Here is a 141,805-nt window from a genome sequence, read left to right on the forward strand (position 1 = left end):
GCTTTGGGGATCAGCTCTGGCGCAGCAGGCTGAGTGACACTGATCAAGTAACCGACCCTCTCTTAGTGTCAATTTCCTCCTTGTATGAAGTGTACGCGCCCTTGGAGGTTCTGTCAGTGTGGCAGCAGTAGCTCTGAAGGGGGCGGGAGCAGGAGGAGTCGGATTGGGTAGAAGGAAAAGGGGTACCTGGGAGTCCTGAGTGTGCCTGTAAATTACCCTGTCCACCCTAAGACCAAAGGATTAGCAGTGTCAGTGCCTACGGACTTGGGCATGTGCCCCCCTCCCGTGGCTGCTGGTCGGGGCTCTGAGCCCCTGCCCACATATGCCAGCAGCCTGCGGCCCCTCTAGTTGCTCCTCAGATCCTGGCACTTACCAAGCTTCTGAAAAAGACGCAGGAATGGGGAGGGGGCAGCGGTTCAGATACTAGGTATACTGATTTATTTTTTAAGTTTATTTAGGTAATCTCTACATCCAACGTGGGGCTTGAACTCACCACTGGGAGATCAAGTCCCACGCTCTTCCGACTGAGCCAGCCAGGCACTCCCCGATTTATTTTTTTAAGGGCCGGAGCCTTTCTCTTAAGGGTGACTTAGTCAATCACCAGTGCTACCATTACAGTTAATTTTCACCGGTTTTCAAAAAATAGGTGTGTTGTAAAGAATGATTATTTTAAATAAGAACGATAGCAATAGCATTAACAATAATATTAATTTTGTCTTTGCCAGGACTCCATCCAGTCGGAGACAAACAGAGGTCATCTGGGGGACTTCGCGGAGGGCGCTCGCAGCCTCCCCCCTGCCCGGGCGGCGCCCGGCCCGCATGCTACGAAGCGCTTTCGGCTCGGGCAGCCGCGCGTCTCTCCAGGAACCAACGTGGAGGGGCCCTCGCCAGGTGGTCGGTCTCTGGTCTCAAGTCCCTTTTAACCGCCCTTCCCTGCCCGCCTAGATCGCGGAGGCCCCACATTCCTGGCAAGACCTCTCCAGGGCTTCCGGAGGCGGGTCCCAGACTGAGAGAGCGGTACGCTGTAGGCCCACGATTAGTTTACCTTATTACGGAGAAACGCACTCTTGGAGGTATTGAAACGCGCCGGTCCCTGATCTGAGAAATGGGCGCATAACAGTCTTGTTCTCTCTGCAGAGGCCAGGCCCGAGATTCAGCTTGCGTCAAGGCCCTGAGCTCGACAGGCGCCAGCCTGAAGGTTTCAGCCTCCGAGCGGCGCAGGGCTCGTCTCGCGCACCTTAGGCTAGAGGAGGAAGGACAGAAGCGCGGCACTGGGCGCCCCACTCCCAGCAGAGTCCGGGGCGGGGCTCAGGGAGAGGGCACACAGCAAATGGCTCCCCACCTCGGGCGAAGGCCGGAGTGTCCCCTCCCCAGTGCTGACCGAGGCGTCCTCGCCTCCTCGCCAACCTCGGCGTCCCCAGCCTTTCTCCAGGCCTCTCCAGCCTTTCCCCCGCAGCTTGACCTTCTCCCTCCTTCTCGAGGCCGGAGGTGCCCCCCAACCCTTCCTCCCCCCTCCCCCCTCTTCCTGCAAAGCTTTTAGGAGAGTGGGGGCGGAGGCGGCGGAGACCACCTACGTGAAACCTGAAGTTCAATGGCAAAGTCCCTGACCCTCCCGCAAACGCTCTCCCTCTTCCTCCTTCCGGGGGTGTTTGAACTCTTGCTGCCGCCGTCCCCTCTCTCACTTCGGGGGCAATTTAGGGGAAGGGAGCCAGTGGTGGAACTTTTCTTCGCCCGCTCGACCACCTCCCACCCCCTTTCTAGACAGAGGCAGCTTGTAGCCGACGGAGGCAGAAAGCCTGCCTTTTTAAGTCTCTCTCCAGGCCCACATCAGCGCCTGGGGCGGGAGGGGGTGCGGGGGGGGAGCGGAGGGGTGTCCCACACGGGTGAGAGGCTGAGGTCCACTCTAGTGCTTTCTCTCCCCTTTCCTGGAGAGGAACTGTTCAGGTGGGGGAGAATATGATATAAATTTCTTTAAAAACAGCAGAACCACCCCTCTTTGGCCCCGCGCAGCCGTCGCCTCGGCCCTTTAGGGCCGCTTTACGCATCCAACCCACGGTTGTAGCGCCGCGGTTTCTAGCACACCCGAAGCAGGCGGCGGCACAGTTTCCCCCGAAGGAAACCTAATTAAAGTGCAGCACTTAGGACCTCGGATAAAACTTTAATGAAGGGGAGGCGGGGAGGGCAGTTTGCTTCGCGTTGGAGGAGGGGAGCCGGGCCGCTGGGAGAACGGGGGCGGGGGGAGGCGCTCGATCAGAGCTTCCGGCTCTGGAGCGACTCACCATAGGGGAGGCCGGGGGGTGGGGACGGGGGGAACCCCGCTGTGCGGATTCTCCGCGGGCCGCGGCCTCCCGGGGTCCAGAGCGGCCGGAAGCGTTCGCCAGGGTGAGTAAAGGACTCCAGGGCTGGAGCCCCCGCCTGGCTCTCCGCTCGGGAATTTAGATTCGAAAAGAGCTTTCGGAGGTCGCGTCTACGCACTTCTCCACCAGCACTCCCTAATTCGGCCTCTGGAAACCTAATAAAATACAACTGCTTTGGAGTTAGAAGTGATTTCGGGCCTGGAGCCGGCGTAGACGCGCCCCTCTGATCCGGTTTGGACGCTTGCAGAGACTCGCAGCCGGAGGTGTTCCGCTCGGAGTACGCGAGAGGGCGTGGAGCGCTGCGCAGAGGACAGTTACGCCTCGTTGGTGGATAACGACGCCCGGGGTATTTTCGGGAGTGTATTAGTGCACTCCCGCAGGCATTTGTTCAGGAGAATGTTGTCTGCATTTACCTATTTATGAACGCTGTGTTCACATGTTTCAATCTGAAAATTTTTTAGCAAGACACGCTCCCCACTCGCTAAAAATGGCCCTATTCCAAAGCAAATCGCTGCAGACAAGCAACGGTAAATACATGGGTTTTGCTGAAATTGGACGCAAATTAGCAAGAGATTTTTAAATGCTCGGTCTGGGTGGGAAGGGGTAAAATTTGCCCTGGGAGTAAAACTGGTGTTTGGAAAGGGGGTTCATGAAAGGATTTAAAGCCAAACGAAATTTAAATTCGTTTTGTTTTGCACAGGTTCCATACTGGGGGGGAGGATGGGGGGATGTCCCCGCGAACTGTTCGACGGAGGAAGATAACACGCCAGCGGCGCGAAGTCCCGGACGGGGGTCTGATGGCGCCGCGGCCTTGCTCCGGGAGCCGCGACTGGCCTGTTCTCTATTCCACATCGCTCGCGCTGCCCTCCTTGCCTTCATCCTGCGTCTCCCACTAGCTGGACCGATCCATCTGCCGACACGTTGGCCCAGTTCCAGGCGGCTCCGGGTCCGGGCGCTCTCACGAGCTGCCCCCCCCCCAAACCCTCCAACCCCGGAAGCCCCAGACCCCAGGCATCCTGAAGCCAGCGGCTCGGTTCGGGGGTTAAGGCCCAACGCCCCGCGGGTTTCCCTGAAATAGCAAACTTCTGCCGGAAGGGGGCGCCCTTGCCTTTTTAATAGTCCACAAACGCACACTGGTAGCGAAATAAATCTCTAAAATTCCAAATCTTTTGTTCATTCTGAAATTATTGTGAACCAACAGTAGAACGAAACTTGAAGTCCCTGGTAGCGGTGTGGAGGAGTTAGAGCCCTGGGAGGGAAGGGTCTCGAGGTCTCTGACTCCTTTGAAGTCTCTACCTAGGCTGGCTAGTTTAGTCCGAGTGGCAGCCCCTTTTGTGGCCTTTCTTCTCCTCCTGTGGGGACCCCGCACCATGGGTCCCCTTCATTTGTCCCACACCCTACCCACATGCCTATAGGCACTGAAGTCTCCCCATTTCTGAGGCGGCGAGGGAGGGGTCTTTGTACACTATCCTTGAGAACCTGCGAGGTTCGAAGCTACTTGCTGGAGACTTTGCTTGAAGGAGAACGTGAAAGGCAGGAAGTAACTTCCTCTGAGCCTGGCGCTTTACCGAGGAGCTTAAACTGGACCACGAGGCTTGGAAGGGTTTTTTTAATCACAAAATTGACATCCCCCCCCCCCCCGCGCCCCAAGCAGACACAGTCTAAGGAGACCCAAGAGGGGAGGGTGACCGGCCACCTTTGGGGCCTTTCCCCTCAGCCCTGGGTTCCTCTTTGGTAAATAGATTTAGAAGAATCTGAGTTGCTTCCCAACTCATTCCCAGGAGAGGAGCCAGGACTGGGATCCCACCCAACGGCGGGCTGTAAACCCCCCAATCCCTCGGCGACACAGGGCTTCCTAGAGCACCACGAGGCTGAGCCAGCTCCCAGAGGCCATTGAGACGGTCACGGTAGCCTCACAGGCGGCTCCTGCTGGTGCCTGGGTGGTGCAGGTCCTCTCCACTCTGAGTCTGGGCTCTGGATCGCAGGGAGTGTGTCTGCCCGGATGCCCCAGCCCAGGCTGCAGGAAGACCCAGGGCAAACCCACTGACTTGGCTGAGCCCCCAAGGTGGTGAATCCCACAGGGCACTGGGCCCAGGTACACCACATGAAGGAGGCGGCACAGAGGCGAAGACTCCGTGTCAGGGTCCTGGGCTCTGCAGCTCTGCGAACAGCCAGTCTGCCCCAGGTTTCTGGAATTCCACACTCTGAGTCTCTGTCTACGTGGACGGAGAAAAGAGAGTTGGCGCCAACGTGATCCTGCACCCACCCAAGGATGCAGGGTACTGGGACTAAACCAGGGCAAAGTGATAAGGAAAGAAATCTTCAGCCACTGTTGCCACTCAGACTACTGACCTGGGTCTTTGGGTTTCTGCCACCCGCTGTTCTCCCCCCCCCAAAAAAAGGGCCTGTCCCATCTCCCAGGCCTGAGACCCACAAGCTTCTCTTGGTGTTAAGGGGAGGCAAGCAGAGGGGGAATGGGTGGTGAAGGGCCATTTTCTGGTTTTCTCTCCAGCCTGGCTATTCCAGCGTGTTTGCGATGTGCCTGCCAGTAAGGTCCCATTCTACTCTCTAGTTCTGTAACTATTTGTGCCCAGGAAGGGCACGTCTACAAGGCCACAAATACCTATTTCATGTAGCTCCCAAATGCCCAATGAACCATAACCTGGACAGAACCACCTGGAATGTTAAGGGAAGACTTGGAAAGTTTAGGGGAGGAAATGAGAGATGGTGAATTATCCGGGCGCTTTCTCAAACTTTTTCTGGAGGAAGGAGGACTCGGGAGGGGAGCTCCCTGGCTTCATTTTCACAGGACGAAATCTAAGAGTTAAGGATGGGACTTCTGAGACCACTGCGTACCACCTAGGGGGTGGGCAGGGAGGGAGGGAGGGCACGAGGGAGGGAGAATGAGGTACCCTCCAGTGTTGTCCATCCTGCCCAGGTGTCATCTTCGAAAAATGCTAAGTGAGCCACGGTAGTCACAGGGATGAATCTGCCTTTTCTCCTCTCCACTGCAGTCACTGGGCTGGGGGATGGGATTTGGAAACGGAAGTGGATCCAGAGGAAGCTTCCCTGCCTTGGGTCTCCCTCCAAGTTTATTCATAATCAGCTCAATCCATGCAAGCGGTTTCTAAGTGCTCTTCAGAGCTCTAGATAGAAAATATGAAACTAATTATGGCAACTCCTACTGGTTATGGTGATTACTGCCACCGCCAGGATGAACGATTGTGACTGGGACAGGTCCTGGGGGTGGTGTGCTACGCTGGTGGATTGGACTGGGACTCTGGGCCTCACTGGCTCCCTAGAACACATGGGGGCACCCAGGCCATCCCCGAGGGACCGCCCAGGAGCTGTGGCCTGGGAAAAGCGCAGCCTCTGGGAGCCCCTCAGCAGAGTCCTGCGCTCCAGCCTGGCCCCCGCAGGTTCCGGGTCTCCCCAGGATGCTCCCACTTCTCTCCCACCTCCCCAGCCAGGGATCTCCCTCACGGAGTAGTGGTGGTCTTGACCTTGGCGAGGACTTTCTTCTCCTTAACCCGGCGGTTCTGAAACCAGATAGTGATCTGGCGCTCTGAGAGGCTGGTGGCCGCCGAGATCTTGCGCCTCTTGTCCTTGGTGATGAACTTATTAGCTGAATACTCGCGCTCCAGCTCCCGCAACTGCCCCTTGCTGTAAGGAATGCGCTTCTTTCGGCCACGTCGGAAGGCGCAGCCTTCTGGAGGGTGCTGAGCGCCTGACTCTGAGCCAGAAGAAGGAAGGAGAGAAAGCCACGCTCAGACCTCTGCCCGCAAGCCCAGGCGCAGACCCAGGCCCTGCAAGCTAAGTAATCCTACGGAAGCACCCAGATCACACCCTTCAGACACACGTGTGCTCCCACTCCCCCGAAGCACAGGGGGACACCTCGGCTTCCGGCTGGTTTCTGATGGCCGCTCAGGCTTGGAAAGACTTCTGCACCCACCCTCACCTATCACTGTCCTCACGATTGCAGGTCTACAAACACACCCGTCACACACAGCCGGACCTTTGCCCACAGCCACGTCTATCCACCCTCACATGCATTTTCAGGCTCTTGGCCACTCTCACAGATTCTACAGGCAAATTAAGTAGAGTCAGGAACACATTTCTGCCCCCACTCCCAATACACACACACACACACACACCCATATACACACAACACAGACACATACACACACCCCTAAGTTATGACTGCAGGAAATCTAAAATTTCCTTTGGAAACTGAAAAATTCATCTGAGAGAAAATGAGGGCTTGAATTCTTTACAGAACATTCAATATCTGTGTTCCTACCCACCCCACCCCCATACTCACTGAACTGAGTCATTTAGCCTTTTGGGAGAATTAAACCTGGGATCTGAGAGGTAGGAACAGCCTGAGCCTAGGCCCCAGCAAAAAGCACCAAAGACTCGGACATACTGAAAAGCTGGTCCCAAGGCCTCCTAGGGAGACGAAGGCACCTGGAGGCCCACAGGCTTCAGACCCCTCACACGGACCCTCTGGGGCCTCCCCCGCCACCCCCGGGCTCTTCAAGGGCCTGAACTCTCCTTCAGAATCCCAAGAGCCAACCCGAGCTCCTCCTCACCAGCCCTGGCTCCCTTCACTTCCTCCCCTGCAAGTGCCCCTGCGGCCTACCCCCCACAGTCAGCACCAAGGGGCCCCCAAATAGTAGGGCAAGTTACCTGCAAATGCCGCCTTCCAGAAGGGACCCGGTGGGTTCTGTTCCCCCTGGCAACACATCTGGCCGGTCCAGCCACCGGCGAGGGCCCAGGGCTGGTAGCTGTCGACCTGCAGCAGGGAGTCGTGGCGAGGCTCCCCCGGGGCGCCCAGAGTCTGCACCACCGACACATCCAGGTAACTGGCCATAGGCTGGTAGGGTCCCGGGTACCCCGGATAGAAGGCAAACTCGGTGGGGCGGCTGGGGTACTCCTCCCCGGCCGTGGCAGGCTCCGCGGGGTAGGCAGCTAGGGAGGCCGCCTGGGCGCAGGGTTTCAGCGCGCTCCGGGACACCCGGCAGGAGTAGTACCCGCCTCCGAAGTAGCCGTAGGGCACCGGAGTCGGGGCCGCCCCCTGGGGCACCCCGGGGCAAGGGTGGCACTGCTTTGGCGGTTCCGCAGAGCCCGGCAGGTCCAGCGGGGCGTAGCTGACGGCGGGCATCAGCGCAGGCGCCCCCGCCGGGTGGCTGGTCAGGGGGGAGTGGGCGGCTAGATGCCGGCCCCCTCCCGCGGCCGGCAAGCCTTCCAGATCCTTGGCCCCGTCCAAGGTGGCGTAATCGCCAGGCTCCATGGGGCCGAGGGTCGGCTCATGGGGTGCCGGGGGTGGGGGCGGATCCAGGGGGCACCCAGCTCGCTCTCCCCACCCAGGCCCCGGGAATCCAGGGCGTTTTAAATCGCTCCCAGCTCGCACGGCGCCTGCCTTCGCTGGGCCCGGCCGTCCTGACGCAGGAGACGCAGGTGCCAGGGCACGCGCGCTGATTGGCTGCGGCCCCGGGCCGAGGAGCTAGTAAAACCTTCACGGCAGAAAATGCGAAAATACTTTACCCCTGCTTCTGTCTCTCTCCCTCCCGTCCTCCCTCCCTCCCTCCCTCCCGTCCTCCCTCCCTCCCCCATTCTCTCCCTCCCTCCCCCATTCTCTCCCTCCCTCCCCCATTCTCTCCCTCCCTCTTCTCCTCTTCCCCTCTCTCCCTCTCCCTCTCTCCCTCTCTCCCTCCCCGTCTCTTTTATTGCATTTGAAAACAAGAACAGCGAGGAAAGCTGCTTTCCAGTTTGGGGCTACCCAGCTCGGCTTTGGCGCGCGGGGCGGGGGGGGGGGGGGAGGAGAGAAGTGGGAGGCGCAGGGAGAGCAGACAAGGGGCTGACCCCACCTCCGCCGCCTCCTCTCCCTCCCTGGCTCTCTGTCTCCTGTGCTTTGGCAGGTTTAACGAGAGAATAAAAAGCTCTCCCAATAAAGTGTGCGTCTCCTGGGGGGAAGGGGAATCGGGGGTGGGGCCCGGGAGGCCGCTCTGCGCCTGAAAGGGGAACCTGGGAATGGTCATGAACCAGAGGAGGCTGGGAAATGGGAACTAGACGGTATTTCTGGGAGCCCCTGGCTTTGGGTCCTGGGTACAAGCATCCCAGTTCCTTCTAGGTGCCCCTCCTATTCCGGATGCGCGTAATAGCTGTCCGGGGAAGTGCCTGGGAAGCCCCTTCCCCAGGGATCCCAGCTACCGCCCAGGCGGCTCCCGGATCCGGGTGGGGCAGAAGGGGAGGGAGGGGGACAAGATCTCGGAAGAAGACGGAGGATCTGGAGCCTGGGACGTGCAACGTTCAGATCTGAAGGGGAAATGGAGTTTCTACACGGAGCCTCTGAAAGGGGATCTGGATTTTCATTTATGGTGTGGAAAGAGAGGATGTACGAAGAGAGGACACACCTGCCCTGTATATTCAGAGAGAGAGAGACAGAGACCCAGGGACCGAAGCACAAAGAGTGAAAGGGGAAAAGTTGAAGGAGGGAAAGGGAGAGGATCTTGCAAAATCCTGAAGTACCAGCCAGAAAAGAGGACCTCTTTTCCCCATTTTCTGCGGTCTAAGGGATTTCTGGGAAGCCAGGCCTAATTGGCCATGCATTAGTTGGAGGGGTTCTGGACCCCAAGAAAGTAGGAGCCTGCCCTATGCTGAGATGTCTAGCCTCTCGGCTCTGCAGTTCTCCTCTTACGTTCCAAGAGGCCCAGGTAACTCACCCTGACCCTGGCACATTCCTACCCAAGCTGAGTGTCCAGAAAGCCCAGGAACCCTATCTGCTGCCTCCATATTTCCTTGGAAGGAAAAAGAGATAGAAGAGAGAGCCCCACCGCTGTTGGGCCCTTTTGTACAGTGCAATTCAGAAGACTCAAACTAATTTGTTTCACAAACATTCAGAGGTTTTATTTCCTTTGCTACCCCTCCCAAATCCAATCCTTCTGAGTCTACTACATTTTCTAGAACCCCCAGTTTTTCTGAAGAGGGCAGGAACTTTTCCATTCCACACCAAGGTCATGGCACGTATATAGAACAAACCACCCTGACTCTAGGTCATGCCCAACCATACCAACCTGACCCTGAACCTGAGCCATCTTTTCAGGAAAGGGCCCGTGCAAACTGGAATTTCCCCAAGCTGTGGGGCTGTAGTGGAGATTACAGCTCGCCCTCCATGAACATTGCTAATAATAGAAAACACCAAGCACAAAATCCTTGATAGAGTTTATTGTATCTGAAAACAATATGAGAGATAAGGGAGAAGATATCTCTTTGATGCTTTCTAGTTTCTTGTCATAGCCTCTTGCTCGTCTAACAATGAAAGGCAGAACTACCAGGATTTGTACCTAAAGACGAAGACTTTTTCACTTTGTTGTTGTTGTTGTTATTTAAATATACTCCACACCCAGTGTGGGGCTTGAACTCACAAACCGAGATCAAGAGTTGTGTGCTCTACCAACGGAGCCAGCCATGAGCCCCTTTTCACTGGTTTTTACTTGGTAGATGACAGTACAGGCATATAGATCCCTAAATTTAGAAATAAATAATCCTAATCATAGCTTATGACCCAGCAATTCCATTCCTGGACATATACCCAACAGAAACGAATGCTTATGTCCATCACAAAGTACGTACTAGAATGTCCAAAGCTGCTCAATTCATTGGAGTTCAAAAATAGAAACAACCCAAATGTCCATCGGTAGTAGAATGGGCAAGTAAATCATGGGGTAATTAAGGAACAGAGTACTATGTAGCTATAAAATACATAGATATAGCTACACGTAACATAAATGAGTCATGCAGATTTGTGAATGAAAGTAGCCAGACACAAGAGAGTACTTTCGTATGATTCTATTCCTGTGCAGTTCAGAAACAGACAAAATTTATCTATGGTAATAGAGGTCAGAAAAGATTACCCTGGGGAAGGAGGCTTCCGACTGGGAGGGGACATAAGGAAGCCTTCTGGGGTGCTGGAAATGTTCTCCATCTCAATCTGTTTGCTAGTCGCCTGGGTGTGTTCACTTTGTGAAAATTCAAGCTGTACACGTGGTATTTCTGCACTTTACTGTCCATCAGTTTTCTCTCTATTTTTAAAGGAAAAAGAATGAAATACAAGAATTTAAAGATGCCTGGCAACACTGCCTGTCATCGTGATTTGGGGATATGTAGTGTTCTAACTCACGTCGGGGAAATTAGCAGCCAAATGCCCAGAGTTCTGCACGACTGTGGAATGCAGAGAGAAGGAACTCACACCCAGCCCTGCAGAAGCTCTCCAGCTGCGCGGTTGACCCCTATGTAAACAGATACATTTCAATACAAATAAATTCCATAGGATTTTTGTTTCTGTTTTTGTTATGCTCTCCAATTTATTTAGTATCTACAAGATCCCAGGGAATATTTCTGGATGGCACGTTCATCAGCGTATGAACATGTGTTCCCACTTCCTGTACGTGTATAGGTATGTGCCTCTGCCTGTGACCTATCACAGACCTTACCTGGAGTCAGGTAAGGTAGGACTAATTCTCCTTACCTGTAAAACTTACCTATCTCCTTATAGGGACAATAATTCCCACCTCACAGGAATGCTGTAAAGCTTAAGTGAAATTTTGCACTTGAGAGCATTTTATAAACTGAATAAAAATGAGTTCTGTCTGTGCTTCTGTGTGTATATCTGTGTCTAATCAACTGCAGCCACCCGTTCTTATTTGAAGAGAAAAGGACAGTTGCCCTAAAGAGTACCTGTTACTTCTCACTTGCCTCTTTCAGCCCTGAGTATGCCCGAGATTCCCCAAAAGAGCAACTGAGGCTCAGAGCCTCCAGATCCTGGAGCTCGATGAGAGCTCTTGGCTGAGGTCTCAGGACAACCCAGACCTCCTGACTGCCCAGCCTGCGGGGCGGGGGAAGCCAACCCTTCCCCCAGCCCCACAGATTCCTTTGTGTCCTGCTGGGAGCCTCCTGGCCAACCCTCGGGGACCCCCGAGCCGATCCCCAACCCCAGCTCCCTTTAGGGACCCAGCCAAATGCTCTGAAAGCCTCAGCTGCTCCTTTACATACCGCCCAGACACCTCCAGGAAGGTCAAGGCCAAGTTGGAAGTTAAGAGTCTGTTTACCTCCGGGAGCCCATTCAGCGCGGCCCCACAGACCGCCTAGGACCTTTACAGCCGGGCCTTTGAGCGCGGCCGCCGCGCCCGCAGGGGTTCCGGCCACGGGGACTTGGAACCTGCGTGTCAGCTCCCGCCCCTGCCCCGGGCTCGGGCCGCCAGCGAGGGGGAGGGGGCGAGAGGAGCCACTCGCCTTACTTGGGGCATTTGTGAAAGTACGTATTTTTTTTACAAAGCAAGGTGTGCGCCCGGAGGCTTCGTTCTCCCACCTGGAACAGTGTGTAGGACCGCGACGGCCGCAGGCCTCAGGTCGGCCTTGGAGAGTTAAGGCGAATTTATCAGTTCGTTTTCTGGAAAGGTCAGGGCTCCGCTGCCGCTGAACTGCTCGGAGTCCTTTCTGAAAAGGGCCTAGTCGGGGCGCGCTCTTTTCTTTCGTCGTTTCTAACATCCTTTCTTCCCCTCTGTATTTTCTCCCGGCCGTCTTTAGTCTCTTGGTATCTTTCTTTTCTTTTTTTACATTTGTAGTTCCCTTTACGCCTTGCTTTCCTTCCATTTTAATGAGGTTTCTTTTTGCACGTTCTTCCTTGCATTTTTGCTTTCTGTCCGTAGTGCTTACCTTCTCGCCCACCCCCCATCCCCGTGTCGCTTTATTTAGCCTTTGGTCCCCTTCCCCCCTATCTGTCTCTTACACTATTTTTTTCTCTTCGTTTGCTTTTTCCTCCTTTCATTTTTCTTTCTTTCGTTTTCCCTTTTTTCTTCCTCCTTTTCTGTCTTTCCTTCTCATTTATTTCTTTATTATGTTGTTTTTTTTTTTTTCACTTTCTCCCTTATCTCTGATTTACTGCTCTCTGTCTCCTTCCCCCCAGTGCACACGCTCGTTTTTCCTTTCCGGTCCTCTCAATTTTCCATTGTTCTTCTCTGAAGTCTGGAAGGGGCCTGTGGGACGGCAGCTCCCCGTGGCCTGGGAGCCTGCCCCTGGCAAGGGCTGTCTGCAGGGTGGCCTGCACCGGGCGGCAGCCTCAGAGCCCCGCCAGCCGCTGGGGATGAGAGGGGGCCCAGGCCCTTCTCTCGGGAAGGAAGTCAGGCGGGGCCTCCCCCGACCTTAGAGAAAAGTCTTTTGGAAAAATTGATGGCCCGGTAGAGGAACTACAAGAATCAGGCATTGGAGGCACAGCTCTTCAGAAGGAGGCCACGGTCACCTCCACCATCCCTTCCCACCCAGGGAAGCCCGGAGACATCCTGGGGATGAGGACCCTGTCAGGACAAATCCTAGTGCTTCAGAAGCAGGGACTGAACAGAGAGCTATGAAAAGAGCTGATCGGGCCCCGGCACGGAACACTGGATCTGAGGAGCAATGAAAAGATGGTCTGCTAAGGGAAGCAGCTGGCTCCAACCGCACAGCCGCGGCCGCCTGCCCTGATGGCGCCTGGAAACCAAGAGAAGCTCTAAGCCAAGCCCAAGGACCGTGAGTGGGGTCCCAAGAGCAGCGGGAAGGAGGGAGGCAGAGGGGAGCAAAACTGAGGGTCGCTGAACAGACACCAAGAGCCTCCAGTCCTCTGGTCGTGCAGTGGTGGGCAGGCTGCCCGACCCCCTGCCACGTGTGCCCTGGGCCTGTTGCTCAAGTCCCCAGTCCCCTCTTCCCACCCTGGGCTTTGCTGGGGAGAGACCTCGGTCATCTACCCAGGCACTCAAGCCAGAAAAGCCAGCATGGATCTGGCCCAAACCACGAGGAATTTTGGGCCTAGAGGGCGGCACAGCAGAGCACAAGTTAAGCAGGGTTTTGTTGGGTAGTCATTTCCACGCTGGGAGCCTCTGTTTTCCTGTCTGCCTGTGTAAGAAGAGAAGGGCTGGACCAGCTCTCTATGTCTGCTTCAATGTTCCCTTTGGGCAGAAGAGCGCAGCAGGCAGGAGCCGAGAAGGGAGCATTCCTGGAGGTTGAGGGCCTTAGTGCGGGAGAAAAAACCACAGAGAGCTCCGCAGAGAGGCCACTGGGCTGGCCACTGATTATTCTGCAAGGATCTAGGGCAGGGCGGGGCACACTTATTAGGGCCTTGAGGGAGCCCTGCCCTGAGACCTGGCTTCGTGGGTCAACTGTCATGGGCTGACTCAGTTGGGATGGTCCGCCCCAGGGTGTGAACTCCACAGTGACCCATTAAATGGGACCAAATTGGTGCGGGAGATCACCTCCTCTACCCTCATCCTGCAATGCCCTGAGGGGCCCTCTGGCCTCCCTGATCACACACACAGGCTGGAAGTGGGGTAACAGGGGTGGGAGTCTCAAAGGGAGACTCAGCCAAAGTCTTCGGGGTTTGCAGCAGCTTCTTGGGTCTTGAGAGACTCGGCTTCCTATGTTCTAGCCCCTGGGATCCTGGATGAGACTCGGGACTGGGGAGTATATCAAAAAAACCTACCTACAAATTCCAGAAAGTAATCTGAGTCGCTTACAACTCCCCACCCCCATCTCCATATTGTTTCTTCCATGTGGGGCGGCGGGGGGGGGGTGGAGATGGCTATCGATAATAGATGATAATTATCAGGATAAATCCTGGCTACTGTTAGGACTCCTAGTGTGTAGACCCTGCTGGAGACGAAGACTGAGTTTTCACTCCTGCAATCAGTGCAATGTCAGCGCCAAGACTCTGGCCCCTCGAGGACAGACCCACCCAATTTTCCTAAAGGCTTAGGGGAGAGTACAGTTTGAAAGATTTAATTTCTTGCTCTGATTCCCCCATTTCCCTTGAGAAGAGGCCTGAGACCTTTCCAATGGTCCAGAACTTGACCCTCTTGTGGCCCACCTCCTTTTTCTCGATCTCTCCCCCACCTCTATAGCAAAAGATTTTCCCTTTGCTTTTCACTAAGTTATCTGTTCCAAGAAACAAAGTTGGGAGAGGAGAAAGGTAGGCATTTCTCACATACACACACACACACACACACACACGCACTCGCACTCACACACACACGCACACGCACACCATGTGCTTTTCTGAATCTCAGCCCCAGCCTGAGATGAACATCGGATAGTTCTCAGTTACTGCCTAAGTCCTCTGACCTGGCGGAAAGTCCATCTTAGGCAGACCACCAAGGTTCTGGGCCAACCCTTCATCCCAGACCCCAACATGTTAAGAGTCCGGAGAAATCTGGCCGATCCGCTGCTGCCTGTCTACACCGACCCTAAATACCCAGAGCCCATATTGGGCCATACACAGGGAATCCTTCCATTAACATGAGATTTGGGATTGGAGCAGAGCTGTGGGCTCTGGATCTCTTGGGCTTGAACTAGTACTTCTTCCCCTCTAGCCTCCTTCAGGGGTTTTCGAAGAGCTCGGAGAGGGTAGCTGAAATGTCCTTCACTTTAAATTGGAAAATCATCTGCCCAAAAATGTTTTGTATTTGATCTTCACAGAGTCTATCGCTTTGTCCAGGATTAGAGGAAACTATAGCTGCTGTTGGCCCTGGTTGCTGGAAATCCTCCCCCAGAGACATGAAGAACATTGCTCTCCCTCAACCTGTTTATATGTCTGGGGTAGGGCTTGGGAGAAGATTCTGATATTGGAGGCTATCGTGTAGAAATTTTTTTAAAAAGATTTTATTTATTTGACAGAGAGAGACAGCCAGCGAGAGAGGGAACACAAGCAGGGGGAGTAGGAGAGGAAGAAGCAGGCTCCCAGCGGAGGAGCCTGATGTGGGGCTCGATCCCAGAACGCCAGGATCACGCCCTGAGCCGAAGACTGAGCCACCCAGGCGCCTCTACCGTGTAGAAATTCATACCAGGGGCTAAGGATCTAGGAGCTGAAGAGGGTAGAAAAGCTTCCTCCTCTGAAGTCATTCATTAGAGTTATCTCTAATTGGGGGACATGTGGAGCTCCCCTTTTTCTCTTCTCCCCTTGAAAAATAGGAAGTCCCAAATTCTGTAGTGTTGGTGTTTGGCATTGGGAGTAACCTTAGACATCCTTCAGTTTTAGCCAGTGATATGCTCAAGTGGTTGGGTGGCAGATGCCTGGGGGAAGACCCTGTCTTGCCCAAGTCCGAATGAATTGACCTCAGAATGAATGGCCAGGTCCATGGTTCCAGGCAGCTCTGAGCTGCCATAGTGGGAGCAGGAGGACAGATGAAGAACACAGAAGGTAGACAGCGCTGGCAGCTAGATGCAGCGGTGGAACTTGCAGCCATGCCCTCACTGTCGCTCTCCATGCTTGCCCCCGGGGAATCACAAAAGCCAGGCTGGCTGGGACGTGGGCTCTAGAAGCTCTACAAGCTTTGCTCCATGTCTCACGGGTTCTGCGGGGGCCAAAGGTTGGCGGCCAAGTCACCTCCTCCCAGGCTGGGGGACTGCTGGTCTGGCTGTTCCAGCCCCATGGAGCAAGCCCAGGGTTCTCAGGTTCTTATTCTTAAGGTTGGCCTGGAAATTTTCCCTATGAACAGGGCTCAGGCCCAGAGGCCCAGATGGAGGCCTGGACAAGAGCCTTGGTAAGCAGACCCCCATCGCTCCATCCCCCCCCCCATTCCTTAATAAATTCTGGCATCTGGCAAAGCCCAGCCCAGCTCTCCAGCTGCATGTCTGTGTGTTTCGGGGATGATGCAGACAGGGGTTGGGGGGTGCTTGCCCTGCAGCCTTGGATGGGAATCTCCCACACCAGCCAGCCTTCGGGTTCTGCCTCATGTGTCCCTTGCTTGCCCCTTCTGCATGGCGTTTCTAGCCCCAGGAATCACCTGTCCCGGGGGTGCTGGCTAAGGCTTGGACCAGGGCAGGCACTGATGGATGGTGAACCAGCTCCTTGTTCCCTGGGCGCTTTGTGGCCTGAGATCTATGCTGGGTGGCTAGGCAGCTCCCTCCAGAAAGGGGATTTCACAGCAACCAAAGGGCCCTATGAACAACTCTCCATCAAGAGGAGGGGCGACCCAAAGACTTCTCCCCTTTAGTCCAAGACCTTACTGCCCTTACTTCTGGGCGTGTAAACACCTGCAGGGGCAGATTTTTCCGCAATGTGGCTGAACACGTGGCGCCTAGCCGGGCTCACCCACCCTCGCTGGGATGGCAAAGCAGCTCTAACTTCAGATGGAGCCGCTAGAGAGTGTGGGAGCCTCCTCCTAGACCATCCTTCCTTCCAGGGACCCCTTACCCTGAGGCAGGCGCTCTTCCTCCAGGCGGGAGCTCCCACTGGACCAAAACCTGCTTTGTTCCTGGAGAGAACCGGCCGCTGCAGCCTGCAGTACGGGCTTCTGACGGCTTCCGTAGACGCCACTTTGGCCAGCACCCCCTCCCCCACCCGCAGACCCCTACATCCCTGTCCCTGCTGCACCTCGGGCTTCTGGCCCCTTCAGAATTCTTGTAACCCTAATCCAATGTGTCCTGTGCTCAGGACCGTAAGTCCCCTAGTTCACTTTTCATTTAATCCCCCGTAACAAGAGAACTGGGTAGAGGGCAATGTTACTACCGGTTTTGTAGACAAGAAAACTCAGATTGAGGAGATTAATTTGTCCAACTTCTAGAAGCTAATGAATGCCGCAGGCTGGACTCCAACACGTGTCTTCGTGGCACCAAATCCTGGCTCCGACCAATTCCCTTTCTCTTCCCCGTTCAAACGCCAAGCTCTTTCCCATTTTTGAAATGGAAATAAATCTCATTAAACAGTACGAATGGATACTGAATATAGACCTGAGAGATTTGAGACGTCATCCAAGGGAAAAGCGAAAAATAAAGGGGTTCGAGAAAAATAAAATAGTGACTCCCAAATGAAGGAACTCTTTAAACACAGTAATTTTAGACCAGAGACTCCCCCCGCTCCATTTTTTAAACTATAAAGGTGGGGACTAAATTCAACTCCCTTGCCTCCACCCCACTCTCACCACCAGTTCACTTCAGAGCTGAGTCCAGATGAGCCGCCAGGGAGCTGACCTGGAAATTTTCACCTAGCGCTGAACGGATTGAGGCCCGAACTCAGCGGCCGCCCGGGGGCTGAGCACACCCACAGCAGCTGGAGGAACAAGGTGTGGTTGATTTGAGGCTAAATCACTTCCCAAGGCTGTCCTGTCCTGGGGGAAGAGGGTGTTTGGTGAGCCTCAAGATTCTGCACCTGACTCCATGGGCTCACCCGTTCGCATTGAGGGTGAAAGATGGTGCATGTGTGCGGTTTTCTGGGAGATAGACCCACACCTTCATGGACTTGTTGTCTAGTGGCAAATGTCACATATACAGAAAAACAGTAAAAAAACAAAGTAAAGTGCACATGCGCAGGAGAGGATAATAACCCCTCCTGATGCTTACCGTTCAGCCTCAACCGTGATCACTCAGAGCCAGTCTTTGTCGGTTTTTTTTTTTTTCTGGAGTGTTTTAAAGCAAATCCTAGACATCATTTTACCCAAATTTACTTCGGTTGGAATGTTTAACAGATAAGGACTTCTTCCTTTCTTTCTGTTTTCTTTCAATAAATCCTCTATGTGATTATCATATGTAACAAAACTCACAATAACCCCTTACTACTATCCCAGGCGGCTGCCCTCAGCTCAGGTCCTGTCACCCCAGGGTCCCTGGTCAGCAGGGAGCCTGCTTCTCCCTCTCCCTCTGCCCCCACTCATGCTCTCGCTCTCAATCTCAAATAAATAAATAAATAAATAAATAATCTTTAAAAAATTCCCTTAATGCTATCCATGTTTCAATTTCCTCAGCTGTCTCAAAACTCTTTTTACGATTAGTTTTCCAAAGCATGACGGAAACAAAACCCACACCTTCCATTTGGTTGCTACATCTCCTGACTTGCCTATGACCTATTCCAGTTCCCTCCTCTCCTTTTTCTCACGCCATTTTTTCACTAATTGAGCCCACCCAATTCTCAAAGGTATTGGCCATCCTCAAAAAAGATGATGCTCTATGTTGCACCAAAGGGCTTATTCTTACAAGCTCCTTTTTTTTTTAAGATTTTATTTATTTATTTGACAGAGAGAGACAGCAGCGAGAGAGGGAACACAAGCAGGAGGAGTGGAAGAGGAAGAAGCAGGCTCATAGCGGAGAAGCCTGATGTGGGGCTCGATCTCAGGACTCTGGGATGATGCCCTGAGCCAAAGGCAGAGGCTTAAGGACTGAGCCACCCAGGAACCCCTTATTCTTACAGGCTTCTGCCCCATTGTTCACTGCAGCTAGCTGTGGCCAGGAGAGCTACCCCGGGTCCCTCTGCTCCCTCCCAGAGAGAACCAGAGCTGGGCCAAGCAGGACCCCTCCCCGCCACCACCACTTCCTGACTCGCTTTGGTTCCCTTGTTGCTCTTGGAATGGGAAACCTCCCTCCCTCTCCCCGCCCCCCCCCCAGTCAAGCATAGGACCCTCTGATGAGTCTTTGGTTAACTAGCTCTCGAGTGTCAAAGACTGAATATATAGTCCTAGACCTAGAGGCAAAATTGCTGCCATTGGGCCAGGACTGTCCGATTCCTTCCTTGGGGATGCCCCCAGAGACCTCCATGCTCCCAGAGGGAACCAGAGCACCATGGGTTTCGGAGATGGAGTAGCCAGACTAGCTTCGTTTGCATCTCCTATTCCTTTCTGCCCCTAGGGCATCACTGAAGGGGAGCTTGAACTTCTGTCCCTGCTCTGGCTTGTATTGCCAGCTGTGTGCCCTTGGGCTAGCCATCTCCTGTCTCTGGCCCTCAGTCTCCTCATCTGTAAAATGGAAGTGATTTTCTCTGCCCATCCTTCCACACGGGGCTGCCAGGAGACAAAGAGGAGGGAAGTGAAGACTGTCAAGTTTACAGATATAAGTAACGGGTTGTTTCTCTCCTAGTTGGTGGGATCTGAGAAGAAGGTGAGGATTTCTACTGGGAGAAGAGGAACCAGCCTACAGCCTTGTTCTGGCCTCATGCTTATGGAGAAGCACTGCCCCCACACCCACAGAACAGGACCTTCCAAACTGGAGAGAGACCTGAGCTTGGTGGCATCCCTCCGGAGCAGAAGCTGTGACCTCTAGGTTTGGAGAAGTGTATCAGGGTGCCCACTCCTCTTTCAGGGGACTGCTGAGGAGCCTGGAGCCGGGATTTTGTCTTACCCCTGAACTCCCTCCCTGTAGCCCACACCCCTTCCCTCTTTCCAAGGCTCCCAGCTTTGCTGTATCAACCACCCCAAAGCCCTAACTTGTTTCCAGGAAGAACTCCAGAAAACACTAGCGAGGCCCTGGACACAGAAGCTGAAGTGGGGGGGGCAACCCAGCTGCTCTGCTCTATGCTTCCAAGCTGAAGTCCCCCCCCACTGCAGGGAGATTCTGCTCTCTGGGACCTGGGGAGAGGGAGTCTCCGGGAGCCCAGGGAAATGCAGCGCAGACCTCATTCACCGAAGAGTACTCCCATCTTTCATTTCCAAACTACACCTAGCTCATAAACAGCCGGCGAGTGTAATAAATTCTCCCCTGCAGGACATGGTTTTAATTAATTATTGGGTTATTCAAGGTGACTCATGTGTGAAACACAATTTGCCCTCGTAAACTGAATCTCACATAATCCACCCCGAGTAACGGGCTGCTTGTGATCCCCTCTGAGAATTACACAAAACTTATATTTATCCTTTGAAAGTCTCGGGGCGAAATATAATTTGACTTTAGCTTAGAGTGAGTTTACTCATCCCAGCAGCAGGGCCTCTGCGAGAAAGGGGGTGGGGGGAGGGGAGCTGGGGAGAGCAAGCTTTCTCAGCAGGGTAGAGGGATTAAGAGATCAAGTCTGGTTTTCTCAACTGCTGGTTTGATAGCATTTCTTTCTTAGAAAATCTGGTGTTATATATACACACACACACACACACACACATATTTATATACCTTATTCACTTGTTTTACAATATCTGCAAGGGACAAGTGAAGCCGTCTCATTGCAGAAAAGAACTTTATGCTGAATTTGGCTTCCACTGAACTTCCTCTTACTACTGGAGCCTCTGGGTCTTTATTATCCGAGATTCATATTTGCCTCACATCACCAGGTCTCTGCTGTGCAGCATGGAGTCTCTGTTTGGAATTTAAACTCCTTTCCCTCTAACTTAAAAGCCCTTTACTCCAGGCCCCCCATCTACAAAGCAGGCTCCTTCCCTACTGAGTGCTGGATCCCTACGGAGCCATTAGCATTACAGGGCTGGTTCTGGGCACCAAGGAATCCACATTTTTAAAACTTTTTTTTTTTTTTAATTTGTTGGGATTGGAAAGCTGACGGTGTTTTTTAAAAGAGAATATGGAAGTACAAGGCGGGGAGGAGTCTGGGGGCACTGGGCAGTGCCCTGACCAAGGCATTGCGGAGTGGGGCAGGAAAGGTAGGAGGTGGCAGGGATTCAAGGCCCATTTTGAGCCGGGCTGCTCTGAGTTCATCCAGAGAAGGGCTGGAAGACTCTGGCACTGTGTCTGGGTTCCAGCCCCAGAGAAGAGTATGAGTCTTTGAGAGGGAAAAAGAAGAGGAGGCTTAAGGAAAAACAGCAGGCTGGCGTGTTTTCTCTTAGTCTTTGGCCCCTGAGTTGGGTGTGGAAGCCTCTGCCAGGGGCCCTGTACTGAGCCAGTTCTGAGCGAAGAAAGGCCTCCCCCAGCTTATTTTCTTCCAGGTCTTCTCTTCCCTTTTGCATCCTTTAACTTCCTTCCTTGATTTGGATGTCAGAACTTATTTATTTTTAAGCAAACGGAGGCTGGATTCTAAACACCCCCTTAGCTCCCTCTGGACCCCAGAACTCTGTCCTAGCCGGTCTGTACAGTTCCCCAGGTCCTTCCAAAGGATGGGTGAAGTCTGTGTCTCAGCTGGAGTCTTGGCCTGGAAGGGTTTTTTTTCTTTCCATTCACGGCCAGGCCAACAAGACTACAAACTGACACAAAATAAAATCCTCTTCCATCTGAGCACCTCGAATGTTCAGTTTCAGGAGAAATTTTGATGCCATTTCAAAGTAGGTGGGAATTTAATAAACACAGGCGGTGTGGGTCACCCTTCCCACGAGGACAAACTTTACCCACCAGCACTCGCCTGCGAAAAGACAGACTGACGGAACCACAGACAGCAGCTGCGTCCTCGCATGCAGATGCTCTGACCCAGCATTTGAAGGAGCCAATTAAACGGTAACCAGTTAATTCCATCACTAGACCTGTGGGACTGGACCCAGAGGAACGCCCCCCCCCCGCCCCCGGAGAAATGGATGCAATCTGTGACCGACAGAAACGGATAGGATCATATGGGGGGGATGAAAATTGAAGTTAAAGAACGTAGGGAATTTCAGTGCACACGGAGCAAAGGGAAGTCTTGGCAAGCTGGACAGCATGGGACAGGGGCTGGGGTCGTCTAGAACCCGTGTCGACATAGATACAGGTCACCCGGCTCAGCACCCCCTAGGCCGGCTTTCCAAGACGCCAGAACTAGGAAGTTCAGCCGATTCTGGGAGAAATCAGCCAGAGCCATTGTTTGGCTTTTGACTTGACCGGCTGGAATCTTCACTTTACCTGAGTTGTTGACACCCCTAGGGAGTCAGTTTGTCAGGCCCCCTTTGCCCTTATCCAGGAACAGACCCATCCCGTGGGGGGAATATGGGACCCACCCCTCCACTGATGGAATATGGGGGAGAAAGTGGTCTGGTTCGTTGCTTGTAAACAAAGCAATCTAGAGTGAGCCTGAGGTTACATCAACTCTCATCTTACATCCAGAAGCAAGACCAGATTTGTTTTTATTTTTAGTATTAGTCGTATTCTTGGTCCTCTCCTGTTCGGTGTGACAGAGCCACGGCCGCATTTACACAAGGAAAACGGGAGCACTCAGACTCCAGGCCTCCCCCTCTCCCAGTTGTAGCCACACCAGTCAAGTGGGGGGAAGGGGAGGGGTGGGGGAGGGGGTGACCGAGGAATAAGAATCAAGGACCCTGCTCAGCTGACTCTAACCGTCCTTCATTTAGCAGTTTCTTTGGAGGGAACTGACGAGGCCGACAACACGGGGCAGAGTCCCCAGTGGGGGGGAGGGGGAAGAGAGGAAATTGTTGGCTTGGGGGGGAAATCCAGTCAGTTTATAATTCCTGTAATGTTCGGATCATTTTAGCATCTGAGAGGCTGCTTTTTGAGAAGACACCGGAAGCTGGGGAGGCTGGCTTGCTGGCTCTCATGTCAGAGTCCTCCTCCCCAGAGCTCCGTGTGGGGCTCCTGGGGGGTGGGATCTCCTTGTCCTCCAGTACCCCCACTCCTGGCCCAGATATTCCTCACCCCCACCTTGGGCGACCCTTACCTGTTTGTTCCCCTTCATGCGCTGAATCTTCCAAGCTTGCCAAGGATCCTGCTGACCAAGAAACCATCCCCAAGATCTCCTAATCCAATTCCAGCAAATCTCTTTAATCTTCTGTGCCTCCGTTTCCCTCTGTATTCAGCGAGGGAGACCCAGAAGATAGCCCAGGCCTCGGTCTACGCAGGAAAGAGGATTTGGGCAAACTGTGGGGAGGGAGTTTGATCCGAGGCCCAGGTTTCTCCTGCACGGGTCGGAGTCGGTCGTTGGTCGCTCCAGGGACCCGGAGAGCAAGCGCCCAGAGTCGGCCCAGAGTCGCCCCAGCCGAAGCGGGTGGGAGCAGCAGACCCACAGCTCTCGCCCCACATTTTCCCGGGGGGCAGAGGGGGAGCCCCCTCAGTGCAGGCAGTGTGAGAACCTCAGGCCCACAGGCTTCCCCACCAAATCCTCCGACGCCCAGCCGCGGGGGCCCACCTCCTTTTGAATGAGGCTCGGGAACCGGCCCAACCCGGTGAGATTGCCCCGAAGCGGGGCCCCAGCGGCCAGGGCGGGTCGGGGAGCGAAGGGCTCCGGGTCCCGGCCCTCGCCTCTCGCCTGGGGTCGGGGAGGCCACAGAGGGGCGCGGACCAGGAGCATTTCCCCGGGGAAGCATTTCTGTCCATCAGGGGTACGGTGCACGCTCTCTCTGCTGGGTCTCCGTTCCCAGATGCCCTAGGACCCCGGCCTCCGCGGCCCAGTGGCCCAGTGGCCGCCGCCGCCGCGTCTCCGCGGCCCGGGCACGAACGGGCCGGAGATCTACAGAGCTTCCCTCCCGGGGAAGTCGGGGAGCCCCCAGCAGACACACACAGTGCCTATGTTTCCACTTAAAAACGCACGGTTTGACTTTGGCTTCATTTTTAATCTGAATGGTGCAAATTGTTTCCTCTTTTCATTTTGCATTGGGAGGTCTCAGCTGTCCAGACCTGGTCTGGGAGCTAAGAGTGGGTTCTTACACACCCTCCGGAGACCCCCACCGAATACATCTTCTCCCCCGGACTACCAGCTTAGTACCTGCTTTGGCGTCATTTTCGTCAGATTAAACTCTGCAAACTTGCTTCAGAAAAAAAAATCACTTTGTTTTTATTTTTTTAATGATTTAAGTCAACGATCTGATTTTGATTACTTCTAATTATCTGAGAAAAGTCCACACTTTAGTTAGTATCCAGATTGTGTGGACGAGACCTTATAAACAGAAATGTAATTCGTTTTAAATTTTTCTGTTTTCCATTTTATCCATAATAAACTTCTATTGCCTGTATAACTACAAATGAACACTATTAAAATAATAATTCCCAGATTTTAATCTCTCTTTTAAAAAAAAGATCATGTATGCTAAAGGGGAAATTCAGAAGTTACCAAAGGACATATGTTGAAAACAAAAGTAATTCTCCCCCCCTTCTTACCTCAGTCCTTCCCAGAAGCAACCACCGCACCGCGTTTTCTGTACCCTCATAAATATAGCTTTTACCACAAATGGCAGCATACCATACACAAAGCTTCGTATTTTGTCTTTTATTTTAAAAATCATGTTGAAAATGGTTCTGTACTAATGCTTACTTTTTAGTGGCTTTATTTTATTATACAGATGTGCCGTAATTTATTCAACCAGTCAACTATTGATAGCTATTTAAATTGTTTCCAATTTTTCTTCCTTTTTTCTGTTACTATATTCAATATTCACAATTCCGTGTATATATGCAAGTGTATCTGCATGATATATTCTTAGAAATGGGTCGTATCAAAGTCTTGTGCATTTTTAATATTCACAGAGTTTAAACTTATTTTCATAGTGTTACTTTTAACAATTTGTCCTTTTTTTCGAGAACTGTCTTTTTGTGTCCCCCCATTTTCTATTGTTTTTTGTTGCTCTCGATTTTTACTAATTTGTTTTTATGATGGCTTATTAAAATGTAACATTGCGGCTTTGTTCTGTCGACAGGGTTACACATGTGACAGGATTTAAAGTGTATCCATCTGTATGTACTGGAGTTTTCCCAACAATTTTTTTCTGGGAGATGGAGAACAGAACAAATGGGGTGTAGATTGTGAACTATTGCCCCCATGGATTTTCTCTTGCAGAATTCCATCTGTATTGGAAAATGGGGGGAGGTTTTTTTTTTTTTTTCTTAATCATCTCCTCCTCTTCTCCACTCTCCTTAAGATTAGAGGACACAGGGGCGCCTGGCTGGCTCAGTCGGTAAAGCATGAGACTCTTCATCTTGGGTTGTGAGTTCGAGCTCCACATTGGGCTTAGAGATTAATTAAAAAAAAAAATTAGAAGGCACAGAAAAGTCCATGTTGGACTATTTTGGAACCTTCCGCGCTGCAGAACGGAGACCTCAGGCCCCGTGCCCCGCATCCTGGCTCCCTCTCATCCTCAGCCCAGGGGGACCCCCTCCCCAGCTCACCAGACTCTCACCCAACACACACTAAAAATTGGGGTGATGTCTAAATATGGCTGGTAGCTGGGCTTCTGGAAATCCTACCCTTTCACGAGGGGTGATGGTCTGCCTTCTATGCCCCCAGTTTTCTGGGGAACTAAGAGAAGACAGCCAGTGTCCCTGGCCGCTGCCTCCCACCACCTACGGATCGCCTTGCGCTGGTTATGTCCCCAGAGGATGCGTGGGGTAGCACCGACTGGCCGTGGGAGCAGGAGGGTCGGTGGGGCTGGAGTTGGGGGGGCGAGGGAGGCAACCGAGGAGTCAGAGGGATCCGAGGGGCTGCAGAGACCGCTCTTTCAGCCACCGGATCCCCGCAGTGAGCCGACCGCCCCCCCATCCCATGGCGCAAAACTCCAGGCGGGGGCTCCGCTGTCCCAGGCTTGGTCGCAAATGCAGCCTCTTGAGGCTGCACGGGATTTTCCCTTGGCGCGCTTTGCTGGGGGTTATTGCTCAGCCCCGCACCCCCGGCATTTCCCGGAGTTCTTTGGAAGACCAAATGGCTTGCGTCCATTCATGTACCTGAGACACCAGTCAACAAACTGGGCAAAAGACCTAAGCAGATCTTTCGAGGGAAGGTCAAGAGAGGATTCGGGCCCTGCAGAGTTCCAACGAGGGGAGTCAGGCCCACCGCAGCAGAGGCGAGGGTGTCGGGAACATTCACTTACTTCGAGCCAGGAACTTGCATACGGCTTCGTGGGTGCAGGGTCTCCGGGCTGGTCAAGAGCCTCAGGGCGGTGTCGAAGGTTGAAAATGAGGTATACCCCCCCTTAGGTTTTGTTATTAAGTTTGATCTCTTCAGTATTGTTGGAAGTGACACATAGATTGGGTAAATCAAACGTTAAAGGGTTTTTTTTTTAAGTATTCCAGTAATGACTTAATATCTATTTCTTTTTTGTCAAAAAGACCTCTCTGTCAGGAGAAGTCTAAGGGCTTTATTACCTAATTTCTGACCAAACGACATTTAACTCTTTGGTCCTTTTACTGCATTATTTTAAGTTAGAAACTGTTCCGATGTATCCAAATAATCGTTCGAATTGGTAGAAACTGCACACTTGGACTTGAGACCTCAGCTCTGGTCTAGAAAAGGAGGTGGCCCCTCCGGGAAGGAAGAGCTCCCATCCCCACCCCATCTGCCCTCTCCTGTGGTTGCCACGTCCCCACACCCCCACCCTGCCTCTTTGGCCGGAGCCTGTCTTCCAGGGGTCTTTTCCAGGAGGCTCCTCCTTCTTTGGAGAAAGCGTAGGGAGAAGAGAGCTAAGAAAGGATTTGAGGGCAGAATCCATGCCACTAGTGGCAGTGGGGGCGCTGGAGCCAGAAGCTGCTACAGAATGACTGACTTTCTTTCTTTCTTTCTTTCGATTTTATTTATTTATTTATTTTAGAGAAAAAGACAGCACATGGCGGGGGGGAGCAGAGGGAGAGCGAGTCTCAGGCAGACTTGATGCTCAGCAGCCAGACAGACCTGGGGCTCAGTCCTGTGACTCTGAGATCATGACCTGAGCTGAAACCGGGAGTCAGTGGGAGGCTTAGCCGACTTCACCACCCAGGCACCCCAAGAATGATGAGCTTTCGAACAGTGGCTCCCTCTGCTCTGGACGGATGGTCTGGTCTGCGAACCTGGGGCCATGACCTATGCTTTGTCTGCGCTCCACCATACCCGAAGAAATGCTTCCCAGCAACTGGTTGTTTGGGTGTAGACATTGTCTCCTATCTGTCTGTTTCCTTTTTTGTGTGTGAACGAAGTTTTAAAAGGCGAAGGGAAATGAGCAATCGAGAACACGATTTGGTTGTGCGGCCCCAGTGGACAATCCAACCCTTTTCCCTTCCCTTTCTGTTTAGGGTTGAGCTGTGACGGATTTTAAGTTTCAATTTCTGAAATCGTTGTTGACGTTCTCAGACATCAACTTCCCCTTTCTCTCTCTTGATTTTTAGTGTTTCCTGGAAGTCTTCTAAGACAGGGTCCACACTGGCAAGATGAGTTGTGGCGTAGGGGAAGGTGAGGGAACACTTTTAGACCAACCGAATGTGGCAGGAAGTCGGCTCCTGGTCCAGAAGCAGGAGGATGGGGAAGGGGGTGTGTGGCGAAGTTCAAATGCAAGGTGTGTAGGACCCAGTTCCTGGGGCGGGGGCGGGGGTGGGGGGAGCTACACACACACACACACACACACACACGCCGGCAAGCCCTCAGGTCGGAGAAGGGACAGGCAGGAGTCTAGGAAGACAAAGAAGTTAACGATGTTTGGCCGTCTGGGGGCTTATCAGTGCGTCGGGGTCAGGCGGGGGCCGAGCGACGTGCTGGGGCAGATGCGGCCGGGGTGGGAGCTGTGCAGGTGAGGAGGGGCTGCCTGGGGCCCAGGCCTCCCCCTGACCCCACCTGGGACCGTGTGGCGGCTGGGCTCCAGGGACCTGCCTTTTCCCAGCCTCCAGGTGGAAGGAATGGGTAGCTGGTGAAATATTAACCCCTTCTGGGTTCTGAAGTGGGGTGCTGGTCCTTGGAGGTCGTGGAGAAAGACAGGGGGGAGGCTGCACCCCTTTCTTCTTCCCCACATCCTGGGATTCAAATCCAAGCCTTTGAACCCCCAACTCCTGGCTGGTGGGAAGGAGCAAGTTCTTGGGTTTCCTCTGTCCCCAGGCTCCCCTCCACCAGATGGAAGAGACTTTCAGCCGGTTGGGGGGATGGAGGGTTGCCGAGCAGAGATCCCAATCCCTACAGCAGGGCATGCCACAGGCAGGGTCACAAAAGTCTTCTAGTGAATTGGGGGTGAGGCAGAGTGGATTATGGGTACCCTCTCTCCACAGCCCTTGATCTCAATTGGGGCAGGGATTGGAGGGTGGGGGAGTCCAGGGCCCCCTAGGAGTTCTCTCACTGTATAGCAAGCGTCTAGGCCTAGCTGACAGAGTGGGGGTGGGGAGCGGGGAGGGCCAGTGACGGGAGGGATGCCCTTGGAGCTGGGCAGTCACAGAGGCGTTTATTGGCTGGGCGGGGTGGTGTTTCCCAGCCTCACTTGCGCTCGCTCGCTCAGGGCGGCTGGGTGGGGGCCGGGCTCGGGTGCCTCCCTGCGGTGAATCAGGCTTCTGACCTCAGCCCCAAGCCAGCCTCGCTTCGGAGGGTAAACATCCTCTGCGTTCTGGAAACTGGTGGGACCAGAAAGGCCAGGGGTGGTGAGGTGAGGGAGGGGGGGTTAGGAGAGAGGCTGAGAAGAGGGGAGCTTCTGAAACCCTGTCTGTCTCCTGCCAGGAATCCAGTGGTGGCCTTCCTTGGGGCAGCTGTGCGGCCCAGTGGAGGCCAAAGAAGGAGCATCCCATGGGGAGCCGTCTCTCTCCTGCTGGCTACAGAATCCGTGGCTCAAACCTAGGCAATGCGACTTTGGAAAAGGTCCCAGGCTTGGGGGCTGGGGGGAGCAGGAAAGGGCTGAGAGGTGCCGACCCTTTTCCCATTCCCCCAGGATCACCTGAAGGACATCCCTCCGAAGGGAGACTGGGCATGTGTGAGGGGTTAAGGATGGAGGCAGGATGAGAATGGAAATCCTCACTCCTTAGGGAGGGACTTGGTCACTAAACTTTAAGAACATAGTTACAATGGGGGCACCTGGGTGGTTCAGTCAGTTAAGCATCTGCCTTGAGCTCAGGTCATGATTCCAGGGTCCTGAGATCAGGCCCCGCATCTGGCTCCCTGCTCAGCAGAGAGCCTGCTTCTCCCTCTTCCTCTGCCGGCCACTCCCCCTGCTTGTGCTCTCTCTCTCTCTCTGTCAAATAAATAAATAAAATCTTAAAAAAAAAAAAAAAGAACATAGTTACAATGGCTATGATTTTTTTTTTTTTATGTTGAAGATGGTGAAGGAAGAGCTTGTTTTGACTCCCAATTCAAAGCCATTCTTAGGCTGGTACAGAGAGGCTGTCAGGTCAAACAGATCCAACAGAGACCCGGATCCCAGTGCCACCAGCTTCGGGTCCCAGCAAGTGTGTTCGTCGCCCTGAGCACAGTCTCCTTGCCTGGAAAAGAGGGCTGATGCTAACATCGACAGAGCTGACCCTGGAATGAAATCAACCAGCAGAGTGACGTGCCCAGCACCGCATAGCCCAGCACTTAGTGACCGCGGGGATGTCCCGCCAGCCTCAGCTTCCTCTCAGACCTTGCCAAGCCCGACTGCATGTGCCCAGAGAAACCCTCCTGGCCACTTGGCCTCTGCTTAGTCCCAGCCAAATGACTAGAGGCGCCGGGAAGCGGATCAAAGGAAAAGGCTCTTCTCCACAGCCCCCAGGGAAGGGAGGGAGGGCGGGGACCTCAGTTCCCCTTGCTCTAGGGCCCAGGGAGCAGCCCTCCACACCAAGAGGTCCAGGGGCTCTGAGAGGAGATCTTAGCAACTGTGGTCCAGAGACCCTCCGCAGCTGTGTTCTCAGCATTCCGTTTTTAAAAAAGATTTTGTTAGAGAGAGAGAGCACAAGCAGGGGGAGCGGCAGGCAGAGGGAGAAGCAGGCTCCCCGCTGAGCAAGGAGCCCAACAGGGGGCTTGATCCCAGGACCCTGGGATCATGACCTGAGCCAAAAGCAGATGCTTAACTGACTAAGCCACCCAGTCATCCTATTCAGCACCCCGTTTACTTTAAAGATGAAAATAATTCAGGAGAGAGCCTGGCTGAAAACTCTTCCTGGGTTTAGGACGTCGGAAGACCTTTCTTGGAGCAGCCTCTGGACCATCTGCCCTGGATGTGGCTGAGCCTGTCCCCGTCTGTAAACCTGGGGTAACCGCCATTCCCACCCTGTCTGGGGGGAGGGGCGTGGGGTCCTTACGGGAACAGTGACGGAATGGAGGTGACCACACTGGAATGCTCTGTCCCCTGTGTGGTATTACACTGATCTCCACACTAGAAACTAATTGGGAGCCCGCAGTTCAAGTTCAAGCAGCCGTGGGCCTGGAAGGGTCTCACCAAGGTTTTGCATGGCCTTGGAGTCCTGGCCGAGTTCAGTCCTGCCTCCCACACGTATTGCCTCTAACGTTACTCCGCCTCTCGGGGCCCAGTTTTCTCATCTGTAAATGGGGATTGAACCCCGCCACACACCCCCCCATCAGGTGGGTTCGGGGAGTAATAAAGCTCTTAAAGCGCTTGGCTTTAATACACGCTAAATAAACAGCTGGGACGGGTATTGCTAAATAGATACCGGAGGCAGCTGATTGCAGTGTCCCCTGCGGGGGGGCTTTACCTCTGCGGCTTTGGGGTATCTGAGCGGGAGCCGCTGGGGCGCAGCCTGGAGAGCAGCGAGAGGGAGGCGCCTGGTAACTGGCTGTCGGCCCAGCCCTGGGCACTGCTGCCGGGAGCTCCGGCGCAGCTCCTCCAACCTCCGTCCTACTTCTTCCAGCCCCGAGCGGATCCTCCCGACCCGGCTGGGGCGAAGGCCGGCTTCTCTGCGGGAGCCGCGGGGACCCGCGCTGAGCGCGGCCTCCGGGCCGGGCTCCTGGTCTAGGGCCGAGGCGGGATGCGCGGGGCCGGGCCTTGCTTGGAGCGCGGCGTCGGGGAGGCAGGCCGGGAGCAACGGTCCACCCGGGATTTTTCCCCGCCCAGGAGAGCGGGGCTCAGCGCCCCGAATCAGCCAAACTCCTCCGGTCGCATGGAGCAGCAACGAAGGCCTGGGTGGTGGGCAGCGAGGTTTTCTTCTCCGTGTGTCCCAATCTCCAGTTCTGCGCAAAGTCGCCCGGAGGCGCCTTTTCCGCACGCGGCTTCTCCAGCAGAACTTCCAGACCAGCCCCGCACAGGCCTCTCTCTCTCTGGCGGATCCCCAGGCCCACACTGCCCCTAAGTCCTCTGCAGATCTGGGGAATGGAGACCACGCTCCAAGCATGCCCTCCGCCTCCACTTTCCTAGGCCCCTCTGGCGAATGGCATTTCCCCTGCAGGGTCCGCAGACGGAGAGCAAAGGAAAATGCCAGGGAAAGAGGACAGGTTGTAGGGTTTGAGTCTAAAAAGGGATGCCCTTTTCCTTCTGTCTTTCCTTCCCCTCAGACAGGCACGTTGGAAAATAAGCCAGAATTTTCAAAGAATCAGGATATTTGCTGAGGAATGGAGACTCCGAAGAGAACAGGCAACCCCATAGCTTTTCTTCTCTCCATAGGAACCCAGGCCCTAGGAACACAGTCCCTCCAACAGATATGAATACAGCTACTGTGCATCTTTCCATGAAGTAGAAATTTCCCAACCAGGCTGCAAGGAATGTGAATTTTCATAGGTACACTGAGCGCTTGAACCACCAAGAGGCCAGAAGAGGGTCTATTCAGGTGATGTCTAAACACAACCAAATTAGAACATGAAAACCAGAAATCTTGATTCAGATCTTCTATGTTTAAATAAAGGGGGGGGGACACTTTTGAAATATCTAAATAATGGGAAATATTCTTAAATATAGTCATCTCACTGGGACTCTGGTTGGTGGATGTGGCAGACAGAATCTGGGATGTCAACTAGTTACTTTCTGGTCTAAAAACAAACATATCCCCGACGCACACCTCCTTTGAGCCTCTGCTTCTCGGCTACAAAATGGAAAGAACCCAAGTCCCACGTAGATGGTGGGAATTGACTTCGGAGAGCTCAGAGTGGAGAGGTGGGAGGGCGGAGGGAATGGAAAAGTGCAGCAAGCCCGGAGTCAGAGGCTCTAAGATTAAGTCCTGGCTCTGTGTCTTTGATGGCCCCTGGCCTCAGTGTTCTCATCTGTAAGAGGGGGCTAATACTGATCTCACAGGACTGCTGTGAAGAATAAACAAAGTAATACACGTGCAAGAACTTTATCAGTATCAGATTTTCGCTGGCCTACCCCAAGTTGAAAGGGGACCACAGCAAGGAAAGCAATGGTCCAGCTTGGGCTCTGGCCCAGGGATCGGTATGAGCATCCCCATGGCTACTTGATGCCCTGACATGTGGCTCCACTGGCTCAGTCTCCCCCTCTGCCCAATCCCAGGGGAAGCGAGAGTCCACTGGCCGCAGGCCTGTCTCAGCCCCTGTTTGCTTTGGCCACGTTGTGATGGCCCTGCTGGGTTTGCCAACAGGATTTTGGTGTTTGCTCTCCTGCCTCGCATGACTGCTGAGGCAGCTGGCATTCTGCTCCCAATCACCCCGCTGACCAACGACCCAGGTTGCTCGTATCAAGAGGGCTCGGTCTCAGCTCGACGACATCCTGCTGCTTCCACCTCTTTCTCAGATAGATGGGGGCCCTTTTCATTCCTAAGACTCCTAGGCTTGGGAAAGGAGGATGGGGGAGTGATGGCACAGTCTTTCCCTTTAAAAGAGCTGCCCAAGAAGTACATTCTCAAGGATTGAGAGGAATCAGGAAATAAGCCAGGAAAAGAAATCAGACAGAGAGCCAGAGAAACCAGGCACCGATTCTAGATTTTTTTTTTTAAAGACTTGTTTTGCTTTCCCACATTTCTTTCCTCATGTTTTCTGGGGATAGTAGATAGTTCAGGAATAAAGAGGAAGCGGGACCCTTGCTGAAGGTCATCCCAGACCAGTCAGAATCTACGGGTCAGGAGAGTCATGGTGGACGTATGATTAGCAAGTGCCTGATGGGAAGAACACATGCTCAGAGCAGTCACAATCCCTCCCACCCCAAGGCAGCTCCTGGAGCCTCCGGCCACCTCCCCCAGCACGCAGTGTGCACTCAGGAGTCATGAAATAGGGGCGCCTGGGTGGCTCAGTCATTAAGCATCTGCCTTCGGCTCAGGGTGTGGTCCCAGGGTCCGGCGATCGAGCCCCGCATCAGGCTCTTCTGCTGGGAGCCTGCTTCTTCCTCTCCCACTCCCCCTGCTTGTGTTCCCTCTCTTGCTGGCTGTCTTTCTCTCTGTCAAATAAATAAATAAAATCTTAAAAAAAAAAAAAAAAGGAGTCGTGAAATACTCTCCACACGACACATTGCCTGCTTGGCATTCCCAGGCTGCTGGTTAATAACTTAGAGTCATGGCTGAAGAATGCAAAATAATTGAAAGCAATGCTTAGTAAATTGCAGTTCCACGGTCTTCATTGCCTTCCTAACAATTTGCAAAACCCATTTCATTGCCTTTTTAGATTCCTTGAATTGAAACGCCACTGTGTGCTGTAATTAAGCTAAGTGACATGCCAGCTGTAAAGACAAGGGTTGTGAATGATGACATTCGGCTCATGCAATCATCCAGTTCGGGTGGGGGAGGACGCTCCAACCAGCTGCCCATCTGCCTGACTGCTGCTTCTCGCCAGACTGGGAGGAGAACTGGAATCTCCAATGGCCCTTTTAAGGCTAGGGAGAGTTTCCCCGGCCTGGGCGAGGTGGGCTAGGGGTTGTCCAGTGTGGGGTGAGCCAGATCAGTGGTTCCCAAATATGGCCATGCATCAGAACCCTCTGGGGGAGCTTTTTTTTTTTTTTAAGATTGTATTTATTTATTTATTTATTTATTTATTTATTTATTTATTTATTTGACAGAGAGACAGCCAGCGAGAGAGGGAACACAAGCAGGGGGAGTGGGAGAGGAAGAAGCAGGCTCACAGTGGAGGATCCTGATGTGGGGCTCGATCCCATAACGCCGGGATCACGCCCTGAGCCAAAGGCAGGCGCTTAACGACTGAGCCACCCAGGCGCCCCTCTGGGGGAGCTTTCTAATCCAGGTCGACGCCCTCCACCAGAATGACTACTCTGGTTTTCAGGGGATAGGAGCCCACATGTCTTTTCAGCGGCCCAGGTAGTTCTGAGCCTGGAGAACCTGCCCCGTCCAAGACGGCTATTTTTAACCATCTGGTCTTCAGGAAAATAATTTTTGCACTTGGAGGGGATTCCTTCAGTGCTGCTCTTTTCAATACATCTGGGGACAGGAATTCACCCACCTGCTTTACAAAACGGATGCTCTGATCTCCATTCCCCCCAAAGCTCCTTCTCCCAATGTTTCTATTTTCTTTGAGGGGACTCTGTTCTTTTCTTTTCTTCAAGTAGGCTCCGTGCCCAGCGTGAAGTACGATGCAGGGCTTGAGCTCAAGACCCTGAGATCAAGACCTGAGCTGAGATCAAGAGTTGGACACTTAACCAACTGCGCTACCCAGACACAGGACTCAGCTCTTTTGAAGCTGTCATTGTTGTTCCCTTTTTCAACTCCCTTCCATTCACTCAGCTGTGATGTCCCAGCTCTACAGGGCTTTTCTCGCCTGCCTCCTTCTCTTTCCCGTGGCCTGCCACCCTAAAGGGGGGTTCCAAGGGCTTGAAATCCAGGCCACCATAGAAGCCTCCTAACCACTCTCCCCCATTGGGTCTCCACCTGCCAGTCATCCATTCTACCATTTCCTACCAGATTCGACTTTCTAATGCTAAAATCCCCCATTCAAAACCTCCAGTGGTTTTCCACTGAATTATGTAAACACTTCCCAGAATAAAACATTTTAGACCCTCAATATTCACTCATTCAGCAAACATTTACTGAATTTTTATCGTGTCCGGGGCACTAGGCTAAAAGCAGGGGATATAAAGATTTAAAGACATGGTACGGCCCCGCAGAGAGACAGACACATAAACAAGTTCACCATCACGAGGATGAAATCAACAACGGCACCAGGGTCTCCATTACGGTCTCACACACTATCTTCCCATTGTCACCTCCCAATTTTCCTTTCAGATCCAGCCAGATTGGACTGGACTTTCCTTCTCGACTGCGTTCAGGGCTGCTTTTGTTTTCTTCGAGACCGGTATGCCTCATACCACACCTCATATCCACTTCTAAAAATCATATTGTGGAGAGCCTGGGTGGCTCAGTCAGTTAGGCACCTGAGGCTTGGTTTCAGCCCAGGTCATGGTCTCAGGGTCGTGGGATCGAGCCCCACCTCAGGCTCCACACTCAGCGGGGAGTCTGCTTGAGATTCTCTTCTCCCTCTCCTTCTGTCTCTCTCCCCCGCTCTAAAATAAATCTTTTTGAAGCAATTTAAGATCGTATTTATCTTTTCCTGCCATCCCACATATCACCTCCTCTGAAGAAGGGGACTTGATCCTCTCAGCTGGTGTGAGGGTATTTCCTTCTCAACTAAGGACACTCTTTGTTAGTGGCCCTTAACTCAGGCCAGCTGTCTGTGGACCTGCCTTACTCCATTGCACACTCCACGGGGGCAAGGTCTGCCACAAGCATTTTTTGTCCCCCACAAGGATTCGGCAGACCGTTGCTCTGCATAGCCCTGTGGGTAAACAGGCAGGAGGTACATGGGGCCTGCCATTTTGCCTTCTCATTGGATAACCCAGACCTGTTGAAGTCTCTAAGCAGGACTGGCCACATGATGTGGTGGGTGTAAAATGAAAATGCAGGGCTCCTCGTTCACAAAATGCTCAGAATCTCAAGAGGGTGATAACAGAGTGTTTAACCAAGGGCAGGGCCCTTCTAGGTGTGGAGCCCTGTGAGACTACACAGATAGCATGTGCGTGAAGCTGGGCCTATTTCTAGGATCAAGGGTGCTGGCACCACATTGTCCCCTAGAAAGACAAATAATTCTAACTTCACCTTATTAAGACTTCCTTTTTATCAGCTTAGGAACCTTGAGTGGCTGGGGCTGGTGACTAGGGAGAAAAGGGGAGAGATGTAGAGGTTCTAGAAAGCCCCATTTCAGCAAGTCATACAGCTTTTGTGTGGTCCAGACTATAATCTATAGCAACCTGATAATGACAATGGAAAAACTGGCCTCGAATCAGTCTGTCTGGAGGCTTCTAAATGGCATTGGGAAAGGGCTGGCAAAGGGAGAGTTAATTTTTTTTAAGTCATCTCTACACCCAACATGGGGCTCAAACTCACAACCTCAAGATCAAGAGTCACATGCTCCACCAACGGAATCAGCCAGGTGTCCCAGGAGGGTTCATTTTTTTCTCGTCTCCCTCGTTGTAATCCAGGCTTCCTTCTTCTGCCATCCATGTGGGCCTTGACTTACTTACTAAGAAGAACTCTACACCAGGAGTCCTTGAAAACCAGGCCTAGGTGGACATGAAGGTGTTGTGTTTATGTGTGCTTCAGAGCTGGACACAAATGGCTTCTCCACTCACTACTTTGGATAATTAAGAGAGGAGTACCGTAGGCTTTGAGTATCCCAGAATCCCCTGACATCCTTCAGGCCAGAAACTCATCCCATTAGGACTTCATAAAGCAGAGCCGAATCAACATTGTGATGCCGGTTCTCGACTTCAGATCTCACCCTTCTCCCACCCTTGCCCCATACTCCTCCTCCAAAGCTCATTCCTGGGATCTAACTCAGAAAGAGCAAGTGAGGCAAAGTCTTGGATCACATTCTTGGAGAGGGTAGAGAATGAACTGGCAAAATGAAATGTTATGCCTGGAGTTTAGCCAGGGTTGACGTTGGGCAGACACATGGCAGCCACGGCTCCCAGCAAGGAAGGCAGGGCTTACCCATTCATCCAAAGAAATTCTTCAAAGGCTCCTGACGCATGTTCGGGAAATTTGGAGCTTTCTTAATGAGGAGTGCTCAGGAGAACTCTCTCTCCCACATCCGCCTTCCCATTCTCACTAAAGGATCAGTCTCACCATCCCGACATTGAGCATGGCAATTTATTTTATTAATGTACCCTTCAGGGGAAGATGCGTCATGTCTGCAGGTTGGTGGAAGAAACACCTGCAGGCTGGGTACTCTCACCTCACTTCTTCATCAGCAAGATTGATGTGGATGTGGACTGGTAAGGGAGGTAGCAGAAAGGTGTTGGGCCCTGAGGTGGCTCAGGTGGGAGGTGGTCTGGTCTATACCCGGTAAAGTGACACCTGTCCCAATTCCCTTACTCAGGACTCGAATTCTCCATCACGCCTCACCCTTTCTCTGTCTTTTCTCTTTGGGGTTGAAAACCAACTGACACAGACCTGAAGGCTTTGGATTCCTGGAAACGTTGAGTCCTTCTCTGAAACACGCCTCCCCTCACATTGCTTTACCTGGGAGGAGTGTTCTGGATGATGGTGCCAGTTGAGGGACCCATAGGAATGCCACTTCTGGGGCACCTGGGATGTGTCCTGGGGCAGCACCAATACGTCTCAGAAGTCATGGTCCTACAGCACTGTAAGCTAACTGGGAGGGCACAAAAGACAAGGCTGTTGGCCCAGTGGTGTTCATGGAAGGTAGTTACAAGACCAGGATATCTAGATGAGGAAATAAAACTTTCAGTTGACTCTATGGACATTGTAGACACTTTAAGAAAAGATAAATCATTTCCTGGGAGGAAGAGGTGGAAAGGAGGGAAAATGGCAGATATCCAGTCTGATTCTGAAAAGAAAAAAAAAATTTTTTTTCTTAGATTTTCCTTTAAATTGGCCTCTAGAATATTCAGGTCAATTAACTGTCATCACCATCCTGTCTAGTAGGTCAGGAGGCACTCAAGTGATCCACAGCCACAGTCACCAGAAACTCATTTTACGTGCGCACCATTCATCTTCCTACATCCTTACAGCGCCAGACATTTGATATGGACCATTTAAGGGCAGCCAAGATGACTGGTCAGAGACAAGAAGCAGTAGTGGTCACGTGCTCAGGTGTAGGAGCTCTGAGTGCCCTCGTGCAAATTACTTAAACTCTCTCACTCTTGGCTTTCTCGTTTGACAGAGAATTACAATGGCACTCACCGCATAGAGTTGCTCTGAGGGTTGAGAGAGTGTATGCAGAGCTTTTAGGACACCAAGAGCAAGTGTGTCGTGCTTCAGTCCCTGTTGGGCTCGTCACCATCAACGCAGTGTCATTACCGTCCTCACGCTCATGACCATCATCATCACTCCAGCTACCCTCTGTTCAGTAGGGTGCCAAGCACCCCACTTGAGCAAGCTTTTAATCATCTTAAAATCTACAAAATGTGCTATTTAGTCCTTAAAACTCAATTGTTGACAGATCTGAAACCCGGGGCTCATTGACCGACCCGCTGTGAAAGTGGATCCAGAGGAAGGATGCTGCGATTATAGTGATTTATGTAGAATCATGGAGGAATTTGTCAGGGCCCCCTTCCTCACATGGGTCACGATGGAAGAGCCATCATGCTCTTTGTCCAGAACCCATCACTCATGTGAGGTTGGGCGAGTCATTTACTGTCCCCAAACCTTGATTCTCTTCATCTGCAAATTGAGGATAAAGTAATGATGTCTTCTTGCCAACTTCACAGCATTGACCTGAGGATTACATGAGACGGGGTATCTCAACTTGATGTGTGGAAGGTATTACACTGACCAGGAGAGCCCATGATCCATCATTGAGACCTCTGCTCTACTCTCCTTCTTTCATTCAACCATTGTTTATTATGCAGAAGCTCTATTCTTCTGCCACATCATCCTCCATTTGTAAATCAATGCGTCGATAGCCGGGCATTGCCCTGTACGCAACGAGATTTTATGACCTTGCCTTGTACATGTCAGTCTTCTGTGGACTGATGAATTGGGGATTTTTAGAAGCCATCATTTGACATAAGAGCGGAGGGCCAGCTCTGAGATCTGGTGACTCCACATGGCATTCTAAGAGGCCCCGCCTGATCTTGGCTACCTCTGCTCCCTGCAGAAATGCCTTCACTGAAGAGCTATTTACTACGCCCTTAGCTCCAAAGGAAGACTACTAAAAATGCCACTGGAAAGAGAGATGGTATGGTTTGGGAATCAGAACCAGCCGACTCAAATCCATGCTCTGCCACATAAAAGCTCTGGGACCTCCCAAAGGTTAGGCCTTATGCTTTTTGAGATTCCATTTTTTTTCTTTTCTAAAGGGCACAATGGTGATGGGAATGAAATTTGATAAAAAAAAATATATGTAGACGTGTTCTGCCACTTAGATGGTAGGCTACCCAAGAAGGGGCAACTATGACCATCATTAATATTCATTAAAAAGTCAGTGCTTTCGGCCACTGTCCACCACGGTAGTAAATGTCTGTAATAGGAGACTCCGTATGACAAACTGCTCTTAGAAATTAGAGCCAGGGAAACAAGTCTCTTCTAAAGAACTATCCACCTATTTATCTTTACTGTTGAACTTATTTTTACTCATTTAGGAGAAAATATCAAAAACTTCTCAGCTAAGAAAATCTCCGAGTTTCTCAGGGGTCTGAACCTAAGCTGGACTTGGCTAAAGAATGACACAAAGATGATGAAATGAGCGTTGGGTGTAACATACAACAGATGAGTACCTGAGCTCTACATCCGAGACCAAGGATCCACTATATGTTAACTAATTGAATTTATTATTTCTTTTAAAGATTTTATTTATTTATTTGAAAGAGAAATAGACAGAGAGGGAACACAAGCAGGGGCAGAAGGAGAGGGAGAAGCAGGCTTCCCGCAGAGCAAGGAATGCAACGCGGGGCTCGATCCCAGGACCCTGGGATCATGACCTGAGTCAAAGGCAGACGCTTAACGACTCAGCCACCCAGGTGCCCCAGTTAACTAACTGAATTTAAATAAAATAAGTTAAAAAGAAAAGAATGACACAAAGAGGGACACCTGATGTCAGAGGTTCAGCTAAGCGAGCAGCTTTCCCTGTTTCCAGCTCACCATAACCCAGACCTGGTGTTGAGTCCCCAGTCCCGTAAGTGCCAGTATGGGGACGCCTGGGTGTCAGAGTCGGTTAAGCCTCCAACTCTTCGTTTCGGTGCTTTCTCTTTCTCCGTGATATAAATAAATAAATCTTTAAAAAAAATTTTTTTTTAATTTTAGTACTGGAAAATTGCAAACCAAAGATAGTAATGGTGAGTTTGACCTCCATAAGGATCGGAGAGTTTTGTCCCAATAAAAGGCCCACAGGTCAGGCCTGGCTGTCACAGGTTCCTCCACCCAAGCCTGGTCTAGATGCAGGACAGTCTTCACTACCACACCTGAGATACTTAATCAAGAGACAGATTTCCAGGGTCTCATCCCAAGCCTTTTGTGTCAGGATTTTCAGGGGTGTGACCCAGAAAACTGTAGGCTTAACAAGCCCCCCCCCCCGACCATGATTCACATTGTCAGGGAAGTTTGGGAAACATCAGGCTCAGTTTTTCTCTGAGGGTGGTGAGAAGGGCATTAGAATCGTGGAGAAGACCTTCTCAAATGCAGATTCCTGGGCCCCACTAGGACCTGCTGGATCAGAATTTCTGGAAGCAGGCCCTGGGATATGCATTTTTTTTAAAGATTTTATTTGTTTATTTGACAGAGAGAGACAGCCAGCGAGAGAGGGAACACAAGCAGGGGGAGTGGGAGAGAAAGAAGCAGGCTCCCAGCAGAGAAGCCCAATGTGGGGCTTGATCCCAGAACACCGGGATCACGCCCTGAGCCGAAGGCGGACGCCTAACAACCGCGCTACCCAGGTGCCCCTGGGATATGCATTTTTACAAGCACCCAAAGTGCTGTCTATGGGCTGATGTTCACTCACCTACCCTCCTGCAGCGTGAGGGGGGCAGGTCAAACTGGCGGTCACAGTCTGCTTAGCAGCAGGAGTGAGGGAGACGATCAGAATGCGTAGCCTTGGGGCGTCTGGGTGGCTCAGTCGGTTGGGTGTCTGCCTCTGGCTCAGCTCCTAATCTCAGGGTCCTGGTATGGAGCCCCGTGTCAGGCTCCTGGCTCAGTGGGAAGTCTGCTTCTCCCTCTCCCTCTGCCGGTCCCCCCTGCTCATGCGCTCTCTCAAATAAATAAATAAATAAGATCTCTTTTAAAAATGCTTTAAAAAGGCTCAAGGCAGCCAAGCAGTGCAAGTCCCTGTACCTCACACCGAGCTGCGCCGTAGAGCTCCCCTAAGTCGGAACCTGTCACCTTCCAGAAGCGGCCCTGATGTTCTGACGGAGGGTCCCTTGCTATCTCCTCCGTCCTTGCACACGGTGGAATCAAAGCTTCTCCAAGGTCTTTGTTTTCAGATCTCAGGCTCCACTGTCCTGTTGCTCTGTCCCTTCAGTGCACGTTATGACAGGGCCAGCTTCGGGGGCAAGCGGCCTGGGCCGAGGCCAGGCTGGCGCAGAATAAAAGGTGTGGAAATCAACCCCTCACAGTTGACATGGTTCTACTTCTGGGACCCGGGTTAATGACTCTCAGTTTTAGCCATAAGTGGAAGACCAGCAAAGTAACCTCCAAAGCAGTGGGGACAGAGCGGTCATTGCAGAATCACACATGGCATGGGGGCGGGGTGGCACATTGTGACCGAGGTCGGTCTTCATTGTTTACTTACCTGGATGTCTTTTATCAATCCAGTCATCCACCTACCTGCCCGACGTTCCAGAAATACATACATGCGGCCCCTGCCAGTGAGTGAAACCAGCACGTGAAGGCCCTGTGGGCGGACCTACCTAGACCCTCTCACATGCTTTCTGGCCAGAGATTAGGCCGCGGCCGTAGGCTTCCTGACACAGGTCCCTCCCGGCGCCGCTGTGGCTCCTGCCCGGCCTCCGATCCAGTCGGGCTGGCGTGGCCACCACCAGCAGATCTTTGAGACACACCTCGGGGCTGGGAGGACTGTGCAGGAGCAGGACGGAGGACAGACCCAGCGGCCTCTTCTCGCCAGATCTTCGGCTGCGGAAGTAGCACTCCCAGGGCAGGCTGCGGTTTTCTGGAAAGGCGAAATCATTGGCATCATCCATTCGTGCTGCCGGCCGAGGCACACATGGCTGGCCGAGGCCACCTCCCGCCGGGGTCCCCTGGCTTCAAGCCAGCTCAGGTTCCTGAATCAAAGTCAGCCTCTGCTCCTCTCCTCCAAGGAGCTTCTCTTCCCTGTTTTCATGCTCCGTGTCCCTCCACTGATACACTCAGCCAGATGCGTCTCACCTGAACGGCAACCAGGAGTCGTCAAACAGGGTGCTTGTCAAAAGCGTTCTGTTTTTACCTTTTTTCTGTATTTTCAATAAGACCAGAGGCTCCCTAAGGATGTGGACTGTGTCTCCACCACCAGGCGGGGGGGTCCCCCTGAGGGCAGGGGGCTGCACACCTTCCCCCCCACCAGCCCAGACTGGGCGCTCCTCAAAGACAAGGACAGGTCCCCTAGGCTCTTGGCACACGCCTGGACCCGCTGGCACTCACGTGACTTGTGATTCGGTGCCAACTTTCGGTTGCTGAAAGCCGGGAACAGGGAGAGCTTCTCGCTCAGTGGAACCTTGGTGAACAGCTGGGACATCAGAGGCTGCTTCCCCGTGTCCTTCTTCAGCGCCGTCCAGCTCGGCTTCCGACTTCCTAAGAGGCTCTGGGGTTTCGTTGGAAGAGACATTTTTGGTATTTGCCCCCGGAGGAGGTCCTGGGGCAGGTGGTGCTGCTTGTATTTCAAGACCACCTTATCGACCTCGGGGCTACTGCCTTCAGAGCTGGTCGTCCGGGTCCCGCTCGACACAGACTCCGCAGAGTCAGAGAGCTGAGTGGCGGGATTGGGGCAGGTTTCTATGGAGGTTAAGGGCTGGAAGAGAAAACAGTCCAAAATGAGATCGTGGAAGCCCAGGGCTCCTTCCCATGCCTTCCTGATGTAAACAGAGAGACTAAGGAAGCCAAGTTCATCAGCAGCAAGAAAGATGAGGTTAGAATAGTTTCCTCACCAGGGACTGGGCAACACTAGGGCAGAGGATGGTGGGGATGTCCCCAGAGCTTCCACTGGGTTTTTGGTTTTTTGGGGATTTTTTTTTTTTAACAAAGGAGAGATTTTAAACACTAGAAATTGGCCATCAGAAAAATAGCTGTTATTTCGCAGCTATTAGACTGGCAAAAATGAGAAAGCTATTGGTGGAATGGGACACTCTAGGGACTGTCCTGCACTGTTGATGAGAATGTAGACTGGTACAGCCCTTCTGGGGAACCATCTGGAAATCCTCGGTCACATAAGATGACAAATACTCTGTAACCCAGGATTTCTGCTTCTAGTATACATACTGTTAGTTATTAGAATATGCAAATGAGTTATTCGATAACTCATTTTTAAAAAGTATGTACACCAATGTTCCCAGCAACATCATTCACAATAGCCAAAAGGTGGACATAACCCACATGTCCACCAACAAATGAATGGATAGACAACTATTTCGCCTTGAAAAGGAAGGAAATTCGGATGCATACTACAACAGGAGTGAATTTTGAAACATTATGCTAAGTGAAATCGGCCAGACACAACGGCATAAATATTGTATGATTCTACTTATCTGAGGTACCTAGAATAGTCATAGAGATAGTAAAACAGAGAGGAATGAAATAAGGCAGAAAAAATAGTTGAAGAAATATTGAAGAAATGATAGTCATAAACTCCGCAAATTTGGTGAAAGACATCAATTTATAAAACCAACAAACTCAAGAATCCTAAATAGAATAAGTACGGATAAAATCACACCCAGATGGGGTGCCTGGCTGGCTCAGTCGGAAGAGCGTGCAACTCTTGATCTCTGGGTGGTGAGTTCGAGCCCCACATTGGGTGTGGAGATCATTTTTTTTAAGAAATTTTTTTTAAAGATTTTGTTTATTTACTTGACACAGAGATAGAGAGACTGCGCACAAGCCGGGGGATCGGCAGGTAGAAGGAGAGGGAGAAACAGGTTTCCTGCTGAGCAGGGAGCCCAAGGTGGGGCTCGATCCCGGGACCCCAGGATCATGACCTGAGCCGAAGTCATAGGCTTAGCTGACTGAGCCACCCAAGTGCTCCTGGAGATTACTTCAAAAAAAAAAAATAAAACCTTTTAAAAAAATGACACCCAGACATATCATAGTCAAATTGCTGAAGTCCAGAGATAAAGAGAAGAGCCAGAGAAAAATGACATATTACATATAGGGGACAATGTTATGAATACAGTTGACTTCTCATTAAAAAAGAAAAAGAAGACGGAAGATAATGGAACAACATTTTTTAAGTGCTGCAAGAAAAAGGAAATGTCAACCCAGAATTCTAGGTCCAACAAAAATAGCCTTCAAAATGAAAGCTAAATAAAGACATTTCCAATAAACAAAAACAGAAAATTCATCACCAGCAGAGAGATGTGCACTACAGTAAATGCTAAAGAGAGTTTTTCAGGGTAGAGAGAAATGACATCAGATGACATATACATATACATACGTGTGTGTGTGTATCATGTGCATATATTACAGACATACATATATACATATTTTTTAAGATTTTATCTATTTATTTGACAGAGAGAGACAGCAAGAGACGGAACACAAGCAGGGGGAGTGGGAGAGGAAGAAGCAGCTCCCAGTGGAGCAGGGAGCCAGATGCGGGGCTCGTTCCCAGGACCCTGGGATCACGCCCTGAGCCAAAGGCAGACGCTTAATGACTGAGCCACCCAGGTGCCCCATATACATATATATTTTTAAAATATCTTTCCTCTTGGGGCACCTGGGTGGCTCAGTCAGTTAAGCATCTGACTCTTGGTTTTGGCTCAGGTCATGATCTCATGATTGTGGGATCAAGTCCTGCATTGAGCTCCATGCTCAGGGGGAGTCTGCTAGAGATTCTCTCCCCCCTCCCCGTGCTCTCAGCCCCTCCCCTCCCCTCCCCCACTTACACCTCTCTCTCAAATAAATAAATAAATCTTAAAAAATTTTTTTTAAAAGAAAAAATAGGCAAGTTTCCAGAATATACAACGAATTCCTACAACTCAATAATAAAAAGATAAATAATCCTAATTTTGAAAAGAGAGGAAAGCAAAAACTTGACATACTCTTCACAAAGAAAGACATACGAATGGGGGAGCCTGGGTGGCACAGTTGGTTATGTGTCTGACTCTTGGTTTCAGCTCAGGTCATGATCTCAGGGTCATGAGATTCAGCCCCGTGTCCAGTTCTGCATTCAGCCAGGAGTCTGCTTGAGATTCTCTTTCCCTCTTCCTCTGCCCCTTGTTCTCATGTTCTCTCTCTCTCTCTCTCTCAAATAAATAAATAAATCTTAAACAAACAAAAAAGATCTATGAATGACCAACAAGCACCTGGCAAAGGGCTCAACACACTTAATCATCAGAGAAACGTAAATTAAAACCACAATGTGAAATCACAAATAGGGGCGCCTGGGTGGCACAGCGATTAAGCCTCTGCCTTCGGCTCAGGGCATGATCACGGTGTTATCGGATCGAGCCCCACATAGCTCCTCTGCTATGAGCCTGCTTCTTCCTCTCCCACTCCCCCTGCTTGTGTTCCCTCTCTCGCTGGCTGTCTCTATCTCTGTCGAATAAATAAATAAAATCTTAAAAAAAAAAAAAAAGAAATCACAAATAACCATTAGAGTGGCTAAAATTTAAAAGACAACACCAAATGTTGACAAAGATGGGAGCAACTGGAACTCTCATTCATTGTTGGCTGAAATGTACCATGATACAAGCACTTTAAATAAAGATTTTGGAGTTTCTTATAAAGTTATACATACATCTACCCTTTGACCTAGCAACCCTCTCTTAGGTAGTTATTCAAGGGAAATGAGAACGTAGGTCCACAAAGACTTGTACAGGAAGGTTCATAGGAACTTTAATCACAATAGCAATAAAAAAATAAAAACTGGGAACAACCCAAATGTCCATCAACAGGAGAATGATAAACTAACCACAGTATATTTGTACAATAGAATATAACTCAGCAATAAAGAACAAACATCGTGAAATGGATCTCACAGACATAATATTGAGCTGAAGAAGCCAAACACAAAAGAATATATACTGTATCATTCCATTTATAGAAAATTCTAGAACAGGCAAAATAGCCCAAGGTCAAAAAAGTTAGAGTCAGGATAGTGGATTTCTTGAAGAGGGACGCACAGGACAGGGGGGCAATTGCCTGGGAAAGAACAGGCGGGAACTTTACAGAGAGGTCAGAAATTTCTATACTATGATAGGGATATAGGTTACATGGGTGCGTTTCTTTGTCAGAATCATACAGTTAAGGGGCGCCTGGGTGGCACAGCGGTTAAGCGTCTGCCTTTGGCTCAGGGCGTGATCCCGGCGATCTGGGATCGAGCCCCACATCAGGCTCTTCTGCTATGAGCCTGCTTCTTCCTCTCCCACTCCCCCTGCTTGTGTTCCCTCTCTCGCGGGCTGTCTCTATCTCTGTCGAATAAATAAATAAAATCTTAAAAAAAAAAAAAAGAATCATACAGTTAAGATCCATGCACTATGGGGCGCCTGACTGGCTCAGAAGAGCATGTGACTCTGGATCTCGTGTTTCTGAGTTCGAGCCCCACATTGGGCGTAGAGATGTACTTAAATAAACTTTTGAAAAGGGGGGTGGCACCTGGGTGGCTCAGCCAGTTAAGCATCCAACTCTTGATTTCGGCTCATGATCTCAGGGTTGTGAGATCCAGCCCCGATTCAGGCTCCTCGCTCAGCAAGGACTCTGCCTGAGATTCTCTCTCCCTCTGCACCCCGCCCCCCCACTGTCAATGTGCATGCATTGTTCTCTTTCTAAAATAAACAAATAAATAAATCTTTAAAAAAAAAGATACGAGTATTTCAATGCATGTAAATTTAATTAAAAATAAAAGAAAAAACAGGTTCAACAAGGAAAAGAATAGGTCATAGAATGAGATAAATGACCAAGTCACATTTAAATAAAGTTTAAATGCATATATTTTTTAAAAAATCCCTAACTTGCCAGGAAACATACTAATAAAAGATGGTGGATAGAACGGGAGGTGAGCATAGAGGAAAAAAAGGGGAAAATAAATAAATGAAAGATGAAAAGGCTTTGAATGAACCAGGGCTTTTTATTAAATTAACCTTCTGCACGTGAAATCCAAAAAAGAAAAAAAAAAACAATAAAATGTTGCTGCCTTATTTTTCAAAATCTCTTTGGAGTTGAGTAGTACTACTGTGCTTCTAGATTAATGAGAGAACAAAGGCCATCTTACGAAGTCGCAGCAGTATTAAAATAACAGCTAATGCTTCCTGAATCCTATGTGGCAGGGGCCACTCTCAACATTTTCATGCATTCTTCCATTTAAGCCTCAAAGCAATTCACTGATAGGTACTATTATTAAAATTCCATTTTCTAAAGATTTTATTTATTTGTTTGAGAGAAAGAGAGAGACAGAGAGAGAGTGCACGAGCAGGAGAGGGGCAGAGGGAGAGGGAGAAGCAAACTCCCAGCTGAGCGCAGAGCCTGACAAGAGGGGGCTGGATCCCAGGACCCTGAGATCATGACCTGCACCGAAGTCAGACCCTTAACCAACTGAGCCACCCAGGTGCCAAAATTCCATATTTTTTAGATGGGGAAACTGAGGCTTAGGGAGATAAGAGCGACTGGACGCAAGTCATAGAGGAGACTCCAGGATCCAAACAGAGGCAGCCAGATCCCAATGCATACTCTTTACCCTTTTTTTTATTGCAGGAAAAAAGAACCGCACATACACATAGACATAAGATTTGCTACCTTAACCATTTTTTTTAAAGATTTTATTTATTTATTTGACAGAGATAGAGACAGCCAGCGAGAGAGGGAACACAAGCAGGGGGAGTGGGAGAGGAAGAAGCAGGCTTATAGCGGAAGAGCCTGATGTGAGGCTCGATCCCATAACGCCGGGATCACGCCCTGAGCCGAAGGCAGACGCTTAACCGCTGTGCCACCCAGGCGCCCCTACCTTAACCATTTTTAAGTCTACAGTAAGTAGCGTTAACAATATGCATTGTTGTGGGACAGACCTCCTAGAAGACCCCCCGCTGAGTAGGGAGCCTGACATGGGGCTCGATCCCACACCCATGAGATCATGACCTGAGCTGAAACCAAGAGCTGGATGCTTAACCGACTGGGCCCCCCAGGTTCCCCTCGTTTTTTTTAAAGATTGATTGATTTATTTGAGAAAGAGTAGGGGGACAGGCAGAGGGAGAAAGGGAAAGAATCTCAAGCAGACACCACACTGAGCACAGAGCCCAACGGGGACTTGACCCCACAACCCCAAGAGCCCAGCCTAAGCCAAAACCAAGAGTCAGGCACACAACCAACTAGGCCACCCATAAGTCCTTTGCCCATTTTAAAATCAGGTTACCTTGGGTGTGAGTTATAAGAGTCCTTTATATACTCTGGATATGAACCCCTTATCAGATACAGAGTTTGAAAATATTTTCTCCCATTTCACAGGTTGCCTTTTCACTCTGTTGATTGCTCAAGTTTGATATCTTCCCACTTAATCTATTTTTGCTATTTATTTATTTATTTATGTAATCTCTACATGCAACATGGGGCTTGAACTCATGACCCCGAAATCAAGAGCCACACACTCTTCCAACTGAACCAGCCAGATGGCCCTGCTTTTGGTGTCGTATCTGTGACATTCAACGTCATGAAGCTCCAAAGCCTGCTCCCTTAAAGGTGTTTCTCGATCTCTGGTTGTAGACCTTTAAATAAGTCGTGAAATTCATTTACTGGGTTGTAACTGGTAATTTTATTTATTTGTTTATTTTTTAAAGATTTTATTTATTCATTTGAGTGACAGAGAGAGAGAGCAGAAGCAGGGGGAGAGGGAGAAGCAGACTCCCTGCTGAGCTGGGAGCCTGACATGGGGGCTCGATCCCAGGACCTGAAGATCATGACCGGAGCCGAAGGCAGACACTTAGCCAACTGAGCCACCCAGGCGCCCCAGGAACTGGTATTTTTGAAAGAATAGATCCGAACAGAATAAAAAAATACCAAAGGAGTCACCATATATAGTACAGCTAGTCATTGTTTTAGAAACTTTTTTTCCAGGGTGTGTGTATGGATGGATGAAATAAAACAGATTTCTACTGTGGGCTATGGTTAGAAACTTGAAAAGCATCACACTCCTCCATGCTGCACTTGGACCTGGCGAAGGCCCAACAATGCCAAAGATTTTCCAGTACTTACAATACAGTCATCACATAGACTTTGGTGAGCCTGACTACAGGAAACACGAAATGACCCGCTCTAGAACCATCAGTACCACATTCATGTGGCACCTTAGTGTCCGCAAAAATAAAAAATCAACTGTCACATTCTATTAATATTTTTCAGTGAATTGTATTGGTGATGTTTGTTTTGGTTTCATAGTTGTATAAGAGTTATAACCATAAAGATACTATATATCTGGTTTTATGCTTGTATGTATCTATAAAAGTTATGGAGGGCTACAACGGGGATCTGAAAAAGTTTGCTTCCCTTGAACAGGTGTCCATACACAAAGGGAGTCTGAGAAACACTGTTTAAGGGATGAGCTGGTTTCAACAGTGCCTCAAAGCTCAGGATGTGACCTTATTCGAAAATAGGGTCTTTTTTTTTTTTAAGATTATTTATTTATTTATTTGACAGAGAAAGACACAGTGAGGGAGGGAACAGAAGCAGGGGGAGTGGGAGAGGAAGAAGCAGGCTTCCCACTGAGTAGGGACCCCAATGTGGGGCTTGATCCCAGGACCCTGGGATCATGACCTGAGCCGAAGGCAGACGCTTAACAACTGAGCCACCCAGGCGTCCCCGGAAATAGGGTCTTTGCAAATATCATGAGCCAAGTTCAAGTGAGGTCATACTGGATCCGGGTGAGCCCTAAGTTCAACGACTGGTGTCCTTATATGAAGGCCACGTGAAGATCTACAGAGGAGAAACTCAAGGCGGGAGTCTGTGTGACGACAGAGGCAGAGGCTGGAGTCCCACTGCCACAAGCCAAGGAGCTCCAAGGATTGTTGGCACCCACCAGAATGTAGCAAGAAGCAAGGAAGGATCCTCCTTCTAGAACCTCCAGATGGGGCATGGCCCTGCCAACACCTTGGTTTCAGACTTGTAGCCTCCAGAACTTGGAAAGAATGCATTTGTGTTTTAAGCCCCCAAGGCCGTGGTGATTTGCTCCAGCAGCCACGAGAAGCTAACACAGCAGGTGGGAATACCCCTAAAGATGGGGTGCCGAAGACGGCTGTTGGAAAAGTCCTAAAAGTACGCGTCCGTTCTCCTAGCATGTATGCTATTGCACAACTTGGGCTTCCCAGGTGGGGACATCGAGGCTTAAGTGGCTTACTCAAAGGGAGGCAGCAAGTCAGGAGGATAGAAGGAACCAGAAAGCAAGACTCCTTCACTGCCCCCTGAGCTGAGCCCTTTAGGGAGGCAGACCGCTCTACTCACCCTGGTGCTGGTGAATATGTTCACTGCAGAGGCCGACTTGACCTCCTTGATTCTGGAGATGGGGTGACTGAGCTCCAGCCCGGGGTAGCAGAGAAGGTTCGAGTGCCTCAGATCAGGTACGGAGGTGTACCGCCTTGCGGATATAGGCTTGCAGGGAGGAGGGCTGGCCTCTTTCGTGGGGGTCTCCTGGTCGAGGCTGCTGTCGGTCTCATTCGTCTTTGCATCTCTGACACCCAAGAGTAAGTCAGGCGTCCAGGACACTAACGCCATTGGCTGGAGATGCTGGGAAGGAGGAAACCAAACACAGCCTGTGGGAACCCAGCTCTGTCCACTTCCAGATTCACCAGCACCAAGGGTAGGTGCCAAGGAGAGGAGGCGGAGAAGGAGAGCAATCGGTATCAAGGTCTCTCCAACCCGAGGTTCTTATCCTGGGGTGCAGAGACTCCTAGAGGGCTCATGGACGGTTTCACGGGGTCTTTGAGCCACTTAAAACTGCAGGTTTAAAACTGTATCATTGTATACTTTATGGCAAGGGATACCATAGTTTTTATCAGTTTCTTCAAAGGCCTGTGACCTTAGTAAAGTGATAAAATACAAAAAAACAAAAATATCCTGCTTTCATCCTGTCCCTTCAGGTGAGGGTTCGAGAAAAAGGGAATGGACCAAAAACCCAACTGAGTCTTTCCACTGAGCCGGAAGAGACAGTGAAGCAGAGAGGGGCAATCCCAAGATTCGGATTGTAGGACAACGGGACAGCTGGCCCCCCCCGTCCTGGGCTGGTCCACACTTTGAGAAGAAAGCAGGCTGGAAGGACCCAGCTGTGGTCCGTCACCCCACATAATGAGGAGGGTCCTGCCTCCCTGAAGCCCTTCTCTGCGGCCCCCTCTCTCAGCTGCGCCCCTGGCCTGCTGGAGGGGAGCATTCCAACCCAAACTGGGGTTGGGACCCATGAGTATAAACAGTCCTGGCGCCCGCTCCCTACACGGGGATCGTGCTCAGACTCCCCGCTGCTTTTCCTCCCGCGGAGGAGGCAAGAAGGACAGACCAGTGAGGGTCCTCTGAAGGATGCCAGGCCTCCTCGTGACTTCCAGGAGCCCCCTCCTGCAGCCCACCCCTCTGTCAGCCCCATTCGTTCAATGCGTCAGGGCTCTGAGCAGTGGTCTCCTGAGCACTGGCCCACGGGGCGGCCCCAGCCGGGGAAGGGTGCAGGGCGCACACACTCCCCTCCCAGCCGGGTTTACTTGTTTGGAGGCGAGGGCGGCGGCCTGGTATTTCTGCTGTGGTTTCTGTCGGCAGTTCTTCGTGCTCTTGCCCCTCCCTTGCTCGCCTGCCGACTCCCCCTGCATCTCGACCTTCTTCTCCTTTGTTGGCAAGGACTTTTTCTCCTGTTTCAGCCTCAGGTCCTGGATCAGCTGCCTGTCCAGGAGGAACGAGGAGGGTCATGGAGGTTAGAGGATGGGCTGCAAATGTGGGTGCTCCCCCCGAGGGGCTGGATGATGCTTGGCGAAGCGTGCAGTACTCCACGCATCCTCCCCCTCCCCACGTGTCCAGTCTGCACAAATGATTGCAGGGCCCAGAGCAGGAGACGGAGGGGACACCCATGCCTCCCACCGTACTATTCCAGCCTGGGGAATAGCATCTAAGGAGGGATGCAAAGTCAGCAGCTCTACCCAGCTCCGCCACCTTCTCTCTCTCCGCACTTCCCAGCAGGCCAAATCCCACATGTGGCAGGTGCTGGGAAGAGGGTCTGGGTAGGCGGCCAAACTGAGGGGCCTCTGTATTGGACCACTTTATATCCTGGGCCTCTCTGGCCAATGATGGAGTGAGAATAATACAGTCACATGGGTCAGGAGACGGGGATCCCAATTCCCCTTTCTCATTGCCTGTTATATGACCCCCTCTGTGCTCTGACGTCCCCGTCCATAAAATGAGGTGATGGGTAGGGACTGGACTGGGGAGGCTGAGTCCCTTCCACCTCTTAGATTTCATGTTTAGGTGAATCCAGGAGGGAGCTAGCTGCCAGGGACTGGGAATTCTGGCCTGTCTCAGGGGCAAGTTTCTAGAAACAGCTTCATATCTACTTAACACCCCATACAAAGGAATATTATGATTCCTGGTCCTTGTGAGACTAAAGCAAATGTTCCCCCTGGCAACTTCTAGGTCGGGGACTGAATCTCAAAGACCCTCCTCACCATCCCAGGCTGGTCACCCAGAAGGTCAAGTATGACCCAACCCATCCCAGCACCCACCCACCTCGCCTGGAGCCTTCCTACCGGGCATACACCTCCCGAGCCCTGGAGGCAACAGTATTCTGGAAGAGGGAGTTGTTGTCCTGGAAAAACTTCTCATACTTCTCCGAATTCAGAGTAGGATAAATCAGGCGGAACCCGCCACGGTTCTCCTTCTCGTACTTCTCAGTTTTCTCCAACCGCACGGCCTGGAAACCCTTGGCCTCCTCCATCCTGTGGGGGAACAGAACACAGGGCTGCCGTAGATTTTCTTGGGACAAGGCTTGGAAGGGACGGGCCAAGCTGGATGTGACGTGGGGCCAGGCTAAGGCCTCGCACACAGCAATGGTCAACCCGTATTTGCTAAATAAACGTGTGAACGTTTCCCTGAAAGGAGATTCTAGCCCCCTTGGGATGGCCAGTGTCATAATGCGCGGAAAGTTGGTCAGAACAGTCTTTCTGACAGCTCACCAGACTCTCTCCTCATACAAACACCCATTTCCCCTTGGCTCAGCTCTGAGGAGGCAGACTGTCGCCACCTCCCCGTTCGCAGCCCCTATAACCCTCCTCTGGAGAACAGCAGCTTGCGTTTGGCTAAATTTGAGGGTTTCTAGGATGAGCTTTTATGAGCTGTGATGATCTCATTCTCCCTCACAGTCCCTCGGGGAGGTGGAGGTCAGGGCGGGAGGAATGATAAGCCCCTTTTACAGCAGGCAAACCGAGAGCACTGAGCTGCCCGGGGCCAAGTCACCACCAAGAGACTGATCCAGGGGAGGGCCCCAGCTCCTCCCTAGCCGCTGCTGCGTCCTCCTTGAGAAGTGGGGAGAGAGCTGGCATTCCGGAATCCCAAGCAGCATGCTCGCTGTGCTCCGGCCCCAGGCCTGCCACTTCCCAGAGAGGGGACACTGCACCCAAGTCAGTTCCCCTTCCAGAAGCCTGGTCTCCTTAGCTCCAACGACAGGACCATACAACACCCCCAGCTACCTACCCACCACCCCCCTCAGAGGGAAGACAGGGCACAGATGAACACGCTCTGAGAAACACAGTGCCCCCCGAACATAGATGCTATTGCCCCCGTTTCCAAAGCCCCGTCCCCAAGTATCAGCGGGCTCTGCTCATGGGGGCACGGCGGCCGCCATAGGATCTGAAAAGCAACAAAGGCATCTCCGCCGGGTTTGGAGTCTTCAGACACTAGCATCGCTCCGCAGAACGAAGGCCCCTGTTTACAGGGAAATACCGCCAGGCAGGGAGCAGGGGACCCTCGCTCCCGGGACTCTCGCTCCCGCCAACCCAGTGACAGGGGGTAGGTCAGACAAATGTGTCTTTCTGTAAAAATAAAGCAACGGTTTTATTTTTTGATTGGTAATCCCTGAATCTTCATGTTATATTAGTGAACTCCTATCCATGAGATATAGTTCTGACCATAACTTAATCTCCTATTTTTATGTACCAAAAAGAAGGCTCGCAGTAAAACTGTACAAACGGCCACATTCTGCAAATATAAACCAATTTTCCAAATAGGATTATTATTTGTTAGAATTGACTCCGCTCCCCACCAACTCCAAGCAAGATCCTTTTTTAAAAATGTAATGTCTTTTTTGTTTTGTTTTGTTTTTTAGGATTTATTTATTTGACAGAGAAAGAAACAGTGAGAGAGGGAACACAAGCAGGGGGAGCAGGAGAGGGAGAAACAGGCTCCCTGCTGAGCAGGGAGCCCGATGTGGGGCTCAGTTCCAGGACCCTGGGATCATGACCTGAGCCGAAGGCAGACGCTTAGCGACTGAGCCATCCCAGGCACCCCAAAAATGTAATGACTTTTTTTAATTGAAGTATAATTGACATAGAATATTGTTAGTTTCTCAGGTGCGCAAACGCGATTCGCTATTTGTATGAATTGTGAAATGATCACCACAGTAAGAACTTTGAAGATCTTAGCAACTTTCAAATATGTAATACAGCCTTACTAACTAGAGTCACCATGCTCTCCGTTACCTGTCCATGACTTATTTATTTTAGCACTGCAAGTTTGTGCCTCTTTTTGTTTTTTTAATTTTATTTATTTATTTGAGAGAGAGTGAGAGAGAGAGAGCATGGGGTGGGGGAGGGTCAGAGGGAGAAGCCGACTCCCCATTGAGCAGGGAGCCTGATGCTGGACTTGATCCGGGAACTCCAGGATCATGACCTGAGCCGAAGGCAGTCGCCCAACCGAATGAGCCAGCCGGGCGCCCGTGGAAGTTTGTACCTCTTAACCCCCTTCACTCATTTTGCCGTCTCCCACCAGGCAAGACTTTCACCACCTCTAACACACGGTAGTGCCGGGCACTATGATGAACCTTTTATTACACATCATCTCATTTAATCCCACCTTATAGATCACTGGCTCCATTTCACAGAAAGAACACTGAGGCTCAGAGAAGAAACATAAAGGCCACATAACTAGTAGGTTGTCAAGGACCAGGACAGGCCAGTCTTACTGGGAGCAGGGAAGTCATAAAGGATGGGGTCCCCAGGGTGCAGGGGCACCTCTGTACCTGGTCTCCCGAGAACGACATTGCTGCCGGAATCGCCCCCGTTGTCTCTCCTCCTCCAAGACTTTCTTTTTGTCACAGCTTCCCAGGTTGATCAGAACCAAGGTGTCATATAGCAGACTGTCTTTCACCTCTTTATCCAGCCAGGAGTCGGTGGAGAAGCTCGGAGAGTGGTTGACCTGTGAGGGCAGCGGGGGGCTCGGCTATCCGGAGTGGAAGCAGGGGGCAAGGCCCAAACGCCACCTCCAGGGAGCTACCTAAGCCCAGCGTGGGCTCCTGGCTACCAGATGTGGGGGAGAGAGACAGGGAGAGGGAGTCGGCATCAGAGTCACAGTGAGGAGAGGAGGAAGCAGAACGTCCTCTCGTTTAACCAGCTTGCATTTCAGTCCTTTCCTCTTGAGAGGCATCAGGGGCGCCCCATCTCTGGTTTCCCTCCACCTGGTGGGTGTGCTCTCCTGCGCACATAGCATGCCCTGGAGCAGAGGGAAGGGGCAGTCCAAAGGGTCAGGCTGGGAGGCGGGCCAGGAACCGGAGTGATGCCTTCGGGACCCTCACCAGGATTGAGGGGGAGGCAGGTGGGAGGAGGGAGAGGCCTCATTCCTGCTCACAGTAAAGTCCGTATTATTTAGACGCACTATGTACCATTTGAAGATTTCTAGCAGTTTCTGCAGGCCTGTGCCTGGTGGCCAGTTCCGCTCTCTGTGTAAGAGCTCCAAACAGCCACATTCTCTTGGGAACAAGGGCCGGGCATGGCGGAAAGGCAAGGCCCCAGGAATGGGACCCATGACCCTGACTCTGTGCCAACCATCCTAGGACCTCTGACTTGGCACCTCACTCCCCCAACCGCACCTCCTGTAATGCAGACTGCAGGGTCCCTTGAAGGCTGCTCAGCTCCAGTCTAATGGGAAAGAGGGACAGCCACCCAGATGCTTTTCCTCCTCCTCCATCCACCCTGCCGTGGGTCTGGGGGAGGCAGGAAACTCACTGAGGGGCTCCCCACCCATTCCCTTGGCCACAGACGCCTGGAGCTGAGTGGCCCAAGCCCCTGAGAGCCAGGCCTGGCAGCTCCTGTCTGATCTTGAACAGCATCCCCCCGTTTTGATAAAGAACACCCCCCCTTTCTGGGAGACGATTCTGTTACAAAATTCAAGTTGTCTTTAGAGTCTTTCTGTGCCTCAGATCCAAGTTTCCAGGTCTGGGGGGACCTCAGGAAGACACAAGGAGCTCTCTAATTCCCGGCCATCTACCCCCCTCTGGTGGCCACTCGTCAGCTAAGGGAGGAGCCCCAGGCAGCCAGCAGCGGCTGGAGGAACGGGCCTGGCCCGGAAGTTGTTTAAAATGATCTGGCTGAGCCAGGGAGGAAGGGATAAGGCTGACCCCAGCCGACCCCAGGAACAGCAGCCAGTTTTCACCCCTCGCCCCAAGCCCTTACCTCCAGCAGCCAGGGCTTGAGTTTGTGGTCCAACAAAATGTCAAAGCCCAGGATTTCAAAGCAGGCGCTGTTCAGTGTGTGGCTGGGGAAGCAGGTGTGGTAGTTATGCTTGATGATGGGGTGGGCGGAGATGATCGTCTTGATGATGACATCCTCGATATCTCTCCAGATCTGCTCCATGTTGTAGCCACGGTTCTCCATGTACACACTGAAGGTGGAGAGCTTTCTGGAAGGAAACCACAGACCGTGAGGCAAGGCAGCCCGCCTCTGGTCATCTGAGGCCATGTCATGCTGGAAACCAGCAACTTCTGGAGGAGTTAAGTCCCTAGAGGTAATGGGAACAGACACCCAGGACCCAGGGTGACAACAGGGCTGTGTCAGCTCAGGAGAACCTGCAGGAGCCCCAGGGCCACAGTTCCCAAGCCTCCAGAGCCTGGAAGTGGGTGCAGATAATGACACATAAGACCTGGCTTGGGCACTGTCGCTATGACCCAGAAAACACCTGAGAGGCTGGGGCGGGGACTGGGGATTCTGGGGGGAAGTTTAGTGGGTGAATAAAAAATATAAAAAACCAATACCCTACCTCATGGTTTTGCTTTGATGGCAAATGGTTTCTCAGCCTTTGGTGTTTATAAGAAACACACAGGAAGCCTTTTAAGAACACGAATACCTGGGTCTCACCCCAGCCACCTGACAAGATTCTGGGGCCACTAAAGACCTAAGAAACTTCGTTTAAGGAGTATCTACAGAGAAAAGGCAGTCCTGGGGCATTTCCCCAGATAGAGTTACCCACGGTCCCAGGCAAACCAGGACGGTCCTGATTTTAGATAAAGAAGATGTGGTATATATATACAATAGAATATTACTCAGCCATCAAAAAAAAAAATGAAATCTTACCATTTGTAACAATGTGGATAGAAGTAGAGGGTATTATGCTAAGCAAAATAAGTCAATCGGAGAAAGACAATTATCATCTGATTTCACTCCTATGTGGAATTTAAGAAACAAAACAGAGGATCATAGGGGAAGGGAGGGAAAAATAAAATAACATGAAATCAGAGAGGGAGGGGCGCCTGGGTGGCACAGCGGTTAAGCGTCTGCCTTCGGCTCAGGGCGTGATCCCGGCGTTATGGGATCGAGCCCCACATCAGGCTCCTCTGCTATGAGCCTGCTTCTTCCTCTCCCACTCCCCCTGCTTGTGTTCCCTCTCTCGCTGGCTGTCTCTATCTCTGTCAAATAAATAAATAAAATCTTAAAAAAAAAAAAAAAGAAATCGGAGAGGGAGACAAATCGTAAGAGACTCTTAACTCTAGGAAACAAACTGAGGGTTGCTGGAGGGGACAGGGTGGGGGATGGGGTCACTGGGTGATGGCATTAAGGAGGGCACGTGATATAATGAGCACTGGGTGTTATAGGCAACCCATGAATCACTGACCTCTACCTCGGAAACTAATGATACACTATACGTTAATTACTTGAATTTCAACAAAATAAAATTTAAAATAAGAATATTTTTTTTTAAAAAAGAGCTGGACGTCTCACATCCTAGGAAACCCCTCAGTCACAGGCACACTGAGATGGCTCGTCACCCTGTTACAGAGATCAGACGACGTCTACGGTTCATGAGGAAACATCTGAAGGGGGGCTCCGGTCAGCTCTGAGCTGGGTAGTACAGAGAGGAGGCAAATTGGCGGGTCTGAGGGACAATGGTGGGGACACAGACATACCCACTCACAGGCACACGCATGAGCACAGAGCTGAAATGGGAAGTGGGAATGTGAGAGGAAGGAACGCAGGGGCGTGAAGAGTGAAGAGGAAAATAAGACAAGAGACACGGCTCACAAGGCAGTTCCAAGAGCTCACTGGACCCCAGCCAGTGGAGCCAGAAAGGAGGAAGCAGGGGTGGCCAGCCCATGCACGCTGCTAAGGGCCTGCCGTACATGCAAAGCTTGGGAAATGAGGGAACCCCAAGAAACTGCCCCCACTGTCATGGGAAGCCTAAGGACCATTTGGGGGGTCAACACACATACGAAACAATGCAGGATACATTTATATAAAGACAGATCAGCGAAGGCCACTCAGCACAGAGGCCCACTGCCTCTACCTGCCATCGTCAGGCAATGAAATGTGGCACATAAATGAATTTTCCAGATCGCTTGAAGCCAACTTATTCAAGCGCAAAAAAAAAAGTATTTAATTTCCCTAATTGTGAAATAAATTTTCCCAAAATAGATTATACACTTCCTGCCTTTTATAACAGACACTGCGAATCATAGCATAACCTCTTGCTGATGATTCAGGCACATCATAATGAATATACATTATTGTATAATTTCATAAGGACCAGTGGTGAGCCAGTTCAATTGAACACATCGGCTACGTGCCAGGCGCCCGGAAGGATGCAGAGGACCTGGCCTCTGCCCCCAAGCCCTGCCAGATTTCCAGGCGTTCTGTCTTCTCCTTCACTGTTCCTGCTGCGTGGGCTGCTGGTGGGGGGTTGACTGGGGGTGCAGTTGGCCTCCCGCGGGGGACAGGGGACCTGGGGGCCCGTGAGGCAGTCAGTATGAGAAGCAGATCGCCTCACAAGATGGAGAAGGGGAAGAAGAAGAAAGATGAAAGGAAAAAGGAGGGACAGAAGGAAAGAAGGACTCTGCCCGGCGCTTGGGAGGCTCCCAGAAGGCCAGGGCGCCACTCTAACCCTCAAGGAGCTTAAGGACATGACAAACGTGTGCACCAAGCCAAGAGCAGTTAGGGGGTATGGCTGATGTTGACCAGAGGGTGGTGGGAGTCCAGAGATGGAAAGGTTCCTGTGGGTGGTTTGACATAGATTCCACAGCCTCGTCCTCCGAGATGGACCCCAATTCCCTTGTCTGATTAAGTGAGCAAACAGGCTCACAGGGAAGACTGGCGGCACAGCAGCGACGTGGCTGGACCAGGACCCAGAGCCAGATCAGAGAAGGCAACATGGAAGCCTAGCGAGCCAGAAGGGCCTTCAAGGATGTTCTGCCATGTTTTCGGTTGGAGCTGAGCAAAGATGGAGAAGCGGGAAGGAGCAAGGCCTATATATGGAATGTGAGCCACAGAGTGTCCTGGAGGAACACCACAGAGTGGACAGACAGACAGTGTGGCCTAGTGGTGAAGGGAGAGACTCGGGAGTTTTCATTGGGGTTCTATCACCTCCTAGCTGTGTGACCTTGGGCAAGCTACTTAACCTTTGACACTTGCTTCCTAATACGCAAAATCACGCTGATAATAATAACTTTTACTTAGAGGGTTGTTGTGAGGATTAAATGGGCTGAGGTGTGCATATTTCTTACAGCAGTGCCTGGCATCTAGCAAGTTCTCAACAAATAGAACGCTGACTACCCGTGTAGTAGGATAACAATGGAAAGTGGTGTCTGGTCAGATTACAGTAGACTGAGAAGAGCTTGAACTTGACACTCAAGGCACCTGGGAGCCACACTGGTGTGGAAGTAATGAGTAGAGAAGTCTCCCCCTTATCGGGAGGGGGTATGTTCCAAGACCCCCCAGAGGATGCATGAACCCATCCATGGATAGTACCAAACTCTACAGGTACTGGTTTTTCCTCTACATACACGTCTATATTGAAGGTTAATTTATAAATTAGGCACAGTAAGAGATTCACAATAATGGCTAAAAATAAAATAGAACAATTACACCATAATAAAAAGGATGTGAATGTGGTCTCTCTCTCGCTCTCAAAATATCCTCCAGGACTGTACTCGCCCTTCTTATGATGATGATGTGAGATGATGAGATGCCTACCGGATGAGATAAATGAGGTGAATGACGTAGGCAAGTGACGTAGGCAAGTGACGTAGCGTTAGGCTACTGTTGACCTTCTGATGGTCCATCGGAAGGAGGATTATCCGCTACCGGACCTCAGTTAACTGCAGGTAACTGAAACCGCGGATAAGGGGGGACCACCGTATACGGAATACAGAATAGTTTCAGCATCCCCCTGCATGGGGGTTATGGCTTTTGAAGCCCATTCATACGCGTCATCTCAAGAGGTCCTTAACAGCCTATCTGAGGCTGGCCAGCCAGGATCGTATGTCACTGTCATTTTAGAGATGAGAACTTGGAGGGACAGAGAGGTTGAAGCCTAGATTTAGGGAGAAGAGCAAGGAGGCCCAGCCGCCATCAGGTCTGAGGCTGGAGCGAGGCCTGCGTCTGGTGGAAAGGAAGGGACACGGAGACATCTGCAGGAGGAAGGTTCAGGACTCAACAACGGAGATGACACCAAACTCTCTAATCCTGCAGGTCAGGAGGCAGAGGAGGGGACGCTGCGCAGGGGAGCCAGTTTGGAAGGCCAAGGTGGGAACAAAAAGGGCAAAAACGCTGAGCTGGAGGCAACAGAGGTCAGGGTGCACTGAGGAGGGATGAGCCTGGAGCTCAGGGAGAGGGGGCAGGGTAGAGGCTAGGGGAGCAGAGCAGAGGGGCGAGGCCTCACCTGGGGGAAGAGAGAGGTGAGGAAAAAGGGGAGGAAGGGAAGGGGGTGTAGGGTGGCAGAACAATCCTGCACACTCCCCTGAGTCCTGGCACCCCTACCACCCCCTCCGTCATGGCCTGAGAGTCCAAAGCCTGTTGTTGGGGTGTCTTCTCATAAAAGGAGGGAAATGGGGGCCCTTAGGTTACATGCCTTCTGACTGAGGAAAAATCGCAGTAACCACAAGCAGTGTCCCCGCGGCTATCACGGGTCATTTGAGCCTCACAGTGACCCTGGGGGGTGGGCAGGGCACGCTGGGGAGGGCAGAGCAGGGCGTCTCGCTGTCCTCACCATACACACCAAGAAATGGGGGCTCAGAGAGACAAAGAGACTGGCCCACGTGTACTCAGCGGGAGAGAGTCAGGGCTGGGCCTGGAAGCCAGGCCTCCCTGAGCTCTGGCTCTCCGCCCCGCCCAGGGCGGGGAGGTGGGGGAGCCGAGGAGCTGGGAGAGCTTCGCGCAAGACGGGGTTGGCGCCCTCTGAAATAGGGGAGACTTCCCCTTCAAGCAGGCTTCATAGTGATTCTCCATTTGCTTTTTGGAACTCTGCCACCAGGGGAGTTGTGAAATTTCACGTGCCTCTCTGATGCTTTGAAGCTGAACAGACTGTGTGTTTATCAGTCCTTTGAAGCCCGGGGCAGGGGACAGGGCAGGCCTTGCAATCCAACAGACCTACCTTCTCATCCCGCTCTAGCATTTACGGCCGTGTGACCTTGGGCAGCTTAACCTCTCAGAGACTCAGTTTCCTTGTCTGTAAAACGGAGATGGTACCTAACTCCCAGCTCTGCACCTGCAGCGGGCAGATGGCAATGCCTCTGCCGTACTGTGGAGAAGATGCAATGGGGAAAAAATGCGCCCGGAGCCCCCAGCTCGGGCCCTCCCGCACGGGAGCCTTCGTAAGTACTGCCTTCCCTTCCCCTCGTGCTTGGCCGGGTTCGCTTCTTCCAGTTCCCCCCTTTTTCCTAAAACTCAAATGAGAGAGGATCCGACAATAACATGAATGTAATAACTGGGGAAACACTCACGCTTTCCTCCCATTTCCCCCCTTCTGGGGAATCTCAAAACCGGCTAGCCGCAGCCAGGCCACACCAGGCATCGTGACCTATCATTTGAGAATCTCCGTTGGAGCAACATCCCAGGAAACCATAGGCCAAAGGAACAACGGCCTGTCATGTCCTTCTCCCTTGGCTGACTAGCAATCGATAAATATCTATTGGTTTGGAAACGTCAGAAGGGCGCACTGTATAAAAGCGTGTGTTTTGGTGTGTATGCGTGTGTGTGTGTGTGTATCCTGCTAAGGAAATGGCTCATGTTTCTCTCTCCTCCTCCCAACCTCCTCGGTTTACGATGTAGCCTTCTTTTAATGATTAACAGCCAGAGGGCAGAGAATAAGGAGGCAAAGAAATATTTGCTGAGCCCATGTGACCCAAGATGGAAACACTGATGGGGACGGGCAGGGTCTGAGCTCGGAGCCTGGCAGGACAAGAAGAGAGAAGTCAAGCAGCTTCTTCCTTACCTCTTGCTTCCGGCATGGGCATCTCGAATGAAATTGGAACTGTGCTTATTAATGGAATAATTAGTCAGGTGCATGCAGATATCATCCTGGGGAAAGAGACACAGGTCTGTGGGGTCAGGAGGAAGGGCAGGCCTCCTGCTGCTTCTCTGTGCCCTCCTGTGTGGCCCCTGGGGCTTCAAGGGATGGAAAAGAGAGGGAAAGTCTTGGGGCTTACTTAAAGTGGTAAAACAGAGGCAGGAAAGTAGTAGCCTGCGGCCTGGGGTAGAAGAGAGTCCAGCTCCCCCTGAGATTGGGTGGTTCACTGCCTGAGGGACATTTTAGGAGTCCTGGGGGGTCAGAGGGTGTGGGATAGGGGTGGGGGAGAGATGGGGGCTCGCCCGTGGCCTTCTCTCCCCAAGCACTGAAGATCTGGGGCACTATCTTTGCTGTAGGGCGGATCTGGCCATCTCTTCCCAGTTCTGTGACCTTGGACAAGTTCCTTAAACTCTCTGAGTTTCCATTTCCTCATCTGTAAAATGGAGATGACCATCCCTATTTCTGAGGGCTCCTAAGAGGGCTAAATGAAGGGGCGTCTGGACATCTGCAACCTGGCACATAGGAAGTGTTCAACAAATGACAGCCACATCCCCAGGGTCCTGAGAATGTGAACTGAACTGGGATTTTTCATCCCCCTAAGGAGGAGGGGGCAGGGCCCACGCCCTGAGCTCACCAGGTTGTCTATGCTGGGGTGGGAGTAAGAGGTGGTGGCGAAGCGGGCTAGTCCTTCATTGTATGCAAAAATCCTGAGAGGGTCACAGGAGGTCATCAGCACGTAAATCCGAAGGTCGAACTTGAACCCGTCAATGATAAAGGGCTGCGGGGAGGAGGGAAGAGAAGTCACATCAGCCTCAGAGGAGAGATTCAGACTTGAAGATAGCGCTTCATCTTGGTCTTGCCTGGTACTACAGAGTGGGGGCTAGGAGGGGGCCGGGGAGGAGGACAGGGGGACTTGACCTGTGGGAGTCACTAAACCCCACTGTGCCTCAGTTTCCTACGGCTCAAGTAACCACCTCCCAGAGATCTCCTGGCAACCAAGCAAAGTAACATTAAAAAGTCCTGTGATGGGGGAGACTGGGTGGCTCAGTCGGTTAAGCGTCTGCCTTCAGCTCAGGTCATGATCCCGGGGTCCTGGGATCGAGCCCCACCTCAGGCTCCTGGCTCAGCAGGGAGCCTGCTTCTCCCTCTCCCTCTGCCACTCCCCCTGCTTGTGCACTCTCTCTCTTTCTCCCAAATAAATAAACTTGTTAAAAAAAACTAGAAGTCCCGTGACGAAGGACATGTTGTCACCATCTAGGGCCATGTTACATGGCAGTTCTGCAAGACTGCTTCCTGCAAAGCTGGCCAGTCCTTTCCAGTCCATGCACACTTCCAGAGGGCTCCCTCCCTGCGGAGGGCTACGCCACTGTGACCTCTGACCTCTGGCCATGGAGCAAAGCCGGTTACCATGATTCCTCTGGGACTACTGCCCTCTCCCACATGAAGTGGGGCATCCACAGAGCAAAGGTCCCTCCAGCTGTCATCTGCTAGAGGCGAAGGGCCAGCCTAGGAAGGCCGGACTGCAAGGGTACAAGGGTGAGGGATGCTCTGGCCCATACACATGTCACATCCCTGGTCAGAAGGCCTGATCTGACAACTTTCAAGGCTGAAGACAGCACTCGGCTTTGCCCCCGTCGCCTGCCTCATTTCCCATAGTGCGGTGGAGCTGGAGCCCGAGGCTGCCGTGCGCGAGAAAGAAATGATCACAACGAAGAAGTACCTTTGAAATATAGAGTTGACAGATCATATCCTCGCCTGGCTTGATATCTTTCACCGTCCGGGTGATGAATATACCTCTCCCTTGGCAGCCCGAATCCGGCTTACAAATGTACGTCTTATTTTTTCTTGACCTGCTGTAGTTCTGCAAATCTCCCCAGCTACCAGAGCAACGGGGAGGGAACGAGATACACCTTTAGCCGGGGGGAGCAATAAAAAGGAAGACTAGCTCTTTATTAAAAACAAAAAACAAAACCAACAACAAAACACTAAAGCTATGGGATGTGACAAAGCTTCAGAGTCGAGGGACACGTGTCGGGAGATCTGGCAACAGGAGAGACAGCCATGCACGTGCACACATGGTCGAGAGAGGGTGGGCTTTGGAGGGAACTCGGGCCTGGATTTAAACCCGGATGACCCCACTCACTAGCCGTGTGCAAGGACTTGACCTCTTTAAGCCTCAATCCCATCATCTACACAACAAGGACAAGGACACCTGTCTTCTGTCTCTCTCTCAAATAAACTAAATAAAATCTTTAAAAAAAGGGGGGGGTGGCGCCTGGGTGGCTCAGTCGTTAAGCATCTGCCTTCGGCTCAGGGCGTGATCCCGATATTCTGGGATCGAGCCCCACATCAGGCTCCTCCGCTGGGAGCCTGCTTCTTCCTCTCCTACTCCCTCTGCCTGTGTTCCCTCTCTCTCTGGCTGTCTCTCTCTCAAATAAAATAAATAAAATCTTTAAAAAAAAAAAAAGGACATCTGTCTTGTACAGTGGTTAATTACGTGATAATACACGCTGCATGCCCCATGAAGTTAGCTGTGATCCAAGTAGTTTGGCTTTCTGGGTTTGAAGATAGGAGACGTGGAGTTCTGCATGTGGTTCCAGCCCTGACAGGCCGTGTGACCTTGGATCAACCAGTCTCTCCCTCTACTCTAGGCTTCAGCTCTTCCCCGGGGACACTGCCACCCCAGCCAGAGTATCAGAGCACAACTACTATCCTTAAACACACTCTTCTTCAGAAGAAAGAAACCAGTTTAAGGCATTCTAAATCTCAGTCTTGCTACACTTCTTGTTTTGCACTGGAACTCATTGGCATGGTGACCACTGGTGAAGTCACTTCACTGCAACGTTCCTCCGTGGCCACTGAAACCTGGAGGTGCCTGTTGGCCTAAAGGCAAACACGTATCGTTCTAAGTTGTTACTAAGTCCTGAAAGTTGTTCTGGACAAGCTAGGGAAGTCTGGGAATCCTGGAGCTCTTGGTTTGGAAAAGCACTGGGTGCAGAGGACAGAGTGGGATTCTTGCCATGTGAATAGAATTCCAATGGCAATGCTTCTCTGCCCCCTTCCTCCTCATCCCAATGACCAGACTGTACCCAGGTCGTGTCCGTGTCATCTCGCAGCTCCTCGGTTTCTCGCTGGTGTGGTCCAGAGCATTTTGTGTACCAAGCATGGATGCCCAGTTTCAAGATGGATAAAGTGAGACAGGAGACAGGGAAAGGCTGGCCGCCCTGCATGGTCCTGCCATGGCACAGGGGTCAGGCGCCCCTCCCTGCTCCTCGTCTGGGCACTAACCCTTATCTCACTCCCTCCAGAAGTGCTCACGGTCCTTAAAAATTCAGAAACTGCACAGTTAAAAGGTTGGAACGAGTTCAAAATCAACAGCTTTCAAGGTCAGAACAAATTCTCATCCCAACTGCAGGCATGGGCTCCAAGGCACCCAGCCCCGAAATGTCATCTGATTTTTTATAGCAGAGCCTTGTGTTCGCTCAGCCTTGGACACACCTTTTGTCCCTTCTCTTCCTGAAAGGGAGAGAGAGAGATGGGAGATCCTCTGGGAAGGGAAAGCAGCACTGGGGAATCCGGAGCAAGAGGGGAATGCGAACCGGGGGTGGGCAGTGCAGAAGGGCACACAGGTGGGCACTCACTCGGCAGGAAGACACCAGGTCCTAGGGAAAAAGTGGAAATCCTTAGGGAACATCTTTAACATGCGGCTCATATTCCTGGCCAGCAAGTCCTTGCGGCAGATTTCACTCATCCCAGGGAAGTGATTGATTTTCTGCAAAGAAAGCCAGAATTCATGAACAATAGGGGCCACGGGAGTACCCATGATATCCCCTCGGGGGACAGTCCTAAAAGTGGGGGCCCACTGGGTAGATGCCACATGCATACTGAGGACCAGCTCTACCCCAGATACCTGGTAACTTTTCATTTCCATCACCCTCTCCAGCGACACCGAGTAGTCCGTCCAGTAGAGAGTCCAGTCATTGGTTTCCCCTCCCTCTCGAAGGCCATACCGCTGGGCGGCCCTACGCACTGCCATGGAGTTGGACAAAGAAAGGCCTGTTAGCCCAGCAAGTGGGGGAGGAGCATGGGGTGGGGAGGTTATGTTTCTAGATGCTCTCAGACCATGTGCTAAAGAGAGACCCCTCAGCTCATCGGGACTGGAAGCCATCCTGCCTGGTCTGAACACACCATTGCCAAGAAAGGAACATGAAGACCTACTGAGGCATACAGCCAATACCGAGCAAACCCCACAGAAGGTTATCTGGAAAGAATATTTCACCCGCCCCGGCTTCGCCTTGCCAGGAAGTAGGCTTCTGGCTTTCCTCCAAACGCTAAACACAGAATGTTCAGGGAATATAAACTAATCCTTAACATCAGCCAGAGCCAAGCTTAATTAGGAAGGTAAATTGACCAAAAAAAAAAAAAGTATACAATGCATTTCAAAACCACATATATGCTATCGCATCCTTCTTCCCCTGTCCTGTTAGCATTAGTAACTGGGAGCTGACTTCAACACCAACGCCAGTGCCTTCAAGGACCTGGAAAGGAAGAAGTACCCGCAGTGACCCAGGGGAGTTAGGACCAGCCTAAAACATCCAAATTTGAAATCAGTATAATGACCACACTGCTCTATAGTTCGACGTAGGTCTGTAGGTCATCTTCAGTCTGTGGACTGCCAGTCTCTAACTCGTGCCCTAACGAGGAGCAACAGCTGCCTTCCCTACAATCAGATTCCCAAATAAGCCTAGATAAGAACTATAGAGAGCTGAAATAACACACCATTGTGGTCAAAACCCGCATTTTCTTGGAACAAGATTCCCAACTTCCTCAAATAGTTAATTGAGGAAGGAAACAATGGGATATGGAGACACCCCCTTTTCATCCTCAAGAATATACAAGAGCGGCCCTTCCCCACCCTTTGGGGTAATCCACTGGGTCCCGTCGTGGATTCCTTGAATGCAGATGCTCACCGCTCTCATATCGGCAGGTGGAGAGATTGATCACCAATCATCTGAAAAAGAGAAAAAGGAAAGCAAGACAGAGACAGACACACTTGCCAGAACAAGTGACCCCACCCAGAAGCATCCGGTCCCGGGCGGGGCTGCATGAAACCCACGCTGCCCCACTCAGCCTGGTCTAACCCCCGACGATTGAAGACACGGATGGATCCCACGGGTTTGCAGAGTGGCGGAAGACATGGACTCTACCAGTGTTCTGCCCACGGAGGTAGAAATTCTGTATCACGGTTGTAACGAACTCTGCTTCAGCTTCATATGAACATCAACACCTCCTCCATCCTTCTACTCCAGCAGCCCATCGGGAACAGGAAATGAACATCTTTTGGGCCAAATTACTTCCTAGTCTCCCTCCTCTTGCCCCCCACTGAAGGAAGTGGTGAGTTAGAAAGTGGACAAGCCTTCCGGCATCGGTGAGTCTGAGGAGTGATTCGTTGTCCCCGAAGGGAGCAAGGTGCCACGGACCAGCAAACCAGGACGCAGAAACCACAAGCGGAGCCTAAGGACTCAGCGTCAGTTTCATTGTACTTAAAATGCACTAAGTTCCCAGGACAATAAGCACTTCCTTAAAACGAGGAAATTGTCTCTCCCTACACAATTAAAAAAAAAAAAAAAGGCATTCTAAACACAAATAGAATGAAGATTAGGACGAGGTGTGGTGTGAGATTACACACCATTATTTGATTCTATAAAACATCGTCAGGTGGATTCTTCTCCTATGAACTGAAGGGGGTGTGATTTTGAAGTTCTCAGCACACACAACATCTCTTGAACTCTCATTTGTGGCCAAGGCCCCGTCCCCCCAGGTCCCTTCTGCTCCCAACAACATGGATCCCCATTCCCCATCTTTCAGTCCTAACCTCTTTTTCTTCCTCTTCTTCTTGCCTTGCTGCTGGGCATCCTGAAGCCCCTCTTGCACCCCAGTGTTCTCGCTCACGAAAGCCAGGGTGATGATCTCTTTCGGATCTTCTTGGGAACTGTCCTCCCGCTCTTCTGAGTCAGCCCCTTCCTCACCTTCCAAAGGCAGGCACTGGGGCATCTCCCCAGCCTGGGCGGCGGCTCTGGGGAAATCCCTGTGCACCCTGGGGAGAAAGCAGAGGGAGCAGCAGTTACTGGGATCCGCCTGCAGGGGGACCCCCTCCCTTGCTCATCTGGGTGGTAGACCAGCTCTGAGACCCGGTGAGGACTGCAGATTAGAAAATGCCACCCCACCTCCACGGTTGGTACAAGCTCGGGGAGAGAGCTGATTCCACCTTTTGCTCTTGGGGACTCTGACCTTGGGGACTCACTCAGCCAACCCTGGCTTTGGTTTTGCCCTCCTGGGATTTTCAGGAGCAGGCTGAGATGCTATGCATGGCATAGCATGGTAAACAATCTTATTAAAATGAGGGAGTGTCTGGAGACAGCCTCAAAACCATGCCCTAAGCCTTCCCAACTGAGGGAGTTAGTCCCAGGGGGTACAGATGAGGTGCTCTGAGGAGGTCTGTTAACTGTTTCCACGCTGCACTGAACCTCCCATGCCCCGCCTGCTGCTGATGATTTGTGAATGCAAAGGTAACTCGTGGAACGCAGCGTCAATACCTAGCTGATTGGACACAATGCAAGCCCAGGGCCAGACGGAGACCTTCAGAGATCCCAACCACAGAAAAGGCTACCGTGTCTCCTGCACCATGCAGTTCAACACAAAAACAAGACCAAATGCTAAAATACTGATAAGGAAGTCCAGCAAAGTTCTTGTCCCCCTCGCCCCATTCCCATGATGACTTCTTTGTTGTTTGCTTGAAATTTCAAATATCAAATTCATTTAATGGTTTTTAATGCCCCTGTTTCAATAATCCTTAGGAATGTGCTTAGTGTGCCTTTGGGTAACCCAGAACAGTCCAGATCCAATTAACTGATCCATCTCCTTCACATCCAAGGCTTCTATGACCGTATAGCCAACTTTCTGGGGCTCCTCCTCCTCTTTACCTCCCAAACCCTGCCAACCTCCTCACCATGGCAACCCCTGTCCTTTGACGCCCTTGCTACTGACTATCTGTTCTTCCCTCATCGACTCTTGGGCTTTTAGAAATAGTAATGTCTTTATGATAATTTATTATAATGAAATAACAAAACATTAAAGGGAGGATAGAAAAGGATAGGGTGGAAAATCACCATGGCTTTCCTATCCTGGTAGAGTAACTGCCCCTTTGGCATATTCTCTTTGATTCTTAATTTCTAAGCATAGGGGCGCCTGGGTGGCGCAGTCATTAAGCGTCTACCGTCGGCTCAGGGCGTGATCCCAGCGTTCTGGGATGGAGCCCCGCATCAGGCTCCTCCGCTGGGAGCCTGCTTCTTCCTCTCCCACTCCCCCTGCATTTGTTCCCTCTCTCGCTGGCTGTCTCTCTCTCTCTCTCTGTCAAGTAAATAAATAAAATCTTTTTTAAAAAATTCTAAGCATAATTATTCTTCCGTAATCTTAACCATAATAAACAATTTTCTATCTGCTCCTCCCCCACACACTTAATATCATATCAGAAACTTCCTTTTGGTGGTGACAAAGTTTACATGTTTCCGGTGTTTAAAGATTTTTTTTTTTTTTTTTGGACAGAGACAGCCAGCGAGAGAGGGAACACAAGCAGGGGGAGCGGGAGAGGAAGAAGCAGGTTCCCAGAGGAGGAGCCTGATGTGGGGCTCGATCCCAGAACGCTGGGATCACGCCCTGAGCCGAAGGCAGACACCCAACGACTGCGCCACCCAGGCGCCCGTTTCCGGTGTTTAATGGCTGTGTAATAATACTTCACTGAAGGAATGTGTCTGAATTTAACCGACCATTGCCATGTAAGTTGCAATGTAAGTTGCTTCCAATTTTGCTATTATATTAATAGCTCTGAAATGCGCAATTTCGTGTATAGAAGGCCTTTTACTTCTTGAGGATTTTTTTTTAAGATATATATCCAGAACCAGGATTACTAGGTTAATATAAAAATTATATCGCTTCTGGTTTTATTTTATCTAGCTTATTTATCTATCTATCTATCTTGCCATGTTGTTTCCCAGAGGGACTCCCAACAATTTGGATTACCACCAGCAATACGTGATAACAGCAGGCCCAACAGACTCACACAATCTCATGGGAATCACGTTTCCTCCATACCCACACTTGCTAATTCTAGACAACTTTTTGTACCCTATGGGCCATGTTTTTAACATTACTGCACCCTTCCACATCTCTGTGCCCTTTTCCCAATCCAAAATGGAGGAGTGGAGGGCTCTAACTTGGAGGCCACCTAGGAATAACTTAATAGTAAGCCCTTATGGGAGTGGATTTCTTTATGTTTCTCGAAGAGTTATCCCATACACCATCACACTGAATGCTCACGACCATCGCCAAGAGGAAGGGCAGCATTATGAAGTCAGCCAAGGATCATGACGGGTTTCTCTCTTGCTGAAGAGGGCTGCACTTACAGCCAAGCCCCTTTATGGCGACACTTGAGCGGGGGGACAAAGAGTTGTACGTGGCACAACGAACCAATGACACTTGGGCCTTGTGAGGCCGTTTTCCCAGTAAACAGGCTCATTCTTGTTCAAGAGGCCTAAGGTGCACGAAATCTTGACCTTGAGCTGCTCCCCTGATTCCAGGTAAACGTCCACGTCCACTCCCCTAGCCCTCCACAACCGGCTTCTGTTTACCAAGCCCTGGAGGAGTGGCTCCGTTTACCTAAAGGTTAATGTTAACTGGAGGAGAGAAAACTGACCCTGAATTTGGCCTCCGGAGTTGCGAGTTGTCTTTGCTCTTTTTTGAGTCCTTGCCCAAGTGGTAAGAACAAGTCATGGCTGCTGCTGTTTGCTTCAAAGAGAAAAACAACAACAGCAAAAAGATCAAATTCTGTTGACACTTGCACGACGAGAGGGCCCCAGGCACAAGGAGCTGAGCCCACATACTTCTAAAGGAACTGGTCACCACAGCGTACTTACCTACCTTCCCCTGGATTCTAGGCTATCTATGACATGAGAGCCACTTGAATGGTACCTGAGTCAGGGGCAAGATGGTAGAGAGCGGTCAATGCCACATGCGTCTATTTTGGCTTTGCCTTTGCCCCCTAGCTTTCTCTTCCCCCCGTCCTCTCCTTCCTGTTTCATCTCCAACGCTAAATCCCCGCTGACTTCTCTCAAAGGCTCTTGACAGAGAATGTCTTGCTCCAAGTTTGCTGGGGTGGGGGTAGGGGGTGCATGTGTTTATGTCGAATCTAGCCCACAGAAACGTTCCCTTGGCCCACCACCATGTGTCCTTGTGATAGTTTTAAATAGAAGTAGTTGCCAAGAACTAGACAATGTAGCTTTCTCATAAAAATCCAGATTTCCATTTTTTTCGGGAAAGCAGGGCCCCATTGCTTCATGCCAGCAATCCACCAGAGCCAATCATGGCTCCCTCTTGAGGTATTTTCAGTCTGTCCCAGTCCCATCTCTACAGTCTCCCTGATACTGGAGCCAGGCGACAGCTGCCATGGTGCTATTATTTTCCTTATAGTAGTATTAAGAGAGAGGGAACATTTTTGTATGCCCAGATCATCTCTCTCTTTTAGGCCAGAGGCCCGGCCTCATGGACATCTGGATCGAGCTGTCCTGCTTTGAGCACATCCCCAGCCCCCAAGCAGCAATGACTTAGAACGAAAGCTGCTCCCCCCAGAACCTCTCAAGTCTGATTGACTCCACCAGCCTTCTCCTTGCCAGTCTCAGCAGCCACTCCCTGCTAACCTGGGAGTTCCCACCTACTCTCCTGCCCAGCAATTTCGATGCCAAAAGTAGTCTTGCAGCCTTGAGAAATCAAAGGAGGAAAGGCAATAAATTCTAAGGACAAAGACTAAAGAGAATACAAAAGAGCGAAGGGCGGGCTGCCAGCATCCTGAGCCAGACATACACCCTGGTGTAAGGGCCTCTGCAGTCAGAGAAGTGACTTCTATTTATTTATTTAATTTATTTTTTAAGTAGGTTCCATACCCAGTGTGGAGCCCAACATGGGGCCTGAACTCGTGACCCTGCAATCAAGACCTGAGCTGAGGGGTGCCTGGGTGGCGCAGCGGCTAAGCACCTGCCTTCGGCTCAGGGCGTGATCCCGGAGTCCTGGGATCGAGTCCCACATCAGGCTCTTCTGCTATGAGCCTGCTTCTTCCTCTCCCACTCCCCCTGCTTGTGTTCCCTCTCTCGCTGGCTGTCTCTATCTCTGTCGAATAAATAAATAAAATCTTAAAAAAAAAAAAAAAAAAAAGAGACCTGAGCTGAGATCAAGAGTCAGACGCTCAACTGACTGAGCCACCCAGGCAAAGCATCTGATTCTTGATCTCAGCTCAGGTCTTGACCTCAGGGTCATGAGTTCGAGCCCCACGTTGGGCCCCACACTGGGCATAGAGCCTACTTTAAAAAAAAAAAAAAAGAATCAGATGCTTAACTGAATGGGCCACCCAGGCACCCCCAGAGATGTGACTCTAAATCACTTGCTAAGAGGAAGCTGAAGTTTCCTTCCATTTTAGTGTGCGATTTGATCTTGGATCTTCCCAGCAAGGCAAAGGGAACCAAACCGTAGCTAGACAGCATGAAAATGCACTTCACTGGCCACCAGGGGGAGGGAACGAGCCCTGGGATGGCTTCGTGCAAACACACTGCAGGTTATCTGGAAAATTTCAAAGGGGGGACCATATTTCATCCCCACTTCTGAAGGATTCTACAGGTCAACTACTCTTCTTACCCCTGGAGGTGCTGCAGAGCACGGAAAATATTTAGGGCTTTCTTTTGCAAGACTGAATTCAAATAAGGTGTCAAGAAACTGGAGGAAAGAATCATTTGGTGGTTGATTAAGTAGATAGTGGAGCATGTTTAAAGTTTTAACCGAGTTTTTTCATCCTGACCTTCAGAGCCTGAACTTTGCTTTCGGTCTGCAGTACCATATATGGCACTGAAGAACTATCCTGCTGTGTCTGCTGGGGACTTCCGTCTCTTCTCCCAAATACTAGGTTTTCCTGCACCTCCTCGCCTTTTCATCTTTTGGTCCTCTTTCCCCTACCAGAAGCATCCCTCTGAAGGCTTCCAGTGGCCAGCTCTTGGAAAAGGTCAAAGTAGATGGGGAGAGAAGATGTGGAGGTAAGACCTCTGGATCTTGCTTCCAGCTTTGCCTCTTTGACTTGGTATGTCGTAAGAAGCCAAGTAAGATCTCCTCTTATTTCCTATCTTTTTTTTTCTTTTTTTTTAGTATAGCTGATGCACAATGTTACGTTAGTTTCAGGTGTACCCTCATTCCCTGTCTTTTCTGTGGTTACAGGACCACTAAGAAGATAAAAACATCACATCTAGAAAAGTGCTTTGAGCTTTGATGCAGGCAGGATAATTAAGATGCTTTTTATGGCCTTTCGGCTTTCCATTCTAGTCACCCTTGAAATTTCAGTACAGGGACTGAATGGGTTCTTAGCAAGACATGGACTAACAAGGGAGGGATGGGGGCGCTCCACTGCTAAAGGGCTATGCCAGTAAAAAGTGCTGAGATCGACTGGCCACATTCCCTGGAAAAGCTAAGAATCTTGCTGACTCAGATGACATTTTTTATCCTGCTAAAAACTGAGAGGAAGGTGCAATTTACGGGCCAGGCTCATGTCCAGCCATCTTCTGCACAATCCTCAGTGCATCACCAGCAAAGACTGATGGATCTGGATTTAAATCCCAGCTCTGCTTAATAGCAGGTAACTTGTGGGTGAGACACTGAGCCTCTCTGTACCTTGGTCTTCTCACAAATAAAATGAGGATAATAATACCCATCTTGTGGGGTTATTTCAAAGGTTCATATTCATAATGCTCTTAAAGCATTCAATGGTTCAAAGTAAAAGCTCTATTGTAAAATGAAAATATGACAGTAGGGTTGGTCTACCTATTAAATAACTTTTTGAAGTGCCTGGCACATGCCAGCGCTTAATAAAGGTTAGCTCCCTTCCCACCTTATGCCCAAGTGTAAGTTCCATTTTTCCTAGGAGTCAAATCCCAGTGGAGAACATTCCTCAAGCTTAGATGAATTCCTCAGGGGGAGGAGGGCTGGAAAGGTGGGGGAGGGGTATTTGCAGAGGGCTGTGCTGGATATCCAAAACAGAAGTGTCTCTCTGGAAGATTTCTCCAGACAAAGGAAGAAAGATGATCAGAAGGACCCAGTGATGGGGAAGGAGGAGGCTGAGAGAGTTTTGCGATTCCCAGGGATCTCTCGAATCTAAGGAACAGCTCCCTGGGCGCACCGGGTTTGGGAAATCGAGGGAGGGCAGGAAGTGGGGGAAAGGAGGGACAGGAGGGATAATGGAGCTAGGAAAAGAAGAGCTGGCGTGTGGGCAAGGTCTTGGCGTCGGAGTCTTGAGCATGAGAAAGGGAGCGAGGGTATTTCCGAGGTGACCACGAATATGGGGCTGGGAAGAGATGAACTACTGCTCCAAGGGAGAGCAGGGACCGGGAGGGTGAGCGGCTTTGGCGGTAGAGCGCCACGGGGGAGCGCGGAGGGGGTAGCCCTGGGGACCTGGGCTTCGACGGGGACTTTGGGGGTATGACGGACCGGGTTTTCGGCGGGGAGACACTAGGAGGGCACGATCTAGGGCCAGCATCGGGTTGGGGGGGCTCTTACCCGCGATTCCTATGCCCGGGTCTTGCCCCCGCTCGGCGGCCCGTACCGCTCGCAACCACACCTGCGGGCCCCCTCCTCAAAAGATTAAGGAGACACGCTCCCATTGGCTGCCGGACAACCCGTCAGCCCGACCCTCGCTCCTCCTAACTTGGGGTGCGCCCAGCCCTCCTGTATTTGCATATAGGGCTTTCTAGGTCTTCGATTGGCCCCAGCGGTAGGCTGCCGTGCCCCCCCTCCGTCCCGAATCCAATTAACCGCCCCTGCTCTCTGAGAGGGCAGCGCCCGAGGTTGTCCCGGGAGACGCGGAGGACGCTTGGGCCGCGCTCCCCGCGCTCGGGGGCCCCTCTACCGCTAGCCCTGTGCAGGTCCCCGCCCTCCCCGGCCCGCGCCGTCGGGGCGTTGGGGCGTCGGGGCGTCGTGCGCAGGCGCAGGCGCAGCCGGAGCCTCGGGGCCGAGCTCTAACCGTTGGCCTGCGAAGCTGCGGCTGCTCCGCAGGGGAAAGCGGGTGGTTTGCGCTGAGCGGGGCCGCCCTGTATTCAGGCCCTCTGGGGAGGATAAAGAGCGACGCCAGGACCAGGGGGGAACCCTGCAGACAGCACCGGATTGAGACCCAAGTCAAGACCGCAGTCTCAAACCTACAATGAACCGCTTTGGCTTATTAAGTCATGACATCTCAAAGAGTTGGGGGCGTGTGTCTGGCCGACGAGAGAGGCCCTCACTCCCCCCGGGGCTCTGGGATCTTGGGCTTCTCACAGCGACATTTTGACTGTCTTCTGGCAGATAGGGAATCAGAATTGTGACTGGATTCAATTAATCGTGGTCGCCTTCCGCTTCCACCTGTCTAAGCGCAGACTTCTGGGTGCCAGACTGCGTGCAAAGGGTTGGCAGCCGCTAGAGCTGTTTCTGCTTAGTTCGGGATTGGTGAAACACCGAAGGATCGATTTAAAATTCCCGAACCACAGTGTTTTTAGGAAACCCTCTTACGGGTTGAGCCAAAGATGCTTGTTGCCCATATCCACCCCTCTCGTTCTGGAGAGTTCCAGATGCTTGAATTGATGCTACCGGAATGCAGCTGCTGCTGTGAGAAGGAATTGTTTAGGTCCAATGAGTACAAGTTAGGTAGGACTATGCATCACTACTCTCTTACTGAGGAGAGAGCTCTCTTCCCGCAGTTGAGGGGACACATACAAGGAGAGACCGGCCCTTCCCAGAAAAGCTATAGCCAGAAAGACTAATGGGAGAGGCAAGATCCTCGCTGATGTGGAGGATGTGGAGTCAGTCCGGGAAAGGTTTCTAGAGGATGTAAGCTTTTAGCAGATGAATTACGAACATTTTTTCGGTGTGTGCCTGGAACTTCATGCCGGCCTGTGATCCCTTATGTGAATAAAGCAGCGCTTTACAGCAGTGAGCTGGTTCTCTCCCTTATACACCCCCCAAACCCCGGGGTGATCTCAGGTCAGGCAGGCACTGTCCTTGGACACATGGACACTCCAAAAATTGTATAAACAAGTCTCATCAGAGGCCCATTTTGAAGCCCTAACTCCCATCCCTTATAAGACTGATACATAATAAACCCTTATGCCTAGCTATTCGGACAGTTACTCAGACAGTTACTCACTACCGAGCGCTCTCATATGCATATAAATAAACCGTTGCCTTTTGGACCTAAGTTGGAGGAAGTTTTCCTGCCAGCACAGGGCACTGCCCTTTAACCTGCTAATCTGCTCAGGCAGGAGCCTAGAGGCAAAGGCATGGCTTAGCCCCCAGCGGACAATGAGAGTCTGGTTCATGATGCTTAAATAACACCCTGGAGGGCCTTAGGTGGAACCAGAGGACCGCCTGCTGCTCTTCCAGAAACCTCTCTGCCTTCCTATCCTTCCTCTTCCCTCTTCCCCCTTCCTTCCAGGTGGCCCTGGGCTATCTTGACCCGCCCCCTCTCCAGGGCCCAGGAGACCCAGGTGACCAGCATCAATTGGCCGTGAGCAGATGCTTCCCTAGGACCAACCGTCCCAGCTCTCTTCCCCTCCCCCATCCCGCCTCTTTCTTTCCCTAGGGTCCTACCAATCTGCTCTGCCAAGCTCCTGCTTTGGTCTCAGGTCCCTCTGGAGTGATATTGTGATGAAAATGAGGGAAAAGATGCAGGAGGGAGTAGCAAAGATTTACAGCTTCCAGAGGGTTTCCATTAAAATCCCTGACAACGGGTTATTTATGAGAGGGTTGGCTGCAGCAGGAGCTATTAGGCCAGAGGCTGGCACCCCTGTCCTTTCGGGGTGATGACAGGAACAAACACAGGGTGAACGGTAGAGCTACCCCACTGGAGAGCAAAGCAGGCTTGGACCCTGTCAGGCATCCCCTCCAGGGCCAGAGTGACAGCCAGGAAATCAGAAAGCATCAGTGATTTGTGCCAGGCAAACCCAAGACAGAAAAATCCCTGAGGCTGGGGCACCTGGGGGGCTCAGTCGGTTAAGCGTCCTCCGACTCTTGATTTCGGCTCAGGTCATGATCTCAGGGCCCTGAGGTTGAACCTGACGTGGGGCTCAAGGCTCAATGGGGAGTGTGCTTGAGATTGTCTCTCCCTCTGCCCCACCCTCCCCCCCCAAAATATATAAATAAGTAAACCTTAAAAAGGAAAAGAAAAAGAAAAATCCCTGAGGCAAACACTGAGGGTTTTTTTTGGGCCTGGGTGTGAAAGTTTGAAGGAGTGTGTTGGAGTCTCCCTTCCAGTAGTCAGAAAATTGCAACTGTGTCCCCTCCCCTGGCTCAAGAGGCAAGAATGTGCAAGGGGGACTGCAGGACATAGGTATGAAACTTGTTTTCACTGTCTGTTTGTTCCTAAGGCACCTACCTGACTAAATAACAGGACAATAACAAAATCCTCAGAATGTTGTTTGCCCTACGGTCGACACACAGACTCTTTATCTGTTTGGGACTCTTTAAGTTGTTAATGGGGAAAACAAAGAGAGTCCTGCTTCTGTCTGTGCCAAAGAAAGTCTTGGTATATGTGCTGGGGTTGGGATAGGGAGTGGAAATGAGACGAAGGTTCTTAGATCGTTGTTTTTTTTTCCATACCCCAGGTTTTTTTTTTGCTTTAAGTCTGCAGAGTATGAGGCAATGTTGTGGAAGTGCGTACAATCACAGAATCAAAACTCTTGTTAAATCAGGAAAGCTCTTACAACTGGGTATTTCCCTTGCATTTACAAGACGAAATTGAGGCCCAGAAAAGTGTAGTGGCCTGACCAAGGCCTTGCAGTGGGTTCCTAGAGCCCACTACTCCCTCCTTCACACACTCTTATTACTGTTACTAGTGAAATAGAAACAAACTGCTGCCCAGCACCTCTTTTGGGTTCTCCCGTTTTGCATGTAGCTGGCGGGGCTGACAGAGCCCCTGGGAATGGGGCTGCTGGCCCACGAGCAATGAAGCTTCCAGGCTGCTGTCTTTATCTTGTCCTTTGTCATCTTCCCCTCTTCCTTCTGGGGAAAACAGCTTTCCCTGAAAGGAGCTGTTCCTCGTTGTTTTCAGGGCATCTTCTCCTTGGTGTGGATGGATCTTAGAAGCGAGTTCTAGAGAACGTGCCCTTCTGCGTGTGAAGTCACGGGCACAGAACTTGAACACTTCCTGCATGCAAAGCATTTTGCCGGGTGCCTTGGGAACCACGCAGACACATGCACTAATGTGTGCACCACGTGTACCAGAACTCTCTGCCGTCAAACTTGCCTTTTCATTCTTCTCTAAAGAGCTTGGAGCATCCATTTCCTGTTAACAGTTATTTTTGGTGGGTCAAACAAGACGTATGTGTGTGAACTGGGCATATAGGATGAAGTTCTCTTTCTTGCACGGTGGTATCATTTTATACGTAAAAAAAAAAAAGTAATATATAGTCCAATCCAGACTTACAAGCAGTTAAATGCATATAGAATCTTTGTTTTTTTTAAATTATTTAATGAGTAACTTAAATATTCAATGGTTAGAGAATAGTGAAGTAAATTATTGTAGAATTAGTTATTGTAAGAAAAAAAGAAACCACTAATCATGAAGTTTATAGCTATATGAGACAGTGTTTGACCTAATAGTTGTAAGCAAAAAAATAATAATAATAAAAAATTAAAAAATATATATATATATATGTAAAGTCTGTGACTATAATTATGTCAAACGTGTATTTGCATGCATAAAAAACCAAAAGAAATGTGAATAGAATTTTCCCCAAAAGGAGACAAACCATGACTCTCGTGTTAGGGGTGTCTGAGTGGCTCAGTCGGTTAAGTGTCTGCCTTTGGCTCAGGTCATGATCCTGGGGTTCTGGGATTGAACCCTGTGTCCCTTCTCCTTCTGCCTCTGCCCTCCTCCTCCCCCCCCCCCAGCTCTTGCTATCTCTCTCTCTTGCTTTCTCAGATAAATAAAATCTTTAATTGAAAAAATGTATGCATGTTAAAGATTTTCTGTAACTCAGTCAGTGAGGAAAGCAGTCAGAGAGCCAAATGGTTCAGCTGGTTCAAAAAAAGCAGAACAATTCCTCTGACAAAAGGAATGTTAAAAGAAATTGTAAATGGATGCAAAACTGCTTCCCCCCCCCCCCGCCCCGCCCCCCGCCCAAGGAAAGGAGGGAAAATAGTCAAACCTCTACAGACCGGACAGGAGTTCCTTGCCTATCAGTTACCTACAATTTACAGAGTTGTAAAATAATTCTCATAGAATCAATTCAAATGAGCTAATCAAGGGAGGGTGTCCAACAGAGAGATTTTTCTCTATGGACAATGGTTTTGAAAATATGGGTGGGATTATGAAATGTCTCTCTCTTTTGTTAGTTTATTTAATGTAATTTTTTAAAACAAAGCTAGCCCTCCCAAATTCTTGCAGGGACCACTGCAAAGCACCTTAAACATCAACATTCCCTGAAGCGTTTAATTAGAAAGTACAGACTGAGGTCAAAATGGAGGTAGTTGAAGTCCTCTTTCAAGTCCAATTTCAGCAAAAATCCGAAATCAGCTTAGAGAGAATCCTTATTCTTGATATCCGATCAATCCTTAGTCTGCCTTCAGCAAGAATCCTATTAAATCAGTTTAGCAAGAATCCCCCATTTTTGATGTCTCCTCTTAGTAATTTTCCACCCACTAACTCCCTCATCCTCCCTGATGGCTGTAAAACCCCACTTGTCCTCATTGTTTTTGGAACTGAGCATAATTTCTCTCCCTTTTGGTAATGTTTCTATGGCAATAGTCCCAAATAAAGTTTTCCTTAATGTTGTAATACGCTTCAGAATAATTTTTTCTCTATCACCTTTTTTTGGAAACCTTAAAATTAATTCCATGTGTAAACACTTGGAATTCCTCTTAACACTGTGTCAATTCCTCTTATAAAGCCACTATCATGTGGTATCGTACTCGTTGATGCACAGGTCTGCCCTTACGGATTACTGAACTCTCAGAGTAGAGAGAGAGTCATGATTAAGAGCGTAGTCGCTTGGGTGAGGATGCTGGGTCCAAAGCCTTCTGATGACACTAGCCCCTGAGCTTGCACAAGTAACCTACGTCTCTAAGCCTCAATTGTCTCATCTGTGAAAAGGGGATAAAAAAAGTGCTTCCCTTGTAGGGAGTAAATGAGAAAACCCACTGTCTCAGGCACAGAACAACTACTCCCAGCCCCAGTCTTTGTTTTTCTCCATTCCTAACACTTGAAGACAGAAGTGGAGGATTTTCTCTGTAGGTCTGAATATCAATTCCCATTTCTTCAATATCCTGTTATAAACAGTTGCACTCACAGCCTTCCCTTGACACTCCCATTGGAAATAAATCAGACTAATTAAATTTTTTTAATTAAAAAATTTTAGCTTCCCAAAATATCAACAAAACAACCTGTTGATAAGACAAAACTGAGGGATGCCTGGGGGCTGCCTTAGTTGGTTGAGCAGCTGACTTGATTTCGGCCCAGGTCATGATCTGAGAGTCCTGGGATCTAGCCCCGTGTTAGGCTCCACGCTCAGAGGGGAGTCTGCTTCAGGATTCTCTCACTCCCTCTGCCCCTCCCTCTCTCAAAATATAAATAAATCTTTTTTTTTTTTAAAGATTTTATTTATTTGACAGAGATAGAGACAGCCAGCGAGAGAGGGAACACAAGCAGGGGGAGTGGGAGAGGAAGAAGCAGGCTCCCAGCGGAGGAGTCTGATGTGGGGCTCGATCCCATAACGCCGGGATCACGCCCTGAGCTGAAGGCAGACGCTCAACCGCTGTGCCACCCAGGCGCCCCTCAAAATACAAATAAATCTTTTTTTTTTTAAAGATTTTATTTATTTATTCGACAAAGATAGAGACAGCCAGTGAGAGAGGGAACACAAGCGGGGGGAGTGGGAGAGGAAGAAGCAGGCTCATAGCAGAGGAGCCTGATGTGGGCCTCGATCCCAGAACGCCAGGATCACGCCCTGAGCTGAAGGCAGACGCTTAACCGCTGTGCCACCCAGGCGCCCCCTAAAATACAAATAAATCTTAAAAAGACAAGATAAAACTGAGATGATTCTTGCCTTAGTGAGGAAGAACTCTATCTTGACAAAGTGGTAGTAGCAGCCCAGAGGCAGAAGGACAAAATAGTGGTATTTATTGAGTCTTTGAAGTTTGGTTTGGGGAAGGGGGTGGATCTTTCAGTGTGAGGGTAGAGGCAAAAGTTGATTAGGATAGGGTAAGAGGCATGATATAACAGCTTAGGTAGGATTGGTAGACATAGCCAAGCAAGGATTTTGACGCTGGGGGTTCTAAGAGTCTTGAAAAGTATAGAACCATCATGATATGATGCTATCTATTGAAGAATTGGTAGTTCTGGGATGCCTGGGTGGCTCAGTCAGTTAAGAGTCTGCCTTCAGGGGCACCTGGGTGGCACAGCGGTTGGGCATCTGCCTTCGGCTCAGGGCGTGATCCCGGCGTTATGGGATCAAGCCCCACATCGGGCTCCTCGCTATGAGCCTGCTTCTTCCTCTCCCACCCCTGCTTGTGTTCCCTCTCTCACTGGCTGTCTCTATCTCTGTCAAATAAATAAATAAAATCTTAAAAAAAAAAAAAAGAGTCTGCCTTCAGGGGGTGCCTGGGTGGCTCAGTTGTTAAGCATCTGCCTTCGGCTCAGGGCGTGATCCCACGGTCCTGGGATCAAGCCCCGCATCAAGCCCCACATCAAGCCCAGCATCAGGCTCACTGCTCTGCTGGGAGCCTGCTTCTTCCTCTCCCACTCCCCCTGCTTGTGTTCCCTCTCACACTGGCTGTCTCTCTGTCAAATAAATAAATAAAATCTTAAAAAAAAAGTCTGCCTTCGGCTCAGGTCATGATCCCAGCGTCCTAGGATTGAGTCCCTCATTGGGCTCCTTGCTCAGCAGGGAGCATGCTTCTCCTTCTGCCTGCCATTCCCCCTGCTTGTTCTCTATCCCTCTCTCTCTCTGACAAATAAATTAATAAAATCTTTTTAAAAAAGAATTGGTGGTTCTTTTAGGTGGCTCCTAAAATGCACAACGGATTCATTTGCATTTTTAACATCCAGGCAAAAGTTCCATGAAATAGTTGTGTTAATATGGACAGTAAGGTATATGGCTGTAGGAGATGTCAATTCTAAGGGCTTTTTAAAACGCTACTAAGTAAAATTAAAGGAGATATATCCAGGATACTGAGGGCATTTATCCCTGTAGACAGAGCTTAAAATGGAAGAGCATAATTTTGGTAATGCCGAAGGTGACTTGAACTTTCAACAGAAACCCCAGTCCTGGGGCGCCTGGGTGGCTCAGTCGTGTTAAGCATCTGTCTTCGGCTCAGGGCGTGATCCCGGTGTTCTGGGATCGAGCCCCACATCAGGCTTCTCTGCTGGGAGCCTGCTTCTTCCTCTCCCACTCCCCCTGCTTGTGTTCCCTCTCTCGCTGCCTGTCTCTCTCTCTCTGTCAAATAAATATTAAAATCTTAAAAAAAAGAAAGAAAGAAAGAAAGAAAGAAAGAAAGAAAGAAAGGAAAGAAACCCCAGTCCTGGTTTACTCATTATTTCCCCTGCCATCCATTCTTCTCAGTTGAATGCCACCAATTTTGTGATAAGGCATTATAAGGAATGCTCATTCTCCTGCCTGAAGCACAAAGTGTCTTTAGGGGTGTAAATTCCCCAGTTAGTTTGCATAGAAAGTTTCTTTCCAGATTTAGAAGGATGCTACTCCTTGGAGAAGAGGCATTTCTAAATTTAACCACCCATAGATAGCATGTGCAGTGTTAAAGAAATAATTATTCTGACACTTGTTAAACCATTAAGAAAGACTTTATCCAGGAGTATTGCCATAGGGACATCACAATAGAGGAGAGAGATTGTGCTCAACTCCAAATACAAAAAGGACAAGCGGATGGAAAAGTACTAAGAGAAGACATCAAGGATGGGGGGGGGATTACGGCTGAACCTACTCAACAGGATTCTTGCTGAAGACATGCCAGGGATTGAGCAGTTATCAAGGGTAAGGAATTCCCTCCAAATTGACTTAGCAGGATTCTGAGTCTATTCTTACTGCAATTAGGAAGAACACTACGTTGACAGAGTTAATGCTAAAAAATAATTTCTTTATAGAAAGGGAAGGATGAAACACAGAAACGGGGGCACCCAGGGAGATTGTTGGGTCTCCTTTAGGGACAGGCGGAAGGATGATTAAATGCCAAAGGGGGTCTCATCTGTAAGGCCCTTAGTGAAGTGTTACGTAGAGGCAGGAGAAAAATGAGGATGACCTCTCCATGGCCCTTTTTTGTTCAGGACTGAAAGAAATAAAGTTCTGGGGTTTTCTTCAAAGTAAGTAAACGGCTCATTCTAGGGGAAGAAATAGGCTGCTTGGGACGAGCTTGCTGTTCGAGATGGGCGAAAAACCACATAGCGCAGCTGAGCACTACAAGTCCCAGCAAGCACAGCGGCGGGGACGGGGCTTGGTAGCCGTTGTGACGTAGTGGGCGGGACCAGATGGGATCGGCTCTCCCCTGGGTTTTTTAGCCCCGCCCCTGTCCCTTGCCCTACCCTGTTGCTGTTGCGCCGACGCCGGCTGCTACCCCCGGTGAGTCCCTGGAGTGAAGTAGGGCTATTAGGGGCAGTTGGGCCTTCGTGTTCCCCAAATTCAGACTTCCACTCTTCAGAAAGGACCTTGGGCAGGCAGAGGTGCGGCTGGTTTCGGTTTTCACTTCCTTCCATCTTTCTAGGGTGACAGTAAGTGCGAGCGGCGTCATGGCACCCCTGGAGTCCCGTCCGCGGCCTTGGAGGGTTGAGGGGCAGTTTTCTCCCGAGGAGGGCAGAGCTTCAGTGTTTGTGGCCGGGTGGCAGGCTCCTTGAGCAGGAGGGACCCCTCTGACGGGGGTTGGGGTCTTGACGTCACGGCGTCAACCCCCCCGCATCCGTCAAACCCACCCCCCCCCCCTCCGGCGGGCCAAGATCTTGGTAGTTCCTTAATCCCTGTCCTTGACGACGGCATCAGTAACGCTGTTCGCTACGAGGCGGAGGCGGGGCTCTGTCCCGTCACCGTAGGCAAGTTACTTTCTCTTTGGGCCTCAGTTTCCCTGGCTATGAGTAGGCCTGATCCCTAAAGTCCCTTTCCTTCAGATGAGGCCTCCTGTAACTGGAGATATTCTAGGCAGAAGAAAGAGCAACTGGAGTGTAATGACCTGCTTCTTTACCGTTGATCTCCCGAAACCCCTCCCCACCGCCACCATCAGCCCAATTTAATTTGGGGGCTAATGTTCCCCCCATTATGATTTCAACCCCTCCTGGGCATATTAACTTTTTTCTATCACTTGGATTCTTTGCTCCCCATGCAAGCCAACAAGTGGCTATTGCTGGAGCTGATGTAGAATCATATAGATGCTATGTATTGTAACTTACTTCCCTGATTGCAAAAACCATCTAAAACAGAGGACTTTTAAGGTCTTTGTAGATTATGTAGAGTACATAATTAGAGAATATCCAGGTGACTTACTTTCACAGATATTTTCAAAGGGCCTCTACCTGAAACTCTACCTTTTAGCAGATATGACAGCTGTGGAGTGAAAAGGACCCCAAGAAAGGTGGTGAGAGTTACACAGCACTAACAAGTATTATCTTTCAAGTCAGATAGTACATCTAGGGCTCTTTAAACACTTTGTGCTTGTTGATATAATACCATGGTTCCTTATTTCCTTAGATGAAAAGAGAGACTGTTAAAATGACCTCTTTCACTTTCTTTTTCACTTAGGATCATCATTGTAGCTGGAAAGTTTCTTCGAGATTTTCTAGCCTGATCTATGCGTTTTACTGATGAGGACACCTGAGGCCTAAAGGGAGGTAGTGAGACTTAGCCAAGATGTCACAGCTAGTTAGTGGCAGAACTAAGACAGGAACCCAGGTCCCTCGGCTCTTACCCTAGATCCCTTTCCACTGCACTTCAAACCCTGTCACTACCCATGTCACTCGGGTTAGCACAGTCACCCCTTTCAAGGAAAAAGTGTACCATCTCAGCTAAGTTACATAGAGGATTAGGACACAGCGTTGAGGCTTTCACACAGTTTCTTCTGGTTGCCTGCATCTCATGTCCCACAACTTTTTTTCTTTCCTTCCCTCATACTGCTGGCACTGCTGGTGTGGGATGTGGCTGAGGGCCTGCTTCAAACAAGCAGGGCCGCCAATCCCAGCAGTTGTTAATGAGGAGTGTTACAAGCCTCCCGGGGGTAGACAAGTTCTCTAAGGCGCTCTGAAAGATTTTAGGTAAAGAACTAGAATGAACTTGGAGATTTTGGATTAGAGCAAGTGGCTGAATAATTTGAAGACCAGTGACTGTGTGTCTTTGCTTTTGCTCAGGGCCGTAGTAACCACCGTCCAGGTTCTTTAAGGGTAGCTTTGAGCAAGCGTGTCTTCCAGGGCCCGGGAGGAGTAGGGTCCAAATCAGTTCATCCATTTTGCTAATTGCTACTAGTTTCAAAAGTTACGTAAGCAGGATGAAGGAATTCGATGAAATGTGGTTTGGTTTTTTGTTTTGTTTTGTTTTGTTTGCGTATCTTTTGTTTTTACTGTTCTCAAATGAAGAATTGATTTGCATTTCCTTCTTGGCTTGGGCACATATGGTTTCCTTCTGTGAACTAATCCAGATAAACTACTGATGGCCTTCATTTCTCTAACCATGTGCCCACTGGTAGAAAAGGCTAATGTAAAAATGCTGGGCATACTGTACGGTAGAACTTCGGTTATTTTTTAGTAAGATTATTTCTTCTTCATGGTTCAGCACATGGGGAAAATCTTTAGGAAAATCGGTGAATTGATTTGGTTGAGTATTTGCATTGTTAGGATCTGAACCGGGAAGCTTTATAATATTTTTAAATTTTTCTGCTAAAAAGCTTGTCAGTGTACTTTACAGTTGCACTCAGAGCGGAAGTAGCATTGGCTTTTCCTTTTCTTCAGGAAAACGTAAGAGAATCTCTGCCCTCATGGAACAGTCCTGGGAGTAGTATATTAGGCTTGAAAAGCTCATTAGATGAAAATGTGTCAGGTGTTCTTAGAAGCCAGAAGCCAGTTCAGGGGACTCATTTTAAAACACATTGCCTGTTATCGCATACATCCTCTGAGGACCTTCATCCTTTTGGAAACAGAGCTGAAAAAATCAGAGTCCAAGTAAAGTGCTTCTGACAGTTTGTAGACTCTCTGCATTATTTTCCCCTACTCAGTGGTTTGCTTTTAGACATCCCTGTTTGTTTTCCCTGTGCAGTCCTCACGTGGCTAGTCTTGGGCGTGAGGGTAGGAGGAGGGAATTTGGTAGAATATCATCCCATGATTTCTAGGGGGCCTAATTCATCCCACTGCTTTTTCATGACTCCGTAGCTCTCCAGGCTTCTAAATTTAACTTTTGCTCTTTTTCTATTCCTTTTCACTCCCCTCCGTGGGTATCGTCAGAATTAGAAATGGATGGCGGACAGGTTCTGTAGTGGGGGGAGTGGTTGAAGGGGAAGTTGGTGCTTAAATCATTCTAGTTTTTCTTCCATATCCTCTGCCCCCTCCATGAACAGTCCTTTCTGGACCGCTTTGACAGCAAGGTGATTGCCCCAACCATTGTCAGAACCCATTTCTCCCAAGGAACCTAATCACTGGGAGGGAGGAAAGGATTTTAAGGATCACTGACCTTAAAAATTAGTAGTAAATACCTTCCTTCCAAGAAAAATTAAATGAGGTACCTTCTTGCTGACCCGGTTCAGATCAACATGGTTATGCTCATGGCCTTTTACCCGTGGCCTTTTCTGTCCTCAGCTTTGGTAAGAAGCAGAGAAGCAAAGCCATGACTGTTCTCCACTCTGCTGCCTCCTCAACCCCTTCCCCAGTCCCAGCAGAGGAGAGTTTCCTGTTTCAAGAACAAGTGAATTCCAAATACCCAGAGAGCCATTAGGTGTGCTCTGAGTCATCCCGGAAAGGTGATGAGATCTCTGAAATGGGAAACGTCATGGAGTCTTATATTTTTGATAAGCAAGGAACCAAGACTTTTGACTTTTCCAGACAGATGATTTGATACTCAGATGAATGAAAAGAGCTAGTTTCCACTGGCTGTACCTACACTCAAGCCTCAGAACATGAGTTCCTTTGTGTCCTTTCTTCAGTGTTCTGTTCGTGAGCTTATAGACTGATTGTTTCTCTAGTAGGAAAGAGGGTGTACGAAGCCTTCATACCCTTGGCTGGTCGTGCCTTTCAGAGTAACATCCATTTGCAAAAACAGCTTGCCAGAGTTTGCGTGTGTAGAAGGTGGGTGATGGAGTGTGCATTTTATGGGTCCTTAAGGAAATCAAATCTGTGCCTTTTGTTTTTTTGGCACTGTGCCACTTGAACCAGCCCTGCCAGCTGAACCAGCCATACCAAGAATTGACATAGCACTCGGAGATTATCATGTCTTCACCCCGTTTTAGAGAAGAGAAAGCTGAGCAACAGCAGCCTCTCTAAGGGTACCCAACAAACGAAGAGTAGGGCCTAAAAAAGAATCAGCCCCACGGTCATTCACACCATTGTTTAGCTACAAAGCCCCTTCCTTTCGCTTTTTGATGACTCACATGCATTTCACTTATTCAGGGAATAATCAGCAGTTACTTTGGGCTAGGCAGCATGTTGTGTGTGCAGGGGTGATAGTGTTCCCAAGTACGAGAAGAGGGAGTTGGGTGCTTAGGTTAGTTGAGAGACAGGCCCTGAAGCCCCTCTTACGTGAGGGTTCTTTATGATCCACAGACAACAGATTAAGTTATTTCACAAGCTCAGATAAATGCTGCTCCAGGCTGAGGACAGAGGGGATATGCCGGCCTCAGTAAGACTCGAGACGCCTAGGAAAGAGAGGGGTCTGCAAGCTGAGAAATCTCCCTGCCCACCCCCACCCCCCCGCCGCCCCAGCATCCAAGACATCACACAGGCAACAGCTTGTATGAGGAACTAGTTCTGACCTAGACTGGAATGCGACCTCCCCCTTCCTCAGAAAAACTGATCTGAGGTTTGAGGTTAAGGATGTGGCAAACTGTGTCACACACCAGAACGCTAATACATTTCTTAGTTCCTTAGTGCAATCCCAAGAACAGACGGTTCAGTGCCGCCAAAGACCCCTTGCCTTCTCTGTAAGAAAATTGACGACAAGATGAGTTGGAAGAGGAGGCCTGGTTGTTTAGCGTTCAGAATAAAACCAGGAAATAAGTAGGCTCAGGCAGCACTAGAAGGGCTGTGGTTTTTTGGTTATTGTACTTATTTTTAAAAATCGAGTTGTATACAATCTTCCAACATGTTCCAGCAGCCGAATTTGTAAGGTATCATACAGTAGTCCCCTGTATACAGCCCTCCTTCAGCTGCTGGATACAGCCGCAATATTGTTTCCCTTTCCCAATGAAACCCTGGGTTGAGGATCGTGGACTCACTAAATGTTAGACCCCGGGAGCATTTAGAAGATGGAGCAGGTGACTTTTGAGAGGCAGGAAGTGTCAGATCTCAACAATTCGAAAGACTTTTGTTTCTTGTTTCTTTTCTATATCGTTTTTACCTCCCAAATAGTTTGCCATCCTTTTTTTTTTTTTAAAGATTTTATTTATTTATTTGCTAGAGAGAGAGACAGCCAGCGAGAGAGGGAACACAAGCAGGGGGAGTGGGAGAGGAAGAAGCAGGCTCCCAGCGGAGGAGCCTGATGTGGGGCTCGATCCCAGAACGCCAGGATTACGCCCTGAGCCAAAGGCAGACGCTTAACGACTGCACCATCCAGACGCCCCTAGTTTGCCGTCCTTGATCACATTTTATTTGTACCGTGACCTGCAGAGGTGAAATACAGGTTCTATCCCCAGTGTTATAAATAGGGATCCATGGGGCTCCCGGGTGGCACAGTCGTTAAGCGTCTGCCTTCGGCTCAGGGCGTGATCCCAGCGTTCTGGGATCGAGCCCCACATCAGGCTTCTCTGCTAGGAGCCTGCTTCTTCCTCTCCCACTCCCCCTGCTTGTGTTCCCTCTCTCGCTGGCTGTCTCTCTCTGCCAAATAAATAAATAAAATCTTTAATTAATAAATAAATAAATAAATAAATAAATAAATAAATAAATAAATAAGGATCCAACTTACTTGCTGTCCTCCAAACATGGGCAGCATTTCTCTCTTTCGTTGCTTTTTTTTTTTTTTTTTAAGATTTTTATTTATTTATTTGACAGAGAGAGACAGCCAGCGAGAGAGGGAACACAGGAAGGGGGAGTGGGAGAGGAAGAAGCAGGCTCCCAGCGGAGGAGCCTGATGTGGGGCTCGATCCCAGGATCACGCCCTGAGCCGAAAGCAGACGCTTAATGACTGCGCCACCCAGGCGCCCCTCTCTTCCATTGCTTTTATGCATGCCATTTCGTTCACCTGGAATTTCCTCACCCCTCTGCCCAAAGGCTTATCTTCCTGGAGGGCTTATCCAAGACTCTACTCACCCCTCAACGCTCTTCTTCATTTTCCTAGCCAGTTGCATCTCTCCCTCTTTTGAACCCAAGAGTGTTTTGCACTGATTCTGTCCATTTGTCGGTCCCTTGGTTCCTCATCTAACTGCCATATTGCATTGGGACCCTTACAAGGGCAAAGACTCTTGCCAGAAAACAAAACAAAACACCCCCCAATATTAAGAAAATCACTAACGTCTACCAAGCCCTTTCTTCTTGCAGACTGTGCTAGTACTTTATTCTGTCATTCTACATCTTTCTACTTTGTGGGGCTCTATGGCAGGTAGGGATTTAAGGCCTGTAGACTTTACATTATTCAGTTAATGACGTAGGTGTTGATAGCCCCATTTTACAGGTGGGGGAACAGCATAGAGCCTAGCTGATTCAGTGAGTTGCTCAGGCGTATGCATTTAATAGGTAGTGAGGTTGGAATTTGAACTTCACCATTCTGGTTTCAGAACCCATTTTTGTCACGGGTGCATGTCAGATAATCTGCTCTCGACCCTACCTTTCTTCTTGCACCCATGCCCAGCTCCTGGCAGAGTGTCTTAATACATACGTGCAAAGACTCAATAATTGTAGGATAAATGGAACTGAATGGAGCAGCAGAAATCTAGAGAAATTGATATTCAGGAAGTCACAGGACTCGTTGGGATGAAAAATCAAGCCTCTAGATCTTACCATTCCCAGCTCAGGTTGTTTTCTCCTAGGCTGCCTTGCTTATTTAAGGCATTTAGAAGGAGTGGCACAAACAAGCTATGAGCAGAGAGTAAAGGTATGTGAGGGTGGTGGTGCCTGTGGTGGAGATCAAAGACATTCTTGGAAAGTTCTTAAAGCATAGGAAGCTATGAATGCAAAATGGCTCAAAGTGAAACAGAAAGCAAGTTGTATGATCTCAATCCTTGTCAGGCTTTTGCTTTTCCTGACTTGCCTTGAATGGAATGTTCCCTGGGTGAGAGCCCAGAAATCTCCCAATGTTTCAGACAACCCTTTCTGAGCCTTATTCTATCCTCTATCTCACAACAGGACGCCCACCATGGAAGAGACAGTAGAAGATCCCCCCACATCAGCTGTCTTGCTGGATCATTGTCATTTCTCTCAAGTCATCTTTAACAGCGTGGAGAAGTTCTATGTCCCCGGAGGGGATGTCACATGCTATTATACGCTCACGCAGCATTTCATTCCCCGCCGAAAGGACTGGATTGGCATCTTTAGAGTAAGTGGTTAATTAGCACCAAGTGACTGGGAACTAGAGATGACTCTTCGTTACCTGAGTGTGTGACCGTCTGTGTGTTATAAGCACTTTGCCTCTTATGTCTAGCCTTTTCTAAAAGATTTTATGTATTTGAGAGAGAGTATGAGGCTGGGGGGGAGTTGCAGAGAGACAAGCAGACTCCCTGTTGAGCGAGGAGTTTCCACAGGATCGTGACCTGAGCTGAAGTCAGACGCTTAACTGACTGAGCCAACCAGGTGCCCCACACACACTTGTGTGTGTGTGGGGGGGGTCTGACCATTTCCCCCCCCCTTTTTTTTTTAAGATTTTATTTATTTGAGGGAGAGAGAGAGCGTGCACAAGCAGGAAGAGCAGCAGAGGGAGAGCTAGAAGAGCTGAGGAGCCCGACGTAGGGCTCAATCTCAGGACCCCGGGATCGTGACCTGCGCTGAAGGCACGATCTGACTGAGCCACCCCGGCGCCCCTGGCCAATTTTAAAATCCTAAACTAAACTCCCTCGTACTTCCCTACTTCCCCCTTCACATACCAACATGTGCTGTGGGACTCAAGTTTTAATTTCAATCACAAGCCAAAATAAGATGGCAAATCATATAGCCCCCAAGTTTTATTATGCTTTCAAAGGCCAAATGTAAATGTTTTAAAATTATTCTATTTTGAAATATTCATCTATGAGTTGACTGGGATGAGTGGCCCCTTATGTAATTTCTGTGACTAATTAAACATTGCTTTCTTACTTAGAAGAGTGTTTAATTTGTTTTAGTATGAGTATTACATATCTAAAAAGGAGGTTGAGGGGCGCCTGGGTGGCACAGCGGTTAAGCGTCTGCCTTCGGCTCAGGGCGTGATCCCGGCGTTATGGGATCAAGCCCCACATCAGGCTCCTCCGCTATGAGCCTGCTTCTTCCTCTCCCACTCCCCCTGCTGGCTGTCTCTAGTCTCTATCTCTGTCGAATAAATAAATAAAATCTTTAAATAAATAAATAAATAAATAAATAAATAAATAAATAAATAAATAAAAAGGAGGTTGAGAAGTTACCTGGTTTGACATCCTGCATCCAAGACGTTTGTTCCTGAATAAGTATGACTTGCTTCTTTGTAAAGATTTCCAGGGATAGAAATTTTCTGAGGTCCCTCAGGGACCTCTTCTAGTATCTAACACCCTGCCAGTTCAAGTACAGAAATGTTACTTTTTTTTTATTGTAGTCAACTCATTCTTTGCCTTCCTTTCTCCCCCCATCTGTGTCTCTCTGTCCCTCACATCTCTCTCTCTCTCTGTCTCATGCACACACACACACACAACACACACACATACACACCCCGTAATGACAGATCTTCCTATTATATCCAGAGACAGGAGATAAAGGTCAAATTTAAGTAATTTACACTGTGAGTTCCAACGTCAGTGACCTTTGTTTTGACACCTCAGTATGTCATGTGCTTATTTGCCAATGTTGTTCGTTCTGAAATCAGACATCATTCTCGACTGCACTGTGAAGGAACTGGTGCTTATTCACGTCCCTCGTAGACTTACTTTTCCTTAATTGTTTGGAATTCCAAGATAACTGATGGAGCCATGGAAGCTGGTGTTTAGAGGCAGGGATAATAGACGACCCGAGAGACACTGGCGAGTATCAGGCCATCTCCTGAGACTGCAGGATATTGACTTGTTAGACTGAAGGATGTCCTGACATAGAAAACTGGCACACTGGAGTGTTTCCTATTTTGGAAGACGATTGTTGTTTTTTTCTTCCTCATATGTAGCAAAACTGTTCAGTAGAACTTTCGACGATGGAGCTATACCTTCACCATCTAGTCCAAAGGCCTCTAGCCACATGTGGCTATTGAGCACTTAAAATGTGGCTAGTGAATTAACTAAAATTTAAATAAATTTAAATGGCCTCATGTGACTAGTGGCTATCATTCTGGACAGTGCAGATATAGATAATTTACAAAGAGGACAATTCAAAAGTTGCTTATTTTCCTTTGAAATGTAATCTAACTTTTTTTTTTTTTTTTTTTTTGCAACTTGTATTTCTGTTTTGCCTAGACTGGTTGTATTTTCCGAGGACTTAGCAACTTCCAGTGAGGACTTGACCATAAACCAAATGAAAATCTTAGACTTTTTAAAAACAAATGTTTAAAAACATTTTTGAAAAATGCCTTTATATTTGGAATGCTTCATGCATTTCAGAGGTATCACCATGATTCCTTGAGGAAAACCGTTAATACAAAAAATGGCCTCTCATGTTCACTGTCCATAAAGCTATTGACTTGAACAGCTACCCAGAGCCTGAAAGAAAGTTTTAGGACTAGTAAAGAGAACACAAACTTTTTGAGAACATATGATGTGCTTTGTCTTTCTGGTTGTGTGTGTGTGTGTTTTCCAACCGAGCCTCACAGCACAGCAGCACCCTCAGATAGGGAGCGTTATCTCTTGTGCACAGATGAGTAAAATGCATATACTCAAGATGGTGACTTTCCCAGTGACTAAGTGGTGATCAGGTTTGTTTGATTGCTAGACTTCTGCTTTTTTTCCTATTCTGCTGAATTCATATGAACAACAGATGGTAAATTACAAAATTACGAGTTGACTTCAAGTGTTGTCTTTCATATCTCCCTTGGAAAGCTCACCTGGTATTCTTGTAGTGTAGTCTCTCTCTCTCTCTTTAAAGATTTTATTTATTTATTTTAGAGAGAGAGCGAGCAGGGGGGAGGGGCAGAGGCAGAGAGAGAATGTCAAGCAGACCACACGCTGAGTGCGGAGCCCAGCGCAGGGCCCAGTCCCACGACCCTGAGATCATGACCTGAGCCGAAATCAAGAGCTGGACACTCAACCCACTGAGCCACCCAGGCGCTCCTCTTTCTAACTTTATTTTTAAAAAACTCCACACCACACATGGGGCTCAAACTCACAACTCCGAGATTAAGAGTCGAGTGCTTGGGGTGTCTGACGGGCTCAGTCGGTGGTGTGTGTGACCCTTGGTCTCAGGGTTGTGAGTTCCAGCCCCACACTGGGGGTAGAGATCACTTAAAAACATTTTTTTTCTTTTTTTCTATTAAAAAAAAGTCGCATGCTCCATCAACTGAACCATTTGCAGTGCAGTCTCACCCATATTCCTCAGCTCCTCACCAGTCCTGACACTGGTCCTTCCTGGCACCAAGAGGACGCTTGTGAACTGTTTTTGAACGTGCTGTATGCTGTGTCTTCTCAATGTAGCAAAAGCTACCAGCAATTAGAGAGCCTAACGGAAGTGGGAGTTGGCTTTCCTGGCTTTAGTGCACAATCCCGTGCTCCGTGTTCCCCTTTCCCTGGGCGTTGAAATGTTCCCAGAGAGGGGACATGTCATGCCACGGGACTGGGACCCCTCAGGGGCAGGGGCCAAGGCCAGAAATTGCAGGTGGCCAGAAGTTGTTTCCTTGCTCCCAGACTGCAGTAATTCTCAGGCCTTCCCAGATGATATTTTGGTCACAGTGCATTAAGAAACTCCAGGATATGAATGAAGACTCCATAAAATCCCTGCTTCCTGTACCGCCGCAGGCCGCGGTGGCTCTGAGATGCTTACAGCAATGGGGTGTGTATTAATGAGACACTAAAACATGCCCTGGTATGTTCTGATGAGCTTTCATGTAGCCTTTGCAACCCCGCACGGATGCCTTCATATATAAAAATGGAATTTATTTTTAGTTCTTTTTCTTCCCACTGGGCTCAGGCAGGGTCAAAATCTGGCCATAAATGTAATTTCACTTCTCATTTGCTGAGTGTTCTCCCCTCGAAGACACAATGGCTCCCTTTCTATTCTCTGGTGTGCCCTTATCTTCTGGATCCGATTTGAGCCATCTTTCACCCCTCTTCACATTTACTGAGAATATATTCCACTTAGCCAGCTTTCTGCTCTGAGGCATATTCTTCAGTGTCCTTATATCATGACTTACTGCACTCAAGACCTAGAGGAAGCCTCGATGACCACCAGATTATTGTCAGTATCTTTGTCACCAAAAAGCCTACATTAAGCACACATTAAGAAAAACACCGATGAAAATCTATAGACCGGACTCCATTATATGGGACCTACCTCGTCATCTAAGAACCCTTTTGCCCCTCCACTCCCACATGCACATGATTCAAAGACAGCATTTTTTTTTTTTATGATTTTTTATTATATTATGTTAGTCACCATACAGTACATCCCCGGTTTCCGATGTAAGGCTCGATGATTCATTAGTTGTGTATAACACCCAGTGCACCATGCAATATGTGCCCTCCTTACTACCCATCACCGGTCTATCCCATTCCCCCACCCCCCTCCCCTCTGAAGTCCTCAGTTTGTTTCTCATAGTCCATAGTCTCTCATGTTTCATTCCCCCTTCTGATTACCCCCCCTTTCTTTATCCCTTTCTTCCCCTACTGATCATCCTAGTTCTTATGTTCCATAGATGAGAGAAATCATATGATAGTTGTCTTTCTCTGCTTGACTTATTTCACTTAGCATTATCTCCTCCAGTGCTGTCCATGTTGTAGCAAATGTTGAGAACTCGTTCTTTCTGATAGCTGAGTAATATTCCATTGTATATATGGACCACAACTTCTTAATCCAGTCATCTGTTGCAGGGCATCTCGGCTCCTTCCACGATTTAGCTATTGTGGACATTGCTGCTATGAACATTGGGGTGCATATGGCCCTTCTCTTCACTACGTCTGTATCTTTGGGGTAAATACCCAGTAGTGCAAAAAGACAGCATTTTTTTAAACGCACGAGTATAACCAGGTCAGTGTGGGTGACAAGACTGGCCTGCACACAGGAGAGGACGGACCCGTGGAGATGGCGGGTCAGTAGGGCTTCCTGATAAAGAAGTTCTAAGAGCACTGCTGGGAGAAGGTAGGAGGATCAGATTCACAACCCCAGAATTGTCTTCCCTGTTTTCCCCAGTCACTCGCCGTTCTCTGTCTGATGTGGTGATAGAATTTTTGGAACTCTTGTCCCGGGTGTCGAGAGGTCAGTTTTCATTTCCTCCTGAGCCGGGCATTCTGGACTATGTGTGCGTGCCAATTTCTAGTTGTATTCAGACCTTGTACCACGTATCATAATGGATTCACTCTATTGTATTTTCACATAAACAAATAAGAAGTAAGTGCATTTTAAGAAGACTTAGCACAAATAAGGACTTTGCCCTGAGCGCGTTTGGATGCTGAATGAGAGCCTTCTGTCATTGCAGGTGGGATGGAAGACAACCCGTGAGTATTACACCTTCATGTGGGTCGCTTTGCCTGCTGACCTAAGAAGTGAATCAGCCAAACAGCAGGAAGTCCAGTTCAAAGGTGAGAAAAATACTGGATCAAACGTGTTTGAAGACAGCAGCTAAGACTAAGTCCCTTGAGCTTAAGCTTTCTGGGGCAGATAAAAGACTTCCAGATTTTCAGTTTTCTTAACAGACCTTATTTTGGATTAAAAATCATGTTGTGTTTTCAGCTTATTACCTGCCCAAGGATGATGAGTATTACCAGTTCTGCTATGTGGATCAGGATGGTGTGGTCCGGGGAGCAAGTATCCCTTTCCAGTTCCGTCCAGAAAATGAGGAGGACATCCTGGTCGTTACCACTCAGGTCTGTAAACATCTCACCTCAAATCCTTTCCTGCCATTAAGAGTAGTCATTTCAGGATAGGGTGGAATTTGGATCCATAAGCCTTTACTGAATGTCTTAACAGGTACTATGGGGGGCGCCTGGGTGGCTCAGTCGTTAAGCGTCTGCCTTCGGCTCAGGGCGTGATCCTGGCGTTCTGGGATCGAGGCCCACATCAGGCTCCTCTGCTGGGAGCCTGCTTCTTCCTCTCCCACTCTCCCTGCTTGTGTTCCCTCTCTCGCTGGCTGTCTCTATCTCTGTCGAATAAATAAATAAAATCTTTTAAAAAAAAAAACATAGGTACTATTGGGAGAAATGTATACAGTACCCACTCAAACCTACTCAGGAATGACTTAGGAACATTGAAAAGAATCGCAACAATAAGTGATTTCTCCTTTCTCTAAAAGTGCTGTAACTCAGTTGGGATTCAGTTGTTCCCTTAACTTTTCCAGTTGCTTAATTTTGGCCGTCTGCAATCTTACCACCACAGTGAATTTATAAGCTCCTTTGAGGAGGGACACACCAGATGTGCTTTGTATCTCTCAGTTCTTTTATTTTTTTATTTTTTATTTTTTTAAAGATTTTATTTATTTATTTGACACAGAGAGAGACAGCCAACGAGAGAGGGAACACAAGCAGGGGGAGTGGGAGAGGAAGAAGCAAGCTCCCAGCAGAGCAGGGAGCCCGATGCGGGGCCCAATCCCAGGACCCCGGGATAACACCCTGGGCCGAAAGCAGATGCTTAACGACTGAGCCACCCAGAGTCCCCATCAGTTCTTTTATTTTTTTAAAGATTTTATTTATTCATTTGACAGAGAGCACATAAGCAGGGGGAGTGGGAGAGGGAGAAGCAGACCTCCCGCTGAGCGGGGAGCCCAGTGTGGGACTTGATCCCAGGATCCTGCACTCTTGACCCAAGCCGAAGGCAGACGCTTAACTGGCTGAGCCACCCAGGCGCCCCTACCTCTCAGTTCTGACCCAGAGCCTGTCATATACGAGTATGAGATTCATTCACTGAGTTACTTCACAGGACACCTTTCTATCCAGCACTGCCGTAGGCAGTGAAGAATTGATTAAATCACTTGCTGTCCTTGGCCTCGGGGAGCTAAGTCCATTAAGAGAGACAAACAGTACTAAGTGTTTGCAAGAAGAATCTACATTCTTCTGTCATTCCCCCTTTTAACTCTTTATGACCTTAATTTTGTTTGTCTTTCTTACTTGGTAATGACAGGCTCCGTGTTGCCATTACACAGACGCACCTACATCACCCCCTCCCTACCTACTGAGGAGGTGCTCCCGTTCAGGGCACACAGATGTCGCCGTGTGAGTGGGGATCCGCCAGACCCTCAGCCTCCCAGCCTATGGGAATGTTCCGCTGGAGGGACTTGAATATCTCTCGAGCTACAAAGGGTCAAATATGAATTCATGGGATGCTCTTTCGTAGGGCGAGGTGGAAGAAATTGAGCAGCACAATAAGGAGCTTTGCAAGGAAAACCAGGAGCTGAAGGACAGCTGTGTCAGCCTCCAGAAGCAGAACTCAGACCTGCAGGCTGAACTCCACAAGAAGGAGGTATGGCTGCTAGTTAAACAGGAACCTGAAAACAACCAACAAACAAAAACCATGAACCTGGAGTACAGAGGTCAGGACTGAATAGTGTCTCTTATCAAGCTCCACCTTCTGTTTTGCTTGTGATCTTACTGCCTTATATTAATGCCTTTGAATAGGCATAGTGTTAAAAGTTTTATGTGGATTACTTTATTTAAACTTTGGAATAGGTATTATTATTACCCCGATTTTACAGATGAGTAACCTGAGGCTTAAAAGGGTCCATAACCTCTTATACGGCTAATCTGTGATGGGGCCAGGATTCAAACCCAGGCAGTCTGACTGCTTCTTCCTAGTCCTATGTAGAATGTAAACTGTTTGCTTTGATAAACTAGAATGTGGACATCGAGAGAGTAGGGAGAATAAAAGCAAGGTTGCAGGGTTTCCAAACTCTCAGCGACTTCTCTTTTGAAACATCCTTCCAATCAGCAGGTGGCAAATGAGAGTTGATAATGCAGGGAGCTAAAGAGGAGATTCTTCTCCAAGGACTATAAACTAATCACACCGAGGTCATAACTTTAGAAGTTCCAGAACATGCAGACCTTGGCAGTCACCATCTGTAGAGCCCTTGATCTACAGGCGAGCAAACTGAGGCCCAGAGGAGAGAGGAAGAGGTCAGTTTAGTGATCACGCTGGGTCAGGACCCCCTTCTCTTGACTCCCAGACAGACTGTTCTGTATACACTGCTGTCACACAAGTACCTGTGATGTGCTCAGCCCCGGGCTGGTAGAGTGTGGGTGACAGGTCCGGGCTATGGATCCGGCCTATTCCAGGCAGTGAGATAACAAACAGAGGTGGCAGAGATGTAATTCACAATCTCTCCGGAACCGGTGTCTGTCCAGGAGCCCTACAGCTCACCTGCCAGGTTCTAGCCAAGGAATCAGAGGGTCTGGCTTCTTGGGTTAGCTCTCCTACCGACTCACTACTAGATGTCATGGTAACAGAAGTCAGTATTTATTCAGCACCTCCCATGTGCGCTGTAATTAAGGCACTGTGATTAAGCGGATCCCTTCACTTAATCCCAACCACCCAGCAGCTCAGAGAGGTTAGGTGACTTGCTCAATGTCACAGTCACTTCATGACTTTGAAAGGAGCTTGGATATGAGCTCAGATTTTTTTGATGTTAAAACCCATGTTTTTTAGGAATTAAAATTACAAACAATAAAAATGGGCAGGAAAACCCATGTGTTTTAGAGCCGGGAAGCCAGGACCATAACAACGGTTATGAACCCCGTCTTTGGAGTCACACAGACTGGTTGTCCCACTTACTATTTGATGAAGCAGGAGAAATTTCTTAACATCTCTGAACTTCAGTTTCCCTCTCTGTAAAAGAGGGATTGATAATACTTGTTTTCTGAAAGAGAGACTAGTACACCCGTGTTCATAACAGCATCTTTCACAACAGCCAAAGGGTGGAGGCAGCCCAGTGACAGACAGATGGACGCACATGGTTTAGCGTGTAGATAACAATGGAATAGTATTCAGCTTTAAAAAGGAAGGAAATTCTGACACATGCTACAAAATGGATGGACATTGAGGACATTAGCTGGGTAGATTGGGTTGGACACAGAGAAACAAATACCATGTGATCCCTCTAACGAGGTACCTGGAGGAATCAACTTCATAAAGACAGGAAGTAGAATGTGGTTGCCAGGAGCCGGCGGGGGGCGGGAGGGATGAGGAGACAATGTTTCCACAGTATGGAGCTTCGGTTGTGCAAAATGAAACTAGTTTTCTGTGGGAGGATGTGGTGCCAGTCGTACAACAATGGGAATGTACTTAATGCCACTGAACGGTAGGCTTAAGAATGATTAATTCGAGGGGCGCCTGGGTAGCGCAGTCGTTAAAGCGTCTGCCTTCGGCTCAGGGCGTGATCCCGGCGTACCGGGATCGAGTCCCACGTCGGGCTCCGCCGCTAGGAGCCTGCTTCTTCCTCTCCCACTCCCCCTGCTGTGTTCCCTCTCTCACTGGCTGTCTCTCTGTCACATAAATAAAATCTTTAAAAAATAAAAAAATAAAAAAAGAATGATTAAGTCGGGGCGCCTGGGTGGCACAGCGGGTGGGCGTCTGCCTTCGGCTCAGGGCGTGATTCCGGCGTTATGGGATCGAGTCCCACATCAGGCTCCTCCACTATGAGCCTGCTTCTTCCTTCCCACTCCCCCTGCTTGTGTTCCCCCTCTCGCTGGCTGTCTCTATCTCTGTCAAATAAATAAGTAAAATCTTTAAAAAAAAAAAAAGAATGATTAAGTTGGAAAATTTTATGTACATATTCCTACAGTTTTTTAAAATTATTTTTAAAAGATGATAAATTTATAAATCTTGGAGCTAAAAGCAGGAGTTGGTATTGACGCACAAGTTTGGCTTCAGTGCAGAATGAAGCTGGGAAAGAAAAAGCAAACGTGTAGGCCCAGTACGGGGGCCACGAGCCACCTGTGGCGCTCGAACACTTGAAACACAGCGCCTTGTGATATGCCGTGAGCATAAAGGATATATCGGAGTTTGAAGACTGAATGTGCAAAAAATAAAATACTTTCTTCTTACTTACCTATTGAAGCAATATTTTAGATGCATTGCGTTAAATGTACTATTAGTAAAATGAAGCATATCTGTTTCTTCTTACTTTTTTAAATGTGGCCTCTGAACTTGAATGACGCTTGCGGCGTTCGTGGATTTGTCGGACAGCATCTTTCAAAGAGAAAAGCCACTTTATGTCATTCGCTGCTGTGTCCGCAGTGCAGAAACAGTGCCTCATAGGCACTCATTAAATATTTGCTAAATGAGTTAATGAACAAATACAAGCTCTGGTGGAAGAGAAATTAAGGTGAATGCGTTTCGTGGAGACAACAGATTAAGAACATTTTAATATGGAAACCGCTTTACTTGGATGTTTCGTTCACTGTCGTGTCGTTACATATAATTGCGTGACATGGAGTCAATGCTCAGTTAATATTTGCCGGCTGGCTGAGATACGAAAAATTGTCTTAGACGTGGTCTGTTCCTTTGACGTCTCAATCTGCAGGAGGAGCTGGAAACTTTAAAGAGCACCAGTAAGAAATCGGATCAGCGAGCGAAGGCGCAGAAGGAGCGCTGGGAGACGGAGCTGCTTCGGTGAGCGTGGTTCTCGGTGGGGGGGTCTGCTGTGTTCCCGACGCCCTGCGGCGGGGTCAGACTCCAGCTCCGGATTCGCTCGAGAATAGTCTTCCTGTTGCGGCAGTGGTAGGTATGATTCTAGTTGGAGAATTAGTATCCGAATGGTAAGGCAAAGTCACCTGAATTCAGGTATTCATGTGAAGTGTCGAATACGTGCAGTGTGAGGTCAGGAAGCCGACACAGGACTGAAGAAGAGTGGATTTTAAACTAATTTCACAGCCTTAGGGCCAAGGCGGCCTCAAATTGTTGAAGGCCTGGGGCATCTGACCCGGAATCAGCGTATTTTTCACGCAGTCCTCTTCACCTCCACAGACTGAAAGAAGAAAACCAGAAGGTGTCCTCAGAAAATGAGAAGATGGGAGTCCAAGTGGATCAGCTCCAGGTCAGTGAGGCCAAACCTTTGCCAAAGTGTGTCGTCTTACCCTGGCCATCACTCCTCCGTGGTGGCCCGAGAAAGATGCATTTCACTGTAGTGAGTGCCTAACTGGACCTTTCAGGGCGTCGGACTAAAGGTTCACGGGGTTTTCTATTCTTGACCCCCCCCCACACACACACACCATTACTTTTATAGTCCCAGCCCACAAGGAACTGAATAATTTGTTCAGTTTATATTTATCATGAACTCTTACAATGGAGAACTGTCAGCTCTACCAGTGCTTTTAAAATGTGTTCGTTTAGCTACAAAATCTTTTGAAGCCAAGTCTTTCTCAAAAGCCTAGAATGAAAAAAAAAAAGTCTAGAACGTAAAGCAGGTAACAGCTGAAACAATCCTGGTTTTAGGAAGCTGCGCCCCAAAGAGTGGTTTGTTGACTTGTCCTCAGTCGAGTCTTACCCCTAGGCTGGGGGGGGAGCGCTGGGAAGTGGGCGTTCGAGGGGTATTTGGCAGCTGGGAGTTGCCAAGGAGCACGCACGTCTTTGTGTTAGCGTACGTTAAACAGCATCGTTCCTGTTCAGTTTGCTTTCTTTTATATCTTGGTTATATTCACTGTTTGTGCTTTAGGCCCAGCTGTCAACTCAAGAGAAAGAAATGGAGAAGCTTGTGCAGGGAGATGAAGAGAAGACAGAGCAGCTGGAGCTTCTGAAAAAGGAAAATAGCCAGCTCCTCCTCACTTTAACTCACCAGGTAGAGTCACGGATGGAAGCAACATTTTTAGGCATTTGCGAGATAATACATACATGCTTCTTTCTTTACTCTGTCACGTACCTGGCTCGCGCTGGCCGTGGGAAGGGTCTCAGAAGAAGCCATCGGAGAGGAGGGATCTCCTGGCTCTTCTCCGAAACTAGTAGGAGAGGACTTGCTCCTCTCCCTGCCTGCTGCATGCTCGTCAGCGCCGCAGGCCCTTCCCCAGTGTGTGCACGCCCGTGTTTGCCCCTAACATCTGTTTCTTGTGCAGAGGGAGCAGCAGAAGAAGCTGGAGCAGACCGTACAGGAGATGAAGCAGGAAGAAACCACTGCTAAGAAGAAACAACAAGAGTTAACGGCACGTCTGTTTTTGGACAGCTTTGTGGGAGGGAGCCTGCGGGAAGGAAGGGAGAGGGTCTATTTTCAGGTGACAGAAAGGATAAAAAGACAGGAGAATAGCGCTTACCACTGGACACAGAGATATTTGGAACTTACAAAACGTTTAGGAGAGGTGGCCATTTCTACTGTGTGATGAATGGCAGAGGGATATTAAAAGAACTTCATGACGGGTTGTCATCCCCAGAGCCTTGAGCCAAGAATTACCCAGAGTCACCCCTACCCCCTTCTTATCATGGGGGCAGACAAATGAATGATTCTAAAGTCGAGCTCTACAGTTAGAAAATATTACAGCAATCAACATTTTTGTTATAATTAATATAATACTAGCGATTATCATTCTAAATTATTCTGAGCTAGCTATAATAATATAGTAATGAAAGCCTAATTGATCGATAAATTCCTAGAACAGATTGTTGGAGAAGAGGCCTCGTGGTGATGACAGGTACCAGGAAGCCCCATTTTCGGAATTGATAGAAGGGTATGAGGAACCCTGGTGTCTGGAGGCTATCCAGCTGTTGGGATTATAAGTCAGGTGGTATCTGCAGTGAGTGCAGTATCGTGCACTCACTCAGCCACTACTCAGTCAACCAGGGGCTGCCTACCGCATGTAAGCTACTAGATAGTCCAGCATGATCAAGAGGAGAACAGAGTTAGAAAAGCAGCCACTTACAGGTTAAGATCAGCCCAGAGAAACGTTTTCTGTGGCCTAGATGGTGTTTTTCAAATCGAATTGGTTACCAACAACTAAAAAGGGGAACATTTCCCATTTTTAAAAAAATGTGTATTTCTAGCTTCTTGCAAACTTCGAGGCTCTGGCAGCGTGGAGCCCGCATCCCCGCACAGCAGCGATGCCCAGGCCGGGTGGCTGCCGCTCCCTGTAGATGGGGCGCGTGTTCTCCACTCACCTGCAGCCTCCACTGTCCCGTGACCCTCCGCTCCTTCACTCAGCCCCGTCACTGGCCCGGCCCCTGGCGGCACGTTGGAGTTGGTGACCTCTGATGTAGCCGAGAAATCACTGTTTAAATAAGCTGTAGCCCTTCAAAGGTTTGCACCTCCTTGTGGCAGGTCGGGGTCTCCTGGGTTTTCGTGGAGTAGTTTTCCAGACCCAGGGGCTCAGTTCTTTCTTCCTCACAGGCCCGAAGGGCCCCTGACGGTGAGGACTGTGTGTCTTGTGCTTCAGGCGCCTGGGAACAAGAGCACGGCAGTGGAGGAGCAGTTAGTGCAAGAGGTGGGACGCCTCAAGGCAAAGGTAGAGGCCGGGAAAGCCTGCTTCTTAGAGAAGTACAAAGAGTGTCAGCGACTCCACAGACAGATCAGGCAACTCAGGGCCGCCGCGCAACTGGTAGGTGACAGATCAGGGGCCCAGGCAGCCGGGGGTGTAAAGGTCCGTGGTTCTTAGACCGAGCCCGGAGGTCTGCCCACCCTTGTTAAGGAGAAACAGTTCTCTTTCTGGTAAAAAGAGGAGGGTTGGAGCGTGCGGCCAGAAACCAGTCTGGGGGTCCCCGGAAAAGCGGAGGCCCCAGTCCAGCCGTGGGTCTCAGGGAAGGTTTTTGTAACCATCGAGCGGGTTTCCATGCAGACTCAGAGAGCCCTTTCTTATTTCTGCCTTTTGAGGAAGTGAAGCAGGACCAGAAGAGCCAGCAAGAGCCCATGGGGATGGGGAGCCGGGAGCCTGCAGTCGGCACTGTCATCGGGTAGCCCCCCTCGCGTTACTACCTCAGGGTCGGCTAGAAGCGCACAGCAGTTTGGGCACCAGCGTTCAAATAAAAAATCTTGGAAAAAAAAAACCCAGAACTAGTAGGATTAGCTTAAGTGTTTCTGTGAGGTATGTGCACGTGTCTGTCTAGGTAGGCGATGGGGAGCACGGAAGCATGCCGAGCAGCGTGCGGTTTATGAAGTTAGGTCAGCCCGTCACACCGGGACGCCCAAGGCCTCAGTCCGGGTTCCTTGGAGCCTCGGATAAATGCCTTCCGGGGTTCCTTCTTCCTCAGTGTTCCTGGAGTCCAGATGCCTGTCCTCACTGGGAGGGTGTCCCACCGACCTAAGTGCCTCACGCTACATCGAGGGAGACGTTTACTCAAGACAAAGAGGCTTGTTTCCATGGTTGGGTGCCGTTAAATAGCGCTCCATCGATCCCTAATTCTGATAAGTCAGTCTTGGGGCTTTTCCCAAGCTTATGACTTTTCCTCTCTTTGGTCACTTACACTACCAGTGAAACCAAAAGAAATCGCCGTGTCGGTGCCAGGCCAGGCCTTCGGGCACTTTGTTACATCACTTCTCCACAAGTCAGTCTCGCCTCCACCGTGCGGCCTCCGCGCCCCAGCTGCCTGCTCCCCCACCTCAGTCCCGCCGCTCTGGGAAACCAGATTTTCAGCAGGCCCCTTGTGGTACCCCACCTTGGGTCCCAGTTACAATATGTGACCCGAATCCTGATTGTTTTTTGTTCTTGACAGGACGAGAATGCTGGTCTGTCAAAAACACTGAGTGAGAACAAGATTATCTGTAATGTTCTGCAGAGAGAGAAAGAGAGATTGGAAAGAGAAAACGATGTAAGTGTGTGCAACAGGGAAGAAACCCCAAGGGTTTCGTTTTGTTTTGTTTAAAGATTTATTTATTTATCTGGGGGAGAGCGCGTGTGGTGGGGAGGGGCAGAGGGAGAGGGACAGAGAGAATCTAAAGCAGACTCCGTGCTGAGCGCGGACCCCAACACAGGGCTCGGTCTCACCACACTGAGATCACGACCTGAGCCAAAATCAAGAGTCAGCCCCTTCACTGGCTGAGCCACCTAGGCGCCCCTGGAAACCCCAAGGTTTTAAGAAGGTGCAGGGTGACCCAGAGATGTGGTGATTACAAAGCCAAATAAAAGAGCCCTTTCTGGGACAGTGGGTGAGACCATTGCTCCTACGGGTAAATTTAATCTGGTTTCCTCATCTACCGCGAACCCTCCCTTGGTTCTGTCACTGAAACTTGTTTGCCATGGCAGTAGTCAACTTGAAAGGGACAGCCCTGGTGAAGATCTGACGTAATTCATTTTGCTTTTAACCTCACACCTGTTGTAAGTATTGTCTTTGGGGAATGATAGCCTCTGTCATTCTTAGGCTAGCTGCAGGACCCCTTTCCTTGAGCACAACTCTTTCCTTCTCTTCTGCTACCAAACCGGGGCAGTCGTGGTGGTCTATGCCAGTGCCGGACCCATGGAAGGCTCCTAACAAAATGCTCTGCCTTCATTCATTCATTCATTCATTCATCCAATCAATATTTATTTTCTGCTGTGGGTTAGACACAAGCTACTCTTGGGTGACTGACGACGATGGCAGCAAATAAAGAAGCTGCATGTGGGGACGCCTGGCTGGCTCAGTTGGAGAAGCCTGTGACTCTTGATCTCGGGGTTGTGAGTTCGAGCTCCATATTGGGTGTAGAGATTATTAAAAACAATAAATAAAAACTTAAAAAAAAGCTATACTTAAAGGCACTTTGCTGCTCTTGCATCAGAGTTAGGGGCGCGTGCACGCTGGCTTGTGCTCCTAGACCGACCCCGCCGCGGTTCCCCATCGCTCCCCTCTCTGTAGCCCTTGCAGGCCGTGCCCCCAAGTGATCATCTCTAGCTTTAATTATGTCATTTATGCCAATGCCTTTCAGTATCGTGGGGGCCTTCGGACTCTGTTTCCGGTCCTGTCGTCCTCATCCTCTTGATTTAGATAAACAGAGCTTGACTTTGAAATCTCTATTTTCTGGTACAATCTGATGGGGCGGTGGGAGGAGGGAGGGAGGACACACACGGTTTGCACCAGGGAGGGAAAGATCTGATATTTGAAAGCTTTTTTTAAGAGCTGTAGTAAAGCCCTCTTAAGATGTGAAGGGGCAGTTTTCTAACTTTTTTTCTAAGAACTTTGTACATGCTGTCTGTCCTTAGAGCTTGTTCTCTGCCATTCTCTCCCTCATTCCCCGCCTCTCTTCCTTCCTCCTTTCACTCTCTCTGTTGGTATATCCATGTGAAAGGATAAAACGTGAAGAAGAGAAAATTGTATCAGATGAATATTCACACTGTGTGAGAAAATTGTTCCAGGAAGGAGACAAAAAGGAGCATTTTGCTCTCAGTAATATGCGACAGCTTCAGCCTTAATAGAGCCCCTGCCCCCCCAGACATGCACACACGTTTGTACCCCACCGGGGTTGGTATGCCTTTAGAGACTTCAAATTCTTTTTTGCATTAATCCAAACAAAATTTAGCATATATTTAAATTCAGGCATAAAGAGCTCAGATCTTCCGAGTGCGGAGGCTGCTGTTCCCCTTTAGAAGAATTACGATTTGTCGGTTCCTGGGATTCTCCAGTCCCACATGTTCATCGAGAACTACCCGTAATGGGCATCCCCTAGCCAGTTGCTTGTGGCCATGCTTTGTCGTTGTCTTCCAACGTGTCTCTGAACATTCTTTCCTCAGCTTTTGAAGAGGGAGAACAGCAGATTGCTGAGTTACATGGGTCTGGATTTTGACTCTTTGCCATATCAAGCGCCTACTTCGGATCAAGGAGGTGCCGGACAAAACCCAGGACTTGTCTTCGGAAACCCGTATTCTGGTAAGACAGCTGCCATTTGAGCGAGAGGGCCTTTGCCTGCATCTCTTTCCCCCGCTAATTTTTTTTTTTTTTTTTTTGGTCTGAGATGCTAATTAAGTCCAGTCTCGTTGTTAAGACTTGCTGGGCAGAAGCCGAGGATCCGATAGAAAGATTGCCAGGCGAGAAGTGTTAATTGAGAAATAAATCTGTATCTAGAAGACGCAAACCAGATCATTCGCCGAGAGGCAGCAGACACAAATTGAGTCCCGTGGCTATATTCCAAATATATAAATCAGGGAAATGTGTCTGTGTAGAAGATATACACGTATAAAGCTGAGGAAGCTAATTAAGGTTTGGAAATGGAAGCATAAGAGGTGGGGTAGGCCGCCCAGGCATGGGCAGTTATGGCGGCCAGTCGGATGGCCTGACCAGTGGTAGCGGGAACGTGCCCCACAGAGACCCCGGGGTGGTTTGGAGGACAGGAAATGGGGATGAAAACCACTCTTGTCACTCAAGGACAGAGGGTCAGATTGTTCTTGCCAGGGACAAGGGAACAGGGAACTTTTCCTCTTATGTCTCCAAAAGAAGACCTCGTTTCCTTTCTTTGGACAGTTTAAAGCAGTCGTGTTCTCTTAAGAGTCACAACCAAATCTTTACATCAGGCAGGGGTACACATTTATTTTCTCTTTGAAAATATTTTTAAGCATTTCATTTAAAAATACCTGTTTGCATGGCTTCAGTCTTAAAATCTATTCTCAAATTGCTTTCTTATTAAATTGTGACTGTTTTTATTAAAATCTCATTTTCCCCATACTGAAAAGAGGCTTTTTTCTTCCTGATTCTATAGCATACACATGGCTATCGAAAATGCCACGTCATGATTTTTTCCTCTTTTCCCTTTATCATTGACCTTGCTTCCCTCTATCAGCAGTTAATGGTAGTACATAGGAGAGAGAGAGTCAGAGGCCGTGGGGAGAAAGGGAACAAGGGGAGTTACAAAACCAGCTGCTAGAGCACAGCTGGAGAATCCAGCGGTGGTGTTTCTTTCATCGAATGAAATCTTTTTCATGATCCTCAGGTATCCAGGAGAGTTCGGCCCCAAGCCTGGTAAGTATGTGAATCATGAGCCTGTCTACATCAAATCCTTGCGAAATGCCCCTTCCTGCCCCAGTTCGTGGGAGAACCGTAGGGAAACTGGTTCATTCTGGTAACTCCAGAAGTCAGCTGGATCAGTGGGGGCAAACCCGAAGCTGAGGGAGCCCGTCGAGGTGGGGAGAAGAAAGCCCAGGTCGCCCACCAGCTTTCTGCTGTAGGCCTCCACCTGTGAGCTGAGTTTGGTGCCAGAACTAGGGAGCATATGTGAACTAGGCAGCCAGCCAGCCCAACAAGGTATGTCCGGTGCCCCTTCTGGGCTGGAAGCTCTTGGAGTGCTCTGACAATAGAAGGTCCTTTCAATCCTGGGGTAGAGAAAGCCTCAGTGAGCGTCTCCAGATGTGACGTCGTTCATTCATCCTCTGCTTCTAGAGCCCCTCCCACGTGCCAAGCACTGTGCTCCGTGCCGAGGCTATAAGAGAACAGGAGACGTGGCCTCTGCCGCACAGAGCTTACAACTGTCCTGACGTCTTTGCTCTTCCTCCCAGCTCGGCGTCAGGAGATGCCCCACCTGCAAGTCAGGCTTCGCTGATGACCTTTTCGATGGCGCCGCGGAGCAGCGTACGCAGAGCCTTTGTTTGAATTGTCCGATTTGTGACAAGACCTTCCCGGCAAAAGAGAAGCAGATCTTTGAAGACCATGTGTTCTGCCACACTCTCTGAGCGCCCCAGCCTCCTGCTCTGTACTGTACCTCGAGTTTTATAGAGTAGAACCTGCTTCTACTTAGATCTGTGACCCACGACCCCGCCTAACATGAAATTACTAGGGATTTAATCAGTCCTGCTGCCCCAAGTGTGGAGTCCAGTCGATTCTCTGCAGAATAGTGGTGGGGGCTGTCACGCCCAGCCTTGCGGGTTACCACCTTTCACATCACTAACTAGCTGCATCATCCTCGCCTCTGGTGCCCAGCCTGCCGAGGGTCCCCGGGACAAGGGCCCTGGGCTGCCACCGAGCTGGCCCTTCATTCACAACCGGCTTGACTTGAGTACTAAGTGATGCGTTTTCCGAGGCGTCCCAGTGCCCTTTGAGGTCAGGCATGGGCGTATTCGCAGTCCTAACCCTCCGGCTGCTGACTGAGCAGAGGTCGAGAATGTCTTCCTCTTCCTCCTCAGGTCTCTCTGTCCCACTGGTAGGATTAAACTAGCCACAGATGCCACCGCACAGAACTCACATCCAGTTGGGATACCAAAGGTTTCTCATCTTGATTTCTCAGCTCCCAGCAGAAGCATCTTATTCCTGAACCATGAACACAAAATATTTCAGTCACAGAAAGCCTTCTTTCTCTCTGGATACCTCTGTTTGGCGTTTTCTACTCTTCGATCTTTCCTATGCACATAACCGCACATAACCTTTATTGTAAGTCCTTTCTTAATGATTAGTGATCAGTAGGACTTTCTTAGTGATCAGTAGGACTTGTTAGAAACTGTCTGGGTCTGCAACTTCTGAGCAGATGAGTTTGAATATGGATAAGTCAGAATAATGAGAACTGTTGTTAATCTCTTTTACACTAAAAATAAACTCATCCTATTTTGGGGACATTGGTCATTTAAATTCGGTAATTTGACTTTCTGGTCCTTTGTTTTAAGCTTCTGAGAAAAGGGGAACCAACAGGCTTGTAGGGATTGTAGAGCCCACCAAGCGATTTCACTTGTCTAAACTAGTCAGCAAGAGTGTCCTGGCAGTGATCTGGAGATGGAGAGGAAGGCGGTGGAGCGTTAGTTTGAGCAATCTGGACCCCGGCTGCTTGCTCTAACTTCCCATGCACTTTGTGAAAGGGGGCAGTGTGCATTTGGGCACCCTTTGTGAACTAGGTTCAGTTCCCTCCATCAGGATCTGCCTAACTGAACAATGAGAAAGCAATTCCAGGGGCGCCTGGGTGGCTCATTTGGTTGGGCGTCTGCTGTCGGCTCAGGTCGTGATCCCAGCGTCCTGGGATCGAGTCCCACTTCGGGCTCCCTGCTCAGTGGGGAGCCTGCTTCTCCCTCTGCCTGCCGCTCTCTCTCTCTCATTCTCTCTGACCAAATAAAATCTCAAAAAAAAAAAAAAAAAAAAGCAATTCCATTTTCTCACCACGACCCCTCAGCCCCCACCCCCAACCCACCCCGGGACTGAACAAACGGAAATGACTCTCAGGCAGTCAACCAGCCGGTCACTATAGAGACTTGTACAAAAACTTCTGAATGATGTAAAACATGATGTCACAAGCAAGGTTGAGTCAGCTTCCTCTGGGATTTTCCCTGACGTCAGTTACGCCCTAGACCAGCCGTCTAGTATTGTTCTGGTCATGGCTCCTCATTTTTATCCTCCTTTGATAAAATGAAGATGAAACTACACTCCTGGGGCGGCTGGGTGGCTCAGCTGGTTAAGTGTTTGACTCTTGATTTCAGCTCAGGTCATGATTTCAGGGTCCCGAGATCAAGCCCAGCATCGGGCTCCGTGCTCAGTGGGGAGTCTGCTTGGAGATTTTCTCCCTCTGCCCCTTCCCCTATGCTCGCTCTTTCTCAAATAAAAGAAAAACTATTCTCTTCCTCCTCCTGTTTCACCATTTCAAGGGGATGTCTCTTGGACTCAAAAATTTTGCCCCTTAAGAATCACATGACAGTACGACTAACTCCAGTACAGAAATGTAACGGGGACGTGGTACCACCGTTTTCCCAGCAGATCCTCCTCCCCTCGGCAGAATGTCTGCTGCTCCCCAGGTTTTTCCAGTGAAGAAGTGCACTGTCGTTTATTTTGCCCTCGTCAGCTCTTCATGAAGCACGTGAATGGAGGAGGGCAGCAGCTCATGTAATCCAAATCAGGGAACACCATTTTCCGGTGAATTACCCAGCCCTTTGCCCCTGCTACCCCGAGGGTGCCCGTGATTACCAACAGCAGCAGGAGCCCTTCCATAGGCTTGGTTAAAAAACCCGTGTTAATGATCCTTTTTGCTGGATGTAAAACAAAGCATCTTTAACCACTGTTCATTATCCCCAGCTGCTCTTACCAAGGCTTTGAAGGGGAAATTCTGCTCCAGGCAGCTCCTAGCAAAAGGAAACAATCATTCTATAATCCACGCCTCACCCCAGCCTTCCCCCTCTAACTTCCTCGCACCCACACGTTAGGGCTATAAAATACCCGCAGAGAGGAGCAGGAAGTTCCGGGAGCAAACAGTACGGGTGCCCGGATTGGATTTTAGCATCTTTGCGGCAACAAGTGTTCCTTCCTCATTCACTTCTTGGTCTAACATTAAAATGTTTTTGCATTCCTTAGCACACTTAAGTCACGGGTGGTGGGGAAAAAGTCACCCTGGCGTGTGTGCGCGCGCGCGTGTGTGTGTGAGAGAGAGAGAGAGATGAGAGGAAGCAAATTAAAATCAGAAAAATGAGAGTTGACACCTAGGCCCCCCAGAACACCTGTGGCTTCGGCCCTTCTCCCTGGTCTTGCTGAAAATCAGGATGACACAAAATGGCCTTGATGTTTCAATATCCTTCCCCTGTGATTCGGGTGATCTTCCGCAGCGACAGTGGACTGCACCGAGCTCAGCTCTAACCTGGTCTCCTAGCAACAGATGGTAATGCGTCGGCAGGCCGGGGCTGAGAGCTGCAGACTGCCACCTAGAAAAAAGCAAACTGGACTCGACATGGGGATCCGAGCCAGAGACACCTAATTGCCTTAAAGTAACCAACAGCGGGCCACAGACTCTGGGCCACCGGCCCCAGCACTCTGGCGGCTCTCGTGTAAATATCAACATAACGTCTCCGCACGCGTGTAGTGCCTCCTAGCTCAGGCCGTGCTGGTACGTTCCATGCCTGCTTTCAGTAATCTCTGAAGCAGACAGCTATCGGCTCGCAACTTGATAGATGAATAAGTTGAAACCTGGAGAAATAACTTGCTCAAAGTGGAAACAACCCAAATGCCCATCAGTGGATGAATGAATGGGCAAATAACATACAGTATATCTAGAGGATGAGATATGATTAGGCAAAAAAAAAAAAAGGGGGGTCTGAGGAGTGCCTGGCTGACTCAGGCAATGGAGCATGTGATTCTTGATCTCGGGGTTGTGACTTTGAGCCCCACATTGAATGCAGAGATTACTTAAAAATAAAATAAAAAATAAAAATAAAAAAAACGAGAGGCACCTGAGTGGCTCAGTTGGTTAAGCATCCAACTCTGATCTCGATGTTGTGAGTTCAAGCTCCTTGTTGGGCTCCAGGCTGGGCATGGAGCCTATTTAAAAAAAAAAAAAAGGAATTATGTACTGCTATGTCATAACATGGAAGGAACTTGAAAACAGGCTAAGGGGAAGAAGGAAGCCCATCGCAAAAGACCAAGTAGTGTGTGATTCCATTTTTATGAAACGTCCAAGATAGGCAAATACGTAGAAAGAGAATAGGTGAGTGTTTTCCTAGGGCTGAGGGTTGGGGGGAGATTGGAGAGTCACTGCTCACGGGTATGGAGTTTCTTTTGGGGGGTAAAGAACGTGTTCTAAAATTTATCATGGAGACGGTTGCACAACTCAGTATACTACAAACTATTGACGTATATACAATTTAAATGGGTGAACTGTGAGCTGTGTGCATTCTATCTCAAGTTGTACTTTTAAAAGTTTAAAAAAAATAACTTGCTACGGTCATCCATTGACTCGCGGTAGAATGTCTCACATACAGATACGGAGCTGGCCCACATTCTCGAACTTGGTTAGAGTGTACTTATTTCAGTAGAACCCGCTGCCACAACGGCGTTGGGGTCCTCCCCGCCTTGGGCTGGAAGCAGGTAGCAGCTTCGGTTGTGATGGAATCACGATGAACAGGGTCAGGGCAATTATTAGTAGCCCACCATTCGGCCGGCAGCATTAGTGGTCTCTGGGAATATCTATTCTGTGGAGATGAATGTACCCAATAAAGTTGGGGGAGAGAGTCACCAGCCACAAATTTCAGATAATCATATTAAGGGATCCAGCCTGCTCTGCCTAATGTTATTACTTTCTCCCTGTGGAAAGAAAGAATATGGCACTCTGGGGACAAAGTCTATTGTTTACTCAGTCAATCAACATTTATTGAGCACCCACAGTGTGCAGAACTAGCATAGGGCCAGGATTTCAAAAAATAGAAAAGTTCTTCCCTGGAGGTATCTGCAAGATTGATGAAGACATCCCCTCTGCCCTCAGGGAACTCTTGAACTGCTGGGGGAGAGAATCTTGGGCTTCAGGGGTCTCCTAATCTGATGGGGAAAAGAGATAGTCACTCACGAAAGCAATTTAAGGATACAAAGATAAGGGAAGTCATTTCACAGACTGAGGACAGAAGGGCGGTAAGACCTAAGCGTTCGCAAAGGTATGATCAAGGCCCAAGTCAATGAGGTCTTATAAGCGTGCTTTTGGGGGCACCTGGGTGGCTCAGTCGGGTAAGTGTCCGCCTTCGGCTCAGGTCATGATCCCAGGGTCCTGGGATCGAGCCCCATGTCGGGCTCCCTGCTCACTGAAAACCCTGCTTCTCCCTCTCCCTCTGCGCCTCCCCCTGCTTATGCTCTCTCTCTCTCTAATACATAAATAAAATCTTTTAAAAAAAAAAAAAGAATACTTTTGAAGAGGTTGAGGGACAGAAATGGCAGGCAAAAATGGGATTGTATTCTGAGGGTGTCTACAAAGGGGGAGGGAGCAGTGAAGTCAGAGAAGGGCCCAGAATGCAAAGGACTTTTAAGCAGAAGTACTAGAATATAAAAAGAAGGGGCTGAGACACCCCCACCCCAGGAGCCTTAGGCAGTACCTACAAGGCCCTTTAGGCTGTCCCCACTGAGGCCCCCCTACTTTCTTGGTGAAAACAAAGTCATAGTTCAGAAGGAGAGCGACATACACATTGTACCAACGTAATTTGCTCGGTTTCTGTATTATACTACAGTGACGTAAAAAATGTAACTATTGGGGGAAAGTAGATAGTAGACAACTTGCAACTTGCAACTTTCTGTGAATCTATAATTATTCCAAAGTAAGTATTTAAAAATCAAAAAAAAAGAAAAAAAGAAAAGAAAAGAAACCAGTTTCTGTCCCAAAAGACTATAATTTAGGTGAATCACATAACAAGCTCATTTGAGCTCCAGGGACAGGAGTGAGGGTGGCGAGGCATGGTGGTTATCAGCACATCGGAGTGTCTCAGAATCCCAGGCTTCAGGACTCCCCGCGTTCCAGGCTGGAGCTCTGGGTGGCACAGAAGCCTCTTCCCTTGCCATGTCTCGTCCTGCTGCCCTGCCTCTGATTCCATGCTGAGCCACCCAGGTGCCCTCTTTTTTTTTTAGATCTTATTTATTTATAGGACGCCTGGGTGGCTCAGTTGGTTAAGCATCTGCCTTTGGCTCAGGTCATGATCCCAGGGTCCTGGGATCAAGTCCCACATCCGGCTCCCTGCTCAGCAGGGAATCTGCTTCTCCCTCTGCCTGCTGCTCCCCCTGCTTGTGTGCTCTCTCTCTCTCACTCTTGTTCTCTCTCTGGCAAATAAATAAATCTTTAAAAAAATATATTGTATTTCTTTGACAGCACAAGCAGAGGGAGAAGCAGACTCCCCGCGGAGCAGGGAGCCCGATGCGGGACTCAATCCCCGGACCCCGAGATCATGACCTGAGCCGAAGGCAGACACTTAACCGACTGAACCACCCAGGCGGCCTAAGTAAGATCTTTTAAAAAGAAAAAGACACAGGATGGAATATTCCTCGGCAATAAAAAGGAACAAACCTGGTCTGCGCAATAACTTGACTGAAGTCTCCAGGGAATTATGCTCAATTTGCAAAGCTTTTTAAGTTACATACTATATGTTCCCTTAACACCCTTGAAACTTCAACATGAGAGAAATGGAGACTAGACCAGTGATTGCCAGGGCTTCGGTCGCTGGTAGGCTCGGAAGGAAAGGGAAGGGGGGTATGGTCTGAAGGCTATGCCAGGGGTCCGTGTGGTGACAGAGCTGCACCCTGACTGTGCTGGTCGATAAGAAACCTTCACGGGTACAACCACATGGAACTACACGTGAATGAGCGCCAGTAACCTGGGACATCTCAGATGGTATCAGTGTTGATACCCCGGTTGTGAGACGAGACCAAAGTTTTGCAAAATGTTGGGGGAAACTGTGTAAAGGGTACACAGGATCTCTCTGTACTGTTTTCTGCAACTGGGCTGTGAACCTACAGCTATCTCAAAATTAAAAGTGTTCTATAAAAAAAAAGAACAGGAGCTTCAAAGGAGCATGTTGGGATGAAGGAATTGCCACCACCCACGTGATGAGAGCACAGAGGCCCTGGTGGGGCACAGTAAGAGAGGAGGCTGGAAGGAAGGTTCAAACCAGTCTGGGAAGGGCCTGTGTCCCATTCTGAGCAATAAGGTGGACTTGGTCTTAGCAGAGGCAATAGAGAGCTTTTGAGGTTTTTTTTTTTTTTTAAGATTTATTTATTTATTTGACAGAGAGAGAGACGGCCAGCGAGAGAGGGAACACAAGCAGGGGGAGTGGGAGAGGAAGAAGCAGGCTCATAGCGGAGGAGCCTGATATGGGGCTCGATCCCGGAACGCCAGGATCACGCCCTGAGCCAAAGGCAGACGCTTAACCGCTGTGCCACCCAGGCGCCCCGCTTTTGAGATTTTTAATAAGGGAATGATGTAATCGAGGTTGTCTTCCAGAATGATCCCTGTGGTTCTGGGTTGTCAGAACACTGTGGAGAATGAATTGGGGGGTAGGGACAGGAAGCAGGGGAAGCCTGGAGGAAGAAAGAGCAGTGAGGAGAGCCCTCACCGCACTAGCTCAAGAGAGCAGCCAGGGCCTGGACCAGACTGGAGACGCGTGAGAGAGGAAACACAGAGCTGTTTAAGGAGTTGAAATCAACAGGATTTTTGTGATCCATTGAATGCGAAAGAATGAGGGTACGTTAATTTCCTAGGGCTGCCATGACAAATGAACACTAACCGGGAACCTTCCAGCAACAAAATCATCCTCCCACCGTTCACATTCTGGAGGCCCTTAGATGTTCAAAACCAAGGTGGTGTTGGCAGGGCCACACTCCTCCAGAGGCTGTCGGGGACAGTCCGTTCTTTCAGTGACTGTTGGCATTCCTTGCTTGTGGCTTCACTCCAGTCTCTGCCTCCATGGTCACAATACCGCCTCAGTGCGTGTTCTCTGCATGTCTCTTAAGGACACTTGTTGGATGTAGGAGTCACCCGAATGACCCAAGAGAAAAGATGATCATACCTTCTGTCCTATAAGGCAATACCCTCTAGCTGTAATGGTCACAGGTTCTGCGGATTAAGACATGGAACCTCTCTTTGGGGGGGGGGGGAGGAGAGCACCATTCAACCCACTACAAAAAGTAGGGAAGAATAATTCCTAGGGCTCTGACCCAGACCACCAAGGGAGACGATACAGAAGAAAGAGGGGTTTCAGGGAGGGAATATTCCAGTTTTAAGCAAGTTGAATCTGAGGGACTCGTAGGGATAGTCAGTAGGCTGTGGGAGAAATGTTCCAGCAAAGGGCTGGGTCAGGGCTGGAAGTCATTGTTGACATAGGGCAGGCGCTGGCCTGGACGGAGAAGAGGGAAAGGATGAGTTGAGGACAGACCCCGAATAACATCAACTTTAGGGGCTGGGCAGCATTCCAAGAAGGGGAGAAAAGCCAGGAGAGGAGTGACAGCTGGAAGTCGAGCGAGAAAACAGCTTCAGGAAAGGGGTTCACTCCACAGCGTCAAATACTGGGAGGGTAGGGCTGGAAAGAAACCTTTGATTTTAGGAACTGAACAGACATGCAGATGCGCCTACCTTCTCCCTTTTTAAAAATCAATACATGCTCCTTAAAAAACATTAAAATGGGGCACCTGGGTGGCTCAGTCGGTTAAGCATCTGCCTTGGGCTCAGGTCATGATCCCAGGATCCTGGGATCCAGCCCCACATCGGGCTCCCTGCTCAGCAGGGAGTCTGCTTCTCCCTCTTCCTCTGCCACCCCCCAACTCATGCTCTCTCTCCCAAATAAACAAGATATTAAAGAAAAAAGAACATTTGAAATGCATGAAGTAGGGAGAAAAAGTCAAGTATCGTTCGAGCAAGCAAACACAATCACTACTAACATTTCCATCTGCTTGGGTTTTTTTTAAGCTTAAAAAAAAGGACCATTTTTTTAGATGCGTGTGCACAGGTGAGGTGCCTGCCCTGATTCCCAGCCTAAGCACCCTTCTCGAAATCCCCCAGCTGGGGGGACTGTGTTCCTCCGGACCTCGGCGAGGCTGCCCTGGGCAAGCCTGCGGGAGCGTGGCCCTCCTGACCTGGGGCCCTTTTCTGCCCCTCCTCCCACGGAAGCTGCCGCACGGGTTCGGTAGACAAACACCAGGCACTTTTCCCTGGGTCAATATTTCACACCCGTTGTCATTCATCTTCAACATCTGCTCCCTGAGAGGTCGTTCACTGCCCTACGCCTCTGACCACCTCCCGGTCTGTGCCCCAGAAAGAAGCTCTCTACACCCCCCCAACCCCAGGACTCTTAATTATCATGTTATTTAAACACAACACACATTGAGTGTGTACTGTAGGTCAGTGCTGTTGTTATCCTTTTTTTTTTTTTTTAAGATTTTGTTTACTGGGGCGCCTGGGTGGCTCAGTCGTTAAGCGTCTGCCTTCTGCTCAGGTCATGATCCCGGGGTCCTGGATTGAGCCCCGCGTGGGGCTCCCTGCTCAGCAGGAAGCCTCCTTCTCCCTCTCCCTCTCCCCCGCTTGTGTTCCCTCTCTCTCTCTCTGTCAAATAAATAAACAAAATCTTAAAAAAAAAAAAAAAGACTTATTGGAGAAACAGAGCACAAGCAGGGGGAGCAGCAGAGACAGAGGGAGAAGCAGACTCCCCGCTCAGCAGGGATTCCCAATGCGGGGCTCGATCCCATGACCTCGGGATGATGGTTCAGGGCTGGATCCCAGGACCCAGGGATCGTGACCTGAGCCCAAGGCAGAGGCTTAACCCACTGAGCCACACAGGCGCTCCAGTATCCCTTTCTATAGAGGAGGGGAGCCAAGGCTTAGCGAGGATGAGGAAGGTGGCCGAGCCAGGGCGGGCGGGGCTGGAGCGGGGTTTAGAGGTGTAACACTCCCGTTTGGGGAAACAGCAAACTCGCTGTGGGGGAGGGGAGGGATGGGTGTGGCGCTGAGCCTGACTTCCTCTCACCAGCCTGTCCTCCGCAATTAAGTTCACAGTCCAGGAAAGTCCCAGCAAGTGACAATGACCCTGAAACTTTCCCCGAAGATAAGAACTGCTTGGCCAGAGCCTCCCTCCCTCACCGCTTGCCACCCCTTCAGTAACAGTTTCCTTGCCAGGCTTTCCAGCCTACCTTCAAGTCGGGACAAATCCTTCTAAAGCCACCCAGATGCAGGTCGGTCCCCATCACCCCCATCACGGGGACCCATCCCTGCCTCCCCCACACAACCCCACCTCGCCCGCAGCTCAGCCCCCACTCAGCCCAGGAGAAGCACCTGTCATGGTTAAGCAGTAGGGAGATTGAGGCAGGATCGCGGGAGTACTTGTAAAACAGAAATGTACCCGGGTCCAGGAAACTGCTAGAAACGGGCACCTTGGCAATGCAGGCGCTCCGTCTCCCGCCTGTAAACCCGCCGCAAAGCCAAACAGAGCATCTGTTTATCAACTGAACTGCCGTGGATTCAGGAAACCAAACAGGCATGCCCATCACCAGGGCAAATCTTCCAGTTCCCTGCCCCCAGAAATGACCCCCTCCCAGACGAAAATGGCCCTTGGGAAGAAACCAAAGAGCTTTTATAATCTGCTCAGGGCTTCACACCCTTTATTGTGGGGAAATTTTTCCTGTAGCCAACTTCAGTCTCTGTTCATATAGCCGGAACAATAGGATTGCTTCTGTTGTTCCCCAGCAACTATACAATATCTCCTTTGGATTTGAGTAAAATAGTTGGCATTGAATGCTTACGTGGTAAGCGGGGGGGGGGGGGTGTTAAGCACTTTGTATTTGGTGATTTTAAACCCTACAACAAGCCATTGATCTAATATTAATGAATGAACAATTCGTGATTAAAGATATCATTAATATACCCATTTTACAGATGGAACATCAAGACAGACATTGAGTAAATTGCCCAAGGTCATACAGTAACAGAGTTGGGATTTGAGTTCAGACAGTCCAACTTCAGAGCCCATGTGCTTCATTATTAATGCTTTGTGTCTCCCTATAGCTTTCACCCCCATCAACCTGCCATTATTCTCCTTTGAGCCAGGAAACCTACAACTGGTCCCAAAGAACCTGAAAAGATTTATTAGGGGACAGAGCCAGGGCAGGTTTCCTCTTCATCACTTAAGTGCATCTCTGACCACATTCACACCAGCCATTCTCTCTGTACAGCCCTGTCTTGCCCCCATCCCTCTCGACAAAGTGGTTTCCACGCCCTAGCTGGAGGACTGTGCAAGCCATTCAGGAAAGCTCCGGCAGACTGGCAGCCCTGGTCACAAGGGAAAAAGGAGCCCCCTATTTCAGAGGAGATCTTGCGTTCATGGTGCTATGGCCATAGACAAAAGAGCCCTTATTTCAAAATGACTGTATTTTTTTTTAAGATTTTATTTATTTATTTGACAGAGAGGGAGACGGCCAGCGAGAGAGGGAACACAAGCAGGGGGAGTGGGAGAGGAAGAAGCAGGCTTCCAGTGGAGCAGGGAGCCTGATGTGGGGCTCGATCCCAGGACTCTGGGATCACGCCCTGAGCCGAAGGCAGACGCTTAACAACTGAGCTACCCAGGCGCCCCCAAAATGGCTGTATTTGCTAATCAAAAAACATTTCAACAAAACAACTCGTAAGGATGATATTTGGGAGGGGCGCCTGGGTGGCTCAGTCGTTAAGCGTCTGCCTTCGGCTCAGGGCGTGATCCCGGCGTTCTGGGATCGAGCCCCACATCAGGCTCCTCTGCTAGGAGCCTGCTTCTCCCTCTCCCACTCCCCCTGCTGTGTTCCCTCTCTCGCTGGCTGTCTCTCTGTCAAATAAATAAATAATCTTAAAAAAAAAAAAAGGATGATATTTGGGGAGACATTACGCGCTCAGTAGTCTCGTTGAGAAGTCATCATTGAATTCCTTCTGAGGAAACAGCAGAGAGAAACACCCCCTGTCTCCTGTGGTTGGGGTGTCCTTCCTTACCCCAGCTCCCTCACACACCTCACAAACCACTACATCTCCAGCCCCTGGGTCTGCCGCCCCACGTTGTGACCACCCCACACCTCGTGTCTCGTCGAGGAGGCAGGCTAGTAAAGCATCGCCGGCAAGAGCCCAGACCCTGGAACTAGACCACCCGGCAACCACTTCAGGCAAATTACTTAGCCTCTCTTGGCCTCGGTTTCCCCACATGGCAATGACAATTATAGTCTCCACTTCAGCTCAATGAGTTAAAATGTGTAAAGCGTTTAGAACAGCGTCTGCCACATTGATTATCAGCCCTCAATAAATGTTCCGCTCCGCCACTTAATTAACAGCCCCGTGAAGTTGGGCAGGCCTCCTTGAAAGCGGTACGAGGTCGTGATCCAGAACACTGATTTGAAGTCAGACAGCCTTGCCCTCGGATCCTGACTTGCCACGGCTTCCTTAAGCTCTCCGGACTTCCGTTCCCGGCCTGTCAAACGAACCTGATAACATCTACTTCGCACTAGTGTTACCGAGAGGATTCAGTAAGACAGTATATGTCAGGAGCTTAGCACAGGGTCTGGCTGCAAGGGGGCACACAGCAAGTGGCCCTTGTGATGGTGATTACCTCCCCGATCTGCAGCCCTGCATGTGTCATTTGGAAACATAAGACATTCGGTGAAGCCTGGAGGACAGGCCCTGGAGTCTCCCTTTCCCTCTCTCCTGCTCTTTTAGGATGCTTCACGTACTGCCCATGGGATGCTGACTCACCCATCAGGACCCACGCAAAATGCTGCCTCTTCCCAGAAGCCTGCCTGGGTCCCCACCCAATGCCGACTGGTTCAGACTTAAATTCAGAGTCGCTCAGTTCTATTCTTGCTTCCTGTTCATGCCACCCCGGGAAGTCCCAGGGGACAGCATCTTTCCTAACCAGCATCTCCCCAGTGTAGGAACTTGAGTGAATGAAATACCACCCCTCTTCCATCTCATCTCAAGATCAGGAAAGGGTGGTTGAGGGCAGCCTTTGTTACCGATCCTTGTCTTTCCGGCTCGGCTCCAGAGCCCTCAGCAGGAAGAGGGGGCCCTGGACCGGCAGCCTCTGACGCAGCCACTCAGCGGCTGAGCTCAGGAGCGGCACCCAGAGCCCTCTGGCGGGGAGTCCGGGCTTCCACAGAACACTCCGTTGGGTTTACTCCCTCCCAGGGCCCTTTCAAGGACATCCAGGGCCCTCGACACTTGTGCCCACATCACACCAAACACATTCAGATGCACTCCCATCCCACGTGCAAGGTGATTTATATACAAACTACGTACAAATGGAGTGGCAGTCGATTGGCTGATGTTTTGTTTTGTAGCCATTTACTTAAATATTTGAGTTTCCATTTTGCAATCTTCTCTTTTTATTTTGAAACCAATAATATTTTTCCATGTTTCACCCATAGTCCCTAGGCCTACGTCTGTGGGTCTAAGGGATGGGCCGCCGTGCCTCTAGCGCCTGAACCGGCTTGATTAAATCCTGGGTCCCAGAGCTTGTCAACTCCAGGGCCTGTCTGGACCACACACACCCTACCTGTCTTTCCACCCACCCACTCACCCACCCATCTATCTATCTACAGATTTCTCCCGGATATCCAGAAGTAGACCTTTTGTAAGCCGAAGTGGCACAAAGTGAGAAAGCAATTACCATTAATTTATATGGAAAATCCGTTTAGGCCTTTCTGATACCTTAGGATGCTTCTTGCGAACGAATGCACAAAATAGATGGAAATAAAGCACAGATGCTCACAGTGCAGAGCTCCGGAGGCTTGGTGCTGAGATCTGAGTGTGGTTGGGAGGGATCGCAGGGGGAGCCTGGCGGGGCCGCTCTGCGGCTGGGAGTCCTCACTGCGTCCACGATCATTCTGCTCGCTGCAGGACTAACGCTGAGCAAGGGCTATTTCCGCTTTTTTCGTAAAAGCAAAGATCCTCTTTGGATTTCTTTCAGTGAGTGAAAACAGGTACACCTGTGTCCGGCTTTGCCAAGGATGGAAAGGAAGTGACTGGGGGCAGGGGCCAGAGAAGCCGCGTGCGGTGTGAGACTGCCCTCTAGAGGCTGCGCCGGGAAGGTGCAGGTGGGGCGGACCCTGTCCCCCAGGTTATTCACCCCACCGCTCGCTCACCGACATTTACTGAGCGCCCACCTGTACCAGGCACCTTGCGCATGCTCTGGGAACAAAGGCTAATATAAAGAGGAATAAAGCTCATCCCTGTCCTCCAGGAGGTCACCATGTTGTCAATGGCGACTGCAAACACATAACACACGATTACAGTTTGGTACAATGACTACCCTAACAGCGATGCGAACCTAGTTCTACGGGAGCACAGCGGCATTGGGAGTGAGTCTGGAACAACAGGGGAAGGCATCACAGGAGAGGTGGCATCTAACTTGGGCCTCGAAGGATGAGTAAGAGATGGCCAGTCCGCACTGGGGAGGAAAGGCATTCTGGCCAGGGGGGCTACATGAGCAAAGGCAATGCATTGTAGAGGGGCCAGCTTGTGGGGAGCCAGCGACAGGTGTGGTGGGCTGGAATGTGCACAGTACAGAACAGTACAGTACAGACCCACTAGAGAGGCAGACGGGGCAGATGGCGAGGACACTCCCGTCTGGAAAACAAAAATGGGCTGCTTCTGGCCAAACGAGCGGGAGGCCTGACCCAGCCGTGCAGAGAGTCCCAGCATCAGGGGAAATCAAACACACCCAGGACCACGACATCAGCAGCTGTCCTCAAAGGGACACAGTTGAAAACATGAGTGCTGAGCCAATGGAAGGGGGGAGCCCTGTGGGAGTGGGGGGTGGGACAAAGCAGCAGAGGACCCAGGAGTGCTTCCAGAGCCCCTCTATCCTCTGGGCACACCCCACATAAAATGAAACTTATGTACAAACTACATATGAGTGGCCTGGCCGGTGATTGGCTCCACCACCAATTTGCCGTGAGACTTTGAGCAAGTCACGTCGTGAGGCAGATCCGGTTTCCTCTTCCCTAAGAGGGGAATCGCATAATAATACCCACACCCGTGTATTGTTAATACCACATATTATAGTAATACCACATATCGGGGTTGTTTGAGGATTAAAGGAGATGAAAGTATAGAAAGGACATCCTCACCTCCGTGCCTGGCACATGGCAGAAGCTCAGTAAGTGTTAGCAAGTTCCTACAATTTCATTCTCAAACCTCTTGTCTCCTATATTAACTCCCACTCTTTGTTGCGGCTCTCCCCTGTACCCTCATGCCTCCCCAGTCTCTCTCTAGACCTCTCTCATCTGAGCTCCAGACTCTTACACACAGCTGCCCATAAGACACCCGCGCCCGGAGGTCCTTCGGGAGCCTACTCCAACCCCCGAGAAGGAATGTCTTCTCTGCGCCACCCAAGCATGTGTTCTCTCTAACTTGACTGATGGCACCCCCCCAACCACCCAGAAAACCTGAAAGCCACACTAGACTTCTCTCCTCTTCCCGGGGACCCATCCATTCCCAAATTCCCAAACTCCCCTAGAACTTGCTGGCTCCTCCCACGCCTAAGGTCTTGCATTGGTCTCCTCATTTCTCCTCCGCTCCACCTCCCACCTGGCCTCCACAGGCTCCCTAAGGCTGCTTCTACATCACGGGGCTGCTCCTGGCCTCCCCGCTCCAGATCGCTTCATGGCATATCGACCGGCACAAGGCAAAGGCCAGGCTCCCAGCCTCACACACAAGGGGGTGAGGTTTGCGCTCTTTCAAGGATCGAGGACCTGGGCCACACCGAAGTTATTTATATAATGGGGGTTTATTACGAGGCCACACGGGGAAGGCAGGAGGAACAGGAGTCTCAGCCACCAAACAGCCACGCCATGCCGTGAGTGGAAGGCCACCAAGTGGCCGGTAAGGCTCCAGTGTCGCGGTGGGAAGGCAGCCCTTTCCTGGAAAACACTCCCATTTCCACAAAAGCATATGAGCATCGTATGTCTGAAAGTTGAAAAATAGATTTATGTGTTAGAGGAGAGAAAGTTCTGGTCCCAGAGAGCAAAAAATATCTCAAAATACCTAAATGTGGACCAGACGCAGAATAAAATAGTGACTAAGAGTATTGCTCAGAGCCAGACTGCCCTGGCTCCATCGTATTGCCTGGGAGATTCCAGCCAAATTCATTGTTCTCTGCCCCAGTTTCCTTTCTCTAACGAGAGCCATTGCATACGTCATGGACAGATGAGTGCTTACACATGCCAAGTGTTTAGAATGGAGCGTCCACGTAGTCACCACTCAATACATGTTCTCTTGTGAGTCATCCAGGCAGGACGCATTCATCATCTCTTTCACCTCAGAGAGATCCAATGACCCCCTCAAGTGCTCTGCATTAGTGATTCTCCCTTCCTTCCTGTTAGTAATGGAAACCCCGCCCTTAAGCCTCAGTAGGGTAAGTGGTGGCCCAGCAGGGAGCCAGATTTCATTCCTTCCTTGCCGCTAGGTGTCCTGGCCAACGGGAGGGGAGCAGTAGTGAGGTGTGTGGCCTCTGGATCCCACCCCTAGAAGAAAAGTTGCTTGCTCTTCATGTTTCCCCTCCCTGGTGATTGAGAAGTGGCCAAGACTGGGCGATGGCAGCCACATGCTGAGGGTCGTGGGGACTCTCTAGAAGCCCTGGGCTATTCGCCTCTTACCATTTACAGAAAGCAATGATCTCTGTCTGACCTAAGCCGCTCTGCTACAGGGCCTCTTTGTCACGGCAGCATCGCGTGTACCTTTAAAGAATACAGCATCTTTTTCTACAATAATCCTTCCCTGTTAGAAAAGTGGGCAAGGGGCGCCTGGGTGGCTCAGTCCGCGAAGCGTCTGCCTTTGACTCAGGTCATGATCCCAGGGTCCTGGGGTCGAGCCCCGCATTGGGCTCCCTGCTCAGCAGGGAGTCTGCTTCTCCCTCTCCTTCTGCCTGTCTCTCCCCCTGCTTGTGCTCTCTCTCTCTCTCTGTCAAGTAAATAAATAAATAAAATCTGTTTAAAAAAAGGAAAGAAAAAGAAAAGTGGGCAAAAGCATGAGATGTTACACACAAAAAAAGACCAACAAATGGCCTTTAAAGATATGAAAATATGGTCAATTCACTCACTGAGAAATGCGAATTTAAACCATGAGGTAATACTCTCTCATCCATCAGGCTGGCAGAAGTTCAAAGGCTTGACCACAGAGCCTGTTGGCAAGGCTCTGCGGGAAACAGGTGCTCTCATACTCCGCTGGTGTGATGTAATGAGAAATATGTAATTGGTCTCTGCCACAAGGTCTTAACACGGAGCTCCTAAAACGGAATTTCCTGAGCAGAGGAAAGGAACATCTTTTGTTATTTTCACCCTACCCGAGTTTATGCTAATGAGGTGATCCTGGAAGGTGGGGGTTGGTTGTCAGAGGAACAGACAGGTTCCTAGGATCAGAGGGTTGGAACGTTCAGTCCCACCTCCTACCCCTCTCCACCCCACCTCTGCCTCTGGGGAGAGCAGAGTCTGGGGATGAAATGAATCACCAATGGCCAGTGATTTCACTAATTGTGCCTATGTAATGGAATTTCCATTAAAACCCTAAACGAGGGGCGCCTGGGTGGCTCAGTCGGTTAAGCGTCTGCCTTCAGCTCCGGTCATGATCTCAGGGTTCTGGGATCGAGTCCCGCCTCAGGCTCCCTGCTCAGTGGGCAGCCTGCTTCTCCCTCTCTCACTCCCCCCTGCTCCTGCGTGTGTGCTCTCCCTTTCTCTCTCTGACAAATAAATAAAATCTTTTAAAAAAAAATCTGAAGGAAGGGGTTTGGGGAGCCGTCCAGGTTGGCGAACACAATGAGGTGCCGGGTGCACCTGGAGAGGGTGCGGGGGTCTGCACCTCCTCCCACATGCTTGGCCCTGTGCCTCTCTTCCCTCGGACTGTTCCCGTGTTGCCTCGTTCTTGATAAATCGGTAATAGTTAGGGGTGTGTTTCCCTGAGTCCTCTGAGTCATTCTAGGAAATTATCAAACCTGAGGACCAGGAATCCCCAGTTGATGGCTGGTGGGTCAGAAGTATGGGAGGCCTGGAATTGCGATTGGTGTCCGCAGTAAAGGGCAATTTCGTGGCACTGAGCCCCTTCACCTGTGGGGTCTGTACTTACTGGGCAGTTAGGGTCAGAACGGAATTGAATTGTAGGGTGCCCCGTCGGTGTACGGAGACTTAGAGAATTGGTTGTTGTGGGGGAAAACCCCACATGTTCGGGTCTGAAGTGAACAGAGGAAACACTTTTCCTTTAGCTGTTTCAAGTCCAAAATAGTGTGGTCCCTACGGAGGAGGAACCGGCAATCTCTAACAAGATGGGCATTTATGTTTTGACCCGGCAGTCCCACTTCTAGAATTTACCCTGAATATACCCCTCCAACAATATGGAAAAAACAAGGTTTTTCAGCATTACTTATAAGAGCGAAGTTTTAGAAACTCCTACATCCAAACATAGGAGATTGGCGAAAGAAATCACAGTCGGTCCAAAAGAAAGAGGCCGTTTGCTCCAAACTTGAGAGCCAGCAACAGCCAGGATATATTGTTCAGTGAAAAAAGCAAAGTACAAAAGAGTGTGTATGTGGAGAAGGCTTCCTTTTGGGTAAGAGAAGTAATCTCTGCCACAAATGGGATCGAGGGACCTGGGCATTCTACATGGGAGAGTGTCAAAGGAGAGTGAAGCCAGTGAAGCCGGTGAAGCCGCAGACCCACCGTCCAGATGCAGCAGGAGGGCAAGGGCTCCTGGGAGGACAGGCTCAACTTTGCGGACACATAGTGAAAAGTCACAGGAGGGGAGGGCAGAATTAGCAGCAGCTGCAAAGAAAATTAAACAACCAAAGAAATGAGACTATTAATTCCAGGCAGCACAAAAAATTGCATAAGAAAAGAAATGTCATCATAATAAACTCCGTGCCTCAGCTGGGAGCCATAGTTATTTGTCATAAAATGTAAACATTGGGCTGTCTGGCTGGCTCAGTCGGTGGAACATGCAACTCTTTTTTTTTTTAAGATTTTATTTATTTATTTATTTGGCAGAGAGAGACGCTTAACCGCTGTGCCACCCAGGTGCCCCTGGAACATGCAACTCTTGATCTTGAGGTTGTAAGTTCGAGCCCCACGTAGGGTATAGAGATAACTTTAAAAAATATTAAGTGACTATAAATACATGAATATTAATGTTAAATAAAAATAAATATTAAATAGGGGCGCCCAGTCGTTAAGTGTCTGCCTTCGGCTCAGGGTGTGATCCCAGCGTTCTGGGATCGAGCCCCGCATCGGGCTCCTCTGCTATGAGCCTGCTTCTTCCTCTCCCACTCCCCCTGCTTGTGTTCCCTCTCTCGCTGGCTGTCTCTCTGTCACATAAATAAATAAAATCTTTTAAATAAATAAATAAATAAATATTAAATAAAAATGAAGAAATAACAGGTAAATGTTAAGCTGAGAATTTACCAAAAATGGTGATATACAGAATCTGAGAATATGCATAAAAGCTACCAGAGTTCCCTGGAGACTGGAAAACCCACCTCTGTTCTCACTCTGTCAGACCACATTCTACCCCTCTGATTTCAGTCAAGTCTGCACAGAGGAGAATCTCACCGGCAATTATCTGATCATATTGGGAGATGCTCGAGCATTTAAGACCGGACAAAGGACTTAACTTGGGCTCCCCCAGAAACAGACACTGAGTCAGTTCTTGAGGACAGATGGTGTTACCGGGTGTCGATCCCAGGAAGCTTGGGCAGGGAGGGGACTGGGGAAGTGACGAAAAGGAAGCCAACACGGGGTCTGTGAATGAGCGCATGACTGCTGTGGACAGCCGGGGCTCAATCATTTAGAGAACCCACCTCAGAGTTGTCGCAACCAAGAGTGACAAAGCTGGGGTATCTATCCACCAGCTCCTCTCTACCACTGCTTGAAGGCCACCTCCAGAACAGTTAACTCCCCACAGCTGCCCTATTTCCGGGCTGCCCCAAGTAGGCTCAATATGCTTCAACATGCCTCGGATGGAAAGTTGCAGGTGCTTGACTAGAGAACCATCTGTGTAGAAGGGAACGTATGGAAGGGAATGGCGAATGTGGAAGGGATGGGGGGGGCACTGATGTCTGCACGGGACTGAGAGGGACTGACTCTCTGGTCATCCAGAGATGGAGTATCTCAAGAAAGAGCTGGGATACATGGTGTTGACCGTCCTCTAAGAGGTGTCAGGGAGCAAGAATTCCTGTCCCCTCAAAGGTCCCTCTAGCTGGACTAAGAACGAAATTGACATGAGACAGAGTAACAGGAGAAAATCAAGTTTAATAGCATATGAGCGGGGAATCCACACAGACATGGAAATTCCAAAGACAGTCAGGCAAAATGAGACCTACATGTCATTCCAAACTAAGAGAAGAGGTAAGGGTCTGGGACTTCAGAGGGAAGGAATGCAATTCACAGGAGGGTGGAAAGGGTCAATGTTTGGTGAACAAAGGGGTGTCCTGCCATACAGATGGGTTACTCGGATAATATTCACCTCTGCAATAACCCTTATTCTGGAAAGATCCTCCAGTTTAGATTCTTCTATGCAGTTAAGAGAGGGGCAAAATTTCTCTTGAGGGGCTCCTGGGTGGCTCAGTGGGTTAAGCATCTGCCTTCGGCTCAGGTCATGATCGCAGAGTCCTAGGATGAGCCCGTGTCAGGCTCCCTGCTCAGTGGGGAGCCTGCTTCTCCCTCTGCTCCCCAGAAGTTCTCTCTGTTGCTATCTCTGTCTCTGTCTCTCCCTCTCTCAAATAAATAAATAAGTAAAATCTTTTTTAAAAAGTTTCTCTTGAGCTCATAGAATCTTTGTTGCCTTCATCTCAGACTATTCTTCATGTCAAAGTGGCCCATCTTGGGCAGCCCATCCTTAGCCCCTATAGAGGGAAAAGGTGCCGGGGGAGGTGGGGGAAGGGCACAGAGAAAGCTGGGGCAGAGGGGGCGTCCATGTTAAACACCCTCTTTTCTAAGGCTTAGGATGGGAAGACACCCCCCCCATACAGTACAATCGGGACACGTAAGGTTAAATTACTGCCTGTTTTTTCCACACGCCATTGCTCTTTTGAGCTCCTTCATTCACTGTTTCCCACTGCGTGTTTCATGAAGGGAAGACAGGCCCACCATTTGACAGTGATCTAATACTGAGATCACCCAGAAGACCTCAGTTCACCCTCCATCCCAGATTTCTAGGTGGAGTAACTATTAATCACCCCTTCATGGTGTCAACTTTGCCTGAAGACTCTCTTGACTGCCAGGCAACCACAACAATTCCAGGCATAAATCCAGGCAACAGTATCCAGAGTAAGAAAAAGGATCGTTTACCCATTCTGTATCTCTTTCTCAGAAACCCCCTGGCAGACGTCCCCCTAGAGATCATTGGCCAAACTTGGGTTCCATGTAGAGGGACCAACCATCCTGGTTTGCTTGGGACTGAGAGATTGTCTGAGATGTGGGATTTTCAGGCTAAAACAAAGACAGTCCCAGGAATACTGAGATGGTTGGTCACCCTAGTCCCATCCTGTAATGGACGCCATTGGTGTCTCACTCAAATCCCCTTTGCTGTGCTGAGGACTTTACTGAGGGTGGATTGGTAAGGACTCACAGCTGTCTGCAACTCCAAAGTCTTGCAACTGTGACCAAAGCCACCTTGCTATGGCGTTTCCACCACCACCACCAAAACTGCCCCTCCTTCAGGGGAGCCTGCAGCCAGTGACGACTGATGGGGAGAGGAAGGAGGTACGAAAGGTTAGCCCCTGGTTCCAAGATGGGAGCAACTATGTGGCTCATTTCACACTCCAAAGCCCACCATGTACTCAGATTGAAGCTAATCTCCAAATAAGACCACATCCTCCCTTCCCTTTTCCCTGCTTCCCTCATTTCCTCGGGGCAATCGGTTCATCAATCACTTGCGCAAGCATCCCTGCCTCAGGCTCTGCCCTAGTGACCCCAATACTTGCCCATTACTAAGCCAGTCAACAACCAGGGAAGTGGAACTGCCACGATTTACTTCAGGCTCTGCCCCGGGCTTGGGATGGAGCCCCCTTCTGACGCACATAACACCATGGAGAAGGAACACCTGGTCCAAACAGGTGAGCGATTAAGAAGGAAGAAGAGGAAGACGTGATCATTGGTAAGGCCATCAAACCAAAAAAGGTCCTTTAATAAATAACACTCTTGAGGGAAGAAAAGAAGTAATTCTGTCGCAACTGGGCTACCCATTGTATAAGGAGAAACGTCTGGGGTTTTATGAAAGGTAAGGCCCCGCTTTTGCTCCCTGTGAAACACCTCTGTATCTTTATAATAATCCTCCCAATGTTGGGGCGCCTGGGTGGCACAGCGGTTAAGCGTCTGCCTTCGGCTCAGGGTGTGATCCTGGCGTCATGGGATCGAGCCCCACATCAGGCTCCTCCGCTGGGAGCCTGCTTCTTCCTCTCCCACTCCCCCTGCTTGTGTTCCCTCTCTCCCTGCTGTCTCTATCTCTGTCAAATAAATAAATAAAATCTTTAAAAAAAATCCTCCCAATGTTTTAATAAATTGCCTTGGAGTCTGTTACTTGTGACCAAGGAGACCTAAATGATATAGACATGAGAATGTTTCCCCCATTTCTCACATAATGAAGCCTGGGAGAACCTTTGGCTGCGTGGTGGGGGGGGATGAGTGTAAGGAGGACACGGGACCACAGAAAGGGAGGTGGCAGTCCTTGCCATGGGGTAGTGAAGTGGGTGGTGAAGTGCTTCCCTGATGTCTTATGTGCTCAGCTCACACGTCCTCTGAGACCGAGGCTTCCGGTGACTTTACAGCAAGCAGGATGTGTGGGGCATGGCTACGGGCTTCCGTAGGGTGCAACCAAAGACAATCTGTTATCCAGCAATGACCCCGTTGACAAAAGATGGTTAAAACCCAGGGTAGCCTACCTGTGATTGCTGCGATCCAGATAAGAACAAGCCTTGAGGAGCATCTGACCAGCTCAGCGGGAAGAGCGTGCGACTCTTGATCTCTGGGTGGTGAGTTCAAGCCCGACGTTGGGTGTAGAGATTACTAAAAATAAATAAACTTAAAAAAAATGAGCCTTGACTTGCAGATTCTCTATGCCACCTCCACACCCAAGAATGAAGTTAGAGCATTGATTCGAGCGTTGATCGGAGCATTGATTAGAACACTGTAAGATCTTAGCTGTGGGAATGAGGGTATTGAAGAATCCCCTCCACACATATTTACTGAGCCCCTACTGTGAGCCAGGTACTGCCCTGAGCACTGTTAAAAAACAAAAATGAACCAAGTAAGTTGGAAGCTCTAATCTAAACTAATGTAAAGATTCATAATTGTGGCAGCATCCCAGCGAGCCAGGAGAGGGCCACTCCAAGGAGCTGTACAAGATGGAAGGTAAGGTCACTTGCCCTTAGCAGGGAGGGCAGAATGTCTTATGCACATGACCTCATCCTCCTTTGGGGGTTGGAGAATACCTATGCACACACGACCTCATTGGGGCTTATCAGAAAATTCCTGAGTGACCTTTCTGGGGGAGGTTGAAGCTGCAATTAGATTGAGTTTGGTGACTTGGCCCGGCCCAGGTAACGCCATTCTGGGCCTGTTGGTTTTCCTTTGCACAGCACAGTGAACAACACAGGCAAACGTCCCTGTCCTTGAGGACCTCAAACTGCACGAGGGTGAAAGATGAGAGACAGTAAACATAACAAACAATTGCATCTGTTACAGTCAGAACAGAGCAGCATGTCACAAGGTGCTAAGGAGCCCCTGAGCGGCTCAGACTCTGGATTTCGGCTCAGGTCCTGATCTCAGGGTCCTGGGGTTGGGCTCTGTGCCCAGCGGGGAGTCTGCTTGGAATTCTTCCTCCCTCGGCCCCTCCCCCTCCTCTCTTTCAAATAAATAAATAAATATATAAATTTTTAAAAGGTCCTAAGCGCTAGAGAGGAAATAATAGAGCTAGGGAAGGAGTTTGGGGAGTGTGGAAGGTGGTGGTTGCAATTTTAAATAGGGAGGTCAGGGCAAGATTCATGGAAAAGGCAAGCTTTGAGCAAAGACATGGAAAAAGCAAAAATAAAAAACGAGGCGTGAGCTCCATGGACATAAAGGGGAAGAGCAAGAACATGCCTGGGTGTTCAAGCAACAGGAGGGGAGCCCTGGGGGGCGAGGCGTAGGTGTGGTCAGGCAGGCATTGGGGGATAAGAGGGATGGGGTTTAAAGACTTCAGCTTTCGTTCTGAAAGATTTTGAGCAAAGGCGTGACATGATGTATGTAGATCTTAAAAGGATCTCTCTGGCTGCTGGGTGGGAGGAGGAGAGATGATATGATGCCAGGAAAAGCAGAGCAAGCGTTAGGCATTCTCTGCAATGATCCAGATAAGAAACTGGCAGGGGCTGGGGCCAGAGCAGTAACCCCACACTTATGGAGGTGTGGACAAGTGGCCAGACCCTGAATGTAGTCTAGAGGCAGAACCAGCATGGTTTCCTGGGGATGGAATGTAAGGTGTCAGAGAAACCAGCTTTTTTTTTTCTTTAATATTTGATTGATTGATTGATTGATGATAGAGAGAGCACAAGCAGGGGGGAGCAGCAGGCAGAGGGAAAAGCAGGCTCCCCGCTGAGCAGGGATCCCAGTGTAGGGCTCGATTCCAGGACCCCGGGATCATGACAGGAGCCGAAGGCAGATGCTCAACCCACCAAGCCATCCAGACATCCCACCAGCTTTGCTTAAAAAACAGGAAAAAGGGGGTGCCTGGGTAGCTCAGTCGTTAAGCGTCTGCCTTTGGCTCAGGTCATGATCCCTGCGTCATCGGGCTCCCTGCTCAGCAGGAAGCCTGCTTCTCCCTCTTCCACTCCCCCTGCTTGTGTTCCCTCTCTCGCTGGCTCTCTCTCTGTTAAATAAATAAGTAAATAAATAAATAAATAAATAAATAAATAAATAAATAAATAAATAAATAAATAAATAAATAAATAAATAAATAAATAAATAAATAAATAAATAAATAAAATCTTCAAAAAGAAAAAAAAAAAAACAGAAACAAAACCCCCAAAACCAAACCTCAGTTCTCTCCAAAGTATCTTCCATTGAGCTCCCTCTGCTGGACAAATGTGAAATTGCCTCCCTTTTAAAAGACCTCGGACCGCTGTGGAGTGCACAAGTACAGGGTTAATTAACCTCTGGGCTCATTAGCGGAGAAATGCTCCCCTTAGACACTTCCGCCCCCCATTACGCACCATTCGTACCCAGGGGCTAAGACCCTTCCTTGAAGAGGAATTGAGCAGAGCACCCTAGCCAAGCGAGGTTCTGACTCTACAGGGCCTGGGAATTATCGAAGAAAGGTGAGGTTTCCGGTTTGCGCTATATAGTAGAGACACCCTCGCCCCCCCCCAAAATGCTCAGGCCAGCAAGGTTTTATGGGAATTGTAACACCAGAAAAATATCTATATAATGCTGGCAAACAGAGGCCAGAGATTTTCTTAAACCAATGTTGCTGGAAGACTCCATCCCAAACCCCATAAAAAGGGCAACAGCAATAGCAGGAAATGAGTGGCACAATCGTCACAACTCCCTGTAGGAGACCCTACCCACTGGTCTTCTTTGGGACAGCCTTGAAGGATGCTGGTTGTACAAGAGCAGTCCTCCAAGCAGGTAGGTCATAGGAACCAAGGAATGCACTCCACTCTCCAGAGACTTAGTGACACGACACGGCACCCGTGAGATCTGCTGTTCTGTCAGTTACCCGTATGGGCGTGTTCAGCAAGATACAGCACAGCCTCTAGACCAACGGCCAAGTACGGTGCTTTCATAGAGCCTCCCCACTAAACGCTTTGCTTAAGGGTAGCTATTATGATCGTCCTTCCTTTTGTTCTTTTTTCGTTCCCACTACTGTATATGAGTAATGATTAATGGTAGGTCCTTCTAATCAGAACTAGAATTGGGATTTTGTTATGGTCGGTAGTATAGAGGGAAATGTACCTTATAACTGACGCTACTGTGAACATGGATGTTTAGGAATATATGTGTCAGGGAAAATTCAATAAAATGAGATAAACACTAGTGATGGTCGCACAACAATGTGAATGTATTTAATAGCACTGATCTGTGCACTTAAAAATGGTTGAGATGGAGGTGCACGTGGGTGGTGCAGTCGCTTAAGCGTCTGGCTCTTGGTATTGGCTCAGGTCCTGATCTCGCTGTCCTGGGATAAAGTCCCGCATCAGGCTCCACACTCCGTGTGGAGTCTGCTTAAAATTTCCTCTCCCTCTGCCCCTCGCCATGCTCATGTGTACTCGCTCTCGCTCTCTCTCTCTAAAATAAATAAATCTTTTAAAAATTGGTTAAGATGGAGGAAGGGAGTGGACTAAAAAAATGGCTAAGATGGTAAATTTTATGTTACTTGTATTTTAACACAATAAAAAATTTTCAAAAAAATAGATGAGTGGGTCTCATCAGCAACATGCTGGGAGTTGCAAAACTGATTTAGACATGGATTGTACCATCTGGCATTTTTTTATTATTTTACTTTATTTATTTATTTATTTGACAGACAGGGAGAGCACATGCAGGGGGAACAGCAGGCAGAGGGAGAGGAAGAAGCAGGCTCCCCGCTGAGCAGGGAGCCTGACGTGGGGCTCGATCCCAGGACCCTGAGATCATGACCTGAGCCAAAGGCAGATGCTTAACCCACTGAGCCACCTGGGCCCCTCATCTGACATTTTTTAAATCATGAGAGGGAGGAACCAGACTGGAAATGGAAGAAGTTTGTGCAAAGATAACGACTGATGAAGGTGTAAGCTGTGGATAAAATGAAATACAATAAACCCAGGTGCTCCAAGAGGACTTGGTACTACACCTGCACAAAGGAACCAGGTGTCCGTGAGTCTGTTCTGACACTTGCACCAGAAGAGCTTTGCTGCATGGCAGGAAGCCCACGTGAACGTCAGGGAGCAAGAACTCCTGTCCCCTGCAAGGGTCCCTCTAGCTGGGCTAAGAACCAAATTGACATGAGACAGATTAACAGGAGAAAGTCAAGTTTAATAGCATATGACTGGGGAATCCACATAGACATGAAACTTCCAAAGACAGTCAGGCAAAATGAGGTCTACATGTCATTCTAAACTAAGGGAAGAGGTAAGGGTCTGGGACTTCAGAGGGAAGGAATGCAATTCACAGGAGGGTGGAAAGGGTCAATGTTTGGTGAACAAAGGGGTGTCCTGCCATACAAATGGGTTACTCGGATAATATTCACCTCTGCAATAACCCTTATTCTGGAAAGATCCTCCGGTTTAGACTCTTCTATGCAGTTAAGGGAGAGACAAAAGTTTCTCTTGAGCTCAAAGGGTCTCCGTTGTCTTCAGAATAATCTTCATGCCAAAGTGGCCATCTTGGGGTGGCCTGCCCTTGGCCCTGACATGAGCCGAGGGTGGGGCAGGTGGACGTCATACTTACTGCTTAGTCCGTAGATGACAGAGCGATGTGGAGCCATCCTGAGGTGAGATTGAGCCTGAGCTACGAGACGTTCGTAGGTTATGTACTTGGGGAATGGCCACCCCATCATGGTCCTCTGGAAACTAGCTGGCCGTGGATAATTTTAACTTTGGGAAGATGAGTTGTAGGTGTCCTTGAAATGATCGGGTCCTGCTTAGTGGGCTCATCTTGGGCTGTATTAGGAGAAAGGTGTGTGTGTGTGTGTGTGTGTGTGTGTGTGTGTGTGTGTGTGTGTTGCACACATGTGCACACATGAACTAGACAACAAGGCCTAGAAAATATGGAGACCTTTTGACGTGTCTGCTTGGTCAGGACTCATCACTTACCCTTTTGCAGAGACAGCCCCTCAATTCTTGGTATGACTCCAAGTCATATTTGAAAGGGTGGTTTTTTTTTTTAATGTCTAAATGCATAGATTTTAACGTCTTGATTTCTTATGTAATTGCATTGTGGTCTGCGAATGTGGTCTGTGTGATATTGATTCTTTGGTATTCATTGAAGCTTATTTTGTGGCTCAGTAAGTGGTCAGTTTTTATAAGTGTTCCATGTGTGCTCGAGAAGAATGCATACTCTCTAATGACGGAGTGCAGAGTTCTCTGTAAATTCAATAAATGAAGGTATTTAATTGTGCCTCTCGAATCTTCTATACCCTAGTTAATTACTGGTCTGCTAGATCCGCCTATGACAAACAGAGATGTATTAAATCTCCCACCATGCTGATAATTTCTGAATTTCTCCTTATAATTCTGTCAGCGTGCACATTACATGCCTATTATTAGATGCATACAGTTTAGAATGTAGTTTCTTTATGACTTGAACCCTTTATTAATGTATAGATGAGCCTCTTGTCTATAGTAGTGCTTTTCGCTTTAAAGGATAGTGTGCCTGATATTAATATAGTCACCTAAGGCCAGCTCCTCTTGGCCACTTAAGAACATTGCTTCAGAAGTCCTCCCTTCTCTCCTTTATTATCAGTGTTTTGCATCTCTGATGGTTTATTCCAATCATCATAAAGTCATGCTGCTAATATTCTGTCTTAAAGAAAAATTCATTCGGTCTCACTTCCTCCACTAGCTACTGTCTTGTTTCTGTTCCCTTTCCAGCAAAATTCCTCAAAAGGGTATTTATTAGTCCTCTCTCCCCATTCCCTTATTTTCTCATGGTATCTCATTGCAGAGTTTTTTCAGTACTTTTTGTTCAGGATTATGTTTTTAAATAACCTGCTGTTATTTCAAAAGACACACACGAGCATTGCAGAAAATTAGAAAATGTATGGGCGCCTGGGTGGCACAGCGGTTAAGCATCTGCCTTCGGCTCAGGGCATGATCCTGGCGTTATGGGATCGAGCCCCACATCAGGCTCCTCCGCTATGAGCCTGCTGCTTCCTCTTCCACTCCCCCTGCTTGTGTTCCCTCTCTCGCTGGCTGTCTCTGTCCTGTCAAATAAATAAAATCTTTAAAAAAAAAATTAGAAAATGTAGGTAAGCAAAAACAATAAAATGGAAACATCATATTCTAACCACATTGAGAGTACCAATGTTAATAATTTGGTACTCCAGTAATACCTGGATCTTGTAGACCCATATATATGTTTTCATGTATGGGTTTTTTAATCAACATGAGATCATACTGTGTATACTATTTTATAACCTTTTTTTTAATCAGTTAATCATCGCTGCCTTTCCAAATCAGAAATTTTTCATCTCGGGGCGCCTGGGTGGCTCAGTCAGTTAAGTATCTGCCTTCGGCTCAGGTCATGATCTTAGGGTCCTGGGATCGAGCCCCACGTCGGGCTCCCTGCTCAGCGGGGAGACTGCTCTCCCTCTCCCTCTGCTCCCTGCTCGTGCTCTCGATCTCAAATAAATAAATAAAATCTTAACACACACACACACACACACACACACACACACACACACACACACCAGAAACAGAAACACCAAACCCCTTAACAGTCACTCCCACTTCCCCCTCAGCCCTTGGCAACTGGTAATATCTCTGTCTCTATAATTTGCCTATTCTGCACAAATGCCATATAAATGGAATCACACAATATGCGACTTTGCATCTGGCTCCTGTCACTAAGCATAATGTTTTCAAGGTTCCTCCGGGTTGTAAAATTTATTAGTACTTCGGTCCTTTTTATGACCAAACACTGTTCCGTGGTATGGATACGCCGCATTTTGTTTATTCATTTGTCGGTTGATGGAACTGTGTGTTATTTCCATTTTATGGCTATTACAAGTACAGCTGCTATGAACATTTGTGTACAAGTTTTTCTAGAGACATACAGTTTCATTCCTCTTTCATTTCTGGGTGTACACCTGAAATGGAATTGCTAAGTTATATGGTAATTCTGTGTTGAACATTGGGAGAAACTGCCAAACTATTTTCCAAAGTGGCTGCACCATTTGACATCCCTACCAGTAGTGCGTGAATGTGCTGACTTCTCCATGTCTTCACCAACAATGGTTATTGTTTGTTTTTTTGAGTATAGCCATCCTCGTGGGTGGGAGGTGGTATCTCATTGCAGAGTTTTGTTTTTTTTCATTGCAGCTTTGATTTGCATTTCCCCAATAGCTAAGAACTGATCATCTTTTCATGTGCTTATTGGCCACTTGCATATACATTTTTTTAAGATTTTATTTATTCATCTGTCAGAGAGAGAGAGAGAGAGCACAAGCAGGGGGAGTGGCAGGCAGAGGGAGAGGCAGGCTCCCCGCTGAGCAAGGAGCCCGTGGGACTCAATCCCAGGACCCTGGGCTCATGACCTGAGCCGAAGACAGAGGCTTAACTGACTGAGCCACCAAGGTGCCCCTGGCCATTTCTGTATTTTTGAAGGGGAAATGCCGCTTCAGATCTTTTGCCTATTTTTAAATTGGGTTTGTTCTTTTGTTTTTTGTTTTTTATTTTTTGTTTTTTTTACTGAGTTACAAGAGTTCTTCATATATTTTAGACATAAGTCCCTTACTAAATATATGATTTGCAAAAATTTTCTTGCATCATGTGGGTTGCCCTCTCACTGTCTTGATGGTATCCTTTGAAACACAAAAGGCTTTAATGTTAATTATGTCCAATTTATCTATTTTTTTCTTTTGTCACTTGTGCTTTTGGTGTCATATCTAAGGAAATATAGCCTAATCCAAGGTCAGGAAGATTTATACCTATTTTTCCTCTAACAGTATTATAGTTTTAGCTCTTATGTTTAGGTCCATCGCGCATTTTGAACTAGCCTTTGTACCTGGTGTGAGGTAGGGATCCAGGTTTATCCTTCTGCATGTGGATATCCAGTTTCCCCAGAACCATTTGTTGACACTAGTATTCTTTCCTCCATTGAGCTGTCTTAGAACCCTTGTTGCGGGGCGCCTGGGCAGCGCAGTCGTTAAGCCTCTGCCTTCGGCTCAGGGTGTGATCCCGGCGTTCGGGGATCGAGTCCCACATCAGGCTCCTCTGCTGCGAGCCTGCTTCTTCCTCTCCCACTCCCCTGCTGTGTTCCCTCTCTCGCTGGCTGTCTCTCTGTCACATAAATAAATAAAATCTTTAAAAAAATAAAAAAATAAAGAACACTTGTTGCAAATGAGTTGACTATAAATGTAAGGATTTATTTCTGTACTCTTACTTCTTTTACGTTAGTCTGTCATCTCTCCTTATGCTAGCACCACACTGTCCTGAGTACTGTAGTAAGTCTTGAAATTGGAAGGTATGAGTCTTCCAACTTTGTCCTTCTTTTTCAAGACTCTTTTTGCTGTTAGGGGTGCCTTGAATTTTCATTTGAATTTTAGCAGCAGCTCCTCAATTTCTTGGGTTTTTAAAAAGATTTTATTTATTTATTTGAGAGAGAGAGTGCAGAGCAAGAGAAAGAGAGAGAGCACGAGCAGGAGCAGGGGCAGAGGGAGAAGCAGGCTCCCCACTGAGCGGGGAGCCCAACTCAGGGCTCCCTCCCAGGACCTTGGGATCACGACCTGAGCCAAAGGCAGACGTTTAACCAACTGAGCCACCCAGGCGCCCCGTAGCTCCACAATTTCTGCAAAGAAGCCAGCTGGGATTTTGATAGGGATTATATTGAATCCCTATTGCAAAAATCCCCTTCTATTCCTAGTTTATTGAATGCTTTTATCATGAAAGTATGTTGCATTTTGTCAATGCTTTTTTCTGTATTTATGGAGATGGTCATGGGGTTTTTGCTCTTTATTATATTAACATGTTGTATTACATTAATTGTTTTTGTATGTTAAACCCACCTTGCATTCCTGAGATAAATCCCATTCAGTCATGGCATATAATCCTTTGTATATGTTGCTGGATTTGGTTTGCTAGTATTTTGTTGAGGGCTCTTGCATTCATATTCATAAAGGATATTTGGCCTGTAGTTTTCTTGTGATCTTATTATCTGATTTTGGTAGCAGGGTACTACAGGTTTCATAGACTGAGTTGAGAAGTGCTGCCTCCTACGCTTTTCTATTTTTTTAAGAGTTTGTAAAGGACTGATGTTAGCTCTTCATTAAGTGTTTGATAGAATTCATGGGTGAAGCCATCTGGACCTGGGCTTTTCTTTTCAGAAGTTTTTTTCTATTACTGATTCAATCTCTTTATTTGTTATATATCTGTTGAGATTTTCTATTTCTTCCTTTTTGAAGTTTTTAAAAATTATTTATTAATCTCTACATCCAGTGTGGGACTTGAACTCATGACCCCAAGATCAAGAGTCGCATACTCTTCTGATTGAGCCAGCCAGGTGCCCTGAGATTTTCTATTTCTTCTTAAGTCAGTTTCAATGGTTTGTGTCTTCCTAGGAATTTGTCCATGTCATCTAACTTATCTAATTTGTGGGAATATAATTGTTCATAGTATTCCCTTATAATCCATTTTATTTCTATAAAGTCAGTGGTGATATTTCCTCTTTCACTCCTAATTTTAGTAATTTGAGTCTTCTGGTTTTCTTGGTTAGTCTACCTAAAGGTTTGTCAATATAGTTAATCTTGGGGACGCCTGGGTGACTCACTTCGTTAAGCATCTGCCTTTGGCTCGGGTCATGATCCCAGGATCCTGGGATTGAGTCCCACATTGGGCTCCTTGCTCAGCAGGGAGCCTGTTTCTCCCTCTGCTTGTGCCCCCCTCTCTCTCTTACAAATAAATAGATAAAATCTTTAAAAAAAATAAAATAAATATATAGTTAATTTTGTCAAAGAATCAACTTTTAGTTTTGTTGATTTTCTCTACCATCTATTTTCTATTTCATTTCTTTTCTTTTCTTTTTTTTTTTTAAGATTTTATTTATTTATTAGACAGAGATAGAGACAGCCAGCGAGAGAGGGAACACAAGCAGGGGGAGTGGGAGAGGAAGAAGCAGGCTCATAGCTGAAGAGCCTGATGTGGGGCTCGATCCCATAACGCCGGGA

At 49.4% G+C, this 141,805-nt stretch overlaps 3 protein-coding genes across 6 annotated transcripts; 1 reads left to right on the forward strand and 2 right to left on the reverse strand.

Annotated features, from left to right (window-relative positions):
• Positions 1-5,836: 5,836 nt before the first annotated feature.
• HOXB13 (homeobox B13) lies at positions 5,837-7,650 on the reverse strand. Its single transcript, XM_045813718.2, has 2 exons — positions 7,047-7,650; positions 5,837-6,090 (listed from the first exon to the last, which is right to left on the reverse strand). Exons 1-2 carry the CDS (start codon positions 7,648-7,650, stop codon positions 5,837-5,839), a joined length of 858 nt encoding a protein of 285 aa, XP_045669674.1.
• Positions 7,651-41,392: 33,742 nt separating this feature from the next.
• Positions 41,393-66,345, reverse strand: TTLL6 (tubulin tyrosine ligase like 6). Its single transcript, XM_045813816.2, has 12 exons — positions 66,310-66,345; positions 66,041-66,171; positions 64,120-64,276; positions 63,034-63,177; positions 62,325-62,410; positions 56,300-56,525; positions 54,871-55,046; positions 52,385-52,573; positions 51,353-51,527; positions 50,112-50,393; positions 42,120-42,486; positions 41,393-41,652 (listed from the first exon to the last, which is right to left on the reverse strand). The coding sequence occupies exons 1-12, from the start codon at positions 66,328-66,330 to the stop codon at positions 41,393-41,395; spliced, it is 2,214 nt and encodes a 737-aa protein (XP_045669772.2). The 5' UTR covers positions 66,331-66,345.
• A 17,654-nt stretch (positions 66,346-83,999) lies between these two features.
• CALCOCO2 (calcium binding and coiled-coil domain 2) lies at positions 84,000-110,331 on the forward strand. 4 transcript variants are annotated; one of them, XM_087854478.1, is made up of 14 exons: positions 84,000-84,082; positions 90,982-91,171; positions 96,404-96,506; positions 96,658-96,791; positions 98,254-98,379; positions 101,435-101,523; positions 101,878-101,947; positions 102,566-102,688; positions 102,960-103,046; positions 104,268-104,429; positions 105,541-105,636; positions 107,529-107,664; positions 108,722-108,750; positions 109,284-110,331. In XM_087854478.1, exons 2-14 carry the CDS (start codon positions 90,992-90,994, stop codon positions 109,455-109,457), a joined length of 1,509 nt encoding a protein of 502 aa, XP_087710604.1. In that variant the 5' UTR covers positions 84,000-84,082; positions 90,982-90,991; the 3' UTR covers positions 109,458-110,331. The 4 variants fall into 4 exon arrangements, with proteins under 4 accessions (XP_087710604.1, XP_045669697.1, XP_087710603.1 ...); XM_045813741.2 differs by lacking the exon at positions 104,268-104,429; XM_045813740.2 differs by lacking the exon at positions 104,268-104,429 and having other exon boundaries at positions 84,075-84,183.
• Positions 110,332-141,805: the final 31,474 nt, after the last annotated feature.

The sequence above is a fragment of the Ursus americanus genome, chromosome 23, assembly GCF_024610735.1.
Source record: "Ursus americanus isolate L20-20 chromosome 23, mUrsAme1.1.p, whole genome shotgun sequence".
Lineage (NCBI taxonomy): Eukaryota > Metazoa > Chordata > Mammalia > Carnivora > Ursidae > Ursus > Ursus americanus.

Coding starts and splice junctions, on each gene's coding strand:
- HOXB13 (XM_045813718.2), bottom strand. CDS start 7,650: ATGGAGCCTGGCGATTACGCCACCTTGGACGGGGCCAAGGATCTGGAA. Junction 6,091..7,046: donor CTGGAAGGCGGCATTTGCAG/GTAACTTGCCCT, acceptor CTTCTGGCTCAG/AGTCAGGCGCTCAGCACCCT.
- TTLL6 (XM_045813816.2), bottom strand. CDS start 66,330: ATGGAAATGAAAAGTTACCAG. Junction 66,172..66,309: donor TGGAAATGAAAAGTTACCAG/GTATCTGGGGTA, acceptor CTTTCTTTGCAG/AAAATCAATCACTTCCCTGG. Junction 64,277..66,040: donor ACCTGGTGTCTTCCTGCCGA/GTGAGTGCCCAC, acceptor TTGCTCTGGTAG/CTGGGGAGATTTGCAGAACT.
- CALCOCO2 (XM_087854478.1), top strand. CDS start 90,992: ATGGAAGAGACAGTAGAAGATCCCCCCACATCAGCTGTCTTGCTGGAT. Junction 96,792..98,253: donor TCCTGGTCGTTACCACTCAG/GTCTGTAAACAT, acceptor GCTCTTTCGTAG/GGCGAGGTGGAAGAAATTGA. Junction 105,637..107,528: donor GATTGGAAAGAGAAAACGAT/GTAAGTGTGTGC, acceptor TTCTTTCCTCAG/CTTTTGAAGAGGGAGAACAG.